The 127,417-nt window shown below is 33.3% G+C and overlaps 10 protein-coding genes and 2 long non-coding RNA genes across 21 annotated transcripts; 3 read left to right on the top strand and 9 right to left on the bottom strand.

The window, feature by feature from the left end:
- Nucleotides 1-6,029: 6,029 nt before the first annotated feature.
- LOC130955466 (uncharacterized) lies at nucleotides 6,030-14,619 on the bottom strand. Of its 2 annotated transcripts, none has more exons than XM_057882315.1 (9): nucleotides 14,374-14,619; nucleotides 13,838-14,178; nucleotides 13,294-13,375; nucleotides 13,050-13,125; nucleotides 12,312-12,392; nucleotides 11,702-11,838; nucleotides 8,329-8,581; nucleotides 7,477-7,540; nucleotides 6,030-6,898 (listed from the first exon to the last, which is right to left on the bottom strand). In XM_057882315.1, the coding sequence occupies exons 2-9, from the start codon at nucleotides 14,154-14,156 to the stop codon at nucleotides 6,267-6,269; spliced, it is 1,644 nt and encodes a 547-aa protein (XP_057738298.1). In that variant the 5' UTR covers nucleotides 14,157-14,178; nucleotides 14,374-14,619; the 3' UTR covers nucleotides 6,030-6,266. The 2 variants fall into 2 exon arrangements, with proteins under 2 accessions (XP_057738298.1, XP_057738299.1); XM_057882316.1 differs by having other exon boundaries at nucleotides 13,838-14,170; nucleotides 14,374-14,617.
- Nucleotides 14,620-17,177: 2,558 nt separating this feature from the next.
- LOC130956249 (pescadillo homolog) lies at nucleotides 17,178-23,854 on the bottom strand. 2 transcript variants are annotated; one of them, XM_057883297.1, is made up of 14 exons: nucleotides 23,661-23,841; nucleotides 22,857-22,962; nucleotides 22,615-22,700; nucleotides 22,242-22,490; nucleotides 22,032-22,157; nucleotides 21,760-21,844; nucleotides 21,572-21,682; nucleotides 21,172-21,265; nucleotides 20,776-21,074; nucleotides 19,864-19,971; nucleotides 19,655-19,776; nucleotides 18,268-18,490; nucleotides 17,933-18,151; nucleotides 17,178-17,561 (listed from the first exon to the last, which is right to left on the bottom strand). In XM_057883297.1, the coding sequence occupies exons 2-14, from the start codon at nucleotides 22,887-22,889 to the stop codon at nucleotides 17,478-17,480; spliced, it is 1,839 nt and encodes a 612-aa protein (XP_057739280.1). In that variant the 5' UTR covers nucleotides 22,890-22,962; nucleotides 23,661-23,841; the 3' UTR covers nucleotides 17,178-17,477. The 2 variants fall into 2 exon arrangements, with proteins under 2 accessions (XP_057739280.1, XP_057739279.1); XM_057883296.1 differs by having other exon boundaries at nucleotides 17,179-17,561; nucleotides 22,857-22,911; nucleotides 23,661-23,854.
- A 1,247-nt stretch (nucleotides 23,855-25,101) lies between these two features.
- On the top strand, nucleotides 25,102-26,267 carry LOC130957732 (uncharacterized). Its single transcript, XM_057884575.1, has 3 exons — nucleotides 25,102-25,314; nucleotides 25,449-25,976; nucleotides 26,070-26,267. The coding sequence occupies exons 1-3, from the start codon at nucleotides 25,102-25,104 to the stop codon at nucleotides 26,265-26,267; spliced, it is 939 nt and encodes a 312-aa protein (XP_057740558.1).
- Nucleotides 26,268-28,854: 2,587 nt separating this feature from the next.
- Nucleotides 28,855-34,958, bottom strand: LOC130955806 (isoprenylcysteine alpha-carbonyl methylesterase ICME-like). Its single transcript, XM_057882780.1, has 11 exons — nucleotides 34,599-34,958; nucleotides 34,273-34,349; nucleotides 33,654-33,723; nucleotides 33,467-33,547; nucleotides 32,996-33,070; nucleotides 32,433-32,534; nucleotides 32,202-32,342; nucleotides 30,430-30,495; nucleotides 30,204-30,347; nucleotides 29,475-29,565; nucleotides 28,855-29,293 (listed from the first exon to the last, which is right to left on the bottom strand). Exons 1-11 carry the CDS (start codon nucleotides 34,934-34,936, stop codon nucleotides 29,132-29,134), a joined length of 1,347 nt encoding a protein of 448 aa, XP_057738763.1. The 5' UTR covers nucleotides 34,937-34,958; the 3' UTR covers nucleotides 28,855-29,131.
- A 4,263-nt stretch (nucleotides 34,959-39,221) lies between these two features.
- LOC130956468 (uncharacterized) lies at nucleotides 39,222-44,107 on the bottom strand. Its single transcript, XM_057883514.1, has 9 exons — nucleotides 43,871-44,107; nucleotides 43,210-43,327; nucleotides 42,979-43,079; nucleotides 42,264-42,389; nucleotides 42,049-42,169; nucleotides 41,850-41,934; nucleotides 40,613-40,726; nucleotides 40,453-40,492; nucleotides 39,222-39,588 (listed from the first exon to the last, which is right to left on the bottom strand). The coding sequence occupies exons 1-9, from the start codon at nucleotides 44,045-44,047 to the stop codon at nucleotides 39,436-39,438; spliced, it is 1,035 nt and encodes a 344-aa protein (XP_057739497.1). The 5' UTR covers nucleotides 44,048-44,107; the 3' UTR covers nucleotides 39,222-39,435.
- Nucleotides 44,108-45,150: 1,043 nt separating this feature from the next.
- Nucleotides 45,151-47,725, bottom strand: LOC130956067 (uncharacterized). 2 transcript variants are annotated; one of them, XM_057883092.1, is made up of 3 exons: nucleotides 47,557-47,725; nucleotides 47,401-47,482; nucleotides 45,151-46,881 (listed from the first exon to the last, which is right to left on the bottom strand). In XM_057883092.1, exon 3 carries the CDS (start codon nucleotides 46,806-46,808, stop codon nucleotides 45,387-45,389), a length of 1,422 nt encoding a protein of 473 aa, XP_057739075.1. In that variant the 5' UTR covers nucleotides 46,809-46,881; nucleotides 47,401-47,482; nucleotides 47,557-47,725; the 3' UTR covers nucleotides 45,151-45,386. The 2 variants fall into 2 exon arrangements, with proteins under 2 accessions (XP_057739075.1, XP_057739074.1); XM_057883091.1 differs by having other exon boundaries at nucleotides 47,401-47,477.
- A 3,435-nt stretch (nucleotides 47,726-51,160) lies between these two features.
- Nucleotides 51,161-81,373, top strand: LOC130954961 (calcium-transporting ATPase 8, plasma membrane-type-like). Of its 7 annotated transcripts, none has more exons than XM_057881733.1 (32): nucleotides 51,161-51,309; nucleotides 52,959-53,006; nucleotides 55,381-55,487; nucleotides 55,579-55,710; nucleotides 56,208-56,297; nucleotides 57,631-57,700; nucleotides 57,928-57,998; nucleotides 58,288-58,371; nucleotides 58,448-58,525; nucleotides 58,619-58,690; nucleotides 58,993-59,076; nucleotides 59,184-59,266; nucleotides 59,360-59,468; nucleotides 59,559-59,614; nucleotides 62,539-62,581; nucleotides 62,662-62,745; nucleotides 63,194-63,331; nucleotides 63,439-63,504; nucleotides 66,340-66,438; nucleotides 67,907-68,017; nucleotides 68,456-68,626; nucleotides 74,262-74,321; nucleotides 74,594-74,758; nucleotides 74,859-74,975; nucleotides 75,590-75,658; nucleotides 76,246-76,383; nucleotides 76,481-76,581; nucleotides 77,874-77,919; nucleotides 78,122-78,253; nucleotides 79,926-80,033; nucleotides 80,137-80,228; nucleotides 80,956-81,373. In XM_057881733.1, the coding sequence occupies exons 2-32, from the start codon at nucleotides 53,000-53,002 to the stop codon at nucleotides 81,227-81,229; spliced, it is 3,057 nt and encodes a 1,018-aa protein (XP_057737716.1). In that variant the 5' UTR covers nucleotides 51,161-51,309; nucleotides 52,959-52,999; the 3' UTR covers nucleotides 81,230-81,373. The 7 variants fall into 7 exon arrangements, 5 of the variants coding, with proteins under 5 accessions (XP_057737716.1, XP_057737715.1, XP_057737718.1 ...); XM_057881732.1 differs by having other exon boundaries at nucleotides 75,560-75,658; XM_057881735.1 differs by lacking the exon at nucleotides 76,246-76,383.
- A 917-nt stretch (nucleotides 81,374-82,290) lies between these two features.
- LOC130957731 (uncharacterized) lies at nucleotides 82,291-83,045 on the bottom strand. The gene is given in 3 exon segments (XM_057884574.1): nucleotides 82,291-82,704; nucleotides 82,706-82,889; nucleotides 82,981-83,045. Coding segments are annotated over 3 exon segments (663 nt in total).
- Nucleotides 83,046-106,297: 23,252 nt separating this feature from the next.
- Nucleotides 106,298-107,877, bottom strand: LOC130954960 (uncharacterized). Its single transcript, XR_009076528.1, has 7 exons — nucleotides 107,536-107,877; nucleotides 107,362-107,448; nucleotides 107,110-107,237; nucleotides 106,881-107,015; nucleotides 106,633-106,745; nucleotides 106,470-106,563; nucleotides 106,298-106,384 (listed from the first exon to the last, which is right to left on the bottom strand). It is a non-coding gene; the product is annotated as an uncharacterized LOC130954960 (long non-coding RNA).
- An 882-nt stretch (nucleotides 107,878-108,759) lies between these two features.
- On the bottom strand, nucleotides 108,760-110,102 carry LOC130957730 (uncharacterized). Its single transcript, XM_057884573.1, has 7 exons — nucleotides 109,935-110,102; nucleotides 109,657-109,734; nucleotides 109,504-109,569; nucleotides 109,358-109,426; nucleotides 109,209-109,283; nucleotides 109,082-109,135; nucleotides 108,760-108,850 (listed from the first exon to the last, which is right to left on the bottom strand). Exons 2-7 carry the CDS (start codon nucleotides 109,731-109,733, stop codon nucleotides 108,760-108,762), a joined length of 432 nt encoding a protein of 143 aa, XP_057740556.1. The 5' UTR covers nucleotide 109,734; nucleotides 109,935-110,102.
- A 299-nt stretch (nucleotides 110,103-110,401) lies between these two features.
- Nucleotides 110,402-111,695, bottom strand: LOC130954959 (uncharacterized). Its single transcript, XM_057881731.1, has 3 exons — nucleotides 111,542-111,695; nucleotides 110,791-111,066; nucleotides 110,402-110,700 (listed from the first exon to the last, which is right to left on the bottom strand). Exons 2-3 carry the CDS (start codon nucleotides 111,059-111,061, stop codon nucleotides 110,417-110,419), a joined length of 555 nt encoding a protein of 184 aa, XP_057737714.1. The 5' UTR covers nucleotides 111,062-111,066; nucleotides 111,542-111,695; the 3' UTR covers nucleotides 110,402-110,416.
- A 5,140-nt stretch (nucleotides 111,696-116,835) lies between these two features.
- LOC130954958 (uncharacterized) lies at nucleotides 116,836-117,502 on the top strand. Its single transcript, XR_009076527.1, has 3 exons — nucleotides 116,836-117,052; nucleotides 117,143-117,164; nucleotides 117,256-117,502. It is a non-coding gene; the product is annotated as an uncharacterized LOC130954958 (long non-coding RNA).
- The last annotated feature ends 9,915 nt before the right edge of the window (nucleotides 117,503-127,417 follow it).

The raw sequence follows: 127,417 nt of genomic DNA, 5'->3' as shown, positions 1-127,417 counted from the left end.
TAAAGGTGGTGGTGACCAACGTGTTTTTCTTTTTCACTCACTCTATAAATTTACGAAGTTACACGGTTTATTTTTATCTTTTTTAATTTTAAATAATCTTCAGAAAGGATAATTTTATAAATTTAAATATAAATTTTAAGTCTTTAAAACAATCAAATAACTCTTATCTTTGATATTTTTATCTTTTTAACATTAATTACAAAGTCATTTTAGTTTTTTATAATTAAATTAAATGAAAATGTAACTAAAATAAATTCGTATATAAATAAAGTATAAAGATAAGATTAGATTAGTCTATAAAAAAGTAAAAAAATTAAATTAGATTAGCAATAATAAAGATTAAAGAACAACAACAATAAAGATAGTGGTGACCAAGGTATTTTTCTTTTTCACTCGCTCTATAAATTTATGAGGCTATAGGGTTTATTTTTATCTTTTTAATTTTAAATAATCTTCAAAAAAGATAATTTTATAAATTTAAATATAAATTTTAAGTCTTTAAAATAATCAAATAACTTTTATCTTTGATATTTTTATCTTTTTAACATTAATTACAAAATTATTTTATTTTTTATAATTAAATTAAATAAAAACGCAACTAAAATAAACTCATGTATAAATAAAGTATAAAGATAAGATTAGATTACTTGATAAAAAATAAAAAAATAAAATTAGATTAGCAAAAAATAAGATAGAGTATAATCTGTTAATTGTGATAATGTAAATAGTCTTGTTATATATACAAATTTTTGTGGCAACCAAATTCAACTAAATTGGTTCAAATTTAACAAAAATCAATTTCAGATTAGAGTGCATATTTGCACTCTTCTAACTGTTAAATAGTACGAACGTCATTATAAAAAAAAGGTTCTTCTCCTTCAATCAAAATTACGACGCTTAAAATTCAAATCAAGCTCAAAATCTCTCAAAATTGTCGCGAAAAGTCAAGAAATTTTTAAAGCTAAATCCGAAATTATCACCAAGAAACATAAAAAGAGAACACAAAAGATTATTAAAAATACTGTTCACTAATCATTCAAAATTGAAGAAATGTGTAAGAAATAAGAAAAAGAAGAAAACAAATGATAAGCCTGCACAAAAATATATAGTGCTTTTCAGTGTATTTTTCTAATTTTATTATTTTTTTTTATGATCGTTTACTTTTTTAGAATGCAAGAAAAAATTACTGATATTTCAGAAACTGGCTCCACTCCACAGAATCTCACTATAATTCTTTGCAAACGTAAGATTCAATATCTAAAATTCTATTTTTGCTAAAATTTTTTAAAATATGATGTAATTACTCTAGTTTTACTTAATAATGTTTATTTTATTCTTAGAATGCTACATATAAATTTAGCAAGTAAAAATGATCATGTATTTTAAATACAGACAAATTATCAGAGCAGTGTAAATCAATCAAGTGATAACATGTAATTCATATTTTTCTTATCATTTTTTTAACTCTTGTGCTACTATATTCTGCTTCTGATTTTATATTTAAATATATATATTTAAGATTTTATGCAAAAAAAAGGCAAGAAAAAAAAAGACAAAATTACAACTATGTAAGTTCTTATACAGCAAAAGTTTTGTTTTTATTGAATGTTTGAGGTGTAATTGTGAGATGATTTTGGTGTATTTAAAGTTCAAGAAACAAGAAAAATCATTAAATAAACAAGCTCCTATTCAAGAAGAAATAATATATAATAATTCAAAAGGACAAATTACTGTTCTTTCGAAATAGACTCATTCTCAATCAGAATTAGTGGACATGTGAGTTTTTCAATTCACTTTCAATGTTCTATTTATTGAGTTAATCATTTGTACCTAAATGTTTATTTCATATTAACTTTTTTATTTTTTATTTTTTAAGAATTCTACTTCAAATATTTGCTCCTCTTTCAATCTCAAACCCTTCCTAAACTCAACAAACTGCTGCAAAATCTTTCAAACAGGAAGATATAGAAGAAGAAACTATTAATCGTAAGTATTACTTAAATCTTTTTCTAATATTTTTGGTGTATTTAATTTGTCTTTTGATATATTATTTTTAATTTGAGGTGTACTTAGTGTTGTTGTCTTCTTTTTGTCCATTTTGAGAGACTTTGTTGATGCATTTGTTGTAATTAACTCATAGAAATTTGTTATAGTGCTTCTAGTGCCATTTTATGCATGTTTTATTGAGTTGCATATCTTTTTAAATAGCAATATATTTAGTTCGTATTTCATTGTATTTCATGTAAATTGAGGTACATTTTATTTGATTGTATTAATTAAATTCATTTTTTATAATCTTGCAGTCCTCCACAACCTCAAATATTATACAAAATAATTTGTCTTTTTGAACAAAAATAAATTCACCCATATATAATTACACAAAATAATTTTATTTTGAACAAAAATACCAACACTTTTTCCATATAAAAAAAATTACTTTACCAACACACCCCCCTTTTCTTTTCTATTGAATTCATTCATCGCAATATGCTTTTTGCAGTCACTCCCCATTTCAGTAAAATCTCGTTGCAAATGCAATGCTTCTTCTTCCACTCTTAGGTATCTACTACCATCTATACACCAAAGCAACACCAAAGGAGCTTGGAACCATGAAGAGACAAATCAGGTTGGTTCAATCCACCACTCCTCATCAACCCTCTTCTTATATAGTGTTTTTTGTTACCGCGATATTTTAATGTGTTATTTTATTTTTGTTTTTGGATGAAATTATGCAATATATGTAATGAAATAGTTAGACATAATTAATCCGAAAAAGATTAAAAAGACAAAATATTCATGAAAAAATAAAAGCATGTAACTATTTTTAAAAATAAAAAATTTACTATTACTAAATTAACAGAGTTTAATAAAAAAAATTTAAGTCATTCAAAATGAATCTAAATAAAACTGAGTTTTGATAATTATTTAACATTAATTTCATGAAAAGATTACATTAAAGTTAAACGATTTTTTTTTTTACAAATGGCATAATCTTTCTATACTCACTTAAGAGATCGTGGGTTCGAATCTCCCTATATTTGGTAAAAAAAAACAAAATTTTTTGAACATTTTAAATCTTAGGAACCAAAACAGGACTAGATCCAAATTTGAAGGACTAATTTAATATTTTATCCTCAAATTTTTCTAAATTAGAGAATTTTGTCATATATTTATTTATTTATTTCTAATAAATTATTATATTACTGTTTATTATCAATTTATCTTTTTATTCCTGATATTATTATAAAGGATCATATTTAAAAAATACTAGAAACCTAGCACCTTTAGAAAAAGAATAATTAGCCAGTATTAGTTCAAAAATAAAACAAAAATAATAAAAAAAAATATTGACTACCTGAAATCTCTCAATTATAAAATATATTATTAGCCTTTGAAATTCTAATTCTTACTTTAAATTAGTGAATAAGAAGAAATTTAAAAAATTTAAACCCATCTTTCACTTCTCTAGCCTCCAAATCCTTCATTTTTTTCTATTATATCCATTACAAGTTACAACTCTAGAATACACCAATAAGACAACCAGGAAAACGATTATTAGGAGCACTTGTCACTAAAGGTGAACAAATCCAAATCCAAATCCAATTCATAGCATTCTATTTGTATTCGATCTGAATTTTATAGATATAATCTAATTCGTAAGTTTATCAAATCGATCCGTGAGATCACATAAAGAATTTTAGAAATATATATGCATTTTTTTGTGTGTCTATATATCTGCATATTTGATTTATAAATTTAATTAAATAATAAAAATATTATAAACAGATAAAATATATTATTAAAAAAATTTAATGATATTTTGAAAATAAACAAATCTAAAAGAGTGAAAAAATTGATTCAAAAAATGTTAATTTTTTTTATTTTATTACCAGTAATATCCAGTATCCAATTATAACGTACTTAATGTTATGAAATATTGGGATGTGGAAATGAATATGTTTATCAAAAATATTTTATAAATACAAAAAATTAACCATCGAATATAAAGTGGCATAATCATACCTATACATATTATACATATAGCATTGTCGTATATTTATCTAATTCAATTAAAAAACACCTTTAAATAAATTTTTTAAAATTAAAAACTTTAGTATAACCTTATATATCAATAAATATTACATTTATCTTTATATTTTTTCTTATATGTATGTCTATTAGAATCATTTTAAATATCAAAAGCTACTTTTAAAAAGTGAATATCTTATCGGCTAAGATGTCATTGCATGTGCATATGATTTCATCAATTTTGTCAAAAATTGTCATAAAAAGTAAAATTGGAAAAACATCACAATTGAATTAATACTTAAAATAGCCCTAAAATATAACCACTAACTCAATTTAGTCTTTCAATTTTTAATTGATCTAAATTGTATCATAAAATTTTAAGGCGTAATTTAAGTTAATTTCTTTGTCTATTTTCGTCGCTAAATAGATGACGTGGCATGATTAAATGATATCGTTTTGCTATTTGCACTTAAACGACGTTGTTTTACTACTCCCTCATTCTTGTTTCTCCTCTCCAATGTCCGAACCTCTCACCACTCCTATTGTCACCACCCTCAACCATACATTCCAATGAGGTGGTGGGAGTTTCAGACATTGAAAAGCAAGAAGAAAAGAGTAAACTGATGTTGTTTAGACACAAACAGCAACATAATATCATTTAATCGTGTCACATCATCTCTCTGGTAATAAAAATAGACGAAAGTGCTAACATGAATCACACCTTAAAAATTTTAAAATATAATTTGGGTCAATTAAAAATTGAAGGACTAAATTGAGTCAGAAATCAAATTTCAGAAGTTATTTTGAATATTAACTCCATAACAATTGTTTCAACTCCTCCAAAACGAAAGGTCATGCTCGAAAGTCCAAACAATGGATCTTAATATTAATTTGGAAAAACAACCATTTGTACCCATGAATTTTACGAACGCTGACAAAAATACCTATTAAAAAAGAAAACTAATGTTGTATCCATCAAAGATGGATTCCGTACGACAAAAGTACTCAAATCCTAAATTTATATTGACTTTTTAATAAAATTACAAAATTACCCCCACCATTATCTTCAACCCTTCCTCTCTTCTTTTTCAAATCTCAAACACCTCTATTGCCTAAAAACCTTAATCTCAATACCTAAAAACCCCAAATTACCATTTTCTTAACCCTAATCTCAATACCCCTTTTAGCAAATTTCAATCTTCTCTTTATTCTTTTCATCAATTTTACCACCTCCTTCACCAACACCATCATCACCCCTACCGTCACCAACCGTCAGCCTCATCTTCCTCCTTCTCCACTGTCACAGCCATAAACAACAACAAGATTCTTTCCGACATGTCAACCAAAGACACAGACTCTGATTCTTTCCCTTTCACAGTTACAAGATGATTCATCTCAACACCATTCAATCCAGAACCATTTAGACAATCAGAATTCATTTCGGAATTATTATCCTTCCTCCCCTGATAGCGAAATCCACCAATCCTAGTGGCTTGGCGAATAACTCTACCAAGTGATTACTTACTCCTAGAGAACAAGCTTTTCTTTCCACCATTATTCTCCTTCAACAATGAATCGGGTAAAGAGTTATTACCATCACCTGAAGCACCTTTACCATCACTCTGTCCGTGTACCTTTGCATTATCTCCTCCAGCATCTGATGAAGATAAGAAAGAATAAAGAGAAGATTGAAATTTGCTAAAAGGGGTAATTTGGAGTTTTTAAGTATTGAGATTAAAGTTTTTATGCAATGGAGGTGTTGGAGATTTTAGAAAGAAGAGAAGAGAAGTTGAAGATAATGATGGGGTAATTTTGGAATTTTATTAAAAAGTCAATATAAATTTAAGAGTTAAATACTTATGTCGTACGGAATCCATCTTTAATGGATACAACATTAGTTTCCTTTTTTAATGAGTACTTTTGTCAGCGTTCGTAAAATTTATGAGTACAAATAGTTGTTTTTCTTATTAATTTATAATACCATTGCAACGATTATTACATTTTAAAAACTTAGACAATGATTTATATATATAAATGAGCCAACAGTAGATTATTTTACAATCCTTTCTGCAAGCAAACCAGAGTTACAAAATAGTTGAGGTCGGAAACCTAATAACAAAAGGAGTATGCATACAAAAAGCTACCAGAAACGGCTAAATATATGCCAACTTCCCTAGCACTTTGTACATTCCCTAACCTTGTATTTTTCTTTTGTTTTTTGGATACATAATTTAGTTTCATCTCCAACTACGAGAGTAACGATCATCTGAGTGCATTCGAGATGTTCGATCGTAATCTCTGTCGGGTAGGCTTCCAGAGGTTGAGCTTCCAAATCTACCAAAATCTCGGTCAAAGGACGAAGAAAGCCTCTCTGAACTTGAGTAATGAAGAGAATGAAAGGAAAAAGGCCTGGGGGGTTCTTCTTCATGCAAAGGACTTCTCCTACCGTCTGAATAGGACCTCGACATTGAAGGACTCCTTGCCAAAGAATCATGCCCACCATACCTAGGATGAAAACTATGCGTATAGGAACCGTATCCTGGGTCCCCAGGGGGACCATCATCCCGGAAATCCCCAGAAGATCTTTGCTCACGAAAGTATCCTCTGCTGCCATAGTCTGAGCTATGATTTGATCTGTGGTGTGTCCTTGAACTATTTGATGTATCTGAACCCGAGGGCGCAGGTCCGGCCGCCCACAATTTATCATCAGCATTTTTTGGAATAGGAGCATTTATTCCTGGGAATTCAATGGTCATCTTTCGTTTTGGTTTTGAATAATCAACTTCCACAATTTCTCCATCCTCTTGCTCTGCAATCTCCCTATCAGTGTAGATTGTAATACCAGAAGGTTCATCCTCATCATCCACATCTAAATTCCATACCATGTTATTGGAATAATTAATTAATTTGATATACAAAATAAGAAAAAGGAAAAAGATAGAATACAGTACATGGAGCAAACTTTGCCAAATAAAAGACTAAAAGAGACTTGCAAATAAGAGATAACAGCATGTGCAGCATTAAATTGTCTAAAAAAATACTATCATATATAAAAATTTAAAACATTAATAAGTATCGAATCCAATACAATATATTATACACCACTTAGTAGTCTCGTGTCATGCAGACAGTAACTTACATCTAAAAATGAAATGCACTTGTGAAATCCTCACACATGACTTCACACCACTATTATATGAAAAGCGCATTTTTCTAAATAAATAAATAAAATTCTGTATTAAGAGGTATGTGAGCAAAATGCAAATATTTCATGCTGTCTTGATCTTGAAGTTGCCAAAAGAGTTCATCCCTTGGGTTGTTATATGAACAATTTCACTTGTTTTTAATTGGGTTTATATCAGAGGTTCAACAAAGTGATCGTGAAAATAATTTTACAACTTTGGTCCTATAAAAAAGGGTAATTAAGGTCAAAGAAATGTACTTTACCAAGATATCCAGGTGGGTACCCTAATTCCCGCATTCTGTTAAGCCAAGGGGGTGGATCAAGTTCCTGCACAAGAAAACATTGTATAATTTTATGAAAATATAAAATAAAAATTATGATGTCTTATTACTCTCCATTGTATAGTTATGCAACCTATCAGTACAATCATTTTGCCAATACTTACACTAAAAAATACAGTACAAACAAGTAGTTGAACAAGCAAAATATTATAAGCTACTTCACATGGCATACCATAAATAAATCTATTCCTTGGGGGATTGTGTTACTAGTAGAAACAAGTCACATTTTGTTGGTTAAAGAAAAAGGAGAAACTCATGATACCCCAAAGTTCAGTTCATCGTTAAAGGTACACTCTATCTATATTGTTAAGGACCAAATAAATATAAATTTTTTGGGAAACTTAAGCAATATATCTGAAATGGCATCTAAACTAAAGTGCACAAGTGTCATTTAGTTATTCATACAGGGTCAAGACACTCAACTTTTGAGTCACTAACTATCTAATTAACATTTTTCTTTCATCTCCTCTTTTCACCTTTCCATACTTCCGAGGGACTAGAGGAATGTAACCATCCCAAGTCATGTGTTTCACTATACTGTCAACAGAAGCGCAATATAAATTCCTTGAATAGATTCTGTCAAAGTTTGTATGGATTCCTTGAATCCTTTTTTGCATACCCGAAGGATACGACCGTTTTGTTTTTCCCAATTTGGAATATATCCTGTCCTCCCCTAGTTAAAATTTCCCTAATTTCTCTTGATATAACTTCTTCTTTTTGGGGTGGTGGGGGGAATTGAAGATTTCATTGACTAAAATGAGCAAAAACTCTTACCCCCAAGCCCAAGAGTTGACGTGTTACATCATCAAGAGCACCTGGCCTCAAACCAGCATACTTTCCAGTTGGAGAATCCTGATAATATCGAGTTGGATTTCGAGAACTCGCATTCTGGTTTCGACGGGTCTTGTGCTGCTTGCGAGCAATATTGACAGCAGCACTGTCACGAGGCCTTGTACAATCTCTCAAGGAATGGCTGTAGGAACCACAGTTGAAACACCGGGCAGCATCATCCACAATCTCCAAACCACTACAATATGAAAAAGGAAGTTAAGTACAGCAGCTTCTAATGGAAATTTATCAAGTACAATCAAATAACTGGATGCTTCATCAGGAATTAATGACAAACATGTAAGTTCAAAATGCTGAAAAAATATAGAACATATCAGATGTGAAAGCAATGTAATTGGCCTAAGAAACCTCTATGCATTATGAAGAATCCAGAGATGCTCCCATAACCCCACAATGGTTGATCTTAACCCAATAAAATGTTTCTCCCCTTTTTCCTAACATTGGTGTGAAAAAGAGAAAAAACCTGGAACTGCTTTGATTTCTCTATTTAAATGATCATCCACAACTGTGAGCCCAACCAGAAGGAAAAGCAGCTCCTTCACATCATTAGGCACAAGGCACAGCACTACAAAAATACAAGATGCCAGAATTGTGGAAGCAACAGGAAAAATATATAAGCAACTGATATATTCTTTTTCTTAACCATTGTGATAATGTAAGCGAAATTCAACTGAGACTGACAATATCCATATCCTTGATTACATTGTCGTAACAGTCAGTCAAAATATTTCCCCATATGCTGCTCCCAATAAAAATTGAACAAAAACACCCGAATCTCAGTGAACTTCAGTTTGTAAATGAACTTTCCAAGTAAAATAATTAGGAGCATCCCCTGGTTCAAGCTGGTTGTCTATGCCCCAATATCCCAGGATAACACAGTAAAATAAATGGTGTGTTCAAAGCATCAAGCAGCAGCACTTGTACAGGTTTGAGAGCCACACATGGTAAAACCCCTCCCTTAAACACCGATATCAGCAAATCTTTCCAAAACCTCAAGCAAAAGAATCCTACAAGGTACATACATTATCCACCAAATGTCTACCCAAAATCTTGCCACCTTAATACGAACTCTAATGTTAAGGCAAATCATTGCAGAGAAACAGAAGCAGTACAGAAAATATGGGCTATTCTGCAAGGTATTTACCATAGACAGCTTAACTGATAAATCCTACCACCAAAACAATATGCCATAGTCAGCTAGAATCATCTGCCATACCATATAATGTGTGATAAAAATTACTGTAACTGGCCAAGTAAGGCTTTGCTTGAATGTCAGCATGGTCCTTGAGCCTAAACTTCCGGTTCTTTCCTAAACACATGTACTCCCTTAGCCTTCTAGCCACGAACACAGTGTGAATACTTCAGAGATCAATAAGGGTGTTTCAAATCACTAAAAATTTTGTAAGCTTTATTTGTACCTTTGATGACATAAATTTGTCTATTCCAAAAGTCTTTACCTGCCTCAATGATGGGTCATGAAGCTAAAAATGGAAGGATGGAAGCTTACAATTTCCCATGATAGTAAGGACATGAATGAGCAACAAGATATTCTCTTAAATCATGTAGACCGAAAAATACTCACTACTAGATAACTAATTCCGGCATATAACCTAACATCAGAGAACTTTATGGTATTCATTACAAATGGAAGTTGTATTGCGGCATTCATTGCAAATGAAAGGAATGTCAGAGGATATAAATAAATCAATATTGTAACTTTGCATTAAACACCACTTAAACTTCACAATAGTGGGCAGTGAATGTCTCAACCATTGCCAAAGAAGTGGTGAATGCTTGTTGGGATCTCCTACAGTGTGACACAGTTATGAACAAGATTTTTTAAGCCTCAACTATGGGATACAGTAACCATGAATCTAAGCTGAAAATTGTCCTGCGAAAATTTGCAAAACTTTATTATAGATCCTAGACAGAAGTGTCTTTGCTGAAACACTAAAACCAATTGTTCTCATTCATCTTAAACACAAAACAAATGTACTCTATTAAGGGGGAGTGGTGTCAGATGGAGTTTGGGTTAGAGTTTGGTAGGGGAGGCAGAAGATGGGAGTGTGTGTGTGTGTGTGTGTGAGAGAGAGAGAGAGAGAGAGAGAGAGAGAGAGAGAGAGAGAGAGATGGGTAAGGGCATTTCATATGAGACGATTGTAAAGTAGGGGAAGTTGGTTTATATTGGACAGCTAGAGAAGAGCCAAGTGTAGTTCAGACAAATCTCGAGAGGTAAGCGTAATTTACCCTGAAATTATATAATACATTACCACTCAACTGTTCTTAAATCAGCATATCCCAATAAAGATTTCAAAGCGGGTATGACCAACAGAAAGTCTTGTCCCAATTAATTTTCAAATTACAACACCTTTGGTAAAAATATTGTTTCCAGGTGCCAATATTTTCCAATAATTTGATCAAATACAGAGCATTTTTCCCACATCTCAGTCTTAGATGCTGCTGTAATACCAATTATTGTTGCCGAGCGCCAGTTTCTACCACTTAAAGGAATATGTCCAGCTTTAAATAGAAGATACTGGGAATACAGTTGCTAACTTGAAAATATGGACAAAATGATCTTTAAAGAGAAGTATTGAAACTCCTCATTGCAGAGTAAGTGACACGATAAAACAAAAAAGATAGTGTCAAATACACTGTACAGAAGAGTTCTACCAATTGCTAGTCTGCTCAATGCGAGCCCCCATAGAACCAAGAAGGCAAATTTTATAAAACTAAAAAGATACTTCTAAAAGGAAACAGACTTTCTTTCTCAGATCATTCTCTAAACCATTAAGGGAATCTAAAATAGGGGAAACCTAACACACTTAAAAGTATGAAGGTAATAAAATTAGAAATTTAAAATAAGAATAAAATTTTCAAGGCAGCATTTTAGTTATGATTCTTTTCTAGAACCACAAAAGACGAAACTCTGGCCAGTAGCCACAGTGATCAATTGTTGAGCCATCAAGCCAAGGCTTTATGAGCAGTGCAACATCACAATTAAATAAGAATCAATTTTTTGCAAGCCAACTGTTTAATTATGATTCTTTTCTAGAAGAAAGAAGAAACACTGTAGCCACAATGATCAATTATTGCACTAGCAAGCAATTGTTTGATATGCACTGCACAGTTGCACATGTCATAATAAATATGGTATTAATAAAAAGAAGATACTTCCACTAGTCATATTTCATATTATTTATATTTCAAACATCACACAAGCACATGAACCACCAAGAACTAGAAAATTAGATGCATCCAGTTTTCATCTAAAATAATAGTAAGTGACAGCATATACCCATCCAAGTTACTTGAACCATCAGCTGAAGTCAATCCCAAAGCATATCCACGATCATATAGAGGTACAGAATTATCATCTACAGGTACAAAATCTTTATTCTTATCATTTCTTGTCTGTTTATCCATCCAGAATGACTGCAATATAAAGAAATTGGATAAAAAAACTGGCATAAAAAAATATAATATTTTCCAGTTTTCTAAGGTGAATACTGTTAACAAGTGCATATACTAGCCAATATGATAACATGCTAATTATCCTAATAATTTATGGTGTAACCGTAACTAGAGATGGGTTTCCACAATCCACATTGATATAATAAATAGTAATATAGTGCATTAAAATTAGTAACTAATAACAAAAATGGACTAACAAATTAAAAGCAATAGAAAAATAAAAATGGACAAGGCAGTTATAACAAGATGCAATGAATGCACACTGCAATGGCTACTGTAACTTATCACTGCGACTATGCGAAACACAACTAAAACATCTATTCCGGGATAAATCAGATTACCACCATGAGAGTGACTGGACTAGTTTCCTAGCAGTGGAATTGAAAGCATACAGGCCCACAGTTAAGGAGGTTGTCATAAAAATACTAACTCACCACAGCCGAGGTCTTTTCAAGGCCAACGTTCAGAGCAGGAAAAAATGTCTCCTCGCCAGATTCCAACACATCGCTAGGATCCTGGAGAGACAAACATAGCTAACTAATTCATATCATCGTTTGGGAAGCTAAAAAAGCAAAATAGAATTAGCAATAGTATTAAAAGAATTGGCATCATTTGTTTGCCAACACATCAATGATCTAATCTGAGGATCCTTCCAATTCAAGTTCTCAAGATCACTCGAATTGTCTACAGGTCAGTTCCTACAAGACTTCTGTCAATCATAGACAAATTATGATTTTTTTTTTTCTCATGAATCATCACAGAAGACAACTTTTGAAAATAATAAAACTTTGTACCTCATTCATCCCACAAAATAAATACCTATCATATCACCACATTTTAGTATGGAGGTTTCATCTGAAGACCAAGAAACTTAGAACTCATCATATTTATAAGTATATATATATATATATATATATATATATATATATATATATATATATATTTGCATATGTTTACCAATCACTGACACTACATGGACTGTAGCTCCACAATTATAAATATAAAAACTACAATTCTCATTCCAACCCCATGCTAATAAAGATATTCACATTTTTGTCTGTTTACATGTTTTATTTTGATCATATTTTATTCTCTAATTACTCATTTAATCACTTTAAACTTTAAAGAAAAATAAGCTTTCAACAAAAGAATTTTAAAACAGCAGGCCTTACATTGGATGAAGAAACATGTTTAGCATGCCACTCTGACCACTGCTGTAGTAGCTCTTCAAGCTTCTGTCTACTAGCTCTGGAAAGGGTCAACACATAAAAAGTTAATCACCGAAACCTATCATTCAATTAAACTTAAAGGCAAGATCAGATATTTTACAATTAAAAAGATATAAAACTTGGTTTTTCAATTTTTTTCCCTTTCCATTTTCGTATAAAGATCATATCCTGTTGTAATATCGCATACCTTGTTAGGGAATTATATACGAAATGAACTGATGGTTGATGTTCATCAACAGCAATCCGGGCTCGTTTAGCACCTAAAATAGCTATTACACATATTACGGAACTACAAGTCCTTTGAAAATAATAAGAAGCAAACCATCATCACCTAATTGATACTACATACTCTTGGTCTGATATGAAAAATCACATACATTGTTACAGAAAGGATTTACTGCAATTACAGCATACAGAACTTAAGAAGCACAAGAGAGACTAATTAATTTTCATTCAAGGAAATCAACTTTCTTCAACAAAGAATTATATATGCAACATTTTGGATGACCCCTGATAAATGTGTTTGGTTGTTTTATTCTAGAAGCAATGAGAGAGAAGGGAAGGGGTTTCAACAGTAGCTGTGAGCTTATTTTCCTTCTTTAAAGCCCTTTCCTTCCCTTCCCTCCTCCCCCTTCGAAAATAAAACCCAGACACAAGCAGAAACTTCAATTGCCTCTCCAAGCTACAAATCACTAGCACATAGGAGAAAAGACAAACACACACAAGGATACATCTTCCATCCAACACACAGTTTCTGGTGGGACTCCCTTCGCCCTTCAAAGAAGACGAGAGGCTGCCATTCTCGCCATTTGCTCCTTTAACTTCCTCGGAGATCACGACAGTTTTGGTTACTTCAAAACCCACTTGCAAGGTAGGGGCACCGCACATGGTGGCGGCAGGGTCGGCAGGATCCTCAGCTTGGCATGGCGGCTTCTCATCTTCCAAAGAGCCACTTACACAGTTTCTAGCTCTGCTCTTTTCATCTTCGGAACCCGAATCCATCTCCATATCCATCTCCATTTCCTCGTTCAACTGTTCATGACTATCCATATCCAACGAAACCCCTTTTCTCCTAATTGCAGAGGATAAATAATAAATTTAAATTTTCATAAGAGAATTACACTGAAAATGTGAATATATGCACCCGCAAACATGTACATATTGCTAGCATTGCGTGTTGGGTTAAGAGTTCAAAATGAGAGAGGGAAGTGAGTGAAGTGCGAGTGTTAAAACATGAACAGAGAGAGAATTGGGGAAGAAACGTTACCGATTAAGAGAAAGGTAAGAAGAGACAAGAAGCTGAGTTGCGGTAAACGACGGCGTATTGGCGTGGCGAGGTGGAGGAGCGAAGGACGCGAATGGGGAAGAAGCTGAGCAAGGGAGGTAAAATTGGAGGAACCCTAGAGCTGGGAAGTTAAAGCGTCCCTCAACTGAAATTTGATGGTGGATCCAAAATCCAAACGCTGCCCTATGAACAGACGCTGCGTTTTGGTCTATAACTAGTTGCCACTTGCCCCGGAAGATCCATGTGACTGCTAGTATATTATACAGTACTTATTTGAACGACATTAAATTAATAAAAAAAAAATTTTAATGAATTTTTATTTTAATATGTTTGATAAATTTTTAATAATAAATATTAAGATATTAAAAAAATAAATAAAATATTTTTTAAAAAAATTAAAATTTACATCTTTTTTAAAGATTTTTTTAAAAAATTATTTTTACATAATAAATTAATAAAAAAATATTTTTATTTTATTTTACTTAAATATATTAATATTAAAATTTTTTTTATATAAGATATCTAAATATAAAATTACTTTTATTTTTGTGAGAGATTTTTTAAAAAAATATCATTTAAAAAAGATCTTTTTTAAAGAATGACGTCCAAACAAACCCTAAAAACTTGTTTGGGTGAATTTCTAAAAAAATATCTTTTTTTAGTTATTTTTTTTAAAAATATCTTATAGAAAAATAAAAGTAATTTTATGTTTAGGTATCTTATGTAAAAAGATCTTTTTATCTATCAATTATGTTTGGGTATAACAATATAAAAGTATTTTTTATTTATTTATTATATAAAAAAATTAAAAAAAAAGATCTTTTAAAAAAAGATATAAATTATAATTTTTCTAAAAAAAAATTTATTTTTTTAATACTTTTATTTTTACTACTAAAAATTTACTAAACACGCTAAAAAATAAAAAAAATCTTTTTTCAAAATAAACACTAAATTAATTATTAGACCAATCTAATTTAATTGTATATTATACAACTATATTAAGCATGTTTTGATAACCAAACCGGCCCCATGGAAAATGTCCGAATAGATCATGGGTTTAAAGCTCAACTACGAATTACTTTAACTTTTAAAGGTGGAGAATAATAGTATCAGGAGATGGAAATGGGAATAACAGTTCTTCCAAGTTCCAACAGGGGTCATGGCCTCTCCCAAATTTTTTATTAAAAAATTAATAATACATTTTTGAAAAATAAAAAATAGTTTAACCGGTTTAAATATTTTATTTTTATTACACAATAATTTATAGTTTTAGACATTAAAAACATGTTGGATTGTGATTTGTTGGCTTTCATAACACATCAAAATTAAAAAATAAAATCAAATTAAATAAAAAAGTTATCTAACAAAAAGCATAAACATAAAAAAAAAATCGTCTAACAATCAAATCAAATAAAAAAGTTATTTAACAAAAAAGATAAGAATAAAAAAAGATCATTTAACAAAATAAAAGATAAAAATCATCATTATAAAAAATACTCTACTTTGCTAGTAGCTTCTATATTCTCAGCTCTTTATTTAACAAGCAATACTTCTTCTACCTTTGAGTTCAAATATAAAAAATTAGATATTTTTATTTAATTAATTTAATATTATTTTATATTTTACTGTTTATTTGATTTAATTTTTTATATGATAAAAAATATTTAGAATATTCAATAAGTATTGATATTATTTTATTTATATAAATTGATAAAAAAATTCAATAAATATTATAAATTTTAATATTTATTCTTCTAATTCTTTTTACATATTTTACAGGATATATATTCAAATTTTTATATAAATTAATAATAAAAAATTAAAAAATTGATGCATTTTTAAGAAGAAGACTAATATTTAAAAAGGAGAGTACTATTATAAATTATTTTCTATTTTTTATCTACAGAATTATTTATTTATTATTTTATAAGTAACAAACTTAAAGAATAATTATATTTATAAATTTTATTTTAATACAAATATTATTATCAAATTTTTATGTAAATTTTGGCCCCTCCAAAATTTTGTTTCAAACTCCACCACTACGTGTTCAGAAGTCACAGGGTATTCCTATCCTATTCTGATATTCTCTAAAATCACCAAAATTCATGAAACGTTAATATGGGTTAATAGCCAATTAAAATAAGTCTTTTGTCAAATTCATCACCAAATAATTTTATCAATCAAATTAGAATCAATTTAAATAAATAACTTAATTAAACTTTTTTAAAATAAACTTAAAACATAAAAAAACAAAATTATTTTATATTTGATTTTTTAGTTATAAAAATATTTATTTTAAAAAAATGATTAAAAAAATTATTATAGGAGAAGTCACTTTTTCTCAATTTTTTCATAAATACTTTAAATAACTTCTTAAAAAATTATACTAAACATTAATTCTTTAATTTTTTATAAGGTAAAAATAAAAAAAATTATTTACCACCTATCCAAATTAACCCTTAATTCCTCAAAAATTTAAAATTAATCGCATCTGTTCTTCTGTCAAGGGATAACAGGTCTGGTAACGAAACATTAGGTGACAAGATATGTTTATGATTTCGGATCAAATTAGTCCATGTTTAAGCATTTCTATTTTTGTTTCAGGTATGTCCATTCCTTGTTGTTGGAGGCGTATCAATATTTGCGCTTTTAAAGGTTAGGAACTTCTCAGAATAATATAGTAGCGGTAAGTAATTGGTTTTCGTTTTCGTTCAGTTGCAAATCTTCGCATTTTCAAGTAATAAATTTAACAAAAGTTATGTCAATAGTTTGAAAACATTAGGGGGGCAAGATGAAATAAAAGTTTTAGACAATTTTAATTTTTGGCACAACCGCTAGGAACCAAAAAATAATGCATAGCAACAAAAACGCAAAGCGGGGAAGGGGGAAAATTAGATAGGGCTCCAATACCTAGAAAACTAATATTTAAACAAATCAGAAAATGCAGTTACCTTACTGACTACAAAAAGAGCAGTACTAAAATTATCGTCAAGTTCCTATAACAAACAAAGCATTCATTTAAATTAGCAAATACATTGCATAATGAAGTCAAAATTGTATCCTGCACCAGAATGCAGATCCCTTCAGCTCTTTTTATGAGCTTCGTCTATTTTCTTTTTCCGTTGCTTAATGAGATCATTTTTAGCCTGCTTCCGTTCATTAGATATCTGAATGACATTAAAATAAAAATAGAGTTAGAGGAATAACGTTAGAATTTAAAGTAAACCTGCAACTTTGCAACCATAAGTTCAGGCACATAATTAATTGATTGGGGAAAAAAGAAATAATACACAAGCAATACCATTGCCATGAATTAAGACACTACTTGTTTCCTTGAATTATTTTGACAGTACCAGGTCATACCATATTATCTTAACACTATATTGCAGATTAAATTCTTACCACTTTCTATATAGGTTTTGTAGTTATGGGATACATACGCTAGTGTGTCTGACACAAGATAGTACCAAAACTTATGCAGTGCTAGAAGAAAAGCCTAAGCAACTCGGTATACAAAACAAGGGATAGAAAGCTTTACCTTCATGGCTTCCAATAGCTTCCGCTTTTTACGAGACATCATAAGTGTACCCATGTCATCAGCATCATCCTTCTGCTGAGCATTGTCAGTGGATTCTTCTCCAGTTTGTATCTCTCCAGTTGACGTTTGTTTATCAACATTGGAATCCATTTTACCATACGTAACACCTTGAAGTTCTTTCTTCAAATCATTATGGTATTGCTGCTCTAGCATCATCATCTGCAATGCAACCATTGGAATTGAAATACTTTAGTACCCGAATAAATCTAAAAATATCGACTTCAGGGATCCACTCATTGTATCGTAACTGTACACCGATCCAAGAATATGCATACCTTTTGCTTTCTTTGAGCTGCTTGGTTGGCCTCTGCCCGATCCATAATACCTTCAACCAGAATATTTTGAGGGTCTTCCAGATCTTCTTTTCCAACACCTGGGAGTGGAAGGACTTCTTTTCTGGCGGCAGCTTGCAATTGTTTAATGGTCTTCGCATAGTCAGGAATATATGCTCCTTCTTCCTCGTAATCAATAAAAGGCGACAAGTGTGGAGGAGGTATCCTATTGACCAAAATGAAAAATTATTGTTAAGATGGAAGTACACATACATTGACATTACAGGGTAAAGTAAAAACTAACGCAAATGTACCCAAAAATTCATGCCACTGAAAAAACTAACCCTGAAAGATATGACAAATAAGCCATTTAAAGAGTTTAAAATGTGCCAAAAATAGCTAGATTAGCTATATATTCTCAACAAGAGCTTTAGAATATTGAATTTTGATATGACTTTTTGCAATTATGATTAGAAAAATAAGACCCTCCATCATTAAAATCTAGAGAGTTTATGCCAAGTGAATTTCTTTTTTTGCGATCTTTTTTGTAAATGACCAAAAAGTTCCCTAGAAAATTGAAGAAAAAGGTATTGAGATCAAATTTTGCTCCGTATTCTCACATGCACAATGTAAATAGTTATCCAAATGTTGAATATATAGATCAAATGCCCAAGCCCTTAATCAAATACAAAAGCCATTTGACACTTGCCAAAACATTTTTCTTTGTTATATTCGTCACATTTTTAAACCTGTCAAACCTTTTTGTAGTTCATACCTTCCAAGTGTCATTTTGGTAGTTTACATGGATTAGATACCAGAGCAGTTCCTTCATGTTAATAGTGTACATGGGTCAGGGCCAGGTTTAGCTAGACCCGGACCTGACCCTAACCAGAAAGGACCAAATTAGACTGGGTCAACTCGACATTTAATTATATATAACATTAATAAAATTTAACAGAACATTTAACCAGAATAAATTATTTTATAGAAAATATAATATTATATGATATAAAAAATATTTAGGTGTAACATTAGCCTTTGGGTTGGATTGGGTTTACCCAAAGCATGACCCAAACCCAACCCAAAAATGGCACCAGGTAAAAACAAGAAACCTGAGCCTAAAAACATGCTACAGGTCAGGATTGGATTGGATCTTGAACACCACTATATGTTAATGACTCGGTAAGGACAATAAAGAAGTTGAATTGGTGTTCTATATAACACAATAAAGAAATGTAAAATGCAAACAAAAAATGCTTACACAAACTAAACAAGCCCATGTAAAAAAGTACATGTACATCTAGACAATATAGAAGATAGATGTTGCAAATAAATAGCTAAAACACAGCACATCCGAGACAACTCAGTAAAATCAAAACTATGAAATTACCTTCCAACCATATAATCCACTGTTGGCAAAATAATCCGCGCATTTACAGAGTCAAATACCCACTGTGGTTGAACATATTCTCTTGAGAGGAACTTATGTCCTTGTGAATCCCTGTCAACAATCTTAAAATTGAAACCAATAGCTACGTGAGTTGACATCATAAGGTATAATAAGTCACCTAATCCTAGAAGATAGTAAGAAAAACAAACCTGATGTGTGATGCTCTGGTCAGATTCCTGAAAAGGTGCTCCCTCTCCTTCCCAGGAAACTATACCACCAAAAGCAGGAATGACAAAAAGCAATGATTCCCTTGGTACCTAAAAGATTAAGCCAAATTAAACATGATTAGTATTAAAATTTTGGAACACCTTAATAATGGTTGCAAAATTAATTTCAGAAGGGGATACAACCTCAAGAAAAACTTCAAAGATAGTTTGGTATGATGGATTGTATTATATAAAATGGCATCCATTATTGATTAACAATTTCAACAGTAGTCATGTTGTAACACTGAAGCATACAAAATCATGTCATAAAGTCACAACACATGTTCACATTTTCCAAAAAATTGAAAAAGAATAGGTTAACCATGCTAGGATTATATAAAAAAAATCTCATTTTTCCAATTCAAAATATGGTGATTATCTTTAGGCAATCTTTTCTTATGCTACAAACAAATACAAGGTTGTCCTGTTCCAAGGTTTGGCATGGCATGAGTTTCAAAAAGGTCTTACAATGGTAATTGCAGATAACCTGCCAACAGAAGTCCACCAGCAAAGCATTAAAGAATCTATGTAATAACCCAAGACAAGATTATTTCATAAATTCTTACAATCTTTACAGGTTGAACCAACCCTCCAACAAATCTAATGCTATCTAATAGAATCTAGCAGAAATTTGAAAACAAGTTCCTTACAAAACCTGACACATTCAAACAATACATAACTAGATAATATGGAAAATGAATTGTTGGTATACTCTATAAGTTCTTATTTGAATTATTCAATATTTTAATTATCAACATCCTCACTGAAACCTTTTTTCTATATAATTGTTAGATAACACAAAACATAACTTAGCAAATACTATGTATCCGGAATCTCTTGGAAACAGTAACTCACTTCTCTGCTCAAGAAGAATTTCAGATCTTTAAAGAGATTTTTACATTCTCTTGTATCTTGATCCTCTTCTTCCTCAGAAGCAGCTTCTTCAACAAGTTGCATTAGTGCACCAGGTTCATTTGTAGGAAGTTGATGCTGAAGTTGAGCAAGTCTTAGTTCAGATTTTTCATGTTCAATATCATCCCTTTTTGGCTTGGCATCACCTTGCTCAGACTCAGCTACCTGGGATGCTTCAGAATTGACTACAGAGGGTACAGCATTGACATTGGCATTGGCATATCTTGACAAAGCATAAAGATCTGCATAATTTGAAAAGAAAATTATACATACCATTATTCATAAAATACCTGCAGCAATTGAAGTTTAGAGTTTCACATAAGTTAGAGAAAACACTACCTGCTGCCAAAGCTTCCAACCGAGGATCTAGTATAGGGGGATACTTCAAATTTATGGAATGATAGAGCCGGAAATTCACAAAACCAAGAAGAGGCTACAGCAAAATTCATCATGGCAGATTATAAATTAATGAACTCAACATCACAACCAAACCAAAATAGAGATGTATTCCATCACCAATGGATTACAATATGCACAACCGATACAATAGACAGACACACCACAGGTGTAGGCAACTAACTTTGGCATTACATGATCCTTACACAATACTAATAACTATTTCAATGAAATATTCACAACATTAGAATATACAGAAATATAATCCTATTAATTCAGGTAACAAGGTTATCAATAGTTTAATATTATGAAGAACAAATATAAACATTAATATGAAACTAACCTCATACAATTGCAGAAAATTTAGCATGGTGATAACGTCAACATCATCAGACACAACCTGTTGTAGTGAATGAGGAGTCAACCACGTTATCTTCTGACCCTCAACCTCTGCCTGCAAAAACCTCTTACATAAGGCAAATGATGCTCACCGGATTAATTAATGAACATTATATTTACCGCAATTGGTACCTGATAGTATATGCCTTTGACAGATACAAATGCTTTTCTCAGTTTGTGAGTGCGAGATATGAATGCTTGCCATTCGTGTGCCAATCTAACATATGTAAGCCACAAGAATAAGAGAAATCAATAAAAATATCACAGCCCTATAATATTGTACCTTTTTTGGGGCAAGGAAATGTATGGAAAAAAAATACTTAGGAAATGAAAGAATTAGACACAAAGGCCTAAAAAATATTTCTCATAAACTAACTCAAATTTCTCAAATTCAGATTATATACCTTCTACATTTATGGACACATTCTATATCAATTTTTTTGCTCTCAGCAGCAGGTAATGCTGCAAAAAGATGCACCATTGAAAGACAGTCATCTAGTTCCCCAAGTGCATCCACAAATCTTGGGTACCTATAATTCATAGGAAAATCTAATAAACTGGAAATTCATCACCAGCTACAGGATAGAATATCCAGACCACCAAAACAAACAAACCTCTGACGAATAATCCTATCTATCTTGGGTTTAGGTGTCTTCTCCCGCAGCCTTTTTGCACGTTCAAGGTTCTTTTTTGCCTCTGCTTTCTTTATTTTCCTCTCATGTACTCTTATCTCTCTATGTATTTCAAGCAAAGGTTCGTGATGAAGAAAGGCAACATCCTTCACATGGTAATAAGTCTGATGTGTTCCTTTGAACTTCTTCTTTGGCTCTCTAGGAGTTACACCCTTCAAAATGCATAGTTTCCTAATATTCACAAAATTCAATGTAAGAATAGGTGTACAGTTCTGTACAGTACATAAGGATACAGTTGAACCTTAGATAATTCCTACAAGGGCACCTTAGACTGATTCATATATGTGGAAGATACCTGAAAAGGGGTAGATTGATCTGCAGTTGTTTGAGTGCTTGTGACCTAGTAACAAACTTGGCTGCATTTCCCTCCTTTTTCTTCCCCTGCCACAAGAAATAAAAAAGTCAAAATCTATTTCCTCTTCTTTCAGTATAGACATTAATTACTGTGCACAGGGAAATACCAATACGAACAACAACACACACACCACCGGATTAAAACACCGAGGTAGAATTAAACAAAGTGTATGAAGTACTTACTGGAGGTCTGTAGTGCTTCACGGCCTTCACCATAGTTGGCAATTAGCAAGAGAAACTGCAAAGAACGAAGAACAAATTAATTCACCTTTGTCAACGGAGTTTGGATCTGTAAAATGAAAACTTCATCACTTTATTAGTCTTCTCAGTTCTAAAGACCCCCCACCAAACTCTTAACATCCACAAACTCTAATAATATAACACCTACTTTGCCTAATTAATTCTTTGACAAGCTAAAGACAGGAGCAAAGAATGATTTCCTATTTCCAATATATTGCTCATACCATCAAGCTAGAACAGTAATCCAAAGTGCTATAACAAATAAACATACTTCACAAAACAAATTAAATTAGAGAATGTAACAGGTCTACCTGAGCCTTATACGTTAATTACATTCCTTAATTACAATCTTCACCACAAGCATTTAAATTTTCATTAACATCAGTCTTCATACTATAATCTCAAGACATCTAAGTAAGACTTCCCATCAAGTTCGGGAGCAAAACTGCCCTTAATGTTACAAAACTTTCAGGAAATTTCAGTTGAACTTTCATCATTTTCAGTGTTAAAATTATATCCAAACTTTGCAAGTAAAAACATTAAAAAAAAAAGCATCAGCAACAACAATGGCAGTTTAAAAAAACAGCAGCAGCAAAACTAGCGGTACTAAGTAAGAAACAGCAGCAACAATAACAATGTAATAAATTAGGGTTCAAAATATAATCCACAGTAACAACAAGTGTTAAACTTTAAATAGCAGCAACAAAAACAATGCAATAGCCAGTAAACAACGGCAGAGACCAGTACCAGGAGGAGAGATCGACGACCGAAGACGGCAAAGCTCGAGGAAGAGTTCCAGTGAGATCACTGGAGCAGATTGAAGAGGAGAAGACCAGCAACGCCGCTCGCGGGAGAGGGCGGCAGAGTGGCGACCGAGAGGGTGTGAGGAGAAAGAGGAGAAGTGAATAATATGGCAGCGTTAGGGTTAGGGAATTCTAGTGTGTTAATATATATTTTTTAAATTTTTCATTAAAAATATTTTATATATATATAAAAACTATACAGTATACACTCACTAGTCACTAGTTCCCTACTCGCTACGCTTATCGTTAAAATTATTTTTTGCTATAAATAAATAATAAAATTGAAACGTTGCCAGATTTTTACTTTGAAAGTTGAATTTTATCTATTTAGTTGAAATGTTCCCAGAAATTTGTGTGTTTGTATTTGTGTTACCTTTTGATAATTTATGTAGTGCTTGGAAAAGGATTTATGTCTTCTTAATGACTAAAATTTTAAAGTGGTCTCTGAGATTGGACGAGTTACCCATAGTTATCCCTAACTTTTAAAATTATCTAAAAATATCCATCACATTAAGCTCCGGGACCTATAGTTGCCCTACAATCCTTTCCGGCGCACAGTCAGCAAACGGAAGGATGAGCTGGCACCTCCTTTGCCATGCTGGAGCCAACTGAAACGACGTAGTATGAATTTAGCGCCTAATGAAGTAGTAAACGACGTCGTTCATACAGGAGGAGCCCTTGAAAACGGTTTGCCTTCAGCATATTTGTTTGAACACTATCACACCTTGTCTCCTCTCCTTCACGCTCAGTTTTCATCTTCCCATTCTCTCATCAATGGCAGCGAGTTAGGTTCGTCTTCCCCATCTCCTCCACAGGTCGTTTGAAGAGTTTGGTGTTCCTTTGGAGGCAATTGGTTTCTCTGTCTTCTTCGTCGTTGAAGGTATGTGTTGGTTGAAATAATTTTCGAATTTATTTCATCAATCGATAAATGATCAAGGTGTATGATTCCGTTGTTACTGTGTTGGGTTGTTCTAGGATTTTATGGTTGCATTACCTTAAAGGATTATATTGAATAATTTTTGTTAGGGCAAAGGGTTTGGTGTGTGTATGCTCTGTTTTTTGGCAATGAAACAGAGATTTATTTAATATTGGATTAATGCATGGTGGTGATTCAATGATATTGATTTGTTGGTGCAGATAGATGTGTTATTGGATATCATGTTTCATCATGGAGGAAACTTTGAGAAAGATGATGAAGGAAATTTGAGGTATACCACGTAACTTGCCTAGGTGATCTAGATGAGGATACCTTGGACGTTTTCTTTATAAGGAATTATTACAAGGAGTTAGGCTATGACAAGATCCTTTAGTGTTGGTGGCTAGTCCCCGAGAGGAAGTTAGAAACTGGATTAAGGAATCTAAAGAGTGACGACGAGCTTAGGGAGATGTGTTTCCTTGCTCAGAAGAATAATGGTCTGGTGGATGTGTATTTCAAACATGGGGTGTCATCTCCATATTATTTAGAAGATCAGCAGAAAAAGACGGGCATGGACAATACAGGAGTGGTTCTTGCAGAAGAAGAAGGTGCTGTGCCTAATGACAAAAAGAGGAACCTCAGCACTGAATCCCCCCAAAACAAGCCAATACCTGTCAACACAGTTGACATTCCGAACCCTCCGATTCATCCAACTCTCCTATTAATCCAACACCTCCAACTATGCCAGAATCTCTCACGAATCCAAACTCTCCAAGTCAGGAGATACCTCTTGCCAATCCAAATGATCAATCTCAGGCAAAGCCTCCTACTAATCAAAAGCCAAAACCTTCTACTAATCCACAGCCGAAGCCTCGCACTAATCAAAAGGCAAAACCCCCCACTAATCCACAACTGAAGCCTCCCACTAATCAAAAGCCAAAACCTCCCACTAATCCACAGCCGAAGCCTCCTACCAATCAAAATCCAAAACCTCCTACTAATTCAAGGCCTTGTACGAGGAGTGTTGCTAAGGGTAAGGCAGTGTTGCAAGCACGACAAGAGGGAGGTGATGCACTATCCTCTGATTCATATGATAGTGACGAAGATAGTTTGTATAAGCCAAGGGCCGAAGAAAGTTCTTCTGATGATGATGGTTATTATGATAATGATGTTTGTAAGGCTAAGACTGTTAAAAAAGACATCAGATTTAAACATGATCGGAATGCTGCTGATGACGCCAATGTTGGTAAAGATGCTCCAACTGACTCTATAAACACTAATGTCCAACCAGTTGAAGTTGAGCTTTCTCAATCAATTTACTCTGAATCAGAGGAGTCTCAGCAGGTAATCAATTTATCTTTCGCCTAATGACAACTAGTAAACCGTTTAGTCTTATGTAATTATAAGGCATCCTCTCATATACTACAATTCTTGTAGGCTGCTGAAGTATGTACTATCACTAACTCAAGACCGGATAAGCTGCCACCAAAGAGAAAATCATCTATTTCACCAACTTCTGCCAATGCGCCAATTAATCCCATGCAAGGTGCTAGCTCAGGAACAGCTACAAGACTTGGCAGTATCCTAAAGTTCATTCCCACTCCAGGATTCAAGGCACCTAGGAAGAAAGAGTGAAGACTTTTCTATAACATGCTTCTTGTATTGGGAGTTATTTTGTATAAGACAATGTGAAAGTAATTTGGTTTAGCATGTTGTTCGGTTAGGTTCACTTTATGTTTCATGAGTATTTTGTTACCAGACATATGGTTATATTTATTTTGTTAGCAGCACCTTGCTTATGGCTTTGTAAGGCAGTCAAAACTTATGACTCATGACTTTGTTGATTTAAAATGATGAATATATTTTGCTATTGCTATATTTTGCTATTGCTAAACATCCAGATTACATTTAGTGGTATAAAAAGTAGTTAATATCTCCAACAGGTTGACTAACACAGTTAGATGTTCAGCAACTTTTTTTCATTCATGCAAATATTACACATATGAACTCAATCACATCATCACTCAACATTGAGAACAAAGTTTCCAAAATACCACTACTAACTACAACAGCATTACAGAAACAACCAGAAACAATAATTTGATCATAAACTTTTGACTCCTAACATCCGATTCTGATTTTTCCAGCTTCCAATCTTCTGTCATCTTCTGTTCATCATTATAGTTAACACTTTCTGATTTTGCAGGCACAGCTTCTTGCCCAACATCTGCCCAAACAAACAAACCACACCATCTATTACCATTTGTCTGCAATCAACGAATGTTTCAATAACCAAATTAGAAGTTGGGAAACGAATGAAAAACTAGGAAAAATCAACAATTACAACTAACATTATAATTTGGACACCCAAAAAAAGGCTTATTTGGGTTGGAATTTGTCCCACACCACCGGAGCACAGGTCAGCAGCCGCAACCACACCATTCTGGTACACGCGTAGGCCTGCTACGATTTTGGGTCGTCGCCCTATATCCATTGCTTGTTGACCGTATCGAGCTCCTACTAGCTTGCCCTTCACCTCCAAACATTGCTTCAGAGCTTCAGTAGAATCTCCGTTACATGACAATGGTGGACCAGAACTATGGGACGAAGGAGAGGGGAAGAAGAGATACTAATTATAATAATGATTCTTAGCTTTTAGAGTTTTAATGGCATCAGGACCACATTGGGTACAAAATTACAATTTGCCACATCAGCTAGCTGTTGCTGGCTCCAGCATGGCAAGGGAGGTGCCAGCTCATCCCTCCGTTTGCTGACTGTGCGCCGGAAAGGGTTGCAGGGCAACTATGGGTCCCGGAGCTTAATGTGAGGGACATTTTTAGGTAATTTTGAAAATCAGGGACAACTATGGGTAACTCGCCCAATCTCAGGAACCACTTTGGGGTTTTAGCCCTTCTTAATTGTTATTTATAATTATTTAATAGAATAAATGATCAAATTAATTTCTAAAAGATTACTTATTTTTTAAATTAATATTCAAAAGATTTAATTAAATTCATCATTTAAAAATTTTAAGTTAGAGTTTTTTGGTCACTCCTGTTAGTTAACGTCTTAATGACATCAAAATTTATTAATGTGGCACGTTAAGTGACACCACAACACATAGTTAATAGTTCTAATTTACGATTAACATGATAAGTTTATGAAATTAGATCAAATTAAAACCTAATTAAAAGAATATCGTGTTAATAGTCAATTAAGACTCTTATGTGTGTATTATAGTATCACTTAACGTGTTACATTAACAAATTTTGACGCCGTTAACAAAAAAAAGAAGATAAAAAGACTAATACAATTTATTTAAAATCTTAAAAGATGAATTTAATTAAAAAAATCTTTTAAAAATTAATTTAGAGAACAAATAATCTTTATAACAAATTTAACTATTTAGCTATTTGCCAATTATATGAGTTACTAGAATTGATCGACTCAAAACAAATTTAATACCGACAAACATCCCATAAAAAAAATGAACAGAAATAAAAATGTCTATATTTGATAATATTTGTTTATAAGAATGTTTTACAATATTTTTAGAGGTAAATAAGGAGAATGAAATTTAAAAAAAATTTAGTTACAAAATGAGTAGGATGTTAGCATATAAATGACTTATTTTTAAATATATTATCACACATAGTATTTGTATTAAGAAAATATGACCAGTTTTTAACAAACAAAAGCACTAAAAAATAGACAATATATTCTTTTCTATATTTTTATTTTTTTAATGTGATGGATGTAAAGAGAGCGAAAAGATTATTTTTAGGTGAAGTATACGCCACTCGAGTTAATATTCAAAATAGTCTCTAAAATTTGACCTCCAATTCAATTTAACCCTCAAATTTTCAATTGACTCAAATTATATTCTAAAATTTTAACGTGTGCCTCAAGTTGACCCTTCCGTCTATTTCCATCCCCTTTCAGTGATGAAGGAATAGGGAATTGAGTTTTTGAAGAACGACGTCGTTTTCGCCACGTCAGCTTTCTGGTGACGAAAATGGACAGAAGGGCCAACTTGAGACACACGTTAAAATTTCAGAATACAATTTAGGTCAATTGAAAATTCCATGATTAAAGTGAATCGGTGGTCAAATTTCAGGGCCATTTTAAGTACCACTCATACTAAATTAATCTGCTAGCAAGGAAGAGTACATAAATATAACATATGGTGATAAATACATGTAAATACAACTGTAACATGAAGAAATATGGAAGTAAACTTATAAGGTATCTCGAACTATTTCTCACTAGAAGTATGGTTAATCAATGAAATATTGAGGTATATACATAGTTACATACAATACAACAAACGCAGACGAGAATTTCATGAAAAAGCACTATAACAAATAAGGGTGGGCATGGTTTAATTTCTGGTTTGGATTAAGTTCTTGATGATCTTTTAAACTCCCTACTTTCGATCAAGTACAAGATGAATGAGAGAAAGGCCAATAGATGATGAGGACCCTGAAAGGTACTAAAGCTTAGAAGGGACTGATCTTGCGAGCCATCTGTAATAAAATCTCAGGAACAAATCTTCTTCTTGGTGCTGCAGTTGTACCCTTTGCAACAGCATCTTTGTCATTGGAATGTATCACAGAAACTACATGATCAAATAGGTCGTCTTTGCCACCTCGTAACGGATCCTGAACACAGCATGGTTGAGAAATAAGTTCATTGTTAGTATCTGGCACTATAAAGCAAAAGGAAGATTGAGTTTACATAATGAAATGTTCAAAAAGTATACCGAGTATTTGAGTTTGTATTAAGTCAAAAAATTTTAAATAAAATACAAGAGAATCTGATTTGTTATATCTTTTCACTTACTTGGAGGAACAAATCTGTATGAGTTTTCCCATCATAGAGAATCAGCTCAACACTTGCTCCTGCCTTCTTAAGAGCCTCGGCAAACCGTTCACTGCAAACAATAACTTATTAGTACAAATATTTCAACCAAAAAAAAAAAAAAGACTCTTCGACGTAAATATTTGTCAAAATTCAGGGAACAAAAATTAGCAAACTACTGGAAGTAATCCTGTTTGGGCATTGGAGTTTCCTTTTTTTTTTTGCTTTTTTTTTTGTGTGTGTGTGGGGGGGGGGGGGGGGGGTCATGCCTCTACCCAGACCATTGGTTAAGTGGAAGGATATTTACTACTACAATCAATCATGTGCTTGTTTTCCATCAAATTGAAATTTTCATTTATAAAGTATAACATTCCCATTATGGTATTCCGTCCATAGAAATAACATAAGATTATGTATAAATGAAAGGGCGGGTAATAGCATGAAATTTATCTATTTTCGCAATAAAAACAGTCATCAAACTCTACCTCTCCCATGCTTTATTGCAAATTTTATATACTCACTCCCAGGTTAGGAAAACTGAAGAGGGTCGCATTAGGCAGTTTATAACTTTATGTATCTATAATGAAACTTAATTAAATCCATTAGGACACAACCAACAGCCACCAGCATTTTTTTATGAAAATACATAAGTATATCGAAGAAAGTTGCAATGCATTAAAAGACAACTGAATTTCAAGTCTATACACTAACCTTGCAAATGATGGTATGGAATAGTCAGCAGTTCCATGGTACAGATATATAGGAGGCAAGAGAGGAATAGATTCTTTGATGTGTGGATCTTGAATTTTGATTTCAGGAGAAAATATCTTCAAAGATTCTTCACCTTCCATGATACTATAAAACAAGTCAAAGTTGTTAAGGAGGAAAAAAATCTTTAAATTCCAGCTATAGTGGAACTCAGTTATTTGGGACACACCTTAGAAAAATAGAACGATACAAGCCACGATTGTGGAAGTGATCAACTAATTCCAGTAGGTTATATCTGCAGACATGTATTGAAAGGGTTAGCAGATGATCCTTTGACATGTACATATTACATAACAACTGGTCAGTGAACATAATTAACAAACACAGTTTCTTAACACCAAACAAGCCTGAAACAACCCTTTTGTTGTGTTCTTATTCTTTCTCAGAATCAAGTTGCCTTGATAATATCATGAAAAGGCTTATGGAACAATAGTCCAATTTTCAAATGAAGAGACTCCACCAATTTTCTATCACTTTACAACATGAAACACAATGAAACATCCTTTTTCCACTAGTTGAGCTAGGCTACATTGATCAAATGATGTCATAGTGTTCTATCATAAATCATCTTTATGTTTGAACTTTGAACCCTACTTAAACATTTAAATCTCTATGGTTATCCTATTAATAGTTTCCCATGGTTTTCCTACACCCCCCTTTATCGCTAGCTGTATAAACTGAATAATTTTTCGTCACTAATCATATATTTCATAGATTGATGCCTTTGCAGTCAGAGGGTGCCATTTGCCAAACTAGGCTTTAGGGATGTTAAGTACTAGTCAATCACAAATTCGGCCCTTATCTTAATTGTACATGTAGATAATGTTAGATGAGAGATATTGATGAGCACCCTTTGGTAACTAATTCTGATTCAGCAGTCTGTTTAGAGTAAAAGAAGTTTCAGGAAATGTTGAGAAGAGGAATATGGTTACATATGGGAGGGGGAGTGTGAGAGAGGCTTAGGGGAAAAGTTTAGGCCATTGGCTCAAATACTCTCTATCTTTTATTTTCATGGTTACATTTTCATACGGGCCTCGCTAATACCACACTGATATCAGCTTAGGTACCATCAATACACCAGAATTTCTTCGTTTTTTGGTTAAATACACCGGAATATCTACTTCTCTTAGCCCTAATGACCAGGTTCCTTACAAAGGACACCAATCTTGATATTTAGCAAAGGATAAGATCTTGAAGGATGATTTGTGAAATGGCCATTCCCTACCCTGAATACAATCACTTTCCACAAAGCATCACCCATATTCAAATTTAATATCCTTCTACAAATGTGAAATCTGTTGTTTTTCTATAATAAGCATTTTTAAAAAGCAGTATCACTCAGCGGAGCCAGCTTGACAGCCTCAAAATTATAGTATACAATGAAATGAATAGCATGCTATTGGTTTTAACAGGATAAATGGTGCATATATTTCACAGGTAGTGTCCATAGAGATCATTCCCTAATCCCTTCGATGTTATTTCTGTGGCATTAATCAGTCACTATGGAAAATTGATGGTCAATGCTGCATCAAACTCAAAAGTCTACCCTAGCAAATCTAGGTAGGTGCAGCAGAGATGCTATATGCTTTGACAGAATAGTTCAACAGGTTGATTTAACAGTCAAACCAGCTATCACGAAATAGAAGGGTGTGCTCCTTATATTCAATCATTAAGAATCACCAGTTACCACTAGTGCTTTCCATTGCAAGAAGAGTTTTGGATATTTCCATGATTCTTTATCTAGGAACAGAAGCAAGAAAACATTTGTTCTTCAATGAAACAATGAGAAAATGTGACCACATGGGTAAAATCTCAGCTATAACAAATCCTATTAACTCCATCCACGTTTTGTAGACAATCTAGAAAAAATCATATTATTGAATTTTGAAAAATTGCTCAAAAATCAATCTATGCTCATAAAATACTAATAACATCACTTACCCTCCAGATAAACCAAAATAAGCTTTTAGCTGGGAAATGCTCCAAGAAACTTTATTTCCTTTTCCAACTTCTTTGATTGCTTGATCCAGTAAAGCACAAGAAGAAATATGAGCACCAGCAGATTGCCCCATCAAATATATCCTATTAAAAGTTTAACAAAGGAAAAACATATCAATCTGTAAGTTGAATGTTTAAAGTATGGAAAAGGTATCTTATATGGTAGCATGTCACCTATTAGGATCGCCTCCATAATTAGCTATGTTATTGATGACAAAAGAGAATCCTTGAGAAGCATCATTTACCATGTCACTGATTGTTCCTTGAGGAAAATTTCTGCATCACATGTAAATTAAGATATATTAAGTAAAAAACATAGAATAAACATTGCAAGTTAAATGTGACAATGTATCTAATAGAAAGCTGAGTTCTACAGTGCAACAAATCTATAAAAGTCAAAGCTATTAAATTGTTTAAGATGTCAACAGACAACAATGACTATGCTTATCTTAAGTGTGATGCTGTTTTACTCCAACATTTTATGAAACAACAAACAACTCAACTTAAGATATGCATGCACCTCTGAACAACATTTTATGTTTAGGAAAGAAAAAGCTATAGCCTCTAAGAAAAATCAATGTTGTTATAAATAGCTTTGACTAAATTCCTTTAAATGTAGATTACAAAAAGCGCCCAACTTGTCCATTACTCCATTAGAATACCTCAAACATAGAGCAAGTCGGAGCAAAGGAAAATTGTAGATTCAATCTTGCACTGCTGGAACTGAGACCAGGTACCTGTAATCAATGCATGCCACTATAATGTCTCTTTCTGCCAACTGTAGTCCTAAAAGGGATCCCCACGCTTTATACCTAAATCAAAATCCAACAGACATCACTTAATCTTCAAAGATATAGATAGATGAAACAACAAAGCCTTTACCTAGGAGGCAATACCATTTGGACGACACTAATGTGTCATATCATAACCACAACTAAATTGTTTGCGTCTCATGGAGACCAATTAGTTTGGTCATAAGTGAAGAAGATTTCTGACTGACTGTTATACCAACAAAGTAATACGCATTATTTTATGATTTTAAGATTCAATTACAATGACCTGATATACTACTTAATTGAAGTAATAGCAGTGTGCCATTGCAGAGACAGAAATGCTTAACATAAAAAGGATTAAAGAAAAGAGTGCCCCATAAAATAAAATTGACACATCAACTAAAGAAAATTATGCAGATATTTCAAACCACTCACCCAATAATCCATGCTCCTCCGGTTACAAATATCAAAACTGGCTTGGGCTTATCAATATCAGCCGGTAGATACAAATCCAACCTGAAAAAAAATCCAAATTTAGAAAGAATATTGAGCAGAAAACACAATACATGGAATTACCAACATCACAAGATAGATTTATAGATTTACAAGCATTTCAAATTACCTGTTTCTTGGTTGATCCCCATAAACAATGCTACGCTTTACCTTGCTCGTGAAGTAATAATAGTATGCAACTGCATCAAGTCAACAGTAAGAAGAAAATAAAAGAAAGTAAACAAACAAAACAAACAAACAAGCAAACAAACCAATAAACAGTAGATCCATTTTCCATGATCAATATTACTGCAAACAAAATGTCCTGTGTAGATTTCCACCTAGCACGGCATGATAGATGGCAGCATATAGCACAGGAAGAATCGAGTTTCAACATTATCAACAATGGAATCAAAACATGATAAAGCAAGATTATCCTTGGGGGATATATATTTTACTTAAAACAGAATGAGCAAGATAATATCTAAGAAGCTCAAGCTGCCTAAGTAAAATTAGAAAGCTTAAGATATACTAAATTATTACCACAATAACACTATCGAAGATAAGAAAGAACTGCAAAAGTATAAAACCATATAATGTTGAACTAAATTCATTCAATAATTACAAGTACACCCTACAAAGTAACTAAATAAATAAATAAATAAATAAATATACATAAAAAAAGAGATTAATTATTAGATCTTTAGGGTCAAAGTACATCACAAATGAATCCTAAGATTAAAACAAACCTTGTAGAAATCCAGGCATAAGAAGCATGGCGTAACATCCAAGGGCAAGAAATTGCTTAATCCAGCGGTAACCAATCCTGAATGAAAAAATCAAAAATTAAAAATTGAAAATCGCCTACACACCACAAAATTACACACGAGTAACAAAAATTCACATCACAATACACTTAGCCAATCCTTTGTCATAATTATTTAAATTTTGAATTGAGTAAACAAACAAAGTTTAACTGTTATTCTAGTTACGAACAAGTAAGCATTTCACTACCAATTTAAAAGCCACAAATTAAGAAACAAAAATGAAGTTATGAAGTAGAAGGAGAAGGTACCCGAGATACTGAAGAAGCGTGAATGTGAGGCTAGTGACCAAGTAGGTCTCGGCGGCGACGTGACCGATGTCTCTGGTGAGAGATCGTTGGCGAGTAGGGCGGTGGCGGAGGCCGTTTTTTCCGGCGAGGCGGCGGGTTTTGTTGGTTGGAGCTGTGTCAGTTTCCGGCTGGGAGTTCAGCGGCTCGAAGGAGTCGAGGTCGAGGTCCGGGGACACACGGCGGCGATCGGTGAGGGAAGGCATCGCCGGTCGAATGAATCGGATGAGGTTGTTATTGCATGGAACGGAATGGCTGCTTCGCTTGCTAGATTTGAGTGGTGGAGTTTGGGAGGGAATCATACCGCGTATGACGTATTTTCCCATAAATTTATGTTAGCGACTCACGTGCAGTATATTTAACTAAAATTAATAGTTAAAAATTATTAGACGATAATTTAATCAAATATATTAAATTATTTAATTATTTTTATTTATTAATTTTATATAAAAAATAAATATATGTAAATTTTTACCTAAATTTATATAATAAATTAGTAATGAATCGAATAATGCCTTACATTAAAAATTTTCTGTGTGTTTGTTTACTTGTTGATTGATATTTAAAATTTAAAAATATTAATTATTATTTTTATATAAATATATTAAAAAAGTATATATTTAATATAATGATAATATAAAATATTTGATATAATAATTCTACTAAAGCTTATTTAGATAATCATTAAATAATAAATTAAAAAGCATTTTTTTATGATATAAAAATACATAAATTTATATGTGTGACATGTTTTTACAAAAAAATTAAATTTTTCAAAAAATAGAGTAAAAACAAGAGACTTATTGACTAGTTTCTTATATATGAATTTGCAAATTCTTAAGATTAATCTATGAATTTTTATTGTAAAAATGTCAATTTTCATGAGAAAAAATTTCTTGTTATAATAAATGCATGTATCAAGGATAGTTGTTTGATTTAGTTTATTTTCTGTTTAACGCTTATTTTTAGTTTTTCAATTCGTATTATGATAAAATATGAATATAATTTTGAACAATGTTATATAATAAATAAATTTTTTTATTTTTAATTTATACTCTAAATTCTAATTATAATAATATAAAAATAAAATATTGACTAATTATGATAAAAAAAATTAGTCTCCTAACATTTTTCTATAATTTTTGCATATTTTAGTTTTTAAAACTAAACAAAATAAAAATGATTGACATAACCTCTATTATATTAAAAATCATGCAAATGTATTTATCTATCTAAGTAAATGAGAAAATTAACAGAGTGTTATTCCTTCCTTACACATATAACCATTAAACTATTCAAAGTACGGAACCAAAGCAAATTATATTGTTACTGAGTTAATTTTATATTTTTTAAAAAATTTAATTTTGATACACCGTTATTTTTTTTTTATCAAAGATAGAAAACTCAAATCCGCGACCTCTTAATTGAGTCTGAAAAGACTATACTATTTGAATTATAACTCATTGGTAATTTTAATACACCGCTAATGTAAAATAATTTTACATATGTATTTAATTATATAATATCATTCTAACAAAATTATTATTTTTACCATGTGAATAATTATTTAAAAAATAAATAAATTAAATAATTATATAAAAAAATTTATATTATTAATACATCAAAATTAAAATATTCTTAACATGGGAAATATTAGGAAATGAGTATGCAAAATTTGACGTGGTGGCATTATGATTTATGTTGTTGTGGGTCATGGGATGAGATTACAATTATTAAGCTTATTAGCTGTCTTGATGGAATTATTCTTGTAATGTTTGGTCCTTTCTTGACTAGGCTTGTGTTTGTGACAATCTCCCTTATTGACAGAAACAGAGTTGCGTGATTCTTGTTTACACAAAGGAGAATAAAATAATAGCAGTGAAGTGTTGTTGGCTGCGAAACCAAGAAAGTGGCGAGTGGATAGTGGATGGAGACAGGTAAGATTTGCTTTTAAAGACGGCACTCAATGACGTTTGGGTAAATAATTTAATTAATTTTTTTTAAAAATATTAAAACATAAAAATTTATATTAAAAATAATTTATAAATAAATTATTTTATATTTAAAAAATTATCATAGAAGAATTTATTTTAAAATTTATAATAAATAAAAATAATAAAATAGTTTTAAAAAATTAGAGAAGTTAAATTTTTTTATTTTTTAAAAATTTTTATACAATTTTTTAAAAAGTTAAAATATATTTAAAAAACATATTAAATAATGTTAATGTGATTTTTTATAGGCTAAAAAATTTTAATATAAATTTTAAAGGTGTGTTTTACCTAAAAATAGCAGTTTTTAGTGTATATACATGTAAGTAGACGTTATAGGCATGTAAGGTACTGAGTCAATACGCAATTAACGTGTTGGATACGATGTGTTGTTACGTAATGCACATCTGTTCAATATGCAGATAACGTGTTGACACTAAATAATGTGTTGCAACACGTAAATAACGTGTAGAATTACTTTTTTAATATCTTCATAACGCTGTAAAATACTCCAAATATCCGTATTTAAATAAAACACTATTTTTTTATATATATCTAAAATAATTTCTGTTTTTTATAAGTTAAAAATTTTAAAGAATAGTTTTTAAAGCTTTTCAAACTGATGCTCAAAGACGTGGGATTTGGTTGGATTTAGATTCAGTGGATGTTGTGTTGCCAAAACGCATTCCAACACTCCAACTTCGGATAATTCACATAAGGGGAAAAACTCTTATGTCAATGCTTTTGATAGTGTCTAATTGTTTATGGTTATCATATTTTTACAATCTTTAGGAAGTGAAAGTTTTATTTTAAAAGTAGTTATTATAATATTATTATTATATATTCTATAAACAGAAATTTTAGATGAATGCTAATTTGTTTTGAAAAAAATAAAGAATATAATGTTTACTAAATTTTAAATTTTAAATTCTAAATTTTAAATTTACTCAAAATTTTAATTTTAATTCATAAATTTTAAATTATAAATTTTAAATATAAATTATTAATATAAAATATAATAAATAAATAATGAAGAGTTATAAGTTATTTAATTTAATAAATACAATATTTTTTATTTAATAAAACACGTTTAAAAATGAGCTAAGATTTCAATATATTTTTTAACAATAATGTTAGAGAATTAAGATGATTTTTTAGTCAAAAATTAGTCAAATGTCTCTAAATGGTGAAGAGACAGAAACTAATTGAATTAGTTTTTGCGATTTACATTGTAATGATACTGAACGTATCTCCTTTTAATTTAAATGTGGTAAAATATTTAATAACTAATATTTTAAATCATAAATAAATAGAATTAATTATTATATTCATAATTAATTAAGTTGTTCTTGACTGATTTAGAATTGGTTCATATACTTTTTCATTTTTGAATTAATGATCTGTTCAAAAATAAATTTGGAAATATATGTCCTTTACATCTTTTAAGTTATTCAGATTTCATCGAGGAAATGTAGCTACATAGATTTCATTGAGCAAGCCATTTAGCATTTAGTAGTTAACTATAATTGGTATTATTATACGTGTCTCTTATGTATCCCTATCCAAATTTGGTTCTTATCTATAAAGGTGTGTAGAAGAGTCATTTTGTCGAGGACATCCCATGGTGGTGAGTGGTTACTAGCACCCAGCCACAAACACTCCTTATTTTTTCCTTCAATTGTGTTATGATTTATCTGATCAATTAATAGAAAAAACTCATTTGATAAATTTTTTTAATTAATTAAATTGGTTTCTTATGAAATGCAATATTTTTTTTTTGGTGACTGCAATAGTTTAATATTAAATAGAATTGGAGATCAAATTTACCGTTAAAATAATTTAAAGAGATTAAATTATAATTTTTCTTTTTATATTATCATTCCTTAATATTTTATTAGTATAACTTCATCAAATTTACAATTAGATTTTTATAATTTTTTTTAATTGAATCTATACAGACTACTTTTTTCGAAATAGAAAAATATAGTGTTTTATCTACTGTTATTAATAGATTGAATATTTTTTTAATGTGAAAATAAAAAATTTAAGAATTAGAAAAAGAATATTCAATCTATTCACAACAGACTAACAATAAATAACACATTTTTAATGTAATTTTTAATATTAAGAATAAATAACAAGATTCTCTATTAAAAAATCCATCAACATATTTTTGTCTTATTCTTTAAGTTATAAATATTTAATAAAATATAATATTTATGTTAATAATTATACATAATTTAAAAACATTCTAATATAAATTCTAATAATTATGCTACATGTATGAAAAATCCAATTCACTGTATAAAAATATGTATTTACTATTCATGAAATAATTTTATTATGCTACTGTGAAAAGGTTTCAATTATCCGACTATTACTAATTTAATTATTTAAATTGAATATTTTGTTAAAAAAAATATGAAGCACGAATAAATACATAATGACTAATATTTTATTATCACAATGAATGAATGTCTTTTTTTTTTTTTTAAAGAAAATTTTGTCCAATTTTCAGGGTCTAGAAAGGGGAGATGGGAGCATTTTCATTAATGTGAAACTCAGGAATCAAATAGACGTTGACGATTTAGATCAGTAATATTGAACCCAAAATCTATTCCAGTTCTCGGTGCCATTCATGTGAGAAATGAGAAATCAGTTTCTATTTGAAGATGATGAATCCTAAAATGTCTACATGGCGAGGGTGTTCATATGATGCAATCACTTTATATTTGATTATCTAAATGAAGATATTCACGTGGTTTATATTTGTCTTGGTGGTTCTCCAATCTCCAAACTCCAAGCCTTTTCTACCTTAACCACCATCTTTGGGCTGCAGATATTGGAGTCTTCAAGAATGGTGCATAACGATGGATGTATGGATTGATCGACCGCCCGATTTGAGCCCAAACACTCTGATGATATGCGGCAGTAACTGGAACATGATACATGAGCTTTAACAGCTGCAAGAAAAGACGGCAAAACAGGGTGAAAGAAAATTATGTCTGAATTTCAGTGCAATATTTCCTAGTAAAAATTGGATAAGCATAACTCTTGTGGATGCATGAATGAGATGAAAGGCGAAGTTGTTTATCATCTCCAACTAACACCCTTAAAAAGAAAAAGAATGAACACCCAAATTAATTCTCAAGAAATTCCAAATCGAAACTTTAGTCTCTAACAAATTTATATTCTCTAGAAGTCCTCGAGAATTACTTCTGTTACACAGATTGGTTTCTCCGTCGTTTTGAAGGGGGACTAATTCATCTGATTGAAATTTTTCTGAACTGTAACTGTCTTATAACAAAATTTGATACAGATTTATGTACCCAATACACATACTAGAAATTTGAATGAAAGCGATGGTGGGACCAATATGTTCAACAAGAGTAATTCTCGAGGTGGGAAGCTGCCTAGATTAAGCAATGCCTTCTATCCTAAATCATAAAACATATTTACATTTCAATCTGTTGTTATATTTAAATCTTTACACTCATGGTTCTCTTGGTCTTCCTCTAACTATGGTTTATGGAACTTCCACCTAATCCACTCCACTAGGGCCTCTATAGGTCTTTTCTCCACAAAAGTTCCAACCACTTAAGGATATGTTTTATCATCTTCCATATTGTAGGTGCTACCCCAACTCTTACCCTAATAAACTGTTCCTAACCCAATCTCCTAGGTCCACACTTATTACTAGTCCATTGGAGCATTTTCATCTCGGTGATAATAATCTTATTTTCTCCAACTAACATAACTCCAAAAAGAAAAAGGGAGACCAATGCTTCTACTGTATGTAATTTAGATTAGACAGCAATGAAACACACCTGCCAGTACATGAATGTCTGTATTACATTACGCTGTGACCTGCATGTGTGGTAAAAAAAATGGGGGATTCATGAGGCAAACAACATCCTCCACATATGAGGGAAATTGTAGCAAAACAACATTAGGGAAAAACAAAAGGGAAGAGCCTGAGAAACTGACGAGAATAGTGAGAAAATCAGCAAGAATCCAAGTCCAATCTCAACATGTGATGTTAGTATATTGAGAGTAGTACTGTTTGACTCTACCCAAACACAGGGCTCTTCCAAGTACTTCCTAACAAAATAATAACAAAAATATTATTGAGGTTTTATGCAAATAAATATGAATAGTCTCAAACAAAATGGTGTCCAATGCATTATGTACACTTGTGTCAGTATCCAAATCCAGTGTAGGTGTTGTTGCCTAGGAAGTGGAGATGACTTTTGACCCCCATCCACCCACGAAAAGAGGGGGGGATCCTGTTGCCCAAAATTCAATATTTGAATTATTTATTTATTTTCCATTGTGATGCTATAAACTAATGAGGATCCATTTCTTACACATTTTCTAAATTCAGCTCCTGATGACAGTTGTCGAGAAAAGCGAAGAGTTACAAAAGCATTAATGGTTACAAACTTGAAGATAATATTTCAGACTAAAAGTTGCTTACTTAGCTTAATACTAGACAAATTATCCACATAGTTCAGCAGAGAAACCACCAAATATATTAAAGTTATGTAAGGAATACAATGCTTGGCTTTAGAGATTATATTATAATAATGCAAGACTGAACTTCGCAAAGGTTACACTATTTTGTGAGGAGGAAGGGAACCAGATATTAGTGCCATTGAGCGATTTATGGCTTTATGCTACTGTTTGGGGGCATCTAGCTGGAGCAAGATTCCCACATATTTAATGACACACATCAGGACAATCAAGAATTGAGGTATAGGGTTAAGACACCTTGCTTCTACCGGGTGCAAGGTGCATGAAATTTTCAGAGGGGGTATTGGAGTGTATGTGCTATTGAAGTACATTTTGTCCTTCCAAATCTTTGTAACTTTAGGATCTCTTGTCCTCCATGTCTTTTGTAATATCCTTTCTCTCCTTGTTAATGATATTTCTTCTTTATCAAAATAAATAAATAAATAAGATTACACTATGCCACAGGCTAAGTTGTTCTCTCAATCCGTTGTACACTTAGGAAACCACATACTAAAGAATGAGATTGACAAAATAATAAGAAATAATCAGGAAAGAAAAAGACAAGAAAACAGGATAGAAGTCTTAGAGCAGTGTTAGGAAGGCAATGGAATTCTAGTATCAATAGTAAATCTAATCTAAAATGAGACAAGTGATGGTACCAATGCTATGCTTAATGAGATAAATGCTGCATCTTTTAGTAAAGGTTACTCACCTGTACAAGGTGGAGCGGCTGAAATTACGCCTAAGGAACTTTGCTACATGTTCAAATGCCCAACATATGATGGGGATCAAAGCAACTGCAACATAATTATGGAACGTTATACAGATGTAATTGATAGGAATGATAATGTTTACTGCCTTTCAGAAAGAAACCACAAACAATATAACAGGATTATCTGAGGACTACTTACATTTTAGACAAAGTTGTGATGTAACGAATGTAACGGAGTAGAGGAAGTATATAAAATTCTTTGAAGCAATTATGGATTGAAAGTAAACTTGCAAGGCCTGCATATTCCATGCTCTTGGTTTCTGCAATGGCATATAATGTATAATAAATAAATCAATAAAAATCATTATAGATAGAAGAGTCAAAATATTGAAACATTAAAATAGAAGCTCTTACCCCATGTTGCGAGTACAATGAGAACAGAGCAGAGCAAGTAGTACCCATAAAAGAAAGTCGATAAGCCCTATGAGAAAGATAAGTAGGTACCAATGGGATGGCTGCAACAACAGCCACAACAAATACCTAAAAATAGATGTTAAGATTAAATGACAGAATTGACAACGTAAGAGATTCATATCAACAAGCAAACAGTACAAGGCCCCAGAAGACCATGTATTATATAACCTCATGTATATATTCACAATTCCAATTCGTCCCCTTCCATATTCTCATATCCTCCTCTCTTTCCTTAGCAAGTGAAGATGGAAATTTGAAAAGATAGGGGTGCATTTGATTTGCATTTCCATTCTCTGTTTTCATTTTTAGTGTTTTCTGTTTACAGAATTTTGCAAGGACAAAAAAGAGAAAACAGGAGGTGAAAACAAAATTTTATTGTTTTTAGTTTTTACTGTTTTCTCTTTTTCCTTCACAAAATCCAAAAAAACAAAAAATACTAAAAATGAAAACGCAAACCAGAAGCACCCTAGAATTCTTATGAATACCCAATTGTTAGAATGTAAACATTATATCAACCACGTAGAGGCAAAGTAAGAAATGAACAGCACAAAACGATCAGTCAAACACGGTCATGAAAACAGTTATACGCAAATGGGGTATATATTAACCAGAAACGATGCAGTCATGAATTGGTGTTCAATGTGAAAGACTGTACCCAAGCATTAACAGAAAACAGAATCATCTGTCGATCCCATTGCAGAGAAGTTGGACTGGAACCTGCAGTTGTGGATGTCCCTGAAGTTCTATCAGTTGATCCTGCAGGAAAATTCAACACAGAGTAAGACTAAACAAAGCACTTGAAAAGATGATGACCGAATATGTTCTTCATTTTAGTTCTTTATTTTCAATCAGTTATACTATTAGATTAGCAGAAAGGACTAAACACCAGAGCTTCTTCTGCGGGTTGGTTCATTTGCTCCGGATGGCGATGTTGATGCTGTTGAGGTTCGTGCTGGCTGGGATGAACCAGAAGCCGACATTGGTTCCACAACCAGATCAGGATCCTGTTCAGCATTCAGCACTCACAATCAACTAAAAAATGTAGTGGAAATGGGACAATTCTTGTTACATGAAGATAGTCCATGCAGCTTGTTAATTTATTAATTCACAAATACCATTAGTTAAAAACCTAGAAGAATCAATTTACCAATTCCTTAAAAATAAATAAGTATACACCACGTTCCAAGATATGAAAATTGTATATATTTGACTACATTGTAGCACACAAAAACAACAAAAGTAAAGAAATCACAAATGAGAAGTTATAAGCAAAACAATGAAATCCCTATAATAGATACTAATTTACAACTACATAAATAACCCAACAGCAACAATCAATTGAACTAATCAAAATCAGAAACAAATTCTTCTACACGCAAAATCAAAAACAACGAATTCTCCAGAAGTGTTAGTTATTCAATGAAAAAAAAAATTACTCCCAATATTCCCCACAAAAACGCACTACTAAGATCACTAAAAGAAAAAAAGGACTTCCAATAAATAATTGTGAGTTGAATAGAGGGAAGAAGTAAGAAGAAGAAGAATACAAGGTAGCGCTGGTAGAACTTGCGCTTGTAATGCGAAACGACGTCGTTTCGAGAGGCCATGTGAGGAGGGATGAGGACGTTGGACCAGTAATCTTGCCATCTGGGGTCGTTGTCGTAGTCGTATGAATCCGCCGCTATTCGCTTAATCTTCTGTGGATCTTCTCTCTCTTCACCCATATTTTCCACTCTTCTTCTTCTTCTTCTTCTTCCTCCTCCCGAATATATAGTATTAGGAGGTGCACGTCATTATGACCTTAAACGCAGTCTACCAGGTGTCGTTTACTACTTGGTCAACAAATTATTTCCTCTTTTTTCATCGTGCATATCAGATAAAAGAATACAGCATTTCATTTGTAACATTACTCTGGGAAATACAAAATAATAAAGGTAATTTTTCTCTCCCAAGGTTAGTAATATTTTTTTTTTTGGGCCAAGGAACTATAAGTTTATAACTCAAATAGCATAGTTTTCTTATCCTCATTTAGGTAGTATTTGTTTTGAGGTGCTGAAACAGAGACTTAGAGAGACTGAAACTCAGTATTATATTTGTTGGTTCAGAAATTGGTACTAAAATTTTTGTCTTTGTCTCTAAAATTTCAATATTTCAGTACCTCCAAAAAATAGAGACACTGGGGACTAAAATTTTTAGAGATAGAGACGAAAACTTTAATAACATTTTATACCTAAAATACCCTCATTTCAATTAATTAATTCTAATTTTACTCTTTGTGCAAATTAAATTAGAGTTTCATTCTTGTTTCAATTTTTCTCTCATTTTGCACCAAACACAATACTGAGATTTATCTCTGTCTCTTAGTCTTTGTCTCTCAGTCTCAATTTTTCCATCTCTGTCTCTCCACCAAATACTACGTTAGAGTCTTAGATTCGAGTCTCACTCCTAACTTTAGAAAAAAAAATTAGTATTTTTTTATATTTTCTAAATTTGGATTAGGAAATATTTGCTTTCGTCTATTTGTCTTTGTTTTCCGTCTTTATAATTTTGTCTTAGAAAGTAATTGTAATGCATTCTAAAAATGGAGATAAAAACTATTTGTATTTGTTTCTCAACCTTCATCTCTTAGAGAAATAAAATCCAAGTGCAATTTTAGTAGCAATAGTTGTTTAGATGAACACAAAGTGGTGTAGAAATGAGATGATATTATTGATTTCACTTATAACTAACTAATTGATACAATTAACTAACTAACCTGGTGATTTAAGTTAAAGTAACTAACAGGAACTAACTATCTATTGCTCACGCATATTGTCTAGTAATAACTGAGGACAATGATAGACGATAGAAATAACATTTCTATCAACTATGCTACGTGTACATAAAAAATCAGCCACCAAATCAGTAAATAATAAGTAATGCCAAATTCAATGGCTGATGTACAAAAATATCTTTAGTCACTTTTGGGGTAAATGCTGTAAAATTATACACTGTTAAAGACGTTTTAGTAAAATGAAGTGTTCCTAAATCCTAGCCCATACAAAGCTTGAATAAAAGTGAGAACTAATGCTTTGGATGTATAGCATACCAAGCTTGAATAAAAGTGAGAAGTAATGCTAGTAATGCAGCAAGAAAGGCAAGCAGAGACCATGGGGTATTGAAGTAAGTACTGCGTGCTTCAGCGAGCCACTTATTCCATCTTTTTCTATAATGCTTTTGAATTTGAAACTTGACTTGGATATACTTTTTGCTATAGGCCACAGCATCAGTTCTGATATAATGAAACAATTTAGTTGGCAAGTCATGGCCCAATTCATTGAAGAACTTCGCCAATTCTTCATCGCTCCCTAGCAAGTTCTGGAACACACCAGCTAATCTGAGCTCTTTTACATCTTCGGCATCATCAATCAGAGAATCCATGAATGAAAAGAATGAGCTACATCCGAAATTGTTATTAAAATCTGGACACATCTCATATGCAATCATGTTCCGGAAATAATAAGGTGAGTTATCATTGAACAAGAACATAGGAAGTCTTAATTCTCCACCAAACCATTTGGAGGTGAAAGAGATGTTATCCCATTTTAACACATTTGACTTGTTTGGCTTAACTCGAATCCCTGCCGACTTAAGATCTCGAATGTTCTTGTACCTTTCCCAAAAACGTGATGCATCTCTGTCCACCGGAGGTGCATCTAGATCTTCGGGAGGGAGAGAGACTTGAATATCTTCATCATCACCTTTACTATCATCTTGCTTCATGACATACTTTCCATTCTCTGCATCAACGAAATTCGAGCGATAATAATCAAGTATATGAGTTGGATTCTGCTTGAGTTTGATTGCGTACATTCCAAGTTGCTTAGCATTTCCACCAGACAAAAAATTGTGCATTAGAAACCCCAAATCAGCACCCTTTTTCTTGCTTAGTAACTCTAGCAATTCCATTGGAAGTTGATTTTCGAGCAACATAATATCTCTGTAAGTATACATCAACTGATCAAGCTTTAGCCTTAGTTTTTCCGGCCGGTGATCTTCGACCTTGTCCATGTAATAGAGCAAAGAACATCCGTCCACAAACAACATCCAAATAAGTTCCTTGTCAACATAGCATTCGATCACATCCACGCTAAACAACAACTTCAATCTCCCAATGTTATCTTGTATAATTTTATACAAAAGCTTGGCTGCTGCTTCCTTATTAGTGCTTCCATTAGTTTCCTCACTGTACTCATCTATATAGAGGGATGTCCATTGAAGTTTGAATTGTTGGCCTTGCTTCAAATCATCATTCTGGTAATGAATGGGACCAAATGATATCATTTTGGGTATGCAGTACTTAGCAAAATCAGGATTCTGACGCAAAAAGGTAGGAACTCTTTGGATCTTGGTCTTGGAACTGGAAATTTGATTATGAACTTCAAATGTTTGATGTAGGAGCTCGGTAAGCCTTTCATCCACAGGGGTATGTAATATCTCAGCCATTGTTGAAGTTGCTTTCCTTTGCTCTCTCTAATTTCTTTTTCTTTTTCTTGTTTACTAAGAAATTTCCCAGCCCCTAGAATCATTGTACCACCAAAATAAACTTAATGGCATACGAAAAACATGAATATCAATCAAGTGAACATAATAATATCAGTTCATGATTAAAAATTTCTTAAATATAATAATTTCTAAATAATATATAAGTGAACATTTTTCATAAAGTATGCTAAAAACTTAAAATTTAAAAGAATTGACTAATAATAATCATAGGACTTATTTGTTTATATTTCTAGATATAATAAATACATGATAACTTACTCTTTATCCAATAATCATGGGATTTATTTGTTTATATTTCTAGATTATCATGTGTTTTTTAAGAGATTGATTGTAGTTATCTTTATGTGAAATTAATAATTAAAAATAATAAATAACAATTTAGTCGAATATGTTAAATCATCTAATAATTCTCAACTAACAATTCTAGGTAAAGATAACTACACGCGAGTTTTCACTAAATTATGAACATTATAATATTGAGAGCTAAATTACGTGCAGCATATGAATGCAGTGACAGAAATGAAGAACTCACCTGTATGACTCTAGTGGTATAAACTTAACGCACTCCACCAAGGTGAGAATCCTTCACATCCAAGGATGCGTTTAAATCTGATCTGTCTCGAATTATATTCTCAAGTTACCAGTGAAATAAAAAGGCCAAGCTAAGAAGGTGGTGTTGAGAACTTACCTGGTGAAAGCGCAACTACGAAGAAAATCAGGGTTGGAAACGGAAAAGAAATTAAACACTATAACTCGTAATTCTATGCGAAAGAGAATTTGAGTAATATTTTAATCTAAAGAAACAAATAATGAAGTGGACAATCGGTAAGAGTATGAAAGAAAGAGTTTCCAAAGGAAAAAACGGTCACATGCGAAAAGCGAATTAAGGAAGCTCAATGCTGCAAATGCAAATCTTCCTGCGCAACAAATTTGAGTGACATTTTAAATTGATTTTTAAAAAATAAATTAGTCTTTCAAATCTTACAAAAAGTAATTTCCTAAGTAAATTAAATCGTCTCAAATTTGAAAATACAAATAATTAATTATTGTGTTATTTTATTATGGATTAATATGTTTATGTTAAAAAAGTGCTCAATTTACCGCATATACACTAGGCAAAATGCAGGTTGTACTTCATTATGTAATTTAGGATTGGTAATGGGTAGATTAGAGTAGGGTTTATACCTACTTTAATTCTATATGTAAGTTAAAAAATTTATTAAAATTTTATCCTATTTTATTTGTAAGTTGAAAATCTCTCAGTCATAACTTTACCTACACCCTAAAATTTTAAACCTTACATTATTTTACTCTACCTATAAAAATATCATATTTTTTTAAAATAAATATAAAATTCAATCATTATGAATTTCATACATATTAATAACATAAAGTTACAAAATTAATACTCTAAATTATTAAATTAACTAACTAGTTTAGTGGTTGCTCACTTATTGTAAATCATTACATGAGAGAGATTGTGACTTCAATTTTCACTTCTTTCACTATATATCTAATTTTTATAAAATATGTGTTATATATGGTAACGTTTGGTGGAGAGATAGAGACAGAAAGACTGAAACTGAGAGACAGAGACTAAGGTAGTGTTTGTTTTGAGGTATTGGGACAGAGACTGAGAGACTGAGATTTAGTATTATGTTTGTTGGTTTAGAGACTGGTACTTAAATTTCTGTCTCTGTCCTTAAAATTTCAATATTTCAGTACCTCCAAAAAGTGAGGACACAAGGGACTAAAATTTTTAGAAATAGAGACTGAAACTTTAATAACATTTTATACCTAAAATACCATCATTTCAATTAATTAATTTCAATTTGACATTTTATACAAATTAAATTAGAGTTTCATTCTTGTTTTAATTTCTGTCTTTCACTTTGCACCAAACAAACAGAATACTAAAATTTATTTTTGTCTCTATCTCTTAGTTTCCGTCTCTCAGTCTGTCTTTTAGTCTCTATCTCTCCACCAAACGCTAACTAAGAGACAGAAATTGAAATAAATTTCAGTACTCTGTTTGGTGTAAAGTGGGAAATAGAAATTGAAACAAGAATGAAACTCTAATTTAATTTATACAAAAGGTAAAATTGGAATTAATTAATTAAAATGAGGATATTTTAGGTATAAAATGTCATTAAAGTTTCAGTATCTCTAAAAAATTTAGTCATCTGTGTTTCTACTTTTTGGAGGTATTAAAATTTTAAAGACAGAGATAAAAATTTTAGTACGAATCTCTGAACCAACAAATATGATATTGAGTTTTAATCTTTTAGTATCTATTTCAATATCTCAAAACAAACGCTACATATGAGATGCGAATAGGGTAGGTGATTGCGTTTTTCTATATCAATATTATTGAGTTACACCATTTTTTTATGGATTAATCTCTACATACAAGTGTTTTGCATTTACAAGTTTTACAAGTCTGAACAAAATCCACCCATTAAACGCGCTACTTATGTTATGTGTCTTTTTAACAGAATTTTAAATCAATTCAAATCAATTAACGCACAAATATATAACTTCCATTTTTTAAAAGATTTCGTTTCTTTTTTCGAGTTTCTTACCAAATTTGTTTGATCTCTTTCGTGTGTTCTCTCTTTGCTTCATTTTCTTCGATTTTCATGGTTTCTGAAATCAGGCTTTGAAATCGTTTTGAAGATAATGAAATTTCAGAAATACACCCAAACGATTACAGAAAGGATTACAAAAATACACCTAAAGGATTACAGAAATACACCCAAAGGATTTAAGAAATATACCAAAAACAGGGGACAATATATTTTTTCTTGAAATTTTTTAATGTTTTGCTGGTTAAGGATGATGCACGAGACAATTTAAAAGAAAAATTAGAAGAACAGTAAAACAGCACCTTGAATAATGTTTCTTTCTTTTTTTGGTGATTTTTTTATGGAGATTTGTATCTTTTCATCTTGATTTCTTCTGAGTTTTAACGTTTCTCCCTTGAATCTTGATGATTTACGTTTTGATTGAGAAAGAAGAGGAAGAGTGAACGTGTTGTGAAAAAAAGACGCGTGTTTTTTTCTTAAATTTTGAGCAACTTGTATAGCTTGTAAACCAAAAAGACTTGTATTCGTAACATGCCTCTTTTCTTATTTATAACTTAATTTCTAGCATATTTTTTCATAAGATTAAAATAACATATACGGTAGCCTATTTAATCAAAATACTGATCAATATTATTATAATTATATATAAATTTATTGATAATAGTAATAATAATAATAATAATAATAATAATAATAATAATAATAATATAATGTACATAATTATTATTATTTTAATATTTTATTATACAATTTAAAATATTTAATTTTTTACAAAATTATTTAATTTAAAATTTTGTATTTTCATGATTATTAATATGATAACTTTTTCTTATTTTTAATATTTTATCATTAATCAGAATATATAAAAAATTATAAATGTCTTTTTAATAAGTTAAAACATTGTATATTATACGATAAAACATTAACGAAAAAATTCTTACAATAATAATAAACATATTATTATTGTTATTTGAGTCAACCAAATAATTATACTAATATATATATATATATATATATATATATATATATATAATTATAATAGTTATAGATTGATATTTGGTAAAATAAAAAATATATATGTTATTTTAATCTTTTTTGTTAAAATGTTATTTTAATCTTTTAAAAAATTAAAATAAGTATTAAAATCAAAATTGAGTAGGTCTAATTTAATTTTAAAAATTAGTTTATGAATTTAATACCAAATTAAAATTAATATTGAGTAAATTTAAATCAACTCAAAAAATTAGTTTATGAAATAAAAAATATTTTATATTTATAAACTATTTAAAAATTTTATCATTAAAAGATATAAAATTTATTCTCTTCTCTTTTTATAAAGCATAAAGCAAAAGCCTTATATTAGGGCTTTTTGGAGCTTTTTATTAATATATTGCAATCAGACACATCAAAGTAAAAGCAATAAAATTACTTCTTATTTGTTCTCTGTTAAGTCTTAATCTTATCACAACATTGTAAAATAAAAAAATAGTAAAACATAATTTATTTAATCGTATAAGAAACTTCATGATAGTTTCCTACTTTTTACTTCTTGTTTGTTCTTTCTTAAGTCTTAATCTTATCACAACATTGTAAAATAAAAAAATAGTAAAGAATAATTTATTCAATTGTATGAGAAACTTCATGATAGTTTCCTGCTTTTTATGTTGTCGGAATGGGTGCACTTTAATTCTTTAAGAAAGGCCAAGGTATCTATGACTAAAGTATACTTGCCCTTCCTCTGTTTAAACGGCAAGTCATTGCATCTAAGCTAAATCTAACATCTAAGGATGCATTCTCTTATTGGCAGTTAATTTGCAACCAATAATTCATCTAGAGGGAAGCACACTTTTGTAGAGGTAAGTATATATATGCTGCCATTATTCTTTTTTCAGTTTTGGATATATCATCAGTATTCAGTAGTGAGAGTTAATCGAACTATATATAACAACGAACGGGAGTTGTTTAATCTTTCGTTCTAGTGGGAAGACGGACATGCAGCATTGCACCACATTAGATAGTATTATTATTGTTGTGGTTGTTTAGTTGGTATTCTTATTTATAGTAGTTCCATCATATATGTGTGATCTTGTAACATATGATACATAATTTTAATACATAAATCTATTTATTTAGTCTCTTCTCTTGAATTCTAATATCATATGAGAATTATAATATTTTTTTCAAGAGCATATATTATCTTTTTTTTCATAAAATTATCGTATTTTTCTTTCACAAATATTTTTTTATTTCTGTGGACAGATACTAAACTAAATCTCTATATTATATTTAATGTAAAGTGTATATGATTGAATTATGTCTTAAAATTTTATTTATTTTAAAATAAAAATAAAAATTTAAATAAGTGAAATAACTAAAGTACCCTTATTAAAATACTTGGCCATATTCCTACTTCCCTGGTTCTCCCTCTATCGAGTTACAGTTCTGCGTTGCCGTCGTGTTTGGATCCACCATACCGCCTTTATTTTCTGCTATGTTCACCGCACCATCTTAGTTTCAGTTTTATGTTGCCTCAATCTCTCTCACTATTTTTCTCTATTCTATTTTGAGTTTGAAATTCTTTAAATTGTTAAATCTGATTTTGATATATGTTGATAATGAAACTGTTGTTTTTTTTTTGTATTATTGTTGTTGTTTGGGGTGGTGAGGTGAAGGGTGGGGTTGAGAATAAGAGGTGAGACTGTGAAAGTGTTGACCGTGGAAGAATCGTGAATAGTAGACTTGAAATATAAAATTTTAAATAAGGATATTTAAAAAAAATATTAAAATTTTAGTCTTTATCTTTAAATATCTTAGTTTATTATATTTTTATTTTTTGAAGGTATTAAAAAGATTGAAATTTTACATCTTAAATAAAAATTTTACTTTTAGTCTCTAGTTATAAATACAACACTTAGTCTCAGTCCTTTAGTTTCAGTCTCAGTATTCCATATCAAATATAGCGTTAAAAAATATAAATTTTTATTTTGTGTTTGATAAATTAAAAATACTATATATTTGTGTTGTAACTTTTAAACAACGAAAACGTTTTTGAAAGCATTTAATTTAAAATATAATTTTTTTAAATTAATATGTTTTTTTTTACCAAAGATAGAAGACTCGAATTCGCAACTTTTTAATTGAGTATGGAGAGACTATACCATTTGAGTTATTACTCATTGGCTAAATTAATATGTACTTATTAAAGTGAAAAGATGTAATATAATTTTATATATTAATAAATTTTTAAATTTAATTCTTTTTATATTTGTTGTAATATTTTTAAATTTTAAAATATTTTATTAAATATAATTATTATGTGTACAGGTTAATTTTTTAAATTTAATTTACTAAAGATAAGCACTAAATTTTTTAAAAGTTAATTTTGATAAGCTATTTTATAAAGTAAAAATTTTATTAAACAAAACCTAAGTATGTTTCTTAAAGTAAGTTGTGTATGTTTCAATCAGAATTTCCATATCAAGTTTCATGTCTGCTCTATTTGTAGGCACCAAATCACACTTTAAAGCAGCAGGAGGCGGTCGAATAATGAGTGGTGAGTTTTTTGAGGAATGCTAGGGGTCAGCATTTTTTGTGTTTTTTAACTATCAAGTAGCCATCAAGAGTGTTTTTAATGGTGTGAGATTAAATCCAATGGTGTGGGATCATTCAATTTTCTCTTGATGATTAAATGCTGTCCAAGTTTTTAAAAAACTGCTGGCCCCAAGACTTTCCCTAATTATAATTCATATCATCTTCATTTTCACTAATTTTTCCCATAGCCATATGGATGTAATTAATTGGGTGGAAATTTAGGCATAGTTGACTTCACTTGGGAGCCGTTAAATAATTTGATTGATTTGACTAAATTTTCATATAGCGACTATCAGTTATCAACTTCACGTGAAGTCGACTACACATGAGTTTTCACCAATTAATTGGCTTTGTCATAAGTATTGCCTATTCCTATGAAGCCGAAGAATTTATATTTAATATCTACGATATTTTAATATAAAATATATATTAAAATTATATAAATATTATTGATATTAAGAATATATTTTTTATATATTTTAATAATGTTTTTTATTTTTAAATTAAAAATATTGTAAAATAACAAAAAATATTATTTTAATTTAATAATATTTTTTAAATATCATAACTATTATAACTACTATAGTATATTCACTCTAAAATGTATCTAATATCTATCTATTTATCTATACTACTTTACTTGTTGATAAAGATAATATTAAATAACTGAAAAATGTTATATATATGCACATAAAAAATAAATTATTATATATTTATATATAAATATATTATATATTTTTTAATTTATTTTTAATATATTATATATATTAAGATTATATAGTGATTGATTTATAATTAATATAATGATAAATAACTACATGAATTTTTTAAATTATTTAATAATTAATTTTATAAAGTATAATTTTTTATTATTTAATATTTTTTACGTGTTTTTTTTTTTACTTTAAAGAGTGTAGCATGAAAATCAAACTTTACAAAAGGCTGTTTGATCTGATAGTCAGTACTCAGTAGATATAACTGTTAATATTTTTTAATATTTTTTTATAGAATAAATGGTTAAAATTATTTTTAAAAGATTATTCGTTTTTGAAATTAGTTTTTTAAATTTTTTTTTAAATCAAATTTATTTTTTTAAAATTTTAAGTTAGTCACATTGATTGTTGTGTCACTTTCATATATTAAAATTTATTAGTGTGACATGTTAAGTGATACTCCACTAATTATAATACATATTTAATAATCATAATTAGCTATTATTATGATATATTTATACAATTAGATCAAATTAATTTTAAAATGAGAGAGATCTTGAGACATTAAATTTTTTTAATTTTAAGTTAATTTGATATAATTTAATAATTATCATATTAATAACTATTTAAAATTATTAGGTGTGTATTGCAATATTACATACTATATCAATAAATTTTAACATCATAAGTAACGAAAATAACAAAAAAATTAATGTAAACCATTTTTAAAAGATAAATTTAATTACAATTTTTTTAAAAACTAATTTTTAATTACAAATTCAATAGCATGGTTCAAATGACAAAAGTCATTATTATAAATCTATTTACAAATGCATTAAACAAAGTTAATCTTTGTGTTACGGCATAGATGGTGTTTTTGTATAGTAATCTGAGTTGAGGTGGCCTAAGTTTTATAGGCCGAATTATAAATAATGGATCGATATTTATTTTTTGAGTAATAGATGGTAGTTATTAAATAATACGAAATAAATTAAATTGTAATCGAATTTAAAGTATAACGATCGAATTGTAGATAAATAGATATAATAATCGAATTATGTGTTGATAATTTGTGAATCATAAAAATTTTAAGATCGTGGCCTAATATTCGAAATATAACTTGTAATCACAAAATTATAATGATTAACAATGTAGTTTAACATTGATTTGTAATAAAAATAAAAATGAATGGACTGAAAAAGGAGACAACCACCGGGACATTATTGTAAAGGAGAAGAGGCGGTCATTAGCGACCACTGAGTTGGCTTCCTACAAAATTTATAGTTAAAAGTGGTTGGAGGATAATTAACATGTCAAATTATCAAATAATTATTAAGTATGAATTTATAACTGTACATGAATTTACACAGTTAAAAGAGTCCAATACATTGTGATACTAGTAGGAAAAGTTTAGGGACAGTAATTTTATTAAATTTTGATCAGTATATAATCAGTAAAAAAAAAAAAATTATTAGATAAAATTTCACGCTAATCTTACACCATTAAAATCATTATTAATGACTATTTAATAACTATAAATTACAAAAGTTGCTGACTTTCTAACACTCTTCATATTAGTATTACCGTTTTTATTGACGATGATTAATGCTTTTTAACCGATAGAAACCACAACTCCTCCTCCCACCAATAGTGAATTTGGAATTGGACAAGAACAACTGTGTTCGTTATCAACAGAGCAAAGTACTGCTGCTCTCGAGCTCTACGGAGGGGTAGGTAGTTTGATTATTTATTAGAACCCCTTCCTCTTTGTTTTTCTTAAACTAGTAATGGTATTGATAATCATATAAATTTCTCAACCAGGTTGTAGGAATATCGAATTTGCTGAATACCAGTTTAGCGAAAGGAATTCATGGTGATGAGGCTGATTTATTAAGACGAAGAAGGGCTTTCGGTTCTAACAATTATCCTCGAAGGAGACGAAAAGGTTTTCTGGTAAATTTTGCCAACCTTCAATCATTCAAGCCTTAATATTTCGTTGGTCGAGTGATGTCACAGATTTTTTTTTTTTGAAAAATTCTTAAACATTCTTGAAAATTATTTGGAAACACAATGAAATATTAAAAAATATCATTTTTTTATCTTTAATTTGTATTTATGTGATTAATTTTTTTGTATTATTAAAATAAGTCTATATGATATATTAAAAATGACAGATTTTTTTTGTTAAAAGTCTTATAAAAAAATATTAGTAATTTTTAAATTATTTATATTTATAAAAATTAAATAAATAATATATTAATAATAAATGTGTCACGTAAGTATATTTTTAAAAAAATTATTAATAAAAATTTAATTAATCTTATAAAATTAAATATTAAAAATTGAAAAGAATATTTTTTTATTAAAAATTCTGTATTCATTTAAAAGAATTATCGGGAGTCGGAATAAATATTCAGCTAATTGTTTTTTTTTTTTTTGTTTTTTAACAGATATTTGTATGGGAAGCTTGCAAAGATCCTACCTTGCTTATTTTACTGGTATCTGCAGCGATTTTATTGGCACTGGGGATAAAGTCTAAGGTGAGCGACATTCGATGAAAAAGGGATTACGTTTGGTTTTATAAAATAATTAGAATTGCGACAATGCTGTAGAGAATGAGAAATACTAAGTGGATATCAAAAACGGTGTTTGAAAAACTTCACCTTCTCTGTTCCCTCACTCTCAGTCACACCTCTTCCTTCTCTGTTCAAAAGAGATTCTATTGCTTCAAGCTTTCGAGCTCGTTGTTCGATGAATTACATCGAATGCCCCGCCAATTTTGGTTGGGTAAAGGCAAATCCAAAGGGGAGGGGCTGAGAGCTATGAACTTGCCCTTGCTCGCTGAACAAGGTTGGCGCTTCATGAAGAACACCCATCCCCTGGTTTCACAATGTTTACAAAGGAAATTGCAAATCGTTCAAGTCTTAAACATTTTTTTGGTTACATGTCACATGATTTAACATTTAAGCATCACTCGGTACCAAATATTCTGACAATTTAAATTAGTGAGACATGTTAAGTAGAATAATTCATGTATCATTTCTCCTTATTAAAGTTTGCTCATTATTCTTGTATATATGATGTTTGCAATTATTCTTGAAATGAGAATGTTTTGTGCTCATTGTGCATTTGGAGTAACATTTTCTATTGCCTGCCTAATTGTCTATTCTTCTTGCATAACTGACATGATTTTCTTCAGTTTATTATTCCTCCTTGATTTTGATACCTTAAATTAATTTTTCGATTGGAAAGCATTTTCCTTGGAAACTTAGTTATCATCATGACTTGCTAATCTTTGTTGAAATGCATGAAATAAGCTTATGACTTTAGATACTTAAATGTTCTTAAACCTTTCATGTCTTCTATGGTAGAAACTTTATTTAACATCAAAATTTTTTAGTAGACTGATCAATGTCTTTTCTGACCTTGCTATTTGAAAAAGTATATTAATTTTGTATATTAATCTTGTATAATAGCTTTGTTAATCTCAAAATCTTTCATTTCATCTTTGCAAACTTTTTCTTTAGATATTGAAGACCATGAAATTTTTTATCCAAAGCTTAAAGAGTGATTTGATAATTGACTTTTGGTGTGCACATAGAAAAAGATTCCGAACTTGGTCCTATTGTTATCTAAAATATCTGATTGTTGCATATTTTAATTGTATTCATTAATTTGTACCATCAATCAATTCTTCCCATTTTCTCTTTCTTTTTAGCAATGAAGTTCGAACCTAGGATCTCGTACATATTACCCAAATCCTTCACCACTGAACCAATCCTAGTGGCTTTGATTTTCGTCTTTCTTATTCTTTGTTTGTGAATCTAGACCTTTAGTAATCGGAAGTCGATTCGCATTAATTTGCTATTGCAGGGTGTCAAGGAAGGATGGTACGATGGGGGAAGCATAGCTTTTGCTGCTTTTATTGTCATTGTAGTTACAGGTATTTTATTTTGTCTTTGTAAAGGTGCACAATGGATATAGATTTGGTTTAGTTGTTTACACTTTTGATTCACAATTTACCATTTGATATGAAGCAGACAGTATCACAAGTTCTATCCACTTTGTCTATACTTGTTGAGGCTATTGTAATTAATAATTATAAATTTAGTTATTTTTGCTTTGTAGTACTTGTGCTTGTCAATTTGTTTCATTTGCCTTCCATTGCAGCCATGAGTGAATACAGGCAGTATGTTCAATTTCACGACACAAATGAAAAGAAGAGAAATATACACCTAGAGGTTTAACTAATTTATATGTCAAATGTGGCTTTGTTAAATTTATTATTTTTGTATTATATATATCAACAATGCTACGTGTACACTAAAATTAGCCACCAAAATCAGCCATTAGTATAAAATTCATGTTGAAATACAAATACACATTGAAAATAAATTAAACCACATGTATTTATACACAAATACATTGGTGGCTGATTTTGCTGTACAAATAGCATTTTTGTATATATATACATGCATATTCTTCCCATCATGTTTCCAACCTTTTAAACTTGTATTTGGGTTTGAGAAGGTGATTAGAGGCGGGAGAAGGATTAAGATCTCAATTTATGATATTGTCGTTGGCGATGTTATACCCCTTAATATTGGTGACCAGGTACAACAACTCTTTTCTTTTATAATTTTTGCTTGCCAAAATGTTGATGATTGCTGGGTGTGCTATTTAATTTTAGGTCCCAGCTGATGGAATTCTAATCAGTCCTCACCCTCTTGCAATTGATGAATCAAGCATTCATGGGGAGAGCATAATTGTAACTATTTAAATTCAGTGCTATCTCTTGTGGATACCAAATTATTTATTTTATTCTCATTTAACCACTTTTTGGTGTTTCTTTTATCTCAAGGTTCATAAAGATTCTAGGGCCCCTTTCTTGATGTCTGGATGTAAAGTTCAAGATGGTAGTGGCACTATGCTGGTAATTATTTAGTCTTGTTCTACGAAACACATGGTCGATTTGAATAATAGATGTTCTCTTGACTTTCATTTTTTAGTTTTATTGCCATGGTTTTGATGAATACATACAGTAGTTTTCACTTTTCACATGATTCTTGGGGCTAAATCACAATTTGTACAAGTTCCACAAGACTAGAAAATGCACAATTGTTGGGGAAGTGTTTCCCAACTTTATTCGTATCAAATTGTTATTTGATTTTTTATTTATTTTGTATTTATTGATCAAATGCAGTAATTTGCTATCTCTCTTTTCTGTTCTTTTAGGTAATAGGTGTTGGCATTAATACTGAGTGGGGGTTACAAATGGCTATTTCTTCAGATGACCCAATTGAAGAAACACCTTTGCAGGTCTTCTTTGCTGTGATTTCTCAGTTTCGTTTTAGAGATGATTTTTGAGTTATTTTGTTTCTTAATATTGTACATTATATATTTTCTTTCGTCTTTTCCCAATATAGGCTCGTCTAAATGGTGTAGCCACCTTTTTTGGTATTGTTGGTCTCTCTGTCACAGCTGTTATTCTGACGGTACTGCTGGCCAGGTCATTACCTATTAGTTTTATGGTTTATGGTTTTGTGGGATAAAATTATACCTTTTATTATGCTTGCCTTCTGAAATGGTAATTTTTTAGCAGATACTTCACTGGCCATACCAGAAACTTAGATGGGAATGTTCAATTTATAGCGGGCAAGACTAGAGCTGTTGATGCTATACATGGAGCAGTTAGCATAGTAACAATTGCGGTATGTGCCTCGAATTAGTGTGATGGCCTGCTTATGGAGTTACATTTTGCGTATCTCTATATTAGTGATTCTATGCCAATGAATATTTAGGTCACCAGTATAGTGGTTGCAGTACCTGACAGCCTCCCATTAACAGTCAACTTCACGTAAGTTTACTCTCTATATTCACTATCAAAAGCTTTTTACTCAAACTTTCTTCTTTTTTTTTCCCTATTTCAAAACTTACCATTGATTGAAAAGTATATATATATATTATAGATCACATCTATAATATATAATATTTATTTTAATCCGATATTGTTTAATAAACTTTATATATATATATATATATATATATATATATATATATACTTTTTTTTTTTAAAACAAAATTATGTATAAATAATCTATATGATAATAGTTTGATTGATAGATTTGATATTTTATAGTACGTTATTGAAGGTGAAAGAGTCTATGTTTTCCTGTTTTGTTGCCATCCTTGATAGGCAATTCTATATAGTTTTAGGGATAGAGATAACTTAATAAGCAAGAAAACAAAAGCATAATGAGTACTGAGTAGGATAACACAATCAGAAAATCAAAAAATTATAACTGGGATATGGATTATTATTATTGGTAATATGGTGTTGCTAGCGTAGTTGTTAGTATCATCTGATTCTCAATACGAATGCCACGAATTGATCCAATTTGATATCTTGACGATACAGAAACAAGATTGAATTGGACGTCAATGAATCGCAAACTAATAGTTTGAATTTGTCCGATTCTGTATCATTGTTATGATTCACTGGTCTGAACGATACAAAAATAAAATAGTCTATTTTTTTTGTCTTCTTCCCCCAAGCACCCCGACAATCATTTTGTCTCGTCGTGATTGGTGGTCGCAACTGCTGCTATTGGCTCAGCACGATTCTAAGATCTTACATGCAAGCTGGGAATGATTGATATCCATTCACTAGCTTGTGGGGGAGTGTTGTAACATAAGGATTAATGAGTTGTAAAACAGTTCATACTTCACTTACATGCACCACATCCACTTGCATATACAAAGAACAAGTAAATCACAATTTAGTGAATTTACCTCATCCACTTGCACAACTAACAGAATACAGTGTACCTCTTAAACAACTCTATGAGTTGTAATGAGCTGTTTTTGTCCCTAAATTGTGCCTATAAATAAAACTATGTATAATGTAACTTTGTATATAATTGAATTAACATTTTTTTTCCTTCAATAACCTACGAGCCTAGAAGAACAAGAACAAGAAGAAGCAAACATAACTATTTTAACACTAGTAGCAACCACTGATCATCCTCCAAAACTAGCCACAAGACATATACAAATATGTAATTTCGCCAAGATTGAGTTTGAAAGCTTTGAGGAAGGAGCAAAGCAAGAAGTATGGAGAAATGCAATGGAAGAAAAAATCAAGATGATTGAGAAGAATAACATATGAGAGCTGGTTGATTGCCCTCTAAATAAAATGTCATTGAAGTCAAGGTGTATAAAACCAAGCACAACCTAAATGGAGCTATTCACAAGCATAAGATATGGCTCGTAGCAAAAGGATATACACACATTCCTAGGATAAATTATACAGGGACATTTGCTCTGATAGCTCACCTAGATACAATGAGGCACTTATTGCACTAGCAGCAAGAAGATATATCGGCTTGATGTGAAATCAACATTTCTAATAAATGGAGACTTGAAAGAAGTATATGTAGACCAATCACAATGGTTTTTTGAAGAAGGGAACGCAAGGTGCTAAGATTGAAGAAAACACAAGGTGCTAAGATTAAGAATGCAAGGGAATGCATCCAAAATTTGCTGCAAAGATTCAAGACGAGGAATTGCAAACCAATGGCTACTCCTCTAGTTCATAACGAGAAATTAAAAAAGATGGATTTGGAGAGGTAAATGCTTCACTGTGTAGAAGTCTTATTGGAAGCCTTCTATATCTAATTGTCACACGACCAGACATTATGTACGCATTAAATTTATTGTCAATATTCATGCAAAAGCCAAGTCAGAAGCACTATGGAGGTTCTATGGCATTTTCTATAGATCTAATGAATACTCAAATCTACTTGGATACATCGGCATTGGTTAGGTAGGATCAATTGACGACATGAAGAGTACTTCTAGAAAGGCATTCATATTAGAATCCGGAGTGATCTCTTGGGCATAAAAGAAACAAGATACTGTGACTCAATCATCTGCTGAAATTGAGTATGTTGCCATAGCAAATGCTCGAAGTCAAGCAATATGGTTAAGGAAAATATTTGAAGACATGCAAGATCCAACAACTATGTTGTGCGATTGTAAATCAATAATAGCAATGGCAAACAATCCAGTTCATCAGAAGAAAACACATAACTATCAAGTATCATTTCATACTAGAAGCTATATCAAACAAGAATTAAGTATTGCAACACAAATGAGTAATTAGCTGATATTTTCACCAAGACACTACCCAAATTTGTAGAAATCTCTAGATTTCTAATGAGTTTGTTTGGAAAAAATAAATATCTAGATATTACTATAGAGAAGTCTAGAAACTAAATAAATAAATCAAGAACTAGAAATATCTAAGATATTATTTAGGAAAAATTATCTGGAAATTAATAGAACAAATGTTAGATTAGAAAAATCTAGTTAAATGAGTCATCCCATAACTCATTTGTTCAAGTTACAACAATACAAATCACTCTTGGGTCATTAAAGCATTTGCATCTCCTTGTCAATAATAGACTATATTTAATTTCTCTAATCCATTCATCAAACTATCATTACTTTTATTCTCCATCCTTGATAAATAATTCAAGTCTATAACACATTAAACCAATTTCAAACTATTTTATAAAACTAACGAGTGCCTTGATTGATAGCCTTACTAAGAGATTGCGCATGCCTCATCTTATGAGTTAGGCTCACTTAGCTTTAAGAACTGTGCATTTGGATCTATAATGTATTGTGTTTTTATTTGTATGTGCTTTTGGATCTATAGCTCTTCATGTTTCTCTCATTTGATTTCATTTATTCACTTATTTCTTAACTTTATTTTAGGTTAGCCTTCTCATTAAGGAAACTGATGGCATCTAAGATTTTGGTATGTTAGTCTTTGGGCTTCAACTGGATTTTTCCCTTTCCATTTGTGAAAATATATTAATCTAGAACATTTGCTTGTAGGTGAGGAAGCTTTTTGCTTGCGAGATGATGGGCTCTGCCACAGTTATTTGTAGTGACAAGACTGGTACATTGACTATGAATCAGGCATGTCATGCAATCTTTGAACCTTTGAATTGAGTTCTCTCTCTCTCTCTCACACACACAAATATGTTGGAGAGCACTTCCTGAAATGTTTTTCAATTTTAATGGTTGAGTATGTAGGTGCATATATGATGCCGTCGTTAACTTTGATGGTGTATTAGAGCTTTGAGAGAGGGGGAGGGGGGGGGGGGTGTTACAAAACCATGTCTCTATGGCACTGTGCCTTTTACGCAATTGTTGTTGTTGTATTTAGATGGAACATGTCAAGTTTTGGAAGGCGCTTTGACATGCTAATCTGTTTTTATTAAGGATCTCTTGTTCTACACGTTCTTTAAGAATCCTTATATTCAATGTTAATAATTTTTTTCTTGTTATCTAAAAAAAAAAAGTAAAAATTAAATATGAAAATCTTTATAAAAAAAAATTATTCTATTACCTAACTTTTTAATAGATGATTGTGGTTGAGGCATATGCTGGTGGTAGAAAAATTGATCCTCCTAGCAACGGGTTAAGAATCTCTCCCAAGCTCCAATCGTTGCTCATTGAAGGTGTTGCACAAAACACTAATGGCAATGTTTACTTACCTGAGGTATGCTTGAATTATTTATTTAACATTTTGTTCTGCCCCCTTGCATATGGGTAAAAGTAGATGGGGTTTAACGTAAAATTCATTTTGAATAATTTTATCCTTAATAGGGTTGCACTGGTATTGAGATTTCTGGATCACCAACAGAAAAGGCAATTTTACATTGGGGAGTACAGGTCTATTCTTATTTCCTAAAGTTCATCTTTACGTTGAATGTTTATTTTTTGTTGGGGAATTTCTTTGGTGAAGAGTAAAGTTGGGTGAAGAGTAAAGTTCATCTTCACCATCGTATTACCCTTTTTGTTGGAAACTGATGTGCTTGCAAATACTCGTAAATGTTACTCAAGTAAGTAGGTATGGAAGGTTTAAGAACGTATGAGAATATTGCCGTAGGTATATTTATTTAGGAAACGAGTTCTTTATAAATGTTGAAATATGAGAAGAGATATTATTGCTAGATAATAGTAGTTAAGCAGGTACTCTACGTTTATTACTCTCCTCTCTTTATATGTTTGTTCATCTCTCTTGTAACACACAACAATTCACACGAATCAGTTATAATCTTTTTTTCTTTGGCTAATTATTCTATTATTTCCATTAAGTTACCATAAATCTTAACCATAACTTATAGGTTTATATATAGAATAAAGATGAGGTTGAGAAATAACTCCGGCAATAACTTGCAACTAATAGGGTACAACTATATCAATATTATTTTCTTTGTTTCATGCAATCTTTCAACCTAGAGCATATAACAACAATAATGCTCCAAGATTATGAAAAAAATATGTTAAGTATAATGTTCTCATGGATATTTCATAAAAGCATCTGCTAGTTAATAATTCAAATTAGTAGATTATTAAAAAACAATTTATTAGAAACCATGGGATTATCTATGGGTTTAAACTCCAACTTCTTCATGAATATAACACTCGCATCTGTTGATAATGATTGAGATGAGAAACTTGCCTATCTTCATTACCTATAATGATTGCATAGCCTAAATAAGCCAACAAGCACATTTATTAGGAGCGATATGATGGTTAGATGGTCATCCTACAAGCTTGAATAATACTGCTAAACTTTCCCACAAAGCAAATTATTTAAGTCCATTAGAATAAGTATGTTGTATTGTGCTAAGTAATCAAAACTTCCCTTAAGCAAAAATTCCATGTTATGAAGCCAAGCACAGAATGGCATTGAGCACACCATCAAGCATAGCATATAAAGAAGTTACTTAGCGTACAAACAAGCAATTTCGTTTTGGTATTAAAACTGATTTAACAGATTCAGTTAGTTCCGTAACATGCAAGCTGTATTGGTCTTATAACTAACTCTTAGTATATATGCTGCATATGTAACACTGAGAAGTAACAATTGAGGTTTCACAACTTACAATCAATATTCATCACAGATTTCATCTCTTGCTTTCTCTCCTCTCCTTCTACTTCTTCCTTTCTTACATCAAGAACTTACTCTTCTTCAAACTCAAATACCATGTAAACCTCGTATAGTTCTTGTAAAATGCATGTATAATATCAAGGCCATGATGGAAGGCAACAATATAAAGACAATGAAAAATTGAAACTTTTGGCCTTAGGGAGAAAGTATTAGAATATATAGTTATTAAGACTACAAATTTGTGTATATTCTTTAGAAACCAAACGAGTCTTAAGATAATCAATTTGACCATGGGGTCAAATGTTAATAGCATATTCCCAAGAAGTCCAATAGTTGAAAAATGGTTTATTTGCATCCTGGATGATCAAGTGCCCCATGAACGTTTCTAGACTTGAAAATGGATGATAATGGTAGTTCAAAATAGGTGTCAAGAAGTTTGTACTTTGTAGTAAAGCTATTTGGAGGAGAAGGGCATGCATGATTCTTTTAGATTTCCTTGGTAGTGAAAGACAACATTTTGAGTGATACCCAAATTTGAGTGGTAATTTCCATCCCAAGGGAAAAAAGAAAAGTGCTTTAGTTTCCCAAGTTCTTGTATTTCAAATTCAGTTGCTAGTGTCTCCTTTAGCAGTTGTTTCTCAATTGAGCTATCACCTGATGCAGTAATTAATGTCATCAACATACACAAAAGTATAATAAGTTTTCTTCCAAGTCTATGTTTGAATACGAATGTATGGAACTTGTTTTGTTTTGACACATGAAAATGTGAGTTCCAGTTGTGGCTTAACTATAGACAAACTTGAGCATGTTAAATTGTGTATTCACACTATATAATGTTTTTCACACTAGATTTAATTTTTTGGTTGTTTTCGATAGTTTAAGAATATAGGAAAAAAACTTAGCCGTTAATAAGCAGCATCTATCACTTATAGATGTTCAGTTTTGTATGTACATAGGAGAATTGATCAGTTTCTAGTTGAAAGGCCTTAGGAATGAATAGAACTGGTGATTTTAGTGATGTTAAATTTGGATGATGATTAGAATGCCTTCACGGTTTGGGAATATCCTAATCAACAGGTATTTGAACACAATAGCAATGCAATATTTAATTAGTAGGTTGTACGGTAAACGATCTCTCTGTAGACATGATACATGACAGAGTACAATGGCGTCGTTTGATTCATGTAGCCGACCCCACTTAGTGGGACAAGGCTTTGTTGTTGTTTGTTGTTTTGTTTGTACGGTAAATATTGAGAAAGCGACGAACGGCAAGAGGTTATCTCACAGTTGGAATTTCAGCCTAGGAGAAAAGCTTGGTCTTTCTAGCCTATGATGAAGTATAGCAAAATAAAGGCAGTATCGAAGTTGCCATGATGCCTTAAGGAAGGTTTAAAAGAACTTTAGATGAAGCATATGAAAGTAATTTACATTTGTTTTTTTCTTTTAATTTATTTAGAACTCAATAAACTAGATATGTGCATTCTTGCACACACCCAAAAAAAAAGGTTCATGCAAGGCAATTAATCCAATAACTTATATTTTTAAAAGTTGCCAGAGAATCATTATATAAATATTTGTTAATGTTCTTATTTCTTAAACGCAAATATTAGATTGGGATGGATTTCGAGGCTGCCAGATCAGAGTCTTCAATTATTCACATGTTTCCTTTCAATGCAGAGAAAAAACGTGGTGGAGTTGCAATACAGAAGGTATGTTCTCATTGATATTTTAATTCCGTTATATAGATATTTTGTTGTTAAATGGCAATGCATTATTATATAATTCATTCCTATACTGTGTATATATGGATTTGAGATTGTAATTAACTACTCCTATTTTAACATCTCTTAGTATGTATTGTCCATATTGTTTTACTCCCAGCAGAACTTAAACGTAACTCCATAACATATTAATAACTGGAAACTCAACATTAAATTAATCATCTTTTTCTCCATTTTATGTCACGTTATAAGAGTTATTTTTCTTTGTACTTCTTAGGACTTGTTTGGGCACCATTCTCGAAAAAGATATTTTTTAAATGATATTTTTTTTTTAAAGATCTTTTACAAAAGTAAAAGTGATTTTATATATAGATATCTTATGTTAAAAGATCTTTTTATTTATCAATTATATTTGGGTAAAATAAGATAAAAGTACTTTTTTATTCATTTATTATGTAAAAAACATATTCTTTTTAAGGAAAAAAAGATCTTTTAAAAAAAAGATGTAAATTATAGCTTCTCAAAAAAGATTTTTTTTTTCTAGTACTTTTACTTTTACTATTAAAAATTTACCACACACTAAAAAATAAAAAATATCTTTTTTTATCGATTTAATGACGCCCAAACAAGCACTTAGTCTTTAATTTGCGAAAGTATATGGCTTTTGAGTCTATTTAGGTAACAATCTTCTCTTTTATGAAGTGTTTGAGACATGAACCAATTATCAGAAAGAAATGTTATGAAATGATCTATCATGCACGCTGATTAATATGTTAATGGGTATCATTATGCTAGTATCATGTAATGATGTATTTTCACTTATGATATATAATGAGTATAATTAGATTTAGCCAAATGAATAAAAAAAGAATTAGATAATAGATACTAAAAAAATAATAGTATAAATAGAGATAAGAATTGATGTAATGAGTATAACTGGGTTGAGTTTAATTATTAGAGATAGAATTAGATAATAGATATTAGGTTTAATTATTTTTTCAGTTTTTATGATTTTACCAAATTTATAAATTAAGTTCCTATATTTTAAAACCTTTCAACTGAGTCCCTATACCGTTTTTGATTTTGTAATTAGGTCCTTTTCGTGTAAAACACATTAGAGTTAAAGGAATCTCCAAATTAAAAATACTCACAATTAAAGACCTAATTAGATCTTTGACCACATATTTTTGAGAAGGAATATTCTGTTAGCTTAACATTTTTTACACTAAAAGGATCTGATTACAAAATTAAAAACAGTGTAGGGACCCAATTGAAAGTTTTAAAAGTATAGGGACTTAATTACAAATTTGGTAAAATTATAGGGACTAGCAAAGTAATTAAACCTAGATATTATCAAAAATATTATAAAGAAAAAAAAGTATTGTAATACTAAGGGTGAATATGTGATTTGTAGAATGTCTCAAGACATCTCTACTAATCTTATTCTTATTTATAGGCTGACCATGAAATCCACATACATTGGAAAGGTGCTGCTGAGATAATTCTTGCTCGTTGTACATGGTACTTGGATACAAATGACCATTTGATGGAGATGAATGAAGAGAAGGTATGCTAAAGTTGTTACATATAAGATCATTGGTATAAAAGGTATGATATTATAATACCATTAAATTATAGTGTATATGTTTTATATCCATTGCTAGGGATTGGGAAACTTGCAATGAATGTTATACAAGCAATAGGAAAGTAATTCTATGTAGCTATGTATTCAAGGTTAAAAATTTGAGAGAGAAAAAATTGATGAGTTATTCATATAAGAAAGGAGTTGAATGTTTATTTATCTATCTCGACACTCTTTTTCAGTAGAAATAATCTTAGCCAAATGTATAATCTTCTCCCATATCCAATGGATATAATTCAGCAAATTGATTTCTGAAGTAAACCAGACAATAGTGTGGATTATTTGAATAACTCAACCATTAACAACTCATTTGATTAATATAGACAAAGTCACCATAGTGATTTCTTTTTTTCTGTTTTGCAGATGGCATTTTTCAATCAAATTATTGAAGACATGGCTGCTAAAAGTCTTCGTTGTGTTGCTATTGCATATCGACCATGGAAAAAGGAGGACATTCCAGTCAATGAAGAACAATGGGCTCACCTGTCTATACTAGAAGATGATCTTATTTTGCTTGCTATTGTTGGTTTGAAGGTATGTATATGCTCCAATCACTTATATGCCATTGTAATGTTCGTTCTTTTGTTTATCTTCAAATATTATTTTCTCATGGTTTTGCTTCTATTCAATTTCAAATTGTACCTTAAAAAATTTTAGAAATTTGATTTTATTTAATCTATGATTGATTTAATTAAATTAGGGATAATTATATTTTATCTCTGTGTTAATGATAATAATTAAAATTAAAATTTTTATGAATTAATCCTAATTGTTATATTTCTTATACTTTACAACTAATTATAATTAATTTTGTGGACATATAAGTGAAAATATAGGATACGACGTACGCTAATTGAGATTTAAAAATCCTAGTTGATTTGTATGTAATTGTTTTAATGATTTAAGAGATATGAGATAATTGGTTTAAGTTATTAGTTTTACAAAATTGCTATGTGCACGTCAAAATCAACCACCATGTATTTGTGTACAAATATATGTTTCGTTTAACTAATTTTTAATGTGTATTTTGTATTTCAATATGTATTTTATACTGGTGGCTAATTTTGAGATACACCATATGGTTGTTAATTTTTAAATTATTATCTAAATCCGATAGGAAATTTAGTATCACAAGTAATTTAAGTTGCTTTAGAGCAGTCCCCATTAACTATACATAAGTCGTACAAATACGACGACTTAAGCATAATTTCTGAAATTGCTTGAAATTACTACAAAAAGCCCTTGTACGTAAGAGAATTGGCAACCTTATTTTTTACTCCAGAATTATGTTTAACAACAAATTTAAATTGTTGAAGAAATTCAAGCAATTTAGCATATATATCTAGGATTATTTGACTTCTTTTATTGATCAAAATAAACTCATGCGGAAGCAAATATTGCCAAAATCCTAACAAGTGCATAAAACTCCTTATCATAAAGTAGAATATAAGTAGAATACTTTTGTTTAATTTCACTGAGATTTTCACTAAAAAAGCAACTTGATGACTATCTTAGCTAAGAACATTGTCATTTTGCCACTACCTACACCTGAGGAATCACAAGAGACTTCAAAAATTTTAGAGGAAAGGAAAGTTTCAAAACTGGTGCTTCGGATATTCAATTTTTAATCTTTTCAAAAGCTTTAGCAACAGGAGAAAGGAGAAAGAGGAGACACAATAGAAATAAAGCCTTTAATGAATGTCCGATAAAAAGAAGTTGAATCCTCGAGATGTATTAAGAGACATGGTCTCAAAAGATAAGTGAGTTTAATGTTCTGAAATTAAATTCTAAAGTATACAACCCTAGCTTATATAAAACCTTCAAATTATAAACCCTTCTTAGACTTTCTGATGTGGGAGTTCTAGGTTATATAGTTTTAGGTTTAAAAACATAAATTATGTTGGATGTTGGACTTCTAAATAAAATATATAAGTAATAGGAAATACACATAAAACTTAAGAATCTATACATGTAATGCATCATATAGTTAGTACTTAGGAAGCTATCGGGAATAGTTATTTCATCTATAAAAAATGTTAGGGGCCAACACTTTTTATTAATATTAGTCAATACTGTTGACTAGATCAAATCAAAATCAGATTCCTAATTTATTTCATGAATCTTTTCTGTAAATAGAATTAATTATAATATCCTTTCCAGTTTTAGTTTAGCTTATTTTAGGGATTTTATGATTAGAAATCTCCTTATTTTAGGCTAGTATTTTCCATTTTCTAGTTATTTCTATTTCTGTAATTCCTCTATAAAGAGATGATTTCTTGTACATTTGAATATACATAATATTCAGACACTTCAAGTTGGTATCAGAGCAGAATCTCTGCACTGTGCCTCTGATTTATAGATATGGCTGACAGTTCCTCAGTCATTAATCATGAGGCTGAACAGGTTGAGCAGCTCATGAGGCTGTTAAATTCTAGTTCTTTATCTAGTACTCCTAGTGGTTCTTTGGCTCAAACAGGTAATTTTAGATTCCTATGTCCCTTAACTGCACCTCAAACTTGAATGCACCATGGATTGTCGATTCAGGGCATCTGACCATATGACCAGCCTCTCTCCTTTATTTAAACTTATTCTCCTTCTTTGAAAATGAGGAAAATTAGAGTGCTGATGGTAGTTTTTCATCCATTGCTGGAAAAGGTACCATTAAATTGTCCAAAAACATTGACCTAAAAAATGTCCTACATGTACCAAAGTGTCTTGTAATCTCCTCTCTATTAGTAAATCTGCAAGGATTCCAATTGTGCTGTGACATTCTTTGATACTCATGGTATTTTTCAGGACCGAACTTCGGGGAAGATGATTGGCAGTGCTAAGATGATGGACGGGCTCTATCATTTGAGGATATTTCGGAAGATAAAGTAGCTCAAGGATTAGTGGTAATAGTTCTATGTCTATAAAGGACCAAATAATGCTCTGGCACAATAGACTAGGACACCCTAATTTCCATATCTCAAACATTGTTTCCAAGTTTGTTTAAAATATTGATTCTACCTTACTTAAATGTGAAAGTTGTATTCGTGCAAAGAGTCATAGAGTTCCTTATTACTCTCAACCTTATCATGCATCTAAACCTTTCCAGTTGATTCATAGTGATGTATGGGGTCCATCGAAAATAAAACCCAATTTGGAAAGAAATGGTTTGTGACTTTTATCGATGACCACACGACTATGTTGGATCTATCTCATGCATGAAAAATCTGAGGTTTCTAAAATTTTTCAAATATTTTTCAAAAATGGTAGAAACTCAATTGACACAAAAATTTCAATCTTAAGAAGTGATAATGGTATATTTATGGGGGGATGCTGTCCTAACAGCAGCCTATCTCATAAATCGAATGCCTACGCGTGTGTTAAATTACTGCACACCGTTGGATACTTTCAAAAAGAATTTTCCAACATGTAGATTGTATTCTGATTTACCTTTAAAAGTATTTGGTTGTACTGTATTTTTGCATACACCTTCACCCCGAAGTAAACTTGATCCAAGGGCAGAAAAATGCATTTTTATTGGCTATTCCCCAAGTCAAAGGGTTATAAATGTTTCAATCCACACACAAAAAATGTCATGTAAGCATGGATGTTACTTTTTGGAACATGAAACATTTTTTCAGAAAAAATTTCTTCAGGGGGAGAGTTTAAGGGGAGAAAATTTTTTGCATGAACCTTTACCCACTCCTATCTTACATATTGAGGATACAACTTTCACTGATCAAACAAATTCTGAAATAATTGCAAAAAAAGATGTGGAAATCAATTCTGAAATTGTGCCAGAACTAGTTGGAATACAAAGAAAAAGAAATACCACAATCAGAAAAGCTTCGATGTTATGTTCGGAAATATCCCAAGAAGAATAGAGACCAGCCCATCATCTCTGTACCAACCCAATCTGAAAACCCGGAAGACGGCCCAACTGTAGTACCTGAAGATCTTCCAGGTAAATCTGAAATTGTCACTTCTAATAATAATTTGCCAATAGCCCTTAGGAAAGAAACCAGAACCTGCACCAAAAAGGTACTTAAAACCAGCACCAACCATCCTATTTCCAATTATGTCTCTTACCAAAATCTCTCTCAAAAACATCGAGCTTTTACTTCTAAAATTACAAATCTGTTTGAGCCTAGGAATAGAGGAAGCACTAGATGATCCCAATTGGAAATTAGCAGTGATGGAATAGTGGCATGCACTCAAGAAGAATGAAACTTGGGAGATTGTAGATCTGCCAGAATGCAAAATTGGTTGGCTGCAGGTGGGTTTTCAACATCAAGTGCAATGCTGATGGAAGCATAGAGAGGTATAAGGCTAGGTTAGTAGCTAGGGGATTTACACAAACCTATGGAGTAGATTATCGAGAGACCTTTGCTCCAGTTGCTAAACTCAACTCTGTGCGGATTCTCTTATCTCTTGCTGCGAATTACAATTGGCCTTTACATCAATTGGATGTAAAGAATGCTTTTTGAATGGGGAGCTAGAGGAAGAGGTGTCATGAAACTTCCACCTGGATTTGAGGCTGAATTAGGGAGGAATAAAGTGTGCAAACTAAAGAAATCTCTCTATGGATTGAAACAATCCCCAAGAGCTTGGTTTGAACGACTTGGAACGGTGGTGAAGGGACTTGGTTATACTCAAAGCCAAGCTGACCATACACTTTTCTATAAACACTCGGCAGTTAATAAAACTGCCATCTTAATTGTATATGTGGATGACATTATTCTGACAGGTGATGATAGCTTGGAGCTAAAAGACTTGAAAGAAAAGCTTGCCAAAGCTTTTGAAATCAAAGAGCTTGGCTCATTAAAATACTTCCTTGGAATTGAATTTGCAAGGTCTAAGGAAGGCATTTTTATGAACCAACGAAAGTACATCCTAGATCTTTTAAAAGAGACGGGATTACTTGGTTGTAAAGCTGCTGAAACACCTATAGAGCCTAACTTAAAATTGAAGCCAGCTGAACCAGAAAATGTAATGGACAAAGGGAGATATCAGCGCTTAGTGGGGAGGCTAATCTATTTATCCCATACACGCCCGGATATAGCCTTTGCTGTGAGCATGGTAAGCCAGTTTATGCATTCACCTGGCCGAGAACACATGGATGCTGTCTTTAGAATCCTAAGGTACTTGAAGGGGTCGCCTGGGAAAGGGTTACTCTACAAAAACTATGGACATCTTCAAGTAGAAATCTATACGGATGCAGATTGGGCTGGGAATGTCATGGATAGAAGGTCAACATCTGGGTATTGCACCTTTGTTGGAGGAAACCTGGTTAGTTGGAGGAGTAAAAAGAGTGTTGTGGCACGAAGTAGTGCAGAAGCTGAGTTTAGAGCAGTGGCTCATGGAATATGTGAAGCACTATGGGTAGAGAAAATCCTACAAGAACTAAAGGTTCCCATTTCTCCACCAATAAGGTTGTATTGTGACAACAAATCTGCAATTTCTATTGCCCATAATCCAGTTCTGCATGATAGAACTAAACATGTTGAAGTTGACAAGCATTTTATAAAGGAAAAGATTGAGAGAGGACAGATTTGTATCCCATATGTTTCGACCACGGAACAATTGGCAGATGTTCTAACTAAAGGATTACCCAAGAAGACCTTTGATAGCATAATAAGCAAGCTGTCAATGAAGGATATCTTCAAGCCAGCTTGAGGGGGAGTGTTGACTAGATCAAATCAAAATCAGATTCCTAATTTATTTCATGAATCTTTTCTGTAAATAGAATTAATTATAATATCCTTTCCAGTTTTAGTTTAGCTTATTTTTAGGGATTTTATGATTAGAAATTTTTCCTTATTTTAGGCTAGTATTTTTCCATTTTCTAGTTATTTCTATTTCTGTAATTCCTCTATAAAGAGATGATTTCTTGTACATTTGAATATACATAATATTCAGACACTTCAAGTTTGGGCTAATATTTTATTTTTATATTAATAGAGTATAGAGTTTAGAATTTACTAATTTACTCTTCAATGTTTAGAGTTTGTCAAATATTGACGAAAAATGATAAATTTTGTTGGTCATCTATTTAGCTTATTTGACAAATAACTCGTAGAAACGTTATGTGTACAGACTTAACAAAGAATTTAATCAATCAATTATTGTAGTTTGATGGCATTTGTTTCAATCCTTAATCATATTTGTGTTTGAAATGCAGGATCCTTGTCGACCTGGAATAAAAACTACAGTGCAGCTTTGCCGAAATGCTGGGGTTAAGGTATTGCATACCTTACAATTTGGAACATGTTTGGTGTATGTTAAGATACTAAATTTTATTTAACCTTTCCATTCAGTTATTAAATGTTTAGTTATCATTTTCTAGTTAAAATGATCTTATAAGGCAAAAGATACGCATATGGTGACAAGAAGTTGCGATTGTCCTATGGACTTCTTTTTTATTTCCAATGTAATCCTTTTTGTTTTCTCTTCCCTTCATATTCTTTTTTGGTTTATCTTTTATTTATTCACTTATTTTAAAATTAATTGTAGGTGATAATGTTCACTGGTGACAACATCAATACTGCCAAAGCAATTGCTTTGGAATGTGGAATACTATCTTCCTTTGATAATGCTATAGAACCATGTGTCATTGAGGGAAGAGAATTCCGTGCCTTAACAGATGAACAAAGAAAAGAGATAGCTGAAAAAATAGTTGTAATGATTTAGCTATGACAAACCTTGTTTTTTTTCTTTTCATAGCGATGTATTTCTATTGGGCAATGACTTTTCGTGGTAATATGATATGCTGCACTAGGTTATGGGACGATCAAGTCCTAATGACAAGTTATTACTTGTGGAAGCACTCAGAAAGAGAGGACATATTATCGCTGTAATTGGGGATGGAACAAATGATGCTCCGGCACTATATGAGGTGTGAATGGTATAGCATGTTTCTTTGTGTTTGCACTTGTATTTGTAGTTAAATCAGACTTGTCCTTTCTCTTTCATGAGTCATAGTCTGCTTAACATGATAAAGATAAGATGCTAGATTCAGAATAATAGTATTGCTAAGATAAAGAGTAAATACCCCTTCCGGCCACTTACCATTTGCTCGAAGGACAAAGTATCCCTCCACAATTCGAAAATCCCTAATCAGTTCCTAACCATCCAAGTAATTAGTCTAAGCGTCCCCTGTTATTGGTCTAAGCGACCCCTAACACATCAGCAGGTCACGCTTTATAGGGCTGCTTAAATTTAGATGCTTCACTACCACTTTATTTTGTATTTTGTGCTTTGAGTTTATGTTAGAATAATAGATCTTGTGATTATGTTTTAGTCTTCTAGTGAATGAAATCTCTGCTTCCTGTACCTCTATGTTAATCAACGAGAGAAAATTCTGTTGGGTTATTTCTGTGTGTAAGCTACTGTCATGATATTTTACAGATATTTAATTTGAAGATATCAAACTAGTCTTTATCTTGTATTTGTTTTATTTATATACCGTGTGGAACATAGGCCGATGTAGGTCTTGCAATGGGTATACAGGGCTCACAAATTGCAAAAGAAAGCTCTGATATCATACTTATGGATGACAACTTTGCTTCAATTTTGAAGGTTAGGCATGCTTGCTTATTTATCTAACCTTTTATTTCGCAGAATTTTGTTTTCAATGAATTACACATATTTATCATTTACTTCTTGAAAGGCTATTTGTGGACTTAGTAGATGTGAATGTAGGTAATATTTTTCAATAGAAAACAATTGATTAAATCCCTATAATGGTCCCTCGGATTCATAGTTTTAGCCAATTTGGTCCTTGAAATCCCAATTGCACTGTTATGGTTCTCGAGATTGAGCTTTGGGCACCGCAGTGGCCCCTCGACCCCTTTCCAGCACTGACTCAGTGATGAGCTAGCACTGTCAGTGCCGGAAAGGGGTCAAGGAATCATTATGGTGCCCAGGAGCTCAATCTCAAGTATCACAATAGTGCAATTGAGATCTCAGGGACCAAATTAGTGAAAGTCGTGAATTTGAAGAACCACTACAGGGATTTAGTCCAAACCGATTAGTTGGAGGTTTATATTAAACACTAGTATAAGGAAGGAGCATTGTATAGTTTTCAATTATTTACGTAAGCTAACAAAGAATTGATATTTAGAGCATAATTGATAAACAAATTTTGAATTGTTTTTATTATGTAGGTTGTGAAATGGGGTCGATGTATATATGCTAACCTACGGAAATTTATCCAATTTAATCTTACAATAAGTGTGACAGCTCTTCTTATAAATGTTGTTGCTACACTCTCTTCTGGTGATATCCCACTAAATGCTGTGCAGGTTTGCTGCAGTCTTACTATGACTCTTTCTGTTTTTGGGTTGGACTATCAATTTATTATGCCAATATCTTTATACATCTTGTTGCTTCTCTCTAAAGCTTCTGTGGGTAAATCTTATCATGGATACTCTAGGAGCACTAGCATTGGCAACTGAACAACCAACGAATCTCCTGATGAATCTACCTCCAGTAGGCCGAAGGTTAGAAATTTCATTTTTCTGATTCTGTCTTTTTTCTTATGACAATGACATCTGTGGTATTCTGGTTGTTGATATTATATATTGTAGTTCGTTCATGCATCCATTAGGATCAGTTAAGGTCCATTAGAATCAATTAGGAATAATTAGTTTCTTCCTTATTAGACATTGTAATGTCGAAGAATGATTATATATACACAGATAGATACAGAGAGATATATAGTGACTGATTTAATGATTGATCTTTGGTTAAATTTTTACTTCAATAATGTATATAAAAAACGCAAACTAAGACTCAAGCATTGACATACAGACATACCGATTGCTTCTTGTACATAAGAGCCTAGGGTTCTTAGTCATCTACTATCAAAATCATTGGCCGCTGTATCAATTGGATATCAAGAATGCCTTTCTTCATGGAGACCTTGATGAGAAAGTATACCTGGAGCAATCACCTATTCACCTGGGTTTTTTGCTCATAAGGAGTCAGGATTGGTTTGCAAGTTGAAACGCTCTCTTTCTGAGCTAAAATAATCCCATGAGCGGTTAAACAAAGTCAGCTGTGTTGTTCCAGGATTGGGTATGAAAGGAGTGAATATGATCACTCCATGTTTTATCAACACAACTTATATGGGCTATGCATATATTTGGTTGTTTATGTAGATGATATAGTCATAACTGGTAATAATCATGAAAGCATAACTCAGTTGAAGAAAACATCTATTTCATCACTTTCAGACTAAGGATTTTTGAAAATTCAAATACTTCCTTGGTATTAAGGTGGCTCAACCTAAAAAGTGGGTACGATGAATCGCAAACCTATTAACAGCTCAATGGATCCTAGTAGAAAATTATTGCCTGATCAAGGAGAATATTATATTGATAAGGGGTATTACTCTAAAAATAATAATCTATTTGCAACTCCCTCCTAAGAAAGCAGTTTTAAGACATGGAACTAATGGCTTTATTTGATGTATATAATTGCTCATTTTTACTTCTCTAAAGTGCATAAGATAGTAATGTACAAAAATGAAGATGTAAGCAACATTTGATGATTTAGTTGTTCTTATACACAATTGAAGTTATAAATCTAATTATTCTGAACTCCTTACATTTGTACTTGTCTATCTTGTAAACTTTAAGGCAGCTAAATCATTATTTGTGTTTGCATTTACCTTTTTCGTTATGAAGAATGGGCTGATTTCGTTTAGGCTATAAGAAAAGAAGTATAACATATAATATCTGTGTGCTTGGATGGTCAACATGGAACTGATAATAACTTGTATCCTTTTCAGAGAACCGCTAATCTCAAATACCATGTGGAGGAACATATTGATACAGGTAAATTTTATTTTGCATTTTGATAGCTGTCATGACATTTTATGCTAGTAGGATTATTTAGCCATTTATTTACCTATAGCCAATCAACTTAAGGAAATTTGAAACCACAATCTCTTGCTTATCTGTTACATGTTACTTGCAATTCTTCTATACTATTTTATATTTTCTTATTTAATTGATAATTATGAGTATGACTCTTCAGGTAGTATATCAGGTGTCTGTCTTGCTCGCTCTAAACTTTCAAGGTAGCATTCCGGGTTTCACACATGATGCAACTGATCATGGGATTAAATTGAAGAAAACATTGATCTTCGATGCATTTGTACTATGTCAGGTAAGTACTCGTCTTCAGTAATCTATCTATTTATGATATATCACAAAAGATATCAAAGTCCTCTTATAATGAGCTAATGACACCTAAAATTGCTATAACTTTTATATGACAACACTAATCTATTATCTAACAATATAGAGAATAACACCTATCTAAGTAATCACATTTATAATAACGTAGAAAATAAGATTTATATAACCAAATCTTGCATATATATCATAATTTTTCACATTAATTTCTCGAATCTTATACTAAGTACTGCCTTAAAAGATTTCATTATCATAATTCATTAGATTTATGCATCAAAAGGTTCTAAGTGTTCATTTTGTTAAATCTAATATGAAGAAGATATTATAAAGGATGTTAATTCTATATATCTAATATTCTAATATTCTAGGCCTTACTTTTGCTTTTGCTTCATGTACTTTGATCTCTAATTAATTCTCTTATTATTCTTACATAGCAACTAATCATAATTCAAATGGCTGGCATGTCATACTCATACTAAAGTTTATATAATGACAAAGAAATTTGAAACTAGTTCCCATTGCTATTGAGTACTCATCAATCTGAAAGGCCTATTGGCCAGAGTATAGGGCTGTCAAAATGGGTCAAACTCATTAGGTCAATCTGTTTACCCGTTTAAACGGATGGATTTTTGTCTCTAGAATTAGGTCTGTCTACATGTCGGGTTAAATAGGCCAACTCACAGGCTAAACGGGCTGCCATTTAATTTTTTTGCATTTCTAAAAAACTAGTACTTTTTTTTGTTAATATTCTCCATGATCCAACTCGAAAATCTGACTCACCAACTAAAAAATTGTTCGTTTAAGGTTTTTGACAAAAAGTGGCCTCTTTTGCTAAAAGTATTTTTCAAAAAATAAAAATAAAAGTAAATAGGCAGCCCTATTTGGCCTGTCGAGCTGGCCATAAACGGTCCAAGCTGAAAAATTATGGCCTATGAACAAAGCATGCTTAAACGGGCTAACCCGTATAACCCGTAGGCTTAGGCGTGTCGGGCCTAAATGGGCCAGCCCTACATAGTATGCTCAATTTCTAAAGAAAGTGGAAAACAATATCTTAAAAGCTAGCTGTTAATGAGAAAAAACCACACTCTTTAAATACAACATTAAACATCCTATAATACTCGACGTGCAATTTTGGACACCCCATATTATCCAAGTCCCTAACACATGACTATTAGCCTGGTAGTACTTGCATTGTCTGGTTGATTTTGCCAGAGTTGCGCTATTGAGACGTCAACAGGGCGTAGGCAGTGATCCGGCATCTTTGACATGGTGCTGATCAATTGGACTCTTGTAGCTTGAATTATGGTTCGATTAGTGAGAAGAGGCCTGGATTTATCAATTTTGGCTCCTTATGATAGATCCTGGTATCCTGCTTTGCATATGTGCATTATAGTTTAAGTGATCCTCATATAAATTTAACTTATATAACAAAGTAGAAATCTAATATTTAATCAATTATGCAATTAGAGGAACAAAGCATAAAATTAGTGAAATTGAACGGTAAATACAGAAGAATTGACATAATGCAACTAAGCAAGCACATAAATATCATGAATAATTCTGCTCCTTAGCATGATCACATTCTACCAGATTTCTTGCTACTCCGTCTTTAATTCTTAAGAATTCTATTTTCAAAAGTGCAGATCCTCAATGAATTTAATGCAAGGAAGCTAGATGAATTCAACATATTTAAAGGAGTCACGAGAAACTACCTCTTTATGGGAATAATAGGCTTGACAGTTGTGCTTCAGGTTAGCGCTCTTTGAACTTTTCTCTATATTTTGGCTTCTTTTTTCTGTTTGAGAACATTTTAAGAAAACAATAAAATCGCTATTTTTTTTTTTGTTCTTCCAGTTTATCATCATTGAATTCCTCGGAAAATTCACTTCCACAGTCAGGCTTAATTGGAAGCAGTGGTTCATCTGTGTCATTATTGGCTTTATTAGGTAAGAAAATCATTGGCATTTGAACGCTAAGAGAATCTTTGAATGCTTATCGAATTTCAATGACATTCGTTTTTTTTCTTCTTCATTTTTAGTGTTTTCTATTTTTAAAATTTTGTTAAAAAAAAATAAAAAACAATAAAATTATATTTTCCTATTTTTTATCTCTTTTTTTTTTTCCACAAAATTTTGGAAAAAAAAACACTGAATAAAAATAAAAAAACGAAAACACAAACTAAAGGTATCTTTATATTTTTATTTGTATTTTTCAAAAATATTAATCTAATAGATGCCTCAACATTAAATGGTAGCTGGAATATGAATGAAATTTCCAATTCAATTAAGTGGTAAGATTAATGATACTAATAATCTATAGAATACTATTTTATATATATAACGATATTACATGACTAGTAAATATTATTATTTTTTGTCAGTATTTAGGCACTTATATTTACAGACATTTTGCATACAATAAGCATATAGTTTGTATTTATATTTACCAGAATTTTACACACATGAATCAATACAGTTTACACCCACATTTTTCAGAAGTTGCACATATGAATTAGTAAAATTTATATTTGTTAAAAACAATTTAGTGTTTGCGCCGGCCAAATGATGGCAAAAGCTTCTAAAAATTGCTGGTCTAAAAAATGTTTCATATATATATATATATATATAGTTCAAATCATAGGAATATATAATTGATTTTTCTCCACGTTTTCAGCTGGCCTCTTGGTTGTTTGGGGAAATTGATACCAGTGCCAGACACTCCCATCAATAATAAATTTAGAAGAATTCTTCATGGAAGAACTCAAATGCAAAGTGGTCAGAGTACAACAGGAGAAAGACCTTCCTACTCCAAACTAGTTATATGTTGCTATTTGATTGTAAACTTATTTTCAAGATTTCAACGTCGAAGAACATCAACGCACCAGGTTCTATACTGTAGTGCAGTCACATGTTTTGTTTATTATCAAGATTTTCAAATCAACCGTTAATAGAGTCCGATACTCCCCATTTTTTTTATATATGACGATATACTATATGATATTTATCTTTCTTTGTTTCAACCAACAATATTTGCGTCTCTGCAATATGCCCCCACGTTTATGTGGCGAAGTACTTTTTCATTTGTTCAGTAATTTACATTTAGTGATATTGCTGTAATTCTTCATTCATCTTGATAAAAATATTATAATTTTCTTGCATTGATAATATAAACTATCACAATTCTACTAGGTAAACAATAGAGATTATGAACAATCAACTATATCCCAGGTTTACTAAACATGAATAAATCTAATTAATCTATAATTTGTTGTTTTCATTGTTTGCAAATAATTATAAGAAAAAGTTAGAAAAAAATTATTCGAATGAAAACACCAAAATATAATATAAAATAATAATATATTTAAATGTATCTAGTAAGATGTGTCGAATTTGAATTTATTTGGAGCAGTTTTTAATAATTTGTATAGTAATAAGAGTTGTATGTAACATTATTTGTAAATAGATCAAATAGTATAGTAGTAAATCTTATATAATATATATAAATAAGTCAAATAATGTGAGATTTGAATATTTGTAATTAAAATTTTTTATAATTATGATTATTATAACACTTTATTTGTATATATTTATTGTATTTAATTAGTTATTTATGTTTCAGTTGAATAATAATAGGTAAGAATTTAAATTTTTTTAAAAGATGATTGGCTTATTCTTATATATTGCTATGCATTTAGAAGTGTTGATGTGGTATCATTAGAAAAAGTAAAATGGCTAAAACTTATTGTATAAAAAATTGGTATCAACTTCTATAGATTATAAATAGATAAAGAAACAAATTAGATAGCCAATTGTTTATAATATAAAAGGTTGAGGTATTCAACATATATAACACTCGGCAAACATCTCATTCAATTCAATGCTACCTTTTCAATGACACAAATTTACAAACATCAACATGAAAGACAGACAAGGGTTAAATAGCTAGTTACTCTTAACTTTAGCCTCTTAAATTTACATTATAGAAACATGAAAACATAAAGAACAGCACCTAATGGCAATAATGGTCAAACCAACAATAATGTTTTCCATGATCAAACTCTTCCTCAACAACATCACCTCTACTATGAATCCGCCACAGCAAATTGCTTAGAGAGTTTCCATCATCAAAAGCCTTCAAGCTTCTTATCTTCTGCAATGCACTTTCTCTATCATAAGTTCCTTCCATGGCATGGATAAAGCCTTTCCACCCTTCACCAACACCTTTCCTATTCAAATTTGCCTTTGTCCATTCCACAAGCTCCTTCACATAACCAACATCAGAGAACAATGTCTCTGTTATAGGCAACAATGGCAGAACCTGAATTCCAAGCCTACATTCTCTCCATTCTGGTGGAGCAAACCAAAGACCACTGTCTCTTTTATTAGCCCAAAGAACACCCATTATTCTATTCTCTTTCACAAAAATCTTCATCATACAAGTTTTCTCCTTCTCTTACATGCCACCACATTTGAGCTGCATGCATTTCCAATGCTACAAGAGTTGATCCTGTTGCAATAAGATGGGTGTCGCCATAAGCGAGACCCATCAACGCTGCAGAGTAATATGCATTCACAGCTTCACTTGTGCTCTCTTGGTTCCTTCCATGACTTCAAAAATTATTTTTTCAAAGTTCAAGGCGTAGAGGGTCACCACCCCTTCTTCTTAGATGAGAGTTCTTCCCCTCGCTTTCCTCTGTACTGGCTAGAGGCCTCCCCCTGTGAGAAATATGGTTTGGACGATCTAGATGAAGTGGAGGCAGCCATTGTGGGGTTCCTCCGAGAAGTGTGGGGGAGGGCCCCATATCTGGATACCAAAAAATTTATCCAGGGGTCGCCGACCTTTGTCCAGACACAACTAGGTAGTTTTTATTTTTCTGCTTTGTTTCCAACTTGCGACTTGTTTTTGTCGATTTGTCTGACTTTTTTGGCTACTAATTGTTTTTTTACAGAGATGGCGAAGAAGAATTCCAGTGAATCTTACCAGAGAGTCCAGGAGGCCAAGGCGAGGTCCCGTGCCAAGGCTGGTGGCGCCAGGGTAACTAGCTCTCCTCTTCCTCCTCCTCCCCCTTCTTCCCAAAGTTTAGGGACTCCTTCTTAACCCATCGTCATTTTCTCCTCGGCTTCTTCTCAGCCGCCCCTCCCCCTCGACCTTCTCTTGAGCCAGAGAAGAAGAAGCGTAAGACTTTATAGTCTAGCTCTTCTTTTGAAGGTGAGGCTAAGGTGGATGCTCCTGCATTTATCCGAAAATACATCTATCCCCATACCCGTATAGGTATGGATGATGTTTCTATCTGGAACCACCTCACTATTCTGGCTCAGGAGAATATCAGGGCGGCGGCGGTGTGCACAAAGTTTCTTGATATTTTTTAGAAGACTTCTTTTAGCTCTCTGGGTTCAACCTCGAGTGTTGAAGAGGTGTAGGAAAGGCTTCTCATATATCAAAAACATGAGAAGGAGTTGAAGGAGGAGGTCGCTAAGTTGAAGGAGGAGAGGAATAGCCTTCGGGAGAAGGAGAGCAAGTTACAAGCCCAATGCAATATGGAGGAGGGCTTGAGGAAGAAGGCGCAGGAGAGTTATTCGAGCTTGTTCGAGGACCTCGTGGAGGTGAAGAAGGACTTGTTGAATTCTCGGAATGCTTACGCCGAGTTGGAGGACTCTATTGCTGAAGGAGCCGAGGAGGCCTGGAGGATTTTTAAGGAGCAAGTCGAAGTCCTTGCTCCCGACCTGGATCTCTCTCATTTGGATCCTGACAAGGTCGTCATTGATGGTGCCATAGTTTCTCCTCCTGCTCCCGAGGTTGTCTCTGAGTCAGATTTGAAGACTCGGGGACAGAGAATCATTGAGTCCCTTCCTCGTCCAAAGGATGCTCCGAGTTCCTCAAGGTCTCACAGAACCTCCTCTCCGTCTCCTACGGACACTTCTCTCCCTGGTCCTGATGGCGCCTCACACTACTCTTTCCGACTCTGGTGGTGATGTTATCTAAAAAATTTGTTGGCTATATGGGACCCGGCCTGTGGGTCCCCTCTTTTTTAAACTCTTTTTTTATGTTTGTGGTGGTGACTTGGTTGACATTTTTCTTGGCCTCCTAAGGCCGTAAACAAAAAATACTTAGAAATACTCTTTTTGGATAAGGGTTTAAGTTTAACAAAAAATACCCTTTTTTGGATAAAGGTTTTAGTTACCTTTTGGTGTGCATGCTTTTTTGATTTTGGCATTTTTGAAAAACCCCTTTGATCTTTTGAAAACCTTTTTCTAGGCTGTCTCTCCCTTTTGAGCCTTTTTGTTTTAAGGGCTTAGGACAGCCTTTAGCTTTGGCTTTTTAATAGGTTTTTTCGATCTCTTTTTGGTATTCCTTATACTCAATTTTTTGATTCATTGAGTTCCTATGACTTAGGTTATTTTTGCGATGCATTTTTTCTTCTACTCGATTTTTCATCTCGACTTATGAGTCGGAGTGTCTCCGAGTTTCTCACGATCAACCTTTATAACCTCTTTACACCGACTTGTACCTCGTCGTTTTATCCTGACGACCATCTAGGTCGGTTCATGGGATTTTCACGCTTTGTCGAGCTTAAGTCGGCGCGTTTCGTAGAAAGAAAAACAGACGAGAAGGAATTTATAAGAGATATTGTAAAAGATCTTTATTTATTTGGAAAGGTACCTTACTGCTACTAAGGGTTTTTAATAATCTATTCCCCCTTAGTCTCTATTGTGATGCCTCCTTAAAAACCCTTCTTCAGAAAAAACCCTTTGATTTTTGGGAAAAAATCGTGAAGTTAGGAAAAGAGTACATCAGGGAGTAGAATTCGCATTTAAATATAGTACCTTTTCATGTTACAAGCATGCCACGACCTTGGTAACTCGGTGCCGTTTAGGTCGGTCACCTTATAATAGCCTTTTTCCTAGGACTTCCCTAATCTTGTATGGTCCCTTCCAATTAGCGGCGAGCTTTCCTTTCCCAGACTTGTTGATTCCTATGTCATTTCTGATTAAGACCAAGTCGTTTGGGGTGAAGCTCCTTCGAATGACTTTTTTGTTGTACCTGATAGTCATCCTTTGTTTCAATGCTGCTTCTCTTATCTGGGCTTGCTCTCGGAATTCGGGGAGCAAATCAAGTTCCTCTTTGTGCTCCTGTATGTTCCCGATTTCATCATGGAGGATCACCCTTGGGCTTTGTTCACTGATTTCCACTGGTATCATAGCTTCTACACCATAGACAAGTCGGAAGGGCGTTTCTCCAGTAGCAGATTGTGGTGTCGTCCGGTAAGCCCACAACACTTGGGGGAGCTCTTCTGTCTAGGCTCCTTTTGCATCTTGTAGTCTTTTCTTTAGCCCTGCCAATATGACTTTGTTGGCTGCCTCGGCTTGTCCATTTGCTTGGAGATGTTCCACCGAGGTGAATTGGTGTTTGATCTTCATACTGGCCACTAGGTTTCTAAAGGTGGAGTTGGTGAACAGGGTTCTGTTATCTGCAGTAATGGAATAAGGTATTCCATACCTTGTGATGATATTTTTGTAGAGGAATGGTGCACGAAATTGTGATCATCAATGGCGCCATCAACATGGTACGCTCATTGCAATCTCAACTCTTTATCACAACTTCGCACAACTAACCAGCAAGTGCACTGGGTCGTCCAAGTAATAAACCTTACGCGAGTAAGGGTCGATCCCACGGAGATTGTTGGTATGAAGCAAGCTATGGTCATCTTGTAAATCTTAGTCAGGCAGATTCAAATGGTTATGGATGATATATGAATAAAGCATAAAGATAGAGATACTTATGTAATTCATTGGTGAGAATTTCAGATAAGCGTATGGAGATGCTTTGTCCCTTCCGTCTCTCTGCTTTCCTACTATCTTCATCCAATCCTTCTTACTCCTTTCCATGGCAAGCTGTATGTTGGGCATCACCGTTGTCAGTGGCTACAATCTCGTCCTCTCAGTGAAAATGTTCAACGCACCCTGTCACGGCACGACTAATCATCTGTCGGTTCTCAATCAGGTTGGAATAGAATCCATTGATTCTTTTGCGTCTGTCACTAACGCCCATCCTTCAGGAGTTTGAAGCTCGTCACAGTCATTCAATCATTGAATCCTACTCAGAATACCATAGACAAGGTTTAGACCTTTCGGATTCTCTTGAATGCCGCCATCAATTCTAGCTTATACCATGAAGATTCCAATTAAGAGATCCAAGAGATAAACATTCAAGCCTTGTTTGCTTGTAGAACGGGAGTGGTTGTCAGGCACGCGTTCATAAGTGAGAATGATGATGAGCGTCACATAATCATCACATTCATCAAGTTCTTGAGTGCGAATGAATATCTTGGAATAAGAATAAGCTGAATTGAATAGAAGAACAATAGTAATTGCATTAATAGTCGAGGTACAGCAGAGCTCCACACCTTAATCTATGGTGTGTAAAAACTCCACCGTTGAAAATACATAAGTGATAGTAATGATCATTGGTTTCGGTCCTCAGAGAGGGAACCAGAAGAACCAAGATGAAAATACAATAGCAAAAGGTCTTATTTATAAAGAACTAGTAGCCTAGGGTTTACAAAGATGAGTAAATGACATAAAAATCCACTTCCGGGCCCACTTGGTGTGTGCTTGGGCTGAGCATTGAAGCTTTCATGTGTAGAGACTTTTCTTGGAGTTAAACGCCAGCTTCTATGCCAGTTTGGGCGTTTAACTCCCATTGTTGTGCCAGTTCCGGCGTTTAACGCCGGGCAGTTTTGAGCTGATTTGGAACGCCGGTTTGGGCCATCAAATCTCGGGCAAAGTATGAACTATTATACATTGCTGGAAAGCCCAGGATGTCTACTTTCCAAAGCCGTTGAGAGCGCGCCAATTAGGCTTTTATAGCTCCAGAAAATCCACTTAGAGTGCAGGGAGGTCAGAATCCAACAGCATCTGCAGTCCTTTTTAGCCTCTGAATCAGATTTTTGCTCATGTCCCTCAATTTCAGCCAGAAAATACCTGAAATCACAGAAAAACACACAAACTCATAGTAAAGTCCAGAAAAGTGAATTTTAACTAAAAACTAATAAAAATATAACAAAAACTAACTAAAACATACTACAAACATACTAAAAATAATGCCAAAAAGCGTACAAATTATCCGCTCATCACAACACCAAACTTAAATTGTTGCTTGTCCTCAAGCAACTGAAAATCAAATAAGATAAAAAGAAAAGAATATACAATGAATTCCAAAAACATCTATGAAGATCAGTATTAATTAGATGAGCAGGGCTTTTAGCTTTTTGCCTTTGAACAGTTTTGGCATCTCACTTTATCCTTTGAAATTCAGAATGATTGACTTCTATAGGAACTCAGAATCCAGATAGTGTTATTGATTCTCCTAGTTAAGTATGATGATTCTTGAACACAGCTACTTTATGAGTCTTGGCCGTGGCCCAAAGCACTCTGTCTTCCAGTATTACCACCTGATACATACATGCCACAGAGACATGATTGGGTGAACCTTTTCAGATTGTGACTCAGCTTTGCTAGAGTCCCCAATTAGAGGTGTCCAAGGTTCTTAAGCACACTCTTTTTGCCTTGGATCACAACTTCATTATTTTTTTCTTTTCTTTTCCTTTTTTTTCGTTTTTCTCCTTCTTCTTCTTTTTTTTTTTGAATTCACTGCTTTTTCTTGCTTCAAGAATCATTTTTATGATTTTTCAGATCCTCAGTAACATGTCTCCTTTTTCATCATTCTTTCAAGAGCCAACATTCATGAACAACAAATTCAAAAGACATATGCACTGTTCAAGCATACATTCAGAAGTCAAAGTATTGCCACCACATCAAAATAATTAATATGTTATAAAATTCAAAATTCATGCAATTCTTCTCTTTTTCAATTAAGAGCATTTTTCATTTCAAGAAAGGTGATGGATTCATAGGACATTCATAACTTTAATGCATAGACACTAAGACACTAATGATCATGAGACACAAACATAGATAAACATAAGCATAATTTTCGAAAAAACAGAAAAATAAAGAACAAGGAGATTAAAGAATGGGTCCACCTTAGTGATGGCGGCTTGTTCTTCCTCTTGAAGATCTTATGGAGTGCTTGAGCTTCTCAATGTCTCTTCCTTGCCTTTGTTGCTCCTCTCTCATGATTCTTTGATCTTCTCTAATTTCATGGAGGAGAATGGAATGTTCTTGGTGCTCCACCCTTAGTTGTCCCATGTTGGAACTCAATTCTCCTAGGGAGGTGTTGATTTGCTCCTAATAGTTTTGTGGAGGAAAGTGCATCCCTTGAGGTATCTCAGGGATTTCATGATGAGTGGGATCTCTTGTTTGTTCCATCCTTTTCTTAGTGGTATCCATGAGGACTTGGTCCAACCTTTGATTAAAGTTGACCCTTTTTGAATTTGAAAGGGACCTCAGGGATCACCTTCTTCATGGCCACAACTTCATGGAAGTGGTCTTGATGCACCTTTGAGATGAATCTCTCCATCTCCCATGACTCGGAGGTGGAAGCTTTTGCCTTCCCTTTCCTCTTTCTAGAGGTTTCTCCGGCCTTGGATGCCATAAATGGTTATGGAAAAACAAAAAGCAATGCTTTTACCACACCAAACTTAAAAGTTTTGCTCGTCCTCGAGCAAAAGAAGAACGAAGAGAGAAGAAGAAGAAGAAATAGAGGAGATGGAGATGGCTTTGTGGTTCGGCCAAAGGGGGAGAAGTAGTGTTTAGATTGTGTGAAAATGAAAGAGTGAAGATGGGTTTATATAGGGGTGGAGAGGGGGGCATGGTTCGGTTATGAATGGGTGGGTTTGGGAGGGAAAGTGGTTTGAATTTGAATGGTGAGGTAGGTGAGGTTTTATGAAAGATGGATGTGAGTGGTGAAGAGAATAGTGGGATTTGATAGGTGAGGGGTTTTTGGGGAAGAGTGGTTGAGGTGATTGGTGAATGGGTGAAGAAGAAGAGAGAGGGTGGTGGGGTAGGTGGGGATCCTGTGGGGTCCACAGATCCTGAGGTGTCAAGGAAAAGTCATCCCTGCACCAAGTGGCGAGCAAAAATGCTCTCTGTGCCAATTCTGGCGTTAAACGCCGGGCTGGTGCCCATTTCTGGCGTTTAACGCCAACTTCTTGCCCTTTTCTGACGTTTAACGCCAGTCTGGGGCCCCTTTCTGGCGTTAAACGCCCAGAATAGTGCCAGACTGGGCGTTAAACACCCATTTGCTGCCCTTACTGGCGTTTAAACGCCAGCAAGGTCTTCCTCCAGGGTGTGCTGTTTTTCTTTCTGTTTTTCATTCTGTTTTTGCTTTTTCAATTGATTTTGTGACTTCTCATGATCATCAACCTATAAAAAACATAAAATAACAAAGGAAAATAGATAAATATAACATTGGGTTGCCTCCCAACAAGCGCTTCTTTAATGTCAGTAGCTTTGACAGTGGGCTCTCATGGAGCCTCACAAATGCTCAGAGCAATGTTGGAACCTCCCAACACCAAACTTAGAGTTTGAATGTGGGGGTTCAACACCAAACTTAGAAGTTGGTTGTGGCCTCCCAACACCAAACTTAGAGTTTGACTGGGGGGCTCTGTTTGACTCTGTTTTGAGAGAAGCTCTTCATGCTTCTTCTCCATGGTAACAGAGGGATATCCTTGTGCCTTAAACACAAGGGATTCTTCATTCACTTGAATGATCAATTCTCCTCTGTCAACATCAGTCACAGCCCTTGCTGTGGCTAGGAAGGGTCTGCCAAGGATGATGGATTCATCCATGCACTTCCCAGTCTCTAGGACTATGAAATCAGCAGGGATGTAATGGTTTTCAACTTTCACCAAAACATCCTCTACAAGTCCATAAGCTTGTTTTCTTGAATTGTCTGCCATCTCTAGTGAGATTCTTGCAGCTTGTACCTCAAAGATCCCTAGCTTCTCCATTACAGAGAGAGGCATGAGGTTTATGCTTGACCCTAGGTCACACAAGGCCTTCTTGAAGGTCATGGTGCCTATGGTACAATGTATTGAAAACTTCCCAGGATCCTGTCTCTTTTGAGGTAATCTCTGCCTAGACAAGTCATCCAGTTCTTTGGTGAGCAAAGGAGGTTCGTTCTCCCAAGTCTCATTACCAAATAACTTGTCATTTAGCTTCATGATTGCTCCAAGGTATTTAGCAACTTGCTCTTCAGTGACATACTCATCCTCTTCAGAGGAAGAATACTCATCAGAGCTCATGAATGGTAGAAGTAAATCCAATGAAATCTCTATGGTCTCAGTGTGAGTCTCAGATTCCCATGGTTCCTCATTAGGGAACTCATTGGAGGCCAGTGGACGTCCATTGAGGTCTTCCTCAGTGGCGTTCACTGCCTCTTCTTCCTCTCCTAGTTCGGCCATGTAGGTCTGGTTAATGACCTTGCATTCTCCTTTTGGGTTCTCTTATGTATTGCTTGGAAGAGTACTAGGAGGGAGTTCAGTAATTTTCTTGCTCAGCTGACCCACTTGTGCCTCCAAATTCCTAATGGAGGACCTTGTTTCAGTCATGAAACTTTGAGTGGTTTTGATTAGATCAGAGACCATGGTTGCTAAGTTAGAGTGGTTCTGCTTAGAATTCTCTGTCTGTTGATGAGAAGATGATGGAAAAGGCTTGCCATTGCTAAACCTGTTTCTTCCACCATTATTATTGTTGAAACCTTGTTGAGGTCTCTGTTGATCCTTCCATGAGAGATTTGGATAATTTCTCCATGAAGAATTATAGGTGTTTCCATAGGGTTCTCCCATGTAATTCACCTCTTCCATTGAAGGGTTCTCAGAATCATAAGCTTCTTCTTCAGATGAAGCATCCTTAGTACTACCTGATGCATTTTGCATTCCAGACAGACTTTGAGAAATCAAATTGACTTGCTGAGTCAATATCTTGTTCTGAGCTAATATGGTATTCAGAGTATCAATCTCAAGAACTCCTTTCTTCTGATTTGTCCCATTGTTCACAGGATTCCTTTCAGAAGTGTACATGAATTGGTTATTTGCAACCATTTCAATTAGTTCTTGAGCTTCTGCAGGCGTCTTCTTCAGATGAAGAGATCCTCCAGCAGAGCTATCCAATGACATCTTGGACAGTTCAGACAGACCATCATAGAAAATACCTATGATGCTCCATTCAGAAAGCATATCAGAGGGACACTTTCTGATCAATTGTTTGTATCTTTCTCAAGCTTCATAGAGGGATTCTCCTTCCTTCTGTCTGAAGGTTTGGACTTCCACTCTAAGCTTACTCAATTTTTGAGGTGGAAAGAACTTTGCCAAGAAGGCATTGACTAGCTTTCCCCAAGAGTTCAGGCTTTCTTTAGGTTGTGAGTCCAACCATATCCTAGCTCTGTCTCTTACAGCAAAAGGGAATAGCATAAGTCTGTAGACTTCAGGGTCAACCCCATTGGTCTTGACAGTGTCACAGATTTGCAAGAATTCAGCTAAAAACTGATGAGGATCTTCCAATGGAAGTCCATGGAACTTGCAATTCTGTTGCATTAGAGAAACTAATTGAGGCTTAAGCTCAAAGTTGTTTGCTCCAATGGCAGGGATAGAGATGCTTCTCCCATAGAAGTCGGGAGTAGGTGCAGTAAAGTCATCCAGCACCTTCCTTGCATTGTTGGCATTGTTGTTGTTTTCGGCTGCCATGGGCTCTTCTTCTTTGAAGATTTCTGTTAGGTCCTCTACAGAGAGTTGTGCCTTAGCTTCTCTTAGCTTTTGCTTCAAGGTCCTTTCAGGTTCAGGATCAGCCTCAACAAGAATGCTTTTGTCTTTGCTCCTACTCATATGAAAGAGAAGAGAACAAGAAAGTATGGAATTCTCTATGTCACAGTATAGAGACTCCTTGAGGTGTCAGAGGAAAAGAAAAATAGAAGGAAGAAGTAGAAGAATTCGAACTTATCAAGAGAGATGGAGTTCGAATTGTTCATTGAGGAATAGTGTTAGTCCATAAATAGAAGGATGTGAGAAGAGGGGAAGAAATTTTTGAAAATAAATTAAAAAGATTTAAAAACATTTTGAAAAATACTAATTGATTTTCAAAAAATAAGAGTGGAAAAGAAATCAAGTGATTTTTGAAAAAGATTTTGAAATTAGAAATAAAAAAGATATGATTGAAAACTATTTTGAAAAAGATGTGATTAAAAAGATATGATTGAAAAGTTATGGTTTTAAAAAGATGTGATTGAGAAGATATGATTTGAAAAACAATTTAAAAAGATTTGATTTTAAAAATTAATGACTTGGCTAACAAGAAAAGATATGATTCAGACATTAAACCTTTCTCAACAGAAAAGGCAACATATTTGAAATGTTGAATCAAATCATTAATTGATAGCAAGTATTTTTGAAAATGGAAAGAAATTGATTTTGAAAGAGATTTGATTTTGAAAAGATTTTGAAAACTTGAAAAAAAAAATTTGAATTGAAAACAAAATCTTCCCTCTTGTGCCATCCTGGCATTAAACGCCCAGAATGGTGCACATTCTGGCGTTTAACGCCCAAAGCACTACCCTTTTGGGCGTTAAACGCCAGTTTTCCTTCTTCACTGGGCGTTTTAAACGTCCAGCTTTTTCTGTGTAATTCTTCTGTTGTATGTTCTGAATCTTCAATTCTCTGTATTATTGACTTGAAAAGACACAAATTAAATTTTTTTTTGGATTTTTAATAATGAGGAATAATCAAAATGCAACTAAAATCAAATAACAATGCATGCAAGACACCAAACTTAAAAGTTTGTATACTATTGACACTAACAAAATGAGAATGCATCTAACAAAACACTCAAGTCAAGAGAATTCAAATATCAGAGCAAGGAAATCATCAAGAACATCTTGAAGATCACTTAAGACCCATGAATGAATGCAAGAAGAACAGAAACATGCAATTGACACCAAACTTAACATGAGACACTAGACTCAATCAAGAAATATTTTTAGATTTTATGATTTTGTAATTTTTTTTTGGATTTTTCGAAAATTAAGTGGAAAAGAAAATAAAGGTATCAAAATTCTTAATGAGAATTCCAGGAATCATGCAATGTTAGTCTAAAGCTTCAGTCTAAAGGAATTAGACATGGCTAGCCAAGCTTCAGCAGGACATTGCATTCAAGAGCTAAATTGATGAGGATCAATCAGCTTTGGTGATGATAAGAATATCACCTTGAAACACTAGAATTCATTCTTAAGAACTCTGAAAAATACCTAATCTAAGCAACAAGATGAACCGTCAGTTGTCCAAACTCAACAATCCCCGGCAACGGCGCCAAAAACTTGGTGCACGAAATTGTGATCATCAATGGCGCCATCAACATGGTACGCTCATTGCAATCTCAACTCTTTATCACAACTTCGCACAACTAACCAGGAAGTGCACTGGGTCGTCCAAGTAATAAACCTTACGCGAGTAAGGGTCGATCCCACGGAGATTGTTGGTATGAAGCAAGCTATGGTCATCTTGTAAATCTTAGTCAGGCAGATTCAAATGGTTATGGATGATATATGAATAAAGCATAAAGATAGAGATACTTATGTAATTCATTGGTGAGAATTTCAGATAAGCGTATGGAGATGCTTTGTCCCTTCCGTCTCTCTGCTTTCCTACTGTCTTCATCCAATCCTTCTTACTCCTTTCCATGGCAAGCTGTATGTTGGGCATCACTGTTGTCAGTGGCTACAATCCCGTCCTCTCAGTGAAAATGTTCAACGCACCCTGTCACGGCACGGTTAATTATCTGTCGGTTCTCAATCAGGTTGGAATAGAATCCATTGATTCTTTTGCGTCTGTCACTAACGCCCAGCCTTCAGGAGTTTGAAGCTCGTCATAGTCATTTAATCATTGAATCCTACTCAGAATACCACAGACAAGGTTTAGACCTTCCGGATTCTCTTGAATGCTGCCATCAATTCTAGCTTATACCACGAAGATTCCGATTAAGGGATCCAAGAGATAAATATTCAAGCCTTGTTTGCTTGTAGAACGGGAGTGGTTGTCAGGCACGCGTTCATAAGTGAGAATGATGATGAGCGTCACATAATCATCACATTCATCAAGTTCTTGAGTGCGAATGAATATCTTGGAATAAGAATAAGTTGAATTGAATAGAAGAACAATAGTAATTGCATTAATACTCGAGGTACAACAGAGCTCCACACCTTAATCTATGGTGTGTAGAAACTCCACCGTTGAAAATACATAAGTGATAGTAATGATCATTGGTTTTGGTCCTCAGAGAGGGAACCAGAAGAACCAAGATGAAAATACAATAGCAAAAGGTCTTATTTATAAAGAACTAGTAGCCTAGGGTTTACAAAGACGAGTAAATGACATAAAAATCCACTTCCGGGCCCACTTGGTGTGTGCTTGGGCTGAGCATTGAAGCTTTCATGTGTAGAGACTTTTCTTGGAGTTAAACGCCAGCTTCTATGCCAGTTTGGGCGTTTAACTCCCATTGTTGTGCCAGTTCCGGCGTTTAACGCCGGACAGTTTTGAGCTGATTTGGAACGCCGGTTTGGGCCATCAAATCTCGGGCAAAGTATGGACTATTATATATTGCTGGAAATCCCAGGATGTCTACTTTCCAAAGTCGTTGAGAGCGTGCCAATTGGGCTTCTGTAGCTCCAGAAAATCTACTTCGAGTGCAGGGAGGTCAGAATCCAACAGCATCTGCAGTCCTTTTCAGCCTCTGAATCAGATTTTTGCTCAAGTCCCTCAATTTCAGCCAAAAAATACCTGAAATCACAGAAAAACATACAAACTCATAGTAAAGTCCAGAAAAGTGAATTTTAACTAAAAACTAATAAAAATATAATAAAAACTAACTAAAACATACTACAAACATACTAAAAACAATGCCAAAAAGCGTACAAATTATCCGCTCATCAAGAAACCTTCGAGTTCTTTGGGCTGTGATGGTGGCTAATGATTCTGCTTCTTTCCACTTTGTGAAGTAATCTATTCCCACGATTAAGTATTTGACTTGTCCTGGCGCCTGGGGAAAAGGACCTAACAAATCCATTCCCCACTTTGCGAAGGGCCATGGAGAAGTTATACTAATGAGCTCCTCGGGGGGAGCCACGTGGAAATTTGCATGCATTTGGCATGGTTGGCACTTTTTCACAAATTCTGTGGCATCTTTCTGCAAGGTCGGTCAGTAGAATCCAGCTCGGATTACTTTCCTAGCTAGCGACCTGGCTCCGAGATGGTTTCCGCAGATCCCATTATGAACCTCCTTTAGTACTTCAGTGGTCCTTGAGGTCGGTACGCACTTCAACAATGGCGTTGATATTCCTCTTTTATAAAGGATATTTTTCACCAGAGTGTAATGTTGTGCTTCCCTCCGGATTTTCTTAATCTCTTTTTCCTCTTTGGGGAGGATGTCAAATTTTAGGTATTCGACCAAGGGATTCATCCATCCGAGGTTTAGCCCAGTTACCTCAAGGACATCTCGTTTGTCCTCTACTTTTACCACAGAGGGTTCTTGGAGAGTTTCCTAGATCAAGCTTCTATTATTCCCTCCTGGCTTGGTACTTGCTAACTTGGAGAGGGCGTCTGCTCTGCTATTGAGATCTCGGGTTATGTGCTTAACCTCGGTTTTTGCAAAGTGCCCGAGGTACTCTAGAGTTCTTTCCAAGTATCTTTTCATGTTCGGGTCTTTAGCCTGATACTCTCCATTTATCTGGGAGGTCACCACTTGAGAGTCACTGTATATCATCACTTTTGTTGCACCGACTTCTTCTGCCAGCTTCAATCCTGCAATCAGGGCTTCATATTCTGCCTGATTATTTGAAGCTGGGAATTCAAATTTGAGGGATACCTCTATTTGGGTTCCCCTTTCGTCAGCCAGTATTATGCCTGAACCGCTTCCTGTCTTGTTTGAGGATCCATCTACATAAAGTTCCCATGCAGTTGGCTTTTCCTCTTGATATCCCGCATATTCTGGTATGAAGTCGGTGAGGCATTGGGCTTTGATTGCTGTCCAGGTTTCATACTTCAAGTCGAACTCAGAGAGCTCTATTGCCCATTGAACCATTCTCCCTGCAACATCCGTCTTTTGGAGGATTTGCTTCATGGGTTGGTTCGTTCGGACTCTTATCGTATGAGCTTGAAATTAAGGCCGTAGCCTTCGTGAGGCTATTACTAAGGAGTAAGCAAATTTCTCCAGTTTGTGGTACCTTAGTTCGAGGCCTTGTAGAACTTTGTTGATGAAGTACACTGGATGTTGTCCGACCTCGTCCTCCCTTATCAGGGCTGATGCGACAGCTTTGTCTACTACGGACAGATATAGGACGAGATCTTCCCCAACTAGAGGTCGGGTTAGGATTGAAGGTTGGCTCAAGAACCTTTTGAACTCCTGGAACGCTCCTTCGCATTCTGGAGTCCATTCAAACTGGCATCCCTTTCTTAATAAAGAGAACAGTGGAAGGGATTTTAATGCTGATCGTGCCAAGAACCTGGAGAAGGCTGCAAGTCGGCCATTTAGTTGTTGAACCTCCCTTAAGCAAGTCGGGCTCTTCATTTCCAGTATAGCTTGACATTTATCGAGATTTGCTTCAATTCCTCTTTGCATCAGCATAAATCCTAGGAATTTTTCGGCCTCCACTGCGAAGGTACACTTTGCGGGATTTAGCCTCATCCCGTGTAACCTTATGGTGTCGAAGACTTGCGAGAGGTATGTCAAGAGATCAGCTTCTTCCTTAGTTTTTACTAGCATGTCATCTACGTAGACTTCCATTAAGCTTCCGAGGTGGGGGGCGAACACCTTGTTCATCAGCTTTTGGTATGTGTCCCCTGCATTTTTTAATCCAAATGGCATGACCACGTAGCAGAAATTTGCTCGGGGCGTGATGAACGATGTTTTCTCTTGGTTTGGCTCATACATAGGGATTTGATTATATCCCGAGTAGGCATCCATGAACGACAAGTATTGATACCCCGAGCTAGAGTCTACTAGAGTATCAATACTTGGGAGTGGATAAGGGTCCTTGGGACACGCCTTATTTAAGTCGGTGTAGTCGACGCACATCCTCCATTGGCCATTTTGCTTCTTGACTAGCACTATGTTTGCTAGCCATGTTGGATATTTAACTTCTCTGATGAAGTCGGCTTCTAGGAGTGCTTGTACTTGCTCCTCCACCACTAGGGCTCGTTCCGGGCCGAGCTTGCGCCTTCGCTGTTGTACAGGTCGGGATCCTGGATACACCGAGAGCTTGTGGGACATAAGCTCGGGATCTATCCCAGGCATGTTGGAGGCTTTCCAGGCAAAGAGGTCAGAATTGTCTCTTAGGAGCTTAGTCAACCCTTTCTTCAGAGTTTCCCCTAGGTTGGCTTCTATATTGGTATTTTTCCCCTCCTCTTTGTCGACCTGTATTTCCTCAGTTTTTCCTCCTGGCTATGGTCGCAACTCTTCTTTGGCCCTTGCATCGCCGAGCTCTATGGTGTGAACCTCTTTGCCTTTTTCCCTCAGGTTCAGGCTTTCATTGTAGCACATTCTTGCCAATTTCTGGTCTCCCCGTATCGTTGCTACCCCCGCTGTTGTCGGGAACTTCATGCAGAGATGGGGGGTGGATACCACCGCTCTGAGTCGATTTAGGGTAGCTCTTCCGATTAGGGCATTATATGCTGACCCCACGTCGATGACAATGAAGTCTATACTCAAAGTTTTAGATTTTTTCCCCTTTCCAAAGGTAGTATGAAGGGGTAAAAATCCCAGTGGCTTTATTGGCGTGTCGCCTAGCCCGTATAAGGTGTCGGTGTAGGCTCTTAGCTCCCTTTCATCCAACCCTTGCTTGTCAAACGCGGGTTTGAAAAGGATGTTCGCCGAGCTTCCTTGATCTACTAGAATTCTGTGGAGATGGGCATTAGCTAGGATCATGGTTATCACAACTGGATCGTCGTGTCCAGGGATTACTCCTTGCCCATGCTCCTTTGTAAATGAGATGGTGGGAAGGTCGGGCGATTCGCTCCCGACCTGGTAGACTCGCTTGAGGTGTCTCCTGCGAGAGGACTTGGTGAGTCCCCCTCCCGCGAATCCACCTGAGATCATATGTATATGTCTCTCCGGAGTCTGCGGTGGTGGGTCTCTTCTATCTGCGTCATCTCGCTTTCTCTTCCCATGATTGTCCGACCTTTCCATGAGATATCTGTCAAGTCGGCCTTCTCTGGCCAGCTTTTCTATCACATTTTTGAGGTCGTAACAGTCGTTTGTTGAGTGACCATATATTTTATGGTACTCGCAGTAATCACTGCGACTCCTCCCTTTTTATTTTTAATGGGCCTGGGAGGCGGCAACCTTTCAGTATTGCAAATTTCTCTGTATACGTCCACTATAGAAACCTTTAGAGGAGTATAAGAGTGATATTTCCTAGGTCTGTCGAGACCGAGGTCTTCTTTCTTTTTGGGCTCCCTCTCCCTCTCTTTTATCGAGTGAGGGTGCCCAGGTCGCCAACTCGACTCTCTCAGTCTGGCATTTTTTTCTATGTTAATGTACTTTTCCGCTCTCTCCTGTACATCACTCAAAGAGGTCGGGTGCCTTTTTGATATGGACTGTGAGAAGGGTCCTTCCCTAAGTCCATTTACTAATCCCATGATAACTGCCTCTGTGGGCAGATCTTGAATTTCCAAACACGCTTTGTTGAACCTTTCCATGTAATCACGCAGAGGTTCCCCGACCTCCTGTTTAACTCCCAGGAGGCTCGGTGCGTGTTTTACTTTATCCTTCTGGATGGAGAATTGCATCAGAAATTTTCTTGAGAGGTCCTCAAAGCTGGTAACCGACCTTGGAGGGAGGCTATCGAACCACTTCGTCGCCGCTTTTGACAGGGTGGTCGAAAAAGGCTTGCAACGTGTTGCATCAAAAGCATCAGCCAGATACATCCGACTTTTGAAATTGCTTAAATGATGCTTTGGGTCTGTGGTTCCGTCATAGAGGTTTATATCAGGGCTTTTGAAGTTTCTTGGAACCTTCGCCCTTATTATGTCCTCGCTGAACGGGTCCTCTCCTCCCAAGGGCGACTCTTCTCGGTTGTCGCGGGAGTTTCGGCCTTTAAGGGAGGATTCAAGCTTTGTGAGTTTTTCTTCCAACTCTTTTTGTCGTTCTATTTCCTCCCTGAGGTTTCGCTCTGCCTCTCGTTGTCGTTCTAGTTCTTGTTCCAGTTGCTCCAGATGACCTTGGTGGCCGTGGACCAGCCCCATTAGCTCGGTTGCATGGGGTGGCCCTTCCTTTCCGGACTCTCGTCCTTCCGAGGAATTTGCCTTTGGGTTTTTGAGCCCAGAGGTGCCTTCTTTATGCTGGTCGCTGGTTCCTTGATGAAAGGTCAGGTCTGCGTCATTGTTTTTGGTATCTGGATTTTCTTGCTCGGAATCAGACGCTGTATGTCCATCTTCTGGTGAGTTGTCCGCCATTACTGGTTGATCTCTCAGTTCTCCAGCAATGGCGCCAATGTTACGTTGGGTAACCGGAGGTAATGGGCTTAACTCGTTAGGTTGGCCCAATCGTTAGTGGAGAGAAACCTTCGAAGAAAATCGTGCTTCTGGAGTTCCGTCCGACTTGTGAGTACGAGCGAATGGGGGTGGTACCTGCAAAGACACTCCGACGCTTAAGTCAGCAAGGGTGCAAGCAGGTCTAGAGAGTATTGGGACTTAGAGATGCCTGAGGGATGTTAGTGTATTTATAGTGGTGAACCAATAACCACCGTTGGAGTAGTTCCACTTTTTAGGGTGTATTATCGTCCCTTTATCTTAGGGAGGTTACGATATGGCTTCAGGAAGTGGATAGCGAGATTTTAGGGGCAGTTACTCATTTGAATGAGTGTTTATTGGCCAGCTAATCTTCGTCCCCGACTTCTTTGGGGTAAGTCGTAGTGAGAACCGACTTCGTAGGGAGAAGGTCGGTATAGGGCAAGGCCCAATCCTTTTGATTGGGCCTCTCGTTGGGTCCTGGGCCTTATCATTGGGTCATGATATAAACACAAATAAAAATATATTACTGTTTTAGTTAAAAAAAGAAAGTTTAATTTTTTTGAATACTGAAATGATTTGATAAGAAATTTTAGATTAAATTAATTATTTTGTGACTTTATTATCTGTGACTAAATAAGCATATAAGGGTTTTAAGTTCATTTAATTTCAGTATTTTTGTGACTTTCATATAATCGACATGATAATAAAAAAATGGAAAAGATCTTGCAAGAATAAAAAAATTATAAGGAAAAGAAAAAAAAAAGAGAATGAGAGGAATTTCAATTTATATGAATATTATAATAAAAAATATGGATAGATAAATAAATTTATAATTTGTTAACGTTTTTTTAGATGTTTAACATTTGTAGAAACTAAATTAAAAAAAGTTACATGATATAAAAATCAATTTAAAAAAATATAAAAATTTAATTAAAAACCGAATGAAATTATGTAAATAATTAAACCAAAAAGTGAAGGAAGAAAAAAAATTTAAATCCCTAAAAACAGTGAATTTCTTAAGAAAATCACTCAGATAAAGATGTCAAAAACGTCTTTTTTTAAAGATATTTTTAAATAATTAAAATTTAACATATATAATCGCTTAAATTATATTATTTTTATTAAAATTAGACACGATAAATAAATTTAGCCAAAAAATTAATAAATTAATTTTGAACTGATCTAAATTAATATTTTTTAATAAAAAATAATTACAATATTCATATTATAAAAAATAATTAAAATACCTCTATTATATATATGTATGTATATTAATTTTAAAAAATTCTAAATCTTAACCTCATGAGACTGAGAAAAAATAACTAGAATTTAAAATTTTTAAAATTAATATATATAATAAAAATATTTTAATCATTTTCTATAATAAAAATATTGTAGTTATTTTCTATAAAAAATAATATTAATTTAGACTAATTTAAAATTTAATTTATTATTTTTTTGATCAAATTAATTTATTTAACCTAATTTTAATAAAAATTAATACAATTTAATTAATTATATATGATAAATTTTAATTATTAAAAATATTTTAAAAAAATATATTTTAAAAATTTTTATTTAAGTCGCTCTCATATCTTAATTCTCTACTATTTATACGACTGCATAATCAAACTTAGATATGCACACAAATTATCAAGATTATCCATGCAGTTAAACACTTGCCATTTGTTGAGATAACTTAGTAGTTTGATTACAATGATGCTCAAATTCTTTTTAGCCTTTGTTTTGCTTCACATGCCCCTGTATTTTTTCTCCAGAGCTTCTGTTACAGTATTCCCTCCATGGCATCTTTATTTGACACGTGTCAGTCGTCAATTTGCTTAGCTTCATTTCTTGCCTTGTCATTGCCTTGAGGTCAACGACTCGGATTGAGTCAAAGGAGCAACATCATGCGAACCAACCAATTTTTAGCGAATTTTTGTCACGTTGATTTGATCAATTACTTGCTCGGTTTAACACTTAACCAAACCAATCAACTAATTAACTAGAATAAATGAAACTTGTTTTGGTACTAGCTAGGTGCTAACTCATCAGTTCATGTCAAAAATCATATGCATGTTTTGCTTGTCTCCAAAATTTTGATGACTTCCCTTATCAAGAATTCAAGATATGATCCCGATGTATGTGTCGGTTACTTGTGTTCATCACGTTGACGCGTTTTTCACTTTTTTCCTAATAATTTTGTTTTTCTGATATATAATACTTGGTTCTGGGTCTTCGTCAATTATTGGATTGGTGTTTACATTGATGAATATTGGTTTTTTTTCTAGAAAGAAAATGACCAGATTCATTTTACTTGATGGCCCAAACTTTTTTCTTGTTATTTTAATGAATAAAAGTTTATTTGCATACTTGAATTTGATATTAACGAGTTTACTAAGATATTATTCTCAAACTCAATAAATACTTATAAAAATAATTTATAAAATAAAAATGAGGCTAACTAAAGAACTAATTATGTATAAGTTAATAACAGTTTTATTTTCTTAATTTTTATTTACAATAACATTCAAATGAACATCTAAAATTATATATAAAAATTTTAAAATCTTACTAAAAATATCCAAAAGTGTAATAAAAAAAATGCTTAATAAATAAATTATACGTAAAATATACTTTTTGTCGGTGAAGTTTGACAAAAATTTCAAAAACGGAATATGCTCTACAAGTACATTAAACAAATACGCGCTGCTCCACGTACGTTGATTACACGCGCTATATAACATCCCGCGTATATCTAACTACCAAATTTAAAATATTTGTTTCCTTCTTCGTTTTCGATATTTTGAGATTTTGTTGTTCTTCTTCTCGCGCGTCTTCCCTCCTTCTTCTCCATCGTTCTTTTGATGTCATTTTCTCACTGGTATGTTCTTCGTTTACGTTACCTTTTTCTCTCTCTGCAACTCGACCTTCGTTTTCTATTTTGATTTGTTGTTTTCTGAAATCAAAGTTTGAACTCGTTTTGAAGATAATGGATCATTCAACCTCTGATTGTCAGCTGAATCCAGGCGAAGTGGATTATGAGTTTGAATTTAACGAATTTCCTGAGGTTTGATTTACATAAGATTAGTATGATTTTTCTTTCAGTAATTGGTATAGCATTGTGTAGTTGAAAAATTGCTGAACATTGACTGTGAAAGTAACACGTTAACATGAATCTGTCCATTCAATGTATTAGTTGTGACTAATTACCTGGAATTTATAGCAGACGCTCGGGTGTAGATCAATTCTTCTTTGGGTGTATTTTAGCTAGAAGTGTGGGTGTATCTACACTTTACTGGTTTTTTGTTATTTTAATTGAGTTGTTGTTGTTCAGGTGTATTATATCAGACACGATTGGGTGTGTTTTTAGTTTTTGACATGGTGTATTCTGCAGCCTGAGTATTTACAGTTTATGGCTTTAAAGGTCATTCTGTAGTTGAGTTGTTGCGGCTCGGGTGTATCATATTAGACATAATTGGGTGTATTTGAATCATATCTATGGGTGTATTTACAGTCTGACACGGTGTATTGTGCAGCCTCTCTCGGTTGTTGATGACGAGCTTGTTCCGAAGGTCGGAATGACCTTTACCACCCTTGAAGATGCTGGAAAATTTTACAGGGACTACGCCAAGGCTGCAGGTTTCTCTACAAGAGTTCGGTGCACAAATAGGAAGGGAAACGAGATTAAGAATCAACTGATTACATGTAGCAGAGAGGAAAAATGGAAATCTAAAATATCTCCGACCGAGAAGACCAATCCGACAGCCGGTCTAAACTGTCCTGCAAGAATTTATATACACACATTGAAGGATGTCGGTGCTTGGATCATTTCAAAGGTTGTGCTGGATCATTCACACCCCTGCTGTCCAAGCAAAGCAGAGATGCTCAAACAGCACAGGGAACTAAGCATGTCCATTCGTCGTACGATAGAGAATAACGAGGAGGCTGGTATCAGACCAAGCAAAACCTACCAATCATTTGTTGCTGCTGCCGGGGGTCACCGCGAGTTAAACTTTATCGAAAAGGACGTGAGGAATTACATTACCAGGGAAGTGCGGAATGTTTCTGAACAAGAAGATGCAAAGGAATTTGGGAAATATTTCTTAAGAATGAAAGAGAAGAATCCGAATTTCTTTTTTGAGCTCGAACTTGAGGAGGATCAATCGATTAAGCTGGCTTTTTGGGCCGATGCCAGAAGCAGAGCCGCCTTTGAGTATTTCGGAGACGTCATTTCATTCGACACCACCTACAATACAAACAGGTAACAAACTGTCCCTGTTTATGATGCTAAATTAATTTATTTTTACGAATCCGCAGCAGAGGTGTATATTGGCTGTTTCATTGGGTGTATTCGAAGCATTTGTTAGGGTGTACCTAATGATTTTGCATTCTGGACCATGGTAATTTGTTTCAGGTATAATTTGGTCTGTGGTTCTTTTGTCGGGGTGAATCACCACGGTCAGTCAACACTTCTCGGATGCTCTTTGATGAAGAACGAAGAAATTGAATCATTCAAATGGTTATTTCAATGCTGGCTTCGTTGCATGGGAGGAAACGCTCCGAAAGGGTTTCTCACCGATCAGTGCGCATCAATGAAAAGGGCTTTAGAGGCCTGTATGCCAACAACAGTTCACCGCTGGTGTATTTGGCACATCATGAAGAAGATTCCAAGCAAATTAAACGGGTACAAGGGACATGCGGATATCGAACAAGAAATGAGCCATGTTGTTTGGAACTCTCATAGCAAAGACTCATTCGATAGGAATTGGAACGATTTTCTGCTAAATTTTGGTCTTGCGGACAACAAGTGACTTTCAGGTAATGTGTTTTTAAAATCTGCAGCAGAGGTGTAAATTGTATGTTCTCTCGGGTGTATTTTACAGTTTGTGTTTGGGTGTTTTATGCAGATCTGTACGAAGACCGTCACATATGGGTTCCTATCTATCTGGATCACCACTTCTGGGCAGGGATGAGAAGCACACAAAGGAGCGAGAGCATGCATTCATTTTTTAACAAGTACATCACCCGGAACAGCTCGCTTATTCAGTTCGTCAAACAATACAATAATTGCCTCGGAAGCAGGGAGCAAGCAGAGAGAGAATCAGACGTTGCAGATTTTCATACGGTCATACCGTGTGCAACCAAATCCTCCATTGAAGCTCAGTTTCAAGATGCGTACACTCATGCAAAGTTTAGCGAAGTCCAAGCGCAATTCAGAGGAAAGGCGAATTGCATCACCAGATTAAAGAATTCCGCTCTAGGCTATTCAATATACGAAGTCGGAGAACAAGTTTCCAGCTCAATATTCAACAAGTTCGCTGTTACCTACGACTCAGTCGCAGCCGAGGTAAAATGCCAATGCTTATTATTCGAGTCAAGAGGGATACTGTGCCGTCACGCACTAAGCGTGTTAAGCTTCGAACAAGTAAGCCAAGTGTCCCCTAGATATATACTGGAATGATGGAGCAAGAAGGTAAAGAGGCGACACACACACATCAAGAGCAGCCACGACGAGCCACTAATGGAGCCAAGAAGCAAGAGGTTTGACCAATTGGTTTTTCGTTCGCAAAATATTTGCGAATTTGCCTCCGAATCAGAGGAGCTGACTGCAATTCTACACCGTACGTACGATAACGTCATGGCCGAGATGGAAGCATTAAAAGCCAAAAGGAAGGGGAGATCTTCTTTATCCCACGAAGATGCCAACTTGGAATCCGTTAACGAGCTTCAAAGCCCGCCAAGGATTCGAACAAGAGGACGTCCAAAAAACAGGCTAGGTTCAAAGCTAGAGAAACAGATTGCAAATGCCACAAAGAAGAAGAAGACGAAAGTTTTAAGCGAGGTACAAGGAAATGTTCTTTAAATTTGTGGCAATTGAGTTTATTTTTGTCGTTAATAGTTTAGCTAATGTGTGAGTGTTATATTCAGATAAACGTGTTTGATGCTGCATCAGCGGCGCATTCAAATTCCAACCAATATCAAGGACACGTTATGAATTATCAGCTCAGGGTACCAGTGGCAGGGGATAATTCTTTGGGTGTATAGTTTTATAGAATATGGGTGTAAAAGCTCTGTTTTTTTTGGGTGTATTTTTGTTAATTCACAATTTACATATAGACACATATATAGATACATATAGAACAAAAGCTGTAAAAATTCGCAGGTTATGGGTGTATATTTCATTTGATGTTTTTCTTCATATTTTAGTACATGTAATTCATACATTTTGAGTACAGCGCAGACAGTTGGGTGTATAGTTTACGCAATCTTGGGTGTATTATTAGACTTGCGTTGGGTGTAACAGTTTATAATTTGCGTTCACCACCTGTAATACAGTTTTTAAATACATCACAGACAGTTTACCAGCACAGATAGTTTAACTATGGGAAAAAAATATACATGGAATAGAAGTTGTTGATAATTGGCAAATATTTACATCATTTGTTTAAATTACAAACTACGCAGCAGTTGGATTACCCAGTTTCTATATCAGCAGAATTAATCTGACAAAACGGACTCAATAATACAGAGGATGGCTTCGACAGCCTTATAGCACTACTCTCTAATTGCCCGATCTCTCTGTTTATTCATCTCACTGAATAGTATCCGGGAAGCATACTCCACTCTATAGTGGTCCACCTCCTCCTACAATTAAAAAGTATATTCTCTTTAAACAGCAATATTAATTCAGTAAAGTAATACAGAGTTATATAGTTCTAAAGACAGTTACCTGTGGCCAATTATCCCATTCATACTTCCCCTTTTTGATGTTTTCCGGCTCAATTAACTCAAGCCACTTCATAACGTAGATAGCGCAGTCATAGCTGAAAACGAAGAAAATAAATTACAAATCTCATTAGGAAAGTTTAATGTTCAGACTCACAAATTTATACCTTGTTTTTTGCCCTGATATTTTAACATATGATGCTTTAATTTCCTTTTCCTTCTCGCCTTTCTCCAGAGGTTTCCCGCCGGCATATGTTATCAATCTTGAAAATACATATCCCTTAAATACCAAAACAAATCAGTAATACACCCGAATGAATGCACAGGATACACCCAACTGAATATGAAATATACACCCAACACAACCTTCGAAATAGACCTATCTATTAAAGTAAAGAAGACAGAGGCAACTTACAGTGAATTTATTAATGTCCTTTCTCTCATCGCTTGGAGCTTTTTTGTGTAGCGGGTCAAGTATTTGACATTTCCGCTTTGTTGTATTTATTAGCCATAACCACCAATGTCCCGAGTGGCAAACAGGAGCAAAAATCTGAAGGATTGCCACATTTCAACAGTGTGTTATTTTATTTGGCATATAATTAAATAAATAAGCGTACTACCAAATTTAGCAAACGAAAACTTACATATGGATGCGAACTTAATTTTTTCTATCTATGAAGTGAATGAAACTCGGGTAGGCTTCCACCCTGAATTCCTTTTCCGTTTTCGGGGATATGAATTCCCCCTTTGGGTGATCCGAAAGTGCCATGCTCTGCAAGAATTGCGAAACAAGAAATGAAATACTGAAAATACACAACTTACACCCAATCGAACCCAAAAAATACACCCAAATCATTGCAGAAAATACACCCAAAGTTCGTAGAAGTAACACTTACCACAATATCGGGGGGGAGACAGTATATTTGTTCCTGAAACCTCTTTTCATTTTTCTGGTTTAGGATGAGGCAGATGGCAGATACAATCTAGAAATATATGCCGAAATCAATTTTACATTAATAAACATTGCAGTTTACTTTGGTGTAAAAACATTAATGTTAGTCTAATATTACCTGAGATTCTATATCACTTTTTGCCTGGAGGGATGCAAGGTGCGATCTGATCAAAATGTATTCTCCTTTGCCAATCAGATTGCAAATCTCCTCATACTCGTCAGTATTGCCATTTGCGTCTTTCTTCAGTCTCGTCCCCCAGATGTAGCACTTTTGTTTCATATCATCTGTAATTTGATTTATTCCCCCTGGAGTTTCAAACTTTGCAGAACTTTCTCCCCCAGTCTCCCTCTGAATTTGTGGACTTTCGTTTGTTCCCTTCGCCGCATTGCTTGCTAATTTTTGGACCAAAGTGTCTAATTGTTCTAGCATACTTGCAGTTTCTGGAGATTTTTCCCTTTCTGTCTCCTGCGTTGACGCCCCCTCCTGGCTTGAATCAGTCAGTCCAAGGATGAATGATGGCATCCCTGAATCTGTTTTAGGAACATAGGTTGCTGTCTGTGCCATCATCAACAGGGCAGCAGCGTCTTCTGCGGCTGGATGACTGTGTCATGATGTATAAGAATAAGAGTAAGAATAATAATATACGGATGATAAGCAAAGATTGATTTTAGTCTGATGAACTTACATTTTAGTTGGAGCTGGGGGAAGCGTGGGTGTGGTTTCTTGAAGTTTCTTGGGGGATTCAGGAGTGCTGCACAGTAACACAAAATTAATCATGGCGTAAAGAAAAAATTGATCAGGAACAATATACACCCAAACTGTATGCAAATATACACCCAAACCCTAAAAAAATATACACCCAATACTATTTCTTACTTTTCTGTAGTCCCTTCAATTCGTAGCATAGGGGTTGGTTCGAAATCTGTCTCAGGGGTTGTTTGGGATGCCAGCACAAAAACCTGGATCGGGACTCTAAACAAGAAGAAAAATGAAAGGTTAACAACGCCTTTGAAAATAATAAGGTTATAAGGTTGAAATATTCTTGGAAAACTCACATTGCAAGCGCTTCCGACGGTGTTTATTCCCTCACAACCATCATATTCGAGTCAGTCGGACTCAACCTAAAATAACCCAAAAAAGGTAAAAAATACACCCGAACAATTCAAAAAGAAGACATGCTTTGTTTTTTGAGAACTTACATAGTTGCAGTTTTTGCTTTTTTTTGCTGCCTTTTTTTTCTTGAATAAAATAATAAAGGGCTTTTTTTTCTAAAAAAATATATACAGAATTAGAAGTGGAAGGTAATAGAAGAACAAAAGTAACAGTTATTTGAAAGAGAAATTACAAGCTCTGCGATGGCTGGTTTACGCTACTCTGTTCTGTGCGTCCTTGAGAGGAAGGATCATCACTTCCCAAGTTCACAGCCGGTAGTCTAAACAGATTTCATGTTATTCAGACAAAATAAGATACAGGTATAAAATACACCCAAATGAATGCACAAGATACAACCAACCGAATGGACAATATACACCCAACAAAACAAACGAAATATCCCTAGTAAACAACATACACCCAACTTGATCCACAAAATAAACCCAAATGTTTCCAGAAAATACATCCAAATCATGATAACAAGATTTTATTAAATAATAAAGGTTCTTACGTTTCAGAGGACACATAGCGACCTTCTGTCGATTGCAGGTCAGCTAGGTTCTCCCTGCGAAACAAGATACAATTATTAGCAAACAAAACAGACAAAAATCTCAAATACACAGCCCCGCAAGACATACCCCTCCGCAGCAGATTTATCAACGTTTCCCCTTAGCCATTCATCGATTTCGTCACTTGATATTTCATATCTCTCACTACATTCATAAAATAAGATGTTAACAAAATAATTACGATGATAGACCGTAATATAGCTTACGAGGTACTGTACCCGTCAAAGTATTGATCTTCTTCAGGAGGTGAATCCTCCACAACAACTTTTTTCTTTTCTTGTTGTGTTCTGGGTGGAAAAAAAAGAATACCAATCAGAAATAAAAATTAATTTTATCACAGAATATTAATGAAAGAAGTGCTTACTCTTTTGGTGTTGTTTTTGGTTTTTTCTTTTTCTTCTCCTTCTCCGCAGGTGATGATTCTTCACTCCTATAAGTTAATAATAGACACTTCAATTAATACACGAAATCTTTATAATGAAGCCAAAAGAAAGGAGTAATAATTTCAGGACATTACTCATCACTTGGTTCAGATTCAGATTCTGAATCAGAATCTGACTCCTCTTGCCTCTGCTTTCTTTTTCTGGAGTCCATTCTGGAAGGCAAACAATCATCATTTAGAACATACTAAAAACACACCCAAATGAATTCACAAGATACACCCAACTGAATATTAAATATACACCCAACGCAGCAAACGAAACACACGCTGCTTAATAAACTACATACACCCAACGTGATCAAACAAAATACACCCAACTCGAAAAAGAAATTACACCCAAGTATGGTTCTTACTTTTTCCCCTTTTTGCTGGGGTGTTTTCTTCCTGAATCCTCTGAGTCTTCTTGAGCCTCAGACTCAGAGGTAGAAGTGTCACTGTCAGTAGTTTCTGTCTCCGAAGACGAAGTTGGACTCGCCTTCCTTTTTTTTGTTTTTTTTATTTCTTATTTTATTTCTTTTTTTTTTCATTTTTTCTCTTGTCTCTGCGATCTTCAGAATCCCCTGAAACATGAGATATTTTAGTTAGCAGCATTCAGGTAAATAAAATACACCCAACTTATTATGTTTACTTACCAAAATTTCCTATCTTTCTGCAGACATTCTTTCCACCAACTGCTCCTTAGTCCAGTTGGCAATCCAGGGCTTTGGTGGTCTTTGAGTCCTGTTTTTGCCTTTGTTTTTTGAAAGATGAAAGTAGATTATCATGAGGGCGAAGAGGCAGCCATTAATTGATTTCTTCTTCTCCTAGTAGTCTGTGATGCCCTTGACCATGAAGGTCAAAACATGCCCCCCCAGTTTCTCTCTGATATGCCGTCCATCTTAAAAATTGGGGCCAGGTGCACGGGCGATATTTTGTTTATCGTCGTTGGCAAAAGGAACGCCATCTGTATGTAGAGGATGAATATTCTCTTGAACATCAGGCGTTCCTCTTCGTTGCCAACGCCGATTTTCATCATTTCATCAGTAAGACTTTTGAGGGTCTTACCCTGGAATCTTCTATAAATTATTTTGTCATCATCAGAAAGTTTCTTATACTCAACTTTCTCAGGAAATAGATCTCCTACAAAAAGGAAGACAACAAAGTATCCAAGTCGGTTCAAAAACACCCAAGCAACAACTTAATATACACCTATAATTTTAAGCTAGTTACCTGTTGCATTGATGCCAAGTGCATGACCTATTTTTCTTGGTGTTATTTGGAAAGAACCATATCCTGTCTTCAGTTTGTTCTCCCCAAGTTTGAAGTTGTTTGCCAGCTCCCTTAAGAGTTGGTGATCCACCCTTAGTGGTGGGATGTGCATCAACCCACCGAATCCAAGATCCCTCACAATTGCCTTCTTCTCCTCAGTCATGTTTCTGAACTTATCACTCAGGAGATGTGTGGCACACTTAAGGTCTTTTGTTTGGTTTTTTGCTGCCATTTTCTCTGAAACGAACAATACACCCAAAGATAACAGTAAGATACACCCATATATATATGAGTCAGATACACCCATTAATAACAATAAGATACACCCATTGATAACAGTAAGATACACCCATATATATGATTCAGATACACCCAAAGATATCAGCAAGATACACCCATTGATAACAGTGAGATACACCCATAGATATTATTCAGATACATGCGTATAGATATTAGTCAGATCACTCAACCATGCTTCAATATCAAGCCACATTACAAGGTTAAGAAGTATACACCCCCGAATCTACGGAATAAACCCCCAAAAATCAACAACAATAACATGAGAACTTAGAACAACAACGTAGAACAACGTAGAACTTAGAAGAACGACGTAGAACTTAGAACATTGTAACAAAGAAGCAAGAATAATAGTAAACCCTAGAAGAACGACGTAGAAGAAAAGTAAAATATACAGGAATCTTAATGAACTTACGTTGAGTATTGTTGCTTTGTTTTCTGTTCAGATTCTTCACGGAGAGTTTGATGGTGTTTTGATGGAGGTTTTGAAGAACGATTTGTATATTTTGAACTTTGATTTTCGCTCGAAAATGGGAGGGTTTCCTTGTTTTCGAAGTGCCTTGAGAAATGGAAGAAGTGGAAGAGTCTGCCATACGTAACCGTTTGAGTGTTGAGCGCATGACTTTGACGTGCCATGTTATCTCTTTTGGTGCGCGTGATTTCTCTTTGGGCTGGGCCAACTTGTATGCTTGTAGGCTTGTATGTGTAGCAAGCCCATTTCAAAAATACCCCTAAGTTTTATTTTGTTTTAAATTTGTCCCAAAAGATTTTGATTTGCATCAAATATACCCTGACGGCTAATTTTTTAATAAATTTAAGACCAATTCAACAACAATTTCATAAGAACAACCCTCAACACAAGCAAATCAAGCATAATTTTCATGTATTATTGTTAGATTGGTCTTAAATTTTTTGAAAAATAAGTCATCGAGTATATATTTGATGCAAATCGAAAACTTTTGGGATAATATTGAAATAAAATAAAATTTAAGAATATTTTTTGAAATTTTTATCAAATTTTAGGGACAAAAAATATACTTTACCTATAAATTATTTTTGTAATTAAGTTTAACTAAGTCTTTTTTTTTCCTTATTTTTTTTATTTTTTATTTTTTATTTTTTTTCAACAAAAAATTATAGTTATCAATTTTTAAGTTATTAGATTAATTTAGTTAAATTTAATTACTAAAATAGCTTAGTAATATAACATCATCTTACATGTCAAATGTCCAAAATTAAAAGATCATAAACGTGAGTTAATACTCAAATTGGCCCCTAAAATTTGACCTCCGCATCAATTTAGCCCTCAAGGTTTCAATTGACTCTAATTGTACCCTGAAATTTTGCCTCGAGCCTCAATTTGGCCCTTCCGGCGTTTTTCGTCACCGGAGAGCTGACCTGGCAAATTTGGTAGACACTTGCCACCCTAGCAGTTAGATGACATAGCAAAATGTTTGAAGGCTTCAATTTAACCCCTAAAAATTTCAAATAAAACCTAGAACTTTCAACTTTCCCAAATCGAAGAGTGTCTCAAAGAGGTGAGAAGAATGTTGCGAAGCAGCAGTCAAAGCTCAGGTAGTTCTGGTAGAGCTTGTTCGCATAGTGGCTGGGTGAAGAACGCACACGGTGACAGAGGTGGGAAGGTTCCGCATTGGTGCGGTTGTGGGTTGCGTCCTATTCTTCGGTAGTCTGGGACGGATTCCAATCCAGAAAGACCATTATATGGATGCTCTAACTATAATGTGAGTTGGTTGAATTATTGCAAGTTAATTGTGTGTCTTATTTCTCAAATGCTTGTTGATTTTGTAGCTGTTCTTTCTCTCAATTTTTTTTGGATTTTTTGTGTTGTAGACTACCGGTAAGAGATGGTGTGGCTTTTTTAAATGGGCAGATGTTGAAAAAGAAGAAGCCATAGTTGGCAGAAATGAAATTCAGTTAGTGAAGACCATTGAAAATATCTATGGGATGGAAAATTAGTGCAGTTGAAGCTGAAATTAATATTAAAATGTGAAATATTATGTTGTCTGTGTTTGTTATTATTTTTGGAATTGTGATTGTAGCTTGTGGATTAGGTGTGATCAAATATATGTAACTGTATATCAGTTATTTGAATGAAGCATTGTTATGTATTTAATGAGAAAATAGAAATGAAATTTTATGTTCTCTTTGCTAATGATATATCCTGTAAAATTCTTTAAAACTGAGATTATATATGAAGCTGCTATGAGTCTGTATATGAAGACAGATCAGGAGCTGGCTCTAATAACTATATATGTATGCACTTCCTTAGTGAATAAATTTAAGTGTATAGTTCATTGTGAAAAAGATATAAATAGATGAGATGTTATGACAATAGAAAATCTAATAGAACCTTGTGTGGTTCTTGCACTTGACATAAGACCCAGAAATAAGTAATTCATTAAGTAATTCATAGTCATTAATCATTGTCAATATCACAGCATTATCAACAGCAGTATCTATATCATACCTTAGATACCCTAGATAACATAGTTTCAAATATCCTAAACCAAAACAGATTACTCTACATAACATAGTAATAAAATATCAAAAGAGCATAGTTTGATCAAATGCTCTCTACAAAATATGTTCTACACAACTTCTAGTCAACATTGCAAAGCGGTTTCTATTTTGTTGTTGGTGGTTTGAAGCCTGGGGTGGGGACGAATGTCATAAACTCTGCCAAGCGTGCAGCTGTCCCAGAACTTGCTCCTTGCATTGGGTCCACATTAAAAATTGTTTTTCTCTTAGATTGCAACTTTTGAGGCCTTGTCACCTGTTGTGGAGGTGGAGATGGGTCTGATGGAGGGACCTAGTAAAATTGTGAACAGAAATAGTGACCAATACAACCCAACAAAAACCAAAGTACAATCTCTGAAGCATTTGCATCAGCAATAGCTGGACGTGGTGCTAATGAAGCATTTTCATTAATCTCAGCAGCTTGGGTGTTAGTAGCAGCAGCGTTTGCTGGATCTGTACCCTCTCCAGCCTTAGAACATTTTTCTTTTGCAACAACAGCCGCTGCTGCATTAACAAGGGCACTAGCAAGGTCATCAGCTTTCCTATGAGCACAACTCCTCTTTGTATGCCCTCTCGTACCACAGTAAGTACATGTGAATTCTTTGTATTTCCTCTTCAACTTGGTTTCAGTTTTTGACTTCTTAACGCTAGATGACTCTTCATCAGCATCCTTCCGTCTTTTTTGGGTTATTGGCCCTGGCTTTCGCTTCATTTTAGGTGCATGAGGCCTATTTTGTTCACTTCTCTCCCAAATATCTTGTCCGGGTATTGGATTGAGAGAGTGCTTGTAGGTATCTCTATAAGCTTCCATGGTCAGCTAATGATGACAAAAATCCTCAGGATTTCGATTTATCTTGGAGATGGCTGCACATGCATGGACACACGGCATTCCTACAAGGACAGATGTTATGAAACAGTATCCAACAATCTATTTAAATAGAGACTAATCACCAGAGACATAAAACATAGTGAAACAAATAAGAACACCTAAATGAATACAAACCAGTCACTATCTAATCTAAACTATGTTTAATTAAATGAATACAAACCACTCACTATCTAATCCAAACTATGTTTAAGCAATTATTGGCTACCTCAGTACCTGTTATTTGCCAAAACCTACAAGTGCATATGCTCTTTCCCAAGTCAACAGCCATGTTGGTAGGCCAACCATGGATCTCAAATCTTTGATAATCTTCATCTCCACTCCAGATTGATAATCTTTGTAGAAATTTTTATGTAAAACTGAAACCCAATTTCAGATCAAATTGTGTAAGTGGAAGAACCACTCGAGTTTTATGAGAGCCTGCCTCTTATGATCATTCGTTCACTCTACAAGTAGGAACAGTTGCTAGATTTATTGCAAAATAATCCCCTAGGGGGAAAATTGATCCTGAAACCTGTTGTACAAAATAGTATGCATTAGAATTAGTCTAATATGTTAGACTATTGATACTTAACATAGCATAATCATCATAAAGCTAAAAAGAATGATATTTAGAATCACAGAAATGGAAAAGGTATAATTATTCTAGAAATTTCTATAGTTTCACTAAATTTTAATTAATTTTCTATGGTTTAAAAGTTCGTAATCAAGTTCTTAAATCAAAATTTTCAATTAGATACTTGCAGCTTAAACATTTCTAATTAAGTCCCTGTATTGTACAAATGTTTTAAGAATTGTCCTATATTAGCAATTTATGTGTTCTGCTACATTAGATGAAAATATGGAAACAAGCTCCTTTTTTAATGTGATAAGGATCCGTAGAAAACTATGCCAGGATAAGGGAAAAAAAGAATATCTAGAACAAGACGAACATAATGAAAAAAATTAGCATAAACTCTGTTAACGAAACAATAATCAAAAGTTAAATACACTGCAATGACTGGCCAAAATATAAAATCCTCAGTTCATGATTATCACTTAAACATTCATGGTGGTCATTGATGCATACAATGTTTAGTACAAAAAATATTTTATTTTTACAAGAAATTATCCAATCAACAATTAAATTAAAATGGGATATGAAGGAGTATAATTATTATTTTAAAATGGAATATGAAGAATTAAAGACTGCTCAAACGGATAAAGGATTGAACGCTTCGGTTGATCACAGTCACACACATGCAAAAAAATTAAACCCTAACATACAGAAATTTTATCATCATCAACAATCATAATCAACCACATTCTCCCAAAGTTTCACTGATCAAATAGGGTGAAAAAAATGAAAAACACCACACAACCAACATTTTCATAAAAACATAGCACGATAGTTGAGAGCATCAATTTTGTTACTAACCTGTTTTTCAAAAGATGACTCCCAGGTAATTAATCTTCACAATCGGGGTAGAAAGAAGTAAGAAAAGCTTCAAAGCTCCATTACTGTGACATCCATGATGCTTCTCTGACGGGAAGGAAAACGAGAGGAAGTGGAGGAAGAGAAAGGGTCAACTCAGTCTCACCTTTGGAGTGGTTAGTGTTTAGATTTTCATTTAACCCCTTCCTAAGGGATACGACGTCGTTTCTAACAATTTCGGCGCCAACAGTAAAACGGCGTCGTTTTGAGACTGCCAGGTGTCATTTAAATTTGCCAGGTCAGCTCTTCGGTGACAGAAAACGCCAGAAGGGCCAAATTGAGGCTCGAGGCAAAAATTCAGGGTACATTTAGAGTCAATTGAAATTTTGATGGCTAAATTGAGTCAAAGGTCAAATTTCAGGGGCCAATTTGAGTATTAACTCCATAAACGTAGCATACATAAAAAAAAAACTTAACTTAAAATATCCAAATGAATATTTAAAATCTAAAAAAGAGAGAAAGAGAAACGATGTGACAACAGAGAGCAAAAGACTAAAGCAGGGCTGCGAGCGAAGAAGCAAGAGTAGGAGAGGATAAAGAAAAAAAGAAAAACATTGTATGTTCACATAATTGTTGACTGATTTTAAAAATGTTTGCTGATGTATATTAATTCCCCAAATTTTAGTATCATGATACAATTTAATTTCTACCATTTCTATCAACTCTTTTTTAATCTACATGTATAACCTAGTTCCATATATTCCTTCATTTTTCATTTCCCATCTTAAACTTCAATCAATAATTTCAGTCTTCTTTACTCCCACCCTTCCTATTTAACGTCTCCATCAAGAAATCCATTATTTTCTCAACTTGTGCTAAACCAATTTAAAATCTAAGTTACCAACCCAATAATTTCCAATATACTATATTATTTTAATAATACTATTATTGCGTTTGTAGGGGATTCCATGATTTGTATTTCCTTGGAGGATTAATGGTTGGGATTCTTTTGAACAGTGATATGAAGAACTTGATAGGGGAAGCTTCTTGCAGGATTTGCCAAGAGAGCTTTAGCACTACTGTCACAGGTTTGTTTCTGAAAACGATCGTCTGAACTCATATTCAAGTTTGTTTTTTAAATCTGCTGATGATCCTAGAATGTTTGTTGTCTTTTGCAGCTTTATCTGAACCAATAGACATGTAAGTTAAATATTTCTATAGAAAACCTCTCCCTTTCCCATTCTTTCTTCGCTTTGTCTTACAAACACAACCACTTGATTGAACAATGCAGATACAGTGACTGGATTGATGAATGTGAACGGGTGAACAACCCGCCGGAAGATGATGGTGCTTAGTAGTGCGATTATAAGAATCCATTTCGAGCTGTAGCGGATGGAAAATTCTATATTTGTGTCAGCTCCTACTGCTGCAACTATACATGTTTTGTTCCTATATTACTCTCTAATAGAGTTTGTAAAACTACATACATGTACGCTAAAACAATGAGAATATGTGTGTTTGTCTCGTGTTAATTTTCAATGCGCAAATAGCTAATTATCTTTTCCATCAAGGAAAGACAAGGTCTTATTGTTTAATAAAACGTAGTTTTGAAAGTGTAGCTATATAAATTAAACGATATTATTGTATTCTACAATGTTTATGTCTAAAATAAATACAGTTATACTTAATTATCTGAATATCTCATAAAATTATTTTAGGTTTTTTTTGTTCATGATTACTAATCTATGGTCGTGACCAAATTTTCTACAATCTCTTGTGGTTCATTGATTTAAAATTTTTCTTAAAAAAAACTTAATTTTTTTAAGTAATTCTATATTTTTATTAGGATAAAGTATATTTTTTGTCCTTACAGTTTGGTCAAAATTTTAAAAATACCCCCTAAGTTTTATTTTGTTTCAATTTTGTCCCAAAAAATTTTTGATTTGTATCAAATATACCATCCACGATTAAATTTTAAAAAAATTTAAGACCAATCTAACAATAATACATGAAAATTATGCTTGATTTGCTTGAATTGAAGATTGTTCTTATAAAATTGTTGTTGAATTGGTCTTAAATTTTTTGAAAAATTAACCGTCAGAAGTATATTTGATGCAAATTGAAAACTTTGAGACAAAATTGAAACAAAATAAAATTTAACAGTATTTTTAAAATTTTTATTAAATTTTAAGAACAAAAAATATACTTTATCTTTTTTATTATTTGTATTATTTAAAAAAAATTATTAATACATTTTTTTTACGAAAGCAAAAATTTCCTCTCCTCTTTAATTGTGTCAATACTTATAAATTTTGTAATCCAATGTATGTATGAATTATTAAATAGGTCAAATACATACATAAATTTTTCATCCGCTATTTTTTTTTTTTGGATTTAAAGAATTTTATAAACATACCACATACATACTCATCAAATAAAAATAAATTATAAATATAAATAGTAAATTTTAATCTTTATTTATTTAACATATTCACAGGATTATCCTAATTTTATCTTATCTTATTTTTCTGGTTTTTTCTTATCTTATTTAATTAGTGTTAGATTTAGGCTTAGATAACTCCCTTTAATATTTCAATTGATATTTTTTGTTTAAATAAAAAAATTTATATTTTTATGTATTATTAATTAGTTTTATATGCAGAACAATTTCACAGATACAAACTACAAAATTAAGAAATAAAATTTTATTTACTATATTAATTATAAAATAAATATTAAATAAAATTTAAATCTAACCAGAATCAGTTGTTCAATACTAACAAAATTCTTAATTATTAAATATTTAATTTGAAGATATCAAACTAGTCTTTATCTTGTATTTATTTTATTTATATACCATGTGGAACATAGGCCAATGTAGGTCTTGCCATGGGTATACAGGGCTCACAAATTGCAAAAGAAAGCTCTGATATCATACTTATGGATGACAACTTCGCTTCAATTTTGAAGGTTAGGCATGCTTGCTTATTTATCTAACTTTTTGTTTCGCAGAATTTTGTTTTCAATGAATTAAACATATTTATCATTTACTTCTTGAAAGGCTATTTGTGGAATTAGTAGATGTGAATGTAGGTAACATTTTTCAATACCAATTTGGTCTTTGAGATCCCAATTGCACTGTTATGATTCTCGAGATTGAGCTTTGGACAACGCAGTGGTCCTTCCTTTCCAGCACTGACTCAGTGATGAGCTAGCACTGTCAGTGCCGGAAAGGGGTCGAGAAACCATCTAGAAAGCACCGATACGACACGCGATACGGACACGACACGATACGGATACGCCAACACGTTCTTTTTATAAAAAATTGGATACGACACGTTTAGGATACTTTGTGAATTAAATTTAAATAATATATTAAATTAATAAAATATCATATTGTAAATATAAAAGTAAATATAATTGCATAAAAAATTCTTAAAATTATGTAATTATTAAAAAAAAATAAGAGTAATACCCCAAATAGGTCCCCAAGAAGTTTACCATCCGACAGTTTTGTCCCCCACAAAATTTAACTAAGATTTTGACCCTGAGGTTCAAATACGTCCCCAAAACCGTTTGATCCGGTTAAAAGTGACGTGTCAGGTCAATTGTGACATGTCACCTTTAGGACATTTTGGTCCCCATCCGCGCTGGACAAAACGACGTCGTATTGGAACCAGTGGCAAAACGACGTCGTTTCGGGGAGGACAAATTCGTCCCCACTTAGACAGAGAATGCAAACGGCGTCATTTTCATATTGGGGACCTATTTGTCTTATAATAGTATCTTAGGGGACCTATTTGACCTATAATTTGTGATGTTAAAAGAAGCTATATTTACTTCAACGCAAACTTTAAAAACACACATTGACATTGTTCATTTATCAAAATGGTAACATAAACCTGAGAACTCAAACATGTTAACCACACAAATATTGCTTCAATAGCAACAACCAAATCAAGTCAAAGAAGGTTTATTTTCTTTAACACAAAAAACAAAACCATTCTAATAACACAACGTCTTCTTCCTCCAAATACAAAAGGTGGTAACATAACTAAGACAACAACTTTCACACTAATTCTTAGAAGTATCATTTCTTGAAAGACTGGTTCAACCCTCGTATGCAACAAGTGGCACAGTATCTAAGTTGTTCAAATTCATTCCATACGAGGGTTGAACCAGTCTTTCAAGAAATGATGCTTGTAACAGCCCAGACCACCCGCTAGCACGATATTGTCCGCTTTCGCACAAGGCCTCACGATTTTACCTTTGACGATAGGGATGCTAGTCGAAACCCCCCACACTCATCGTCAAACGCGTCATGCTAGGGAGAGGTATCCGCATCCTTATAAGGCATGCTTCATTCCCTCCCCAACCGATGTGGGACCTTACAATCCACCCCCCTAAGGGAGCCCAGCGCCCTCGCTGGCACATCGATTCGGGCTCTGGCTCTGATACCATCTGTAACAGCCCAAACCACTCGCTAGCACGATATTGTCCGCTTTGGCACACAAGGCCTCACGATTTTGCCTTTGACGATAGGGATGCTAGCCAAGGGCCCCACACCACTCGTCAAAACGCGTCATGCTAGGGAGAGGTATCCACACCCTATAAGGCATGCTTCGTTCCCCTCCCCAACCGATATGGGACCTTACAATGCTTCTAAGAATTAGTGTGAAAGTTGTTGTCTTAGTTATGTTACCACCTTTTGTTATGTTGGAGGAAAAGACGTTGTTATTTAAAATGGTTTCGTTTAGTTTGTGTTGAAGAAAATAAACCTTCTTTTAACTTGATTTGGTTTGTTGCTATTGAAGCCAATATTTGTGTGGTTAACATGTTTGAGTTCTCAGGTTTATGTTACTATTTCGATAATGACAGACCAATGTCAATGTGTTTTTAAGGGGTTTGCATTGAAGTAAATATAACTTTTTTTAACATCACGAATTATAGTCAAATAGGTCCCCTAAGATACTATTATAAGACAAATAGGTCCCCAACATGAAAACGACGCCGTTTGCATTCTCTGTCTAAGTGGGGACGAATTTGTCCTTCCCGAAACGACGTCGTTTTGCCACTGGTTCCAATACGACGTCGTTTTGTCCAGCGTGGATGGGGACCAAAATGTCCTAAAAGTGACATGTCACAATTAACCTGACACGTCACCACTTTAACCGGATCAAACGGTTTTGGGGACGTATTTGGGGGATATCTGAGAACCTCAGGCTCAAAATCTTAGTTAAATTTTGTGGGGGACAAAACTGTCGGATGGTAAATTTCTTGGGGACCTATTTGGGGTATTACTCAAAAAATAAAAAATTTTAATCTACTCTTGCCATCTCGCTAACAGAAAATATATCAATTTTTCTCCTCCAAGTCCATCTGAATCAATTATAAAGAAAAAATTGGTTAATCGGACCATAAAATCACAAAATCAATTGAAGATTTACAGCCAGCAGAAAAGATCCGTCTCATGAACATCTGAATCGGGTTGGACTCGTTCGGATTCGTGACCGCTCCACCAAGATTCGGGTCGGACTCGTTCAGATTCGTGACCGCTCCACTAAAATTTTGCACTGCAAGAAAACACGCGCCGATACGCTCATTTGAAGTATCCACAGAGTGTCGGTGTTGGATTCGTGTCCGACATGGATACGCTGGCACCATGAGAGAATCCGTGCTTCATAGGGAACCATTATGGTGCCCAGGAGTTCAATCTCAGATATCACAATAGTGCAATTGAGATCTCAGGGACCAAATTAGTGAAAATTGTGAATTTGAAGAACCACTACAGAGATTTAGTCCAAACCGATTAGTTGGAGGTTTATATTAAACACTAGTATAAGGAAGGAGCATTGTATAGTTTTCAATTATTTACGTAAGCTAACAAAGAATTGATATTTAGAGCATAACTGATAAACAAATTTTGAATTGTTTTTATTACGTAGGTTGTGAAATGGGGTCGATGTATATATGCTAACCTACGGAAATTTATCCAATTTAATCTTACAATAAGTGTGACAGCTCTTCTTATAAATGTTGTTGCTACACTCTCTTCTGGTGATATCCCACTAAATGCTGTGTAGGTTTGCTGCAGTCTTACTATGACTTTTTCTTTTTTTGGGTTGGACTATCAATTTATTATGCCAATATCTTTATACATCTTGTTGCTTCTCTCTAAAGCTTCTATGGGTAAATCTTATCATGGATACTCTAGGAGCGCTAGCATTGGCAACTGAACAACCAACGAATCTCCTGATGAATCTACCTCCAGTAGGCCGAAGGTTAGAAATTTCATTTTTCTGATTCTGTCTTTTTTCTTATGACAATGACATCTGTGGTATTCTAGTTGTTGATGTTACATATTATAGTTCCTTCACGCATCAATTAGGAATAATTAGTTTCTTCCTTATTAGACATTGTAATGATGAAGAATGATTATATATACACAGATAGATACAGAGAGATATATAGTGACTGATTTAATGATTGATTTTTAATTAAATTTTTACTTCAATAATGTATATAAAAAACACAAACTAAGACTCGAGCATTCACATACAGACATACTGATTGCTTCTTGTACATAAGAGCCTAGGGTTCTTAGTCATCTACTATCAAAATCATTGGCTGCTGTATCAATTGGATATCAAGAATGCCTTTCTTCATGGAGACCGTGATGAGAAAGTATACATGGAGCAATCACCTGGGTTTGTTGCTCATAAGGAGTGAGGATTGGTTTGCAAGTTGAAATGCTCTCTTTCTGAGCTAAAATAATCCCTTGAGTGGTTAAACAAAGTCAGCTCTGTTGTTCGAGGATTGGGTATGAAAGGAGAGAATATGATCACTCCATGTTTTATCAACACAACTTATATGGGCAATGCATATATTTGGTTGTTTATGTAGATGATATAGTCATAACTGGTAATAATCATGAAAGCATAACTCAGTTGAAGAAACATCTATTTCATCACTTTCAGACTAAGGATTTTGGAAAATTCAAATACTTCCTTGGTATTAAGGTGGCTCAAAGTAAGCATTGTTCACGAGGATGCTTAATCTTTGTGATGCTTAGTAGATCTCTCATTAATTGCTTTTAGTATAACAGTTTTAACCCGTGAAAGTAGAAATAGCCAAATCTTCCATGCCACATCCATGAATTATCTTTTTATGCCTTTAAGGCAGTTTTCATGATATAACTTCATTTGAATAAAAAACTTATGTTTTTCATCTTTACTATTACTAAAAGCCTTTGAGTTTTCTTTTCACTTATGGTGCATGAGTCTTCTTTAAAGTATAATATATATATATATATATATCTCTGATGGTTATCAGTGGTTTAGAAAAGAGGGATCGAATCTAGGCCTCTTTTTACTTTGCTTGCTTTTACTTCAAATTGGATGGAACTTAGAAAATATGTTAAGTATGCTTTTGTTAAGAACTCAGGAGACATTTTTATTTTGTTTCTTGTCAATTGAGAAGCCAAAATAAAAGTGTATGGGAGTAGAATTGCAGTGACGTCTTGTTGGATAGTATAAGTATGAGACAATTTTATTTTGTCTCTTAGAGAATAATACTAGAATCAGAACAGAGAAGTAAGAGTGACACAGCTATATATCCTGGTTCAGCCACCATGTGCAATATGACCTACATCCAGTCTCTCCCACAACAATGGAGGAATTTTCACTATCTTTCAATGATTACAAACACCAATTTTCTTATGATTCAACTCAATCCTATCTGGGACAAACCCAGCTTCTACCCAAGCTAGATTTGACTAGGTTCACTCCTTAGATTTTCAACCGCTAAGTGCTCACCCAACTTAGTAAGGGAATCCTCTCAGGATCATGAAAACAAAAACAGAAAAAAGTACAAAGGATTTCTAAAATAAATATTTGGCTTTTCTTCAAGTCTAACTCTCTTTACCTTTTCTCTCAATGGCTTTTTCTTAATTTCTCATATTAATGTCTTTTTCTATTGAAACAAAGAAAGATAAAATAGAAAAACTGAATATTCAATAAAGAAACATGAAGGAGAAGAAGGTATAGCTTTGTAAGCTATGGAAACCCAAACTTTGTGCTCTCATTCCTTGAATCAACCTTTGGCCATTTACCCATTTAATAGAGGAGTAAAATTTTCAGAACTTGAAACTTGGCTTCAACAACTTTGATTTCGTTCTCTCCCAATATTAGCAACAGCAGCGGTGTCGAAGAGAGATAGAGTAGTAGCAGTGATTGAACCATACATGAATCCATACCTATCATCTTCCCTTTCATCCTTTTTCAAATTTCTTCAAGGATCTGAGCTATTCATTTGTGCTTTGGCTCCAAGTTTCTTTCTTAACCGTTGATATGTAGCAAAGCTCCATAATCTTTAACTTCTTTATCTTTCCAGTTTGGTGCATGTAAAGAGGAGGTTTCTTCAACAATTTTCAATGAAGCACAAAGAAGGAAAGATTTTCCTGATATAGCCTTCGGATGTGATCTTTGCTAGAAGCCCTAGCTTCTTTGACTTTCTTCTTCTTGCTTGATTTTGGTAACCCACTTTTTTATCCTTGATTTGAACTCTAATCATAGTTCCATATCTTCAACAATTTGATCAAAAGTTTAAAATCAGAGCTATAAACACTATTTTTGGAGCACAAAATATCAACTTCAGTCAAACAGATCAAACCAAATAATTAATGATTTGCATCCGTCAAATGGTATCAGCAGCAAAAAAGGCAATAAAAACATATAGTAGAACCAACAAATGAATTAAACAACCTAACAATTCATAATTTATCAATTCATTTTTATAACTTACTCCCCATTTTGTTATTAAGAAAAAGTAGTGTCACCTGCACAAAAGTTTTGCTAGGCCACGAAAGCAATGTAGCAATTCAGATAGTTCAGAGTTAAGTGTCTACAACTATTACAGTTATCCAAAAATTAAAATTGTTCAAAGACCAGAATCAGAAAAATTGTTTCTTAGAAAGCAGCAGCATCAACAAGGAGCTAGACATCAGATCCCTCATCCTTGGTTCTCAGAAAATTTTCTTCTTGCTCAGACATTACTTGTTCATCTTCCAAGGAATCTATGTACTTTAAAAGCACTTCAATTCGGCTTTGAGACTTTCTAAAAAAATTCTCATTTTATATAGCATGTTTCCTAGCTTGTTGGCTTGAGTTGATCATGTATTTGGTAAGGTTCACAAATTCCTGTAAGACATTCTTCACGATGTCATTCACCAAGTATTTGTGGGAGGATGATGTCATGGTAGCTGATGAAGGAGGGATACTTTTGTCTTCTTCCTCCATAACCGTATTCTTGGTAGCCTTAGTACCTTTTTCTTTTCATTGCTTGACTGTACCACCGTCCTTAAGAGATAAAATTCTGTTCTCTTGGGTCTCATTGTTTAGATCAACACCAAAGTACTCAAAGATGCAAATTAAAAACATGCCATATGGTAGAGAAACGTTTTTGTCACTTTTGATACAATCATACATATGGTGCATCATCAAATATGCAAAAGAAATTTCAGTTTTATTGATGATGACGTAGAGAACTAAGGTGTCACAAAGAGTCATGACAGGAGTCATATCGTCGGTTAGGAATTTCTTAGGAATAAAAATTGCGTTGCAAGTATAGCTCCAACCGACAAAGCGACTTCCGGTCAAAGTTTAAAGTAAAGAGTGTCACAATTCAATTTAAATAGTCGGGAGTGTTACTTCTTGAGTTGTCTTCCCACAGAACTAGCAATTACGAGCACACAATTTTGGTTGCGAAAGTGGGGGTTTCCAAGCATAGAACGGAAGTTAAAGGAATTAAGGGTCAATAGCTCAAACAATGAATTAATAGGAACCAATAATAACAAGCAAGCAAGTGAATAATAGTAACCAGGGACAGACCCAAGCATACAAATGAGGGGGCACTTGCCCCCATGATTTTTTAATTTTTGTTTTAAAAGATATAGTTATATATAATATGTCCTCACTTCAAATTTTAAATGACTCCACTACAAATAAAATAAATTTAATTAGCTAAAGTTTTAAATTTATTTTTTAATTTTTTTTTATCATTTTGACTATTATTTAACCTAATCAAATTTAATTATTGTACCGTCAGTTCTTTATTTTCTTAAACCCTCTTCTTATTTTTATATTTTCAACCTTCTTTTTCTATTCCTTGTCTAATGGTCATCTTCTCTTCATCAAAAAGTAAATTTTAAATTCTCCAATTTTTTTATATAGCTCTCCATAACTTTATGTATCTTTCAATTTCATTATTTTTCTTTTTGATATTTTCAATTGCATTTTTTAATTCAAACAATTATAGTTAAGTATCAATCTAATATTTTTTTTTTTCGTGACTTTATATATTTATTTTTTCTCGATTTATTCATCCTTATACTTATTTTTTATCTTTGTTCTAATATATGTACCTATGTTGCATATAAATTTTAAAATGAACTGATTAATTTACTAATTTAGAATATATTTTTATTTTTAAAAATAATGATAAAAATATTTAATTATATATATAATTAAACAGATACATAAAATATTTTATCTAATATTATATCAAAATTAAATTAAAAAATATATAACAAATTTAATTATTTTAAAAAATAAAAAATTATAAAAATTATGTTTTTATTATTTTATATAAATATACTTTTCATAAAAAGATTTAATTTTTCTAGTATTTATATATAATTCTAATTTCAAATTATAAATACTAATGTATTATTATGCGCTAATATGCCAGTTAATTCAGTCTTTTATCATTAAATGTGTATAAAAAGATTAGTTAGGATAATAAGTTATCTATAATTTAATTAAAAAATTTTAATTTTAAATTTTAGAAATAAAAAAATATTTTTTATAAATTATATATAATAAATAGTATTTTAAGAATAAAAGTGTTCGTTAACTCTTTTTAATTTTTATATCTCCATATAATTAATAATATTTAACAAAATTTATTTAATATATATATATATTTGCCCCCACTCCTAAAATTTTCTGGGTCCGTCACTGATAGTAACTAAGCAATAATAGCGTAAATAATGAACTAATAATGAATCAAAGAACAATTTAATACTAAATAGGAGAAAACAAGATCAAAACTAGTGAAAATATGGTTCAATGCATAAACGGGACCTTGACTTGGGGTTGGGGGATTAAGAAGTCATTTCCTTGTCATAACCACAACTATGGCAATTACAATGAGTTAATCTCACTTAGTCAACCCTTAATATCGAGAGTAAGTCAAGTGAGCATAATTGTCCTTAATCCACAAATCCTAGCTAACTAACTAATTAACTTCGTAAAAAGCTAGCGTTAGTAGAAACAAGAGCAACTAACAGCCCAAAATCACCACTAAGTGTCAGACATTATGACTCTAGTATCCTATGTATCTATTTTTCAAGCCAAGGAGTGAAAATCTACTCTATATTCAAAATTGATATTTTC

Source organism: Arachis stenosperma, chromosome 10 (genome assembly GCF_014773155.1).
Source record: "Arachis stenosperma cultivar V10309 chromosome 10, arast.V10309.gnm1.PFL2, whole genome shotgun sequence".
Taxonomy (NCBI): domain Eukaryota; kingdom Viridiplantae; phylum Streptophyta; class Magnoliopsida; order Fabales; family Fabaceae; genus Arachis; species Arachis stenosperma.
This window is presented reverse-complemented; position numbering and strand designations above follow the sequence as displayed.

Coding starts and splice junctions, on each gene's coding strand:
- LOC130955466 (XM_057882315.1), bottom strand. CDS start 14,156: ATGGATAGTCATGAACAGTTGAACGAGGAAATGGAGATGGATATGGAG. Junction 13,376..13,837: donor CTGTGTGTTGGATGGAAGAT/GTATCCTTGTGT, acceptor TATGTGTAATAG/CTATTTTAGGTGCTAAACGA. Junction 8,582..11,701: donor GGTTCAAGTAACTTGGATGG/GTATATGCTGTC, acceptor TTCATATTGTAG/TGGTTTGGAGATTGTGGATG.
- LOC130956249 (XM_057883296.1), bottom strand. CDS start 22,889: ATGGTGAAGGCCGTGAAGCACTACAGACCTCCA. Junction 22,158..22,241: donor GATAGGATTATTCGTCAGAG/GTTTGTTTGTTT, acceptor TATGAATTATAG/GTACCCAAGATTTGTGGATG. Junction 21,683..21,759: donor TCAAAGGCATATACTATCAG/GTACCAATTGCG, acceptor AGGTTTTTGCAG/GCAGAGGTTGAGGGTCAGAA.
- LOC130957732 (XM_057884575.1), top strand. CDS start 25,102: ATGTGTTTCCTTGCTCAGAAGAATAATGGTCTGGTGGATGTGTATTTC. Junction 25,315..25,448: donor AGCCAATACCTGTCAACACA/GTTGACATTCCG, acceptor GATCAATCTCAG/GCAAAGCCTCCTACTAATCA. Junction 25,977..26,069: donor AATCAGAGGAGTCTCAGCAG/GTAATCAATTTA, acceptor CAATTCTTGTAG/GCTGCTGAAGTATGTACTAT.
- LOC130955806 (XM_057882780.1), bottom strand. CDS start 34,936: ATGATTCCCTCCCAAACTCCACCACTCAAATCTAGCAAGCGAAGCAGC. Junction 34,350..34,598: donor ACGCTTCTTCAGTATCTCGG/GTACCTTCTCCT, acceptor TTTTTCATTCAG/GATTGGTTACCGCTGGATTA. Junction 29,566..30,203: donor TCCATACCATCATTTGCAAG/GTTAGTGTATAG, acceptor TATTGTTTGCAG/TGAACGGTTTGCCGAGGCTC.
- LOC130956468 (XM_057883514.1), bottom strand. CDS start 44,047: ATGGGTGAAGAGAGAGAAGATCCACAGAAGATTAAGCGAATAGCGGCG. Junction 42,390..42,978: donor TGTTTTCTGTTAATGCTTGG/GTACAGTCTTTC, acceptor ATCTATTTTTAG/GTATTTGTTGTGGCTGTTGT. Junction 41,935..42,048: donor ATCACAACTTTGTCTAAAAT/GTAAGTAGTCCT, acceptor ATTATGTTGCAG/TTGCTTTGATCCCCATCATA.
- LOC130956067 (XM_057883092.1), bottom strand. CDS start 46,808: ATGGCTGAGATATTACATACCCCTGTGGATGAAAGGCTTACCGAGCTC.
- LOC130954961 (XM_057881732.1), top strand. Junction 66,439..67,906: donor GTGGAGTTGCAATACAGAAG/GTATGTTCTCAT, acceptor TCTTATTTATAG/GCTGACCATGAAATCCACAT. Junction 75,659..76,245: donor ACTTTGCTTCAATTTTGAAG/GTTAGGCATGCT, acceptor TTTATTATGTAG/GTTGTGAAATGGGGTCGATG.
- LOC130957730 (XM_057884573.1), bottom strand. CDS start 109,733: ATGGACTCCAGAAAAAGAAAGCAGAGGCAAGAGGAGTCAGATTCTGAT. Junction 109,284..109,357: donor GAAGATCAATACTTTGACGG/GTACAGTACCTC, acceptor TTATGAATGTAG/TGAGAGATATGAAATATCAA. Junction 108,851..109,081: donor CGCTATGTGTCCTCTGAAAC/GTAAGAACCTTT, acceptor AAATCTGTTTAG/ACTACCGGCTGTGAACTTGG.
- LOC130954959 (XM_057881731.1), bottom strand. CDS start 111,061: ATGGCAGCAAAAAACCAAACAAAAGACCTTAAGTGTGCCACACATCTC. Junction 110,701..110,790: donor ACTTGGCATCAATGCAACAG/GTAACTAGCTTA, acceptor TCCTTTTTGTAG/GAGATCTATTTCCTGAGAAA.